We start from the raw sequence: 113,109 nt of genomic DNA, 5'->3' as shown, positions 1-113,109 counted from the left end.
GGGGCCCCGCCTCAGACCTGCTGAGTGGAGACTCAGTGGGCCTGCTGCTGTGTTTACAGGCCCCACCCATGGTTCCGAACCACCGAAGTGGACTCCCACCAGGTCACCAAGTCCAGCTAGAACCTTGCCTCAGCCATTGCAAGACTGAACTTGTCCCACTCACCAGCCTAAATCCCCAGGCCACTCCAACCCATCCCTTTTCTGAAGGCTGATAACTCTGCAGCACACTTCCCTAAAATGACATCCTGGATAACCGACCTAGGCCTGCATCTCCCTCCGCTACCCTCCTCCATGGCACATCCGTCTGTAGAATCAGGCTAGAGGGAAGGCAGTTGTCTGCCAGCTTAAGGACAGCTGGAAGTCCATGTTCAGTTCTGCATGTTCATTGGGGAGGTCTCTCATTTCAGTCCCTCTTCCCTCCCCATTGATACTGACCTAGTTCAGCAGCTGGCCCTGTCTGCACCCGGGTCAGGTGTACTGGAACAGCCAAGCTGATCTGTCTGCCTCCCCTGATCCGGCCTTTATGTATCTCCAGGTTGTCCTTCCTAAAAGAGACCTAGATTTGTCCCTCCTCTGTCAAAAACACTTCAGTGGGTCCCAACTTTCTCTTGAACACCTTCTGTGGCCAGTTTATCACAACCTGTTCTCAGCCCACCTTTCCAGCTTCTTCCACTGGGCTTCACACTTGTGCGCCAGCCATACTGCTGGTCTGACCCGTCAGACATCCCCTTACTCAGGTTGCCCTGGCTGCCTGCCACGCCCTCTCCTCGTTATGTCCCCTAATACAGAACGGCCAGATCCCTTTCCCCACAAAAGTCTACTCTGATCTTCCCAACTGGAGATCATCTATTTGTTCTGGGCTCCCAGGCTGTAGCTCTCAGTCTTTGCTTTATTTAGTGTGTTCCCTCGGTGTACTTTCTCCCACCCCTACCAGGCCAGGAGCTCCTTGCCGGCAGAGCCAACCAGTGTCCCCATAGAGTGGGTGCTCAAGAAATGTGGGTAACCACGTGCCTGGCTTGCAATCCTAGGGTAACAGCAGCAACAAAAGGAAAGAGCCAGTGGGACTGGTTGGAGCAGAGGTTCCAGGCCTGGCACTCGTGTGTGGACTTGGGAGGTCTGTGAACCCCAGGAATTGGACATAGCCTTGGGGGCATCTGAGTGTGTTTTGTCGGGAGAGGGCACAGAGCTGGGATTAGCTTTTCAAAGATGACTGCGGCCCGCTACAAAATTCAAGCTGGGGGGGGGGGGAGCGCGGGGCAGCCGCTGTAGGGAAGCCTGCTTTTGGGGAAGGGTCCAAGAGAGACAAGCTGAGGGTGACGAGGCCAGAGTAGGGATCCAAGGCTTCGTTAGCATCTTCATCTGCATGTGGTCATGGACCACAGGGTGGCTGTGGCCAGCTGTTCTGTACAGGCAGAGCAGGTCTTTGTCTTCCTCCCTCCCTCCACCTAACCCCAGCAGGCTAGTCTATAAGTTCCTCTGGCTCCTCAGCGGCATTCTCTGCACATCTCACCTCAGGGTATCTAGTCCTGCTGGGCCTGCAGCCTCCTTTTCTTTCAAACGTCATCTCCAACATCATTCAGTCCTCACAGCTTCCTCCCCGTGGTCTCTCTCTTCTGGCTTCCTACAGAGCCCACCCTGCATTGCCATCAGTCATTGGCTTAGCTGTCCAGATCTCCAACAAGCCACTACATTCCTCAAGGGCCAGGGGCTTTTGATTTGTTTCTCTGCTCAGTAAGTGTGACCAGACTGAAAGGGCATTAAGCCTATGCGGGCGCCTGGGTGGCTCAGTTGGTTAGGCGACTGCCTTCGGCTCAGGTCATGATCCCGGAGTCCCGGGATCGAGTCCCGCATCGGGCTCCCTGCTCAGCAGGGAGTCCGCTTCTCCCTCTGACCCTCCCCCCTCTCATGTGCTCTCTCTCTCTCATTCTCTCTCTCAAATAAATAAAATCTTTAAAAAAAAGGAGGACCAACTGGGGGAACCCCAGAGAGAAGAAGTCATGACCAATTAGCAGAGCCCGGGCTAAACCACAAGCTCCTGATCCCCAAGCCAATGCATCCCACATGACCCATCTAGATTCATGCAGCTAACACAGCAAAGGTGCTCATCTGGGAAGGGACACAGACTCTAATCCGAGATTTTGCAACATGAAGGACTGAAAGGGCACAAAGAAGAGGTAGGAATGGAGACAGAAAAGAGGCATGTGGAGAGACACTAGAACCCTTCCATCAGCAGCATACACCTCTTTCCCCCAGCACTGCCTAGTTGTCAATTATGGAAGACTCCAAATGATAGTGGACCCAAATTAGAGCCTTCCCTTTCTCAGGTCTGTCTTTCACCCACTCGGCCCCCAGGAGGTGTGTTCACATTAGCTCCTTCAGCCCAGAAAACTTTCTTGAGTGAGCTGGGTAGGAGAGAAAAGGGGAGAAGAGGGTGAAGGCCTCTTAGCCTTTCCCTGTACTGCAACTCAAGACACTTTCTCTAGTAATTACGGAGAGACACACACACCATTGGCTTTATTCTCTGGGGGGGACCATCAGTTCAGAAAATATTAACTGAGCACCTGCTAAGTCCAAAGGGATGCAGAAGTCACCAAGGTAGAGCACTTACCCTCAGAGAGTCCCACAGAGAAAGTAATAACCCAAGTGCTCTGCCTTAAGAGCAAAGGTCCACAGACTGAACTTGGGGTCAAATCCTATTTGCCTGTGCTTTGCTCAATAAAATGTTATTGGCATATAGCCACACCCATTGGTTTACGTATTGTCAATGGCTACATCCATGCTACAATGGCAGAGTTGACCAGTTATGAACAGAGATCTTGTAACCCACAAAGCCTAAAATAGTTACTACCTTCCCCCTTATAGAAAAAGTTTGCCGACCTCTGCTTAAGAGTAACCGATAGGGGGCGCCTGGGTGGCTCAGTCGTTAAGCGTCTGCCTTCGGCTCAGGTCCTGATGATCGAGCCCTGCGGCGTCGGGCTCCCTGCTCCGCGGGAAGCCTGCTTCCCCTCTCCCACTCCCCCTGCTTGTGTTCCCTCTCTCGCTGTGTCTCTCTCTGTCAAATAAATAAATGAAATCTTTTAAAAAAAAAAACTTGGAAAAGAAAAAAAGGCCAACAGGCACATGAAAAGATGCTCAACATCGCTCACCATCAGGGAAATAGACATCAAAATCATATACTACCTCACACCCATGAGGATGGCTACTTTCAAAAAACAAATGAATAAATAAAACAGGGTAAGTCCAATTTGGCCAGCTTGAGAAGTTAAGGAATGGCATTCCAGCTTCCAGGCCAAGGGAACCACCATGGCCTGTGACTGGAAATGGTAGGAAATGAGGTTGCAGGGGTCAGGGAGCTTGGACTTGATGGCCCTCTTCCCTCTGAAGAGTGACATGGTGGCATTTGTGTTTGGATGGTGGAAAGAGTTCAAGGAGAAGGACCAGAGGCAGGCACCACTATTAAACCGTGGCTTGTGGCCCCTTTCTCCATCTTCAGGGTGCACCACTCCAGTCTCCACTTCCATCAACACATCTCCTCCTCCAGAAGTGGACATTTTGGGGAAAAATTACTCAGTCTACCACAGTGGCTAATAAGGTACATGAGGTCTAGAAAAGCCCCGCTCTGGGCTTTTCAGCAGGGCAGGAGTTTCCTGGTCTTCTAAGGTTTGCCTAGCAAAACCAGTGAGGTATGAGGTTCTATCCAAACCCAAGTACAGCGTAGTGAGATGACTAGCTAAGGCATTGGCCAGATACAGTTCTGTTCTGAAGTCTGCATGGAAGGTATTAGGGCCTGGGTATAAGGCAGGCCTCCAGCTGGAAGGGGGCCAGAGGACAGGCAAGTCCCAACAGGCTCAACAGTCATGAATCTAGGGAGGGGCATCCCCTCACCAAGCTGGCAGGCAGAGGCAGGCCCCTGGGTAAAGTGCCAGTGCTCCAACCTATCTCTGACAGGCCCAGGGCTTCAAGCCGACTGCTGGATCCCTGCAGCCCTGTCTGCCAAATACTATTCAGATAATTCACTGGGCTAGTTTGGCACCAACTGACGATTGCAAAACCTCTACAGAGGTCACTAATAGGATGGTGCTGGCTTAGAAGGTGCTGAGAAATGTGGGTGGATCTGCAGGGCAGATTTAAAAAGGCCTGAGAATCCAGTGGCCCAGGTGAGCAAGTGTTAAGTCCCAGCACTGCCTCCAGGCCTGGGACTGGGTCTCATTTCCTGGTAGGAGAGGAAGTAGGATTTAGACATGCCTCTTTGTGCTGTATTTGGGGCTGGGATTAGTGTTTAGGGAAGTGAAGCTCAGAAACTAAGCTAAGGCCACACAAAGATCATCTAGCCATAGCCAATCAAAGGGGCTCCCAACATGGGCCCAGGTGGTGCTGAGACCAAGCCTGCAGAGATTAGGCTCTGCAAGAGAGGCAGAGACTAGGTGCAAGGCCCCAAGTCACTGTAGGCTGTACAGGAGTGGGCATACCATGCTACTGCAGAACCAAGGGTCCTGAGGTCCTTGTCCTGTTAACAGTTGATTGTCTGATTGCTCTCCTCTCCGAAGTCAGTTCTGGCCAGACCACTGAATGCTAAGAAGCTGCTTTCAGTGTGGAGGGGCCCAAGATAACCTTTGACACCTATGGCCCCTCTGGGCCAGGGGCCTCACAGGCAGTCGGCTCAGGAGCTTTAAAGGGACTCGCATGGGACTGAGAAGCCCATTGCTAATGGCAGCGCGTGAGGGCCTCTCCTTGGAATGCCTCCTGCCCTCTTTGCCTGGCTGTCTACTACAAGTCTCTACTGGGCGGGCAGCCAGGCCAGGTGAAGCTCCTGCTGGTACCCGCCCGGGGCTTCTTCCACCGATGACAGTAGCACAAGGTTCCTGGTTCTCGTACCTGCCTCCCTCCACACTAAGGAGTCCTCCAAGGCAGTGCCTGCTTGGGACCTCCCTGTGACCCCTGCAGAGCCAGCACAGGCATTGGCACCCTGGAGCCGACCTGTCCCCACCCCAGCAGAAGTGCTCCACAGAACCAGAGAGAACCCTGCAACAGTGAGAAAACAGTAATGACCCGTTTTCAAATCAGGTCACATTCACAGGCACTGGGAATTAGGACATCAACATATCTTTTGGGGGGACATAATGCAACCCATAACAGTGCCCATCTGATCTCTAGTGGCCAATGAGTGCTTCATGCCTGTGAGTTTCCCTCTAAACTTTTTCCTCAGCACAGGAACCTAGGGGTGACTGAGAGAGCCAAAAGCTTCCAGAAGGAGCTGGACAGAAGATTCTAGGTGTGCGACTATTCTCAAATTGAATTTTATCATTTACATTAATATGGGGTCATTCAGGTGGGCCCTAAAGCAATATGATGGTGCCCTTATGGGAAGAGGAAATAGGGACGCAGACACAGGGAATGGACAGCTATGTGGACTACAGAGGCAGAGACTGGAGTGATGTGACCATGAGCCAAGGAATGAATGCCTGAGGCAACACTGGAGGCTGGAAGCTGGAAGAGGTAGGAAGGATCGCCCCCTGGAGGGAGCATGGCCCTGCCGGCCCCTTGATTTCAGACTCCTGGCCTCCAGAGCCATGAGAGGATAAATGTCTGTTGTCTTAGTCCCTCCACCACCACCAGTGTGTGGCACTTGATTGTGACAGCCCCGGACACTCCTACAGACACTGGCACAAATGTCTCCTACCTCCTCACAGCAAGACAGAAGCAGAAGCCTTGCCCATCTTCCCATTCCAATGTCAGTACTCCTTGTGCTGCTTCTGAGCTTGCCGCTCTCACCCCAATCGTGAAGAAACAGTACTCCTCAGCTTCAAAGCGCTTTGGACATACTAATTAACTCTCAGTTAATTGGATGAAATAATGTGGAGCTCTAGTGACATCATTTCCATTCTGTGCCCAGATCTAACCACAGGCAGTCTGGTGACTGCTGGGCTGTGAGCCTCATCTTGTGGTAACATGTTATGCCTTTTACAGCTGTCCCACAGAACACTGATCAGGGAGGGCCCTCTACCCTCCTCAGCTCCATGGGCGTCAGAAAATGACCATGTGACACAAATGGCTTCTGTGATTGTGTGTGTGGGTGTGGGTGTCTGTGTCTGAACTACACACCCCGGCACTGTCCCACGTAACCGAAGTGCTCTTAATGGAAGTTCTAAACAAAAGCCTACAAAAACTCAGATGTATCTGCAGATATTCCACAAAATAACCCTATGGGGCCTGTGTACCCCCTTCCTTCTAGAACCAAGGAGAAGAATCCCCTTACCCTTTATGTTCAGGACCGCAGGAGATGAGCCGTACTTGAGCTGGGCAAGTAGCTGCTTGCAAGGCCTGGAGACAGGAGCCCGTTCCAAGTCAGAGTGGAGAGAGTTTCGGACCAAGGCCTGCAAGGCATGGTGGGGAGGGGCAGGGCTGGGGCTGTCCCCGCCACACCAGGGTCCCCCATGGATAGACAGCGGGTATGCTGTGATATACAGAATCGGGAACGGGTTGGAGCCTGCCTTTAGCTGTGCCACTGATTAACCTGGATGATATTAACAGCCTCGTCCCAGGTCTCCCTGACTCTACTCGGGCTCCCCTTTGTCCTCTACCCAGCATCCAGGGGCTCCATGAGCCAGACAGTCTGCTCTTGCCATCTCTCAAAGGTTGCCCATTGCCCTCACCTTCTGTGTCCCAGCAAGTAGTCTGGAACATTATCGATGGTACTTAACAACAAATAAAGGCAGGCCATTCCTGTTTAATTCTCTTTGAATACTGCAGATTATTGGGGGGTGGGACCCTCCAGGTCTGGTGCTCGTATGTTTTTAAACTTTGGTGAAGCAAAATAGACACGAAAAAGAATATGCATGTCATACAAAAGTGTACAGCTTGAACACAGCTCACAAAGAGAACATGTCTGTGTAAAAGCACCCAGATCAAGAAATGTAGATTTATATTTTACGTAAATGTAACCACACATTATCTGCTCTTACATGTCTGGCTTCTCTTCCTCCAGACTGGCGATACCATGACTTGTTCTTTCTACTATCATGGGCCCTGGGGTTGCTTTTGGCTATTAAAAATAGTGCTGCTATGGATATTCCTTGTGTATGCCTTTTGTTGAACATATAAATGCAATTGTATTGAGTATATACCTGTTTTAGTTTGCTCGGGCTCCCATGACAAAGTGCCATCGACCGGGCGGCTTAAACAACAGAAATTTAGCTTCTCACAGTTCTGGAGACTAGAAGTCCAAGATCAAGATGTCAGCAGGTTCCGTTTCTTCTGTGGACTCACATGGTCTTCCCTCCATGGGTGTCTGTGCCCTAATCTCCTCTCCTTACAAAAAGTCATACTGGCCTAAGGCCCACTCTAATGACTGCATTTTTACTTGATTACCTTTGTAAAGACCCTAGCTCCAAGTACAGTCACATTGTGAGATACAGGGCAGGGGTGGAGACTTCAGTATATGAATTCTGGAGGGACACAATTCAACTCATAATAATACCTGTAAGTGGGATTGCTAGGTCAGAGAACACGTATATTTAGCTTTAATAGATAAGAACAGTCTTCCAAAGCGGTTGTACCAACTTACCCTCTCCCTGGCAATGTGTGAGTGTTCTAGTTGCCCCCTAGCCTTTCCAGCACTTGATATTCTCTGTCTTTTAAATGTTAGATCTTATGCCTGTAATGTGCATTTTCCTGAGAACTACTAATACTGAGCACCTGTTCAGATCTTTTGCCTGCTTTCCTATTGGCTTGCCTATCCTTTGTGTTGATTTATAGTAGTTGTTTATTTTGTTTGTCTGTTTGATGTATTCTGGATGAGCATTCTGTTGGATTTCTGTATTGTGAAGATTTCCTCTCATATTTGGGGTGGCCTTGCATTTCAACAGTGTGTTTTCAAGAACAGAAGTTCTTCGTTTTCATGTAGGTCAGTTTATCAAATTTTTATTTTATATTTATCACTTTTTGGGTCATGGTTAAGAAATCTTTGACCACTCTAAGTTCACAAAGATATTCTCCTGTTTTTCTTTCTTTCTTTCTTTCTTTTTTAGAAAGCATCTTTCTACTAACATCTTTATTTTATCTTAATTTTTAGTTTCAGAGGTAGAATTTAGTGATTCATCAGTTGCATACAACACCCAGTATTCTTCACTTAAAGCGCCCTCCTTAATACCCATCACGCACTTACCCCATCTCCCCACCAACCTACCGTTTATCTTTTAAAAGCTTTGTTGTTTGGAGCACCTGGGTGGCTCAGTCGATTGAAGTTGAACGTCCAACTCTTGATCTCAGCTCAGGTTCAAGCCCCACACTGGGCTCCACACTGGGCATGGAGCCCACTTAAGTAAATAAACAAACAAACAAACAAAATAAAAGCTTTGTGGTTTTGCCTTTCACATTCAGATCTGCAATCTGCCTGCAACTGATTTTTTGTATGATATATGGCAGGATCCATGGACATTTTTTTTCCATATGAGTACCCAGTGAAGTGATGTTGTGTCCTTGTAAAGGTATCATCTAGGGGCGCCTGGGTGGCTCAGTCGTTGGGCGTCTGCCTTCGGCTCAGGTCCTGGTCCCAGGGTCCTGGGATCGAGCCCCGCCTCGGGCTCCCCGCTCGGCGGGAAGCCTGCTCCTCCCTCTCCCACTCCCCCTGCTGGTGTTCCCTCTCTCGCTGTCTCTCTCTCTGTCAAGTAAATAAATAAAATCTTAAAAAAAAAAGGTATCATCTAGATGATGTTAATTTTGATCATCCAGTCAAAGTGATAGTCAAGTTCTCCCCTGCGTAGTTACATTTCCCCTCCATGCAAATAATTTTCACAAAACTTGCCCCCTCCCCTTAGATTCAGCATCCATTGATGATTTTTGCCGTGATGGTTGCAAAATGACAAGAAAAGTGTTTTTAACAACTTGATAAATCTTCTATTTTCACAATAAGAGAGCAGGATACAAGAAGAGGATGGACTTTCCAATAAACATTATCTATAACATGATTGCAAAATGACAAGAAAAGTGGTGCTAGCATTTCATTAGGTTCTCCAACAGCAGAGTCGCGCAGCGGTAGCGTGCTGGGCCCATTAGGTTCTCCAACACTTGATAAATCTTCTACTTTCACAATAAGAGAGCAGGTCTCAGCCCTGAAGCATTCATAGAACTACAATATTTTAGGTAATGTGTCATATTATTCTCTTTTTAATTGTAATGTGTCTTTTTATGGCTACCTTCGATTTATGACAAATGACTAGTTTTCTATTTGCAATAGCAATATAAACTTTGCCTTTTATTTAAATATATATGAGTTTTAAAGAGAGTCAATTTAAATAACACATTTTAAGTAAACAATTATATATGTGGTACTTAGATATGGCAAAAATTGGTGAAGACAGCACGCAAGTAACTAATGGGTGGGCTCTACTGACCCCCTGGTAACATGTCCTAGTTCCACAGGTAACACGTCCACTGGTTTCACCGTTCAGCTGTCAGTCACTTTCCCAGGCTCACCTGTGACACCATTCCTTATCAGACACATACTATAAAAGAACTGCATGTACTATGTTTCAGGAAATGAATGAAAAACTCAAAAGATATCTACAGAGAACAGGATTGAAATCATAGAGAGTGTACCCGCTGACAACAGGGCAAATAACGTACACAATGATAATGAAAACATAGCTGGAAAATCTTAGCATGTTTGGAAATTAAACAACATACTTCTAAATAACTATAGGTCGAAAAATCATAATAGAAAGTTGAAAATATTTTGAATATTTTAATACAGAAAATACTACATATAAATTTTTTTTTGAGGGGAGGTGTATCAGTCAGGGTTTAAACAAAGAAACAAAATCAGTAGTATCTGTGTACGGAGATTTATTACCAGGAATTGGTTTACATCATGGTGGGGGCTGAGTAGGAATCCTAAAATGCATAGGACAGGCTGTGAAGAAGGGCAGACCTCCTGGGAATGGCAACTTCAGCTCCTGCTAGAGAGTTCCAGCTCTACTCTTAAGGCCTTTCAGTGTTATTGAATCAGGCCCACCCAGATTATCCAATGTAATCTCCCTTAAAGTCAATTGATTATGGCTTTAATCACATCAATAAAATGCCTTCACAGCAGCACCTAGAAGAGTAATTGAGTAACCGGGGAAGGTAGCCTGGTCAAGTTGGCATGTAAAATCAACCATTATGGGATAGATGACTTTTAATTGCTGATTCAATTTTTAAAAGGTTGTAAGACTAGTTGGACCTTTCTAAGTTGCATTTTTTTCTATGAATTTGTATTTTGTTTGAAACCTCTAGATCATCCTGCAATTGCAAACCAAGTCTTGCAGGGTCAACTCATATTAATGTAAGTGATGAAATTCAACTTGAGAACACTAACACACCAACGGTCAAACTTTCTAGTGAAATGCACTTCAAATAACATCCTTCAATTACCTTCATATCCTTGGTATCCTTGACCCCTTCATGCCCCAGGACCCAAGGCTGACAAACCGGGTTGAGGAAGGTTCCCAGCCCTATAACTGCTCTAGCCCCGCCCCTGCATTATTCTCCTGAAACTCCCTACCCCACCCTGATGCCTTACTCAGGAGCAGCAGTCCTTAATCTTTGGAGTACGCCTGAGTCTCCGGGGACATCTGTTATAAATGTCAATAGTCAAACTTCATGTCAAAGAAGTTGGAGCCCTAGGAATAGAGCCTGGACATGTGTATGTTTCAAAGGTTGTCCCTGCCCCTCCTGCCCTGCACCTTCAGAAAGGTTCTTCTCAAGATAACCTTTGACCTTCTGTCTGACAGAGGAAGTAGAATTTGTCAAATATAAAGTCTCTCGGCATCCCACCCACACAAGAGGTGTGCATCCATGTGTGTATACTGTCCCTTGTAGGGCTTTCAGAGCCAGGCAGCTGAGTTTCCTGGGGAAAGTTAGTGGGACCCAGCAGAGAGTTTTTTCTGAAGGGCTCTGGCTACCTTGGATTGCTCTCCAGGCTCCCTCACTCCTGAGTGGAGTGGCCTTGGGCAAATGACCTCATCGCTCTAAGCTTCAGTGTCCTCATCTGGACTCTATGTAGTTCTCTTTCTCCTTGCAAGCAGCAAGATGGTCAAGGTTGGGCTGCCCAAATGCAAGTCATCTGATCTTTCTAGAAATACCCAGCTAAAATCCAATTACATGCTTTCTTTCAAATGTGGCTTTCTGCAGATGTTTAAACTCCCGGCATCAGCAGCAAGTTGCATCAGCCTCTCTTCTATTTAAAGCCCACACAATTCCAATAATTTAATTTTGACCAAAGGAAGAAAGTCTCCTTACAAAGTGGCAGAGGAAAGGGAAGCCAAGGCCCTCAAGAGGATTTCCCCAAGACATCTAGTAACGGAAGCACTTAGCATTGTGTCTGGCACATAGTAACCCTTCAATAAATATTAGTATCACCAGTGGTATGACTAGTGCAGCTCCCACAAATGCCCCCAGTCTGGTTCTGCATTTACTGGCTAATTGAGCTAATAGAAGTGGAGGTTAGGAGTCCAGCTCCACCACTTGTTAGCTGCGTGACCTTGGGCCTTCATGTCCTCACATGTAAAATGAGGACAGTCGTAGCGTTTACCTCATAGGGTTGCTCTGAGGATGAACTGAGATGATTTCTGTACAGCTCTGGGCACAGGGTCCAACATAAAAGGCATTAAATAAATGTCAGCTATTTGTGTACCACTAATCACTCTCTTCAAGCAAGCCTTGCCCATCCATTAACAGCATCTTGGGCAGGTTTCAGAAGTTTCTCTTCTCTTTCAGTTATTAAAACTGAAGCAGATTCAAATGCCAATCTCAGACTCGATTTAATTCTCCCTTCCCAGGGCAGCCTCCCTGAGGTCCTCTCGCCACTACATCTTCTTTGAGAAAATTAAGGGACACTGGCTCAGGGGAGAGTTGTGAACTCTTTTGGGGGTTCTTTGGGAGCCTCTCCACTGTCAGTCCCCTGCCATGCACCAACCAGCTCCCGCTCTCCTTCCTTCCCTCGTGGGGTGAAGAGTGGGAGGGGAGGGGCTGCAGCAGGGGCCAGTGACAATGGCAAGGCCTGTATTGCCATCTTTTGTACATCCTGGGCATTTTTAGCTGGTGGCTAGAATAGTGCTTGGCTCTTAGTGGGAACAAATCATTCGGGAATGGCTCCTGGTGCCATTTTGGGAGCAAGCAGGTGAAACCTAGTAGGCATCCTATTCCCTCTCTGCCGTACTCACTCCCTCCCAGATCAAGTTTCTGTTCCTTGCAACAGGATGCGTTTTGGAATATGTGACTCCTGGTTCCTGATCTCTGACCTCTTCTTCTCGGGCTTCTTCCTCATAGGGAATTCCTTTTGGTGGAGCTGGTCAGGGCTCCTCCCTGACCTTCCTTATCATTACAGCCACTCAACCATTATCATACTGCCCAAGTGATGCCATGTCTTCTGTGGCCTCCAGGGTTCATTGAAAATTGCCTCGGCCCCAACAGGCCTCCACCCTGGACAGTCTTTCTGAGCCTCAGCCCCATAATATCCTGCTGTCAGTTCATCCTCTCCACTTGGCTGTCACATGGGCCCTTCAGTCTCGCTATCTCCCAAGCCATGTTTATTATGTGCCCCTCAGAATGGCAGTCCTAAACTCCTACCCCACTCCCTTCCCATTCCCTTCCTCAGTTATTTCACATGAATAAATCTAATTCCCAAGTAAAAGATTAGCCCAAATAACTGAAGCAAGTAGGCATCCCCTCTCTTTCTCATTCGTAGCCCAAACTCCCTCCAGGTGAAGCCCATTCCTTATCCTAATGAACAACAAACATCCTCTTTGTGCACAGGCCTAACAGTTTAACCCCCCTAAACTGAGGGAGGAGAGGGCTACTGGGGGACTCCCTTGTCGTCGTACCTGGGAGTGGCAGCCAGGGAAAGGGGAGATGAAAGTATATCAAAGTGGCCACAGATGAGCTAATAAAAGACAAACGAATGCGAGTCCACATTTACTTAGCTTTATGTGGAGTTCTGACTTCATGTGCCATTTTCCTGATCCCCTCCCCTCCTTCCCAAGCTCATGGAGCAGGAGGGCCCCCTCTCTCACCCACCCCCATTTAGGGTTGGTTTATGGCATTTAAGATTCTTACCTCTTCTATCATTTTTTTTCTTCCTTCTATTATGTTGAAGCACATGCTGACCCTCTCTCCCTCCCCTGCCTTTTTCCCTAGGGAAAGATAATAAATGAATAAAGATGTATTCATCCTGAAGAAAACTGCTATTGAGTCCAACTTTTGCACGTAGGGAATGAGCTGCAAAGAACCTTGATCTGATGGTGGCATTTCACTGATAGGAGATTCGCTCCTTCCTTCCCCTTTCTCTCTTTTTGCAAACATTGACAGAGCAGCCGGTGTCCCCTGTGGACACAACCAGGAGCTAAGACCTGTGACCTGAAGGAGGTCTACGGCCACCCCCAGGAAGATATGACTTCAACTTCTACCTCTGCCTCCTCCTTCCTTGAGGCCTGAGGCTCTAAATGGGTATGGTCTCCGCCACATCCAGGCTCCACTCCAGTCTATTCTTCCTGGCACCATCTCTTTCCGTTTTCCCCAAACATCCTTCTGTCCTCTCCCCACTGGCTCCCACTACATCCTTGCCCTAGTCTTGCCCCAGGACTCAGTGGCTTTTTAAGCCTCTTAGGCACTTTTGTATCCCCTTCCAGACAGAGCCACCTGGGACCAGGGCCTGGCCCAAAGCAGGCACTCAGAACATATGTGTTGCCATGTGAAACCTGCCCCTGGATTCATTACCCTCTGTCCTATATCACGAGGAGAGGGGCTAAGGGATGAAGCTCGGGGAGCACCTTCTGGGATGACTTCATACAATCCTATACAATTTTGCTATTTTACAGCAAATATGTGTGACTTTTAAAAGAACTTTAAAAAGCACAATTGAATCTGTTTTAAAAACACATCAAGTATTTACTGGGCTCCTACTTGTGAACAAGTATTACCCTCATACAAATGTATGTAAGAGTGGCCAAATGTAATCATGGAAGGACAGCTAAAGGCTGGTAGAGGTGGGGGTGCTCACCATGAAGTCCCACCACTGGACTTCAGTTTTTGTTTTGTATGGCTGTTTTATTAAGGAGAAAGTATATATTCAAGAGCGTCACCTCCTAAAAGCCACTCCCTGGAGAGGGACCCACTTGTCCAAGGAGGCTGTCTCGGTCTAGAACCCAGCAGTTTGAGCCAAGCCCCTGTGTTACCCGCTCGGTGGGCATACTGGGCCATAGCAGATTGGGCAGTGATGTTGGGAGGTATCCAGCTACGACTGTCTACCTGGAGTTTTGGAACTGGGGTGTTTGCAAAATGGCATCTTTGTTTTCTTTCTTTCTTCTTCTTTCTTCTTTTAATGTAGGCTCCACACCCAGCATGGAGCCCAACATGGGACTTGAACCCACAACCTCTGAAATCAAGACGTGAGCTAAGATCGAGAGTTGGACGCTTAACCAAGTGAGCCACCCAGGCCCCCCTTTGTTTCCTTTCTATATTGGAGATGATCCTGTTCCACTGTCCCAACAGTTACTGAGCGCTTAGTGTATGCTAGGCCCCATGCCTGTTACAAAGAGGCAGGGGAGGAATGGGAGCTGGTCTTTGCCTTCTGGAGCTTGTGGGCTGTCGGGGAGACAGAGGAAAACCACACGATGACCACATGATACACCCCATGGAGGGACTGAGCTACATGTGTTGACGTGGTAGTCACCCAGAGCTCAGAGGGGCTGCCGTGAGAAGGAAGCATCCCCTTCTGGTGGCTTTCAAGAAACTACAACTGTGGACAGTCCCATCGTAGATCCAGTCCCTTTGCGAAGTCTTTGTTTGTTTTAGGTCAAATTAATTCTTTCTCAGTTCAGGATGATTTCTGATTCTGCCGTCCAAGTGTGCTGTAGATGAGTTCATGTTCACCATCTCTACATCTTTCTGATTTTGTAGTATTTATTTCTTCCTAGCTCTGATCTTTAGAGACTTAAAAGTGCTTTGTTAGAGACACAGGTTTTCATTATTGGAGCTTGCCCACCTCTGACAGTCTGTCATCTCCTTGGCTGTGTTAATGGTTTCTCTCTGGGCCCTCTAGGGGGCTGGCCTCTCCTTCCAGCACAGAGGGTGGGGGAGCCCACAGCCACAGGCTTTATGGGGGTGACACATTGCTTTTGGCTCAAGGCAGCACCCAGAAGCAGGAGGAACTCTTTCTTGGGCAGCCCAATAACTGGCCCTGGCTCCACAGCTTGAAAGCTCCCTGGCCAGAGGAGGTCTGGCACGACTTAAGTAGGTTCCTTGTGAAGTCTTTGGAGCTTCAGCAGAGCCAGGTGGGGTGGGCTGGGCTGGGCTGGGCTGGGCTGGCAGGGCTGGCTTGGGTGTTAAGAATAGCTCTCTTTTCTTTTTTGTTTTTATTAGTGTTTTTTTTTTTATTATTGAAGTAATATACCGTCATAAAAATCAAAGAGTACAGAATGGAATAAAGAGAAAACTCCAAGTACCTTCCCACTCGGCCCACACAAACCCATTGCCTAGAAGCACTGGTTCTGATCAGTTTCATGTGAAACCTCCAGATACTTTGTCATATACAAACAGGAATCTAAGAATGTATTTTTTCAAAATCACTCTTTTAAAGGAAAAGGAGATACATACACTTAAAAAGAATCAACATTACAGAAAATTTTGAAAACAGGGTAAACGTAACCCCAAATTCATTTCCTAAAGATAGCAAGTATTAACATTCTCCAAGGTGTTTCTCAATTCCTTTGAACAATTTTACAGAAATGAAATCACACTATACATGCTGTCATGTACCTTATGTAAACTGCTTTCCCCCTCTTGTTTAACAATATATTATAGGCATTTTCCATGTCCATAACTAGACACCTATAATCATCATCTTGATCAGTCACATATTATCCTGTTGTAAATTTTGAAAGTACCCATTGATGGAAATCTAGATTGTTACTGGTTTTTTTCATATCATAAACAATGTTACAACAAATATACTTCTGGGCGCCTGGGTGGCTCAGTCGTTAAGCATCTGCCTTCGGCTCAGGTCATGATTCCAGGGTCCTGGGATCGAGTCCCACATCGGGCTCCTTGCTCAGCGGGGAGCCTGCTTCTCCCTCTCCCACCCCCCCCCCCGCTTGTGTTCCTGCTCTCGCTATGTCTCTCTCTGTCAAATAAATAAGTAAAATCTTTAAAAAAAAAAAACAAATATACTTCTACTTTGTCCACCCCACCCAATATCCCATGCAATAGCCACCTGAGGATAAATACCAATAACACAATGCAAAACCACAAAAAGCTAACTCTCTGTGTCTACTACTTTGGCAATACTAATACATCTGACAAGACATCAAGTGTTGGCAAGGGTGTGAAACACTAGGCACTCTCACACACTGCTGATAGGAATAAAAATCAGTGTTCTTTTGTCAGGTAGAACATGTGTATATCCTACGACCCAGCATTTCCATTCCTGGGTATAATATACCCTAGAGCTATAGATCTCCAAGTGTAATTTCCCCAACAAGCAGCATCAGCATCACCTGAGATCTTGTTAGAAATGCAGAGGGATTCCAAACCAAATCAGGAACTCTGAGGGTGAGGTCGAGCACTCTGGGTTTTAACAAGGCTTCCAGAGGATTCTGATGTCCACCAAAGTTTGAGAACAGCTCGTATAGAGAATTTCTTGCCTGTGTGATCAGATGTGTACAAGAATGTTCAGAGCAGTATTGTTCTTAAAAGCAAAACAGCTAGAAACTCACCAAATGGTAGAAATGAGGAGAAGTAGCCAGATTTCTGGATATTTTGAGAAGGTGGGAGAAGGTGGGGCTGAAGGATTTCCTAATGGATTGGATGGGAAGAGTGAGAGAAAGTGAGGAGTCAAAGATCACACCAAGGTTTTTGGCCCAAGCCTAGGTCTTGTGATATAGGAACTTGGAATTCAGGGGAAAAGCCTGAGTTGGAGATGTAAATATGGGAGTTGTCAGCCTTCAGATGGTGTTTAAAGACATGAGAGTTCTGGGTCCCTCCAAAGTTAAGTTTGACAAGGTAGGGGTGATGGGAAGAGGTCAAAGGAAACTTAAAAGGAGCCAGTGAAGTAAAAGGGAAACCAGGAGAGTAAGGTGTCCTGGAAGCCAAGAGAAAGTGTTTCCAGGAGGAGTGTTTCTTGTGTCAAATGCTGCTGACATGTCTGGTAAAATGAGAACTGAAAACCGTTGAATTTGGCAACATGGAAAGCACCGGTAGCTTTGGCAAGAGCCATCTCTGTTGAGTGCTGGGAGTGAGTTAGAAGGGAATCAGACACAGGGAGTGTGGGAAGAAGGGGAGAAGGGCAATAAATGGAGAGTAGCTGAAGAGAAAACTGTGATCAAGAAAAAACTTTTTTGTGGTGGGAAAAATTATAGCATATTTGCATGCTGATCAGAGTGATCCAGCCAAGAGGAAATACTTGATGACCCTAGAGAAAGGGTGAAATGTTAGCGGGATGCTCCTGAGTAGGTAGCAGGAGATGGGATGAAGAGCACAAGCAGAGAAGTTGGCCTTTCATCCCAGGCCAGTACAGGTCATCCTGAGTACCAGCACTGAGGGCAGAAGGCATAGATATGATACTGGCTAGTGGACAGATGTTTATCAGCAACACATTTTATATAATTTACATATATACATGTGTACACATATGTACCTATGTTCAGAGCAGTACTGTACATATGCACATATATACGTATATACCATTATATATATCAGATAACAAAAGGAATTTTTGAATGTTAGTATTGCTGGGTCAGAGGGAGAATTCATGATTCCTTTTGTTATATATTTCTAGGTGGCCATTCCAAAAAGGTTGCAAAAATGAATACTCTCACCCCTAGGGCCCCTGGGGCCTGAGAGGGACCATTTTCCCATACCCTGTTTTCACTTTTCCATATGGGAGGGAGGGATTGGAATTTCTGACTGCATTTGCATATCCTTCATGTGTTAATGAATTTCTTTTGTGAATTGTTCGCTCCCTTCTTTGCCCCCTGTTTTTCTATTGCTTGTTTTGAAAGGAGCCCTTTTTTATTTTAGGAAGATTAAGGCTTTCCCTGTCATATGTGGTGCAAATAGCAAATAAGTCTTCCTCATTTGTCATTTGTCTAATGACAGTTCTAGTGGGTTTTGCCCTACAGAAGTTTTCAATTTCTCTCTCCTTCGTGATTTCGGGTTTTCATGAAAACCACACCCCAGGATTCCTTCTAGTACTTTTATGGTTTCAATTTTTTTACATTAAATTTCTGAACCATCTGGAGCTTATTTCAGTGTGGAGTGCGAGGTAGGAAATCCAGCTTGTTTTTCCACACGGCCAGTTATCCCAACAACATCTATTGAATGATATATTTTTAATCCACTGACATGAAATGCCACTCTGATCATACATCGCATTTGAAATTAACCTTTATCCCTTCCTTCCTTCATTTGGCAAATATTTCTTGTGTGCCCACTTGGGCATTATACCAGGTGCTTGGGGGAGTGGGCAAGCATGAGATGTGTTTCCTACCACATCCAGGAGGAAGGAAGGAGAGAGACAGGAGACAGTGACAGTGACTTTACAGAAGGGCAGCCCAGGAAAAGACACTTAACTGGGTCTTGGAGTGACAGAAGGAAAGAGGATTCTCAAATGGCACCCCAGTTTCCAGCCTGGATAGCTGGGTGAATGGAGTTACCTTACCACTCAGACTGACAGCATACAGGGATGTGGCTCTGGATGACTTGTGAGGAGATGCCGCAGGGCAAGGGTGGAAGCTGGGAGACATGGAGGAGGTGAGTGAAGACACTGGCTTGGACTAGCATGGTGGTGGCGGTAGAAATGGGCAGACATGCTCAGGGTTTGGGTATATTTTCATTTATTTATTTATTTATTTATTTATTTGACAGAGAGACACAGCGAGAGAGGGAACACAAGCAGGGGGAGTGGGAGAGGGAGAAGCAGGTTTCCCGCCAAGCAGGGAGCCCGATGCGGGGCTTGATCCCAGGACCCGGGGATCATGACCTGAGCCGAAGGCAGACGCTTAATGACTGAGCCACCCAGGCGCCCCATGGGTATATTTTCAAAGTGGAGCTGCAATCAGGACTTACTAATTGGTTGGATGTGGAGATGAGGGAAGGAAGAAAAATCAAGTTAGCCACCTAGTCCTTTGACCTGCACATCTGGAAGATGCCACTGATGAAGGTGAGGAAGACTTAGAGAAGAGAGATTTGGAGGGCATGAACCTTTGTTTGAACATGTTTAGTTTGGGGGCACCTGGGTGGCTCAGTCGGTGAAGCGTCTGCCTTCAGCTCAGGTCATGATCCCAGGGTCCTGGAATCGAGCCCCACATTGGGCTCCCCACTACGTGGAAAGCCTGCCTCTGCTTGCCACTCCCCCTGCTTGTGCTCTTTTGCTCTCGCTCTCTCTCTCAAATAAATAAATAAATAAATAAACAAACAAATAAATAAGTAAATAAATCTTTGAACATGTTGAGTTTGAGTTGACCTTCAGACATTGAAAGGGAGGAGAAAGGTTTCCTTGACACTTCTGGGTCTTTTTTCGGTCTAGAAATTAGACTGACACAGACAGAATAACAAGAGAGAAACATACACACACTTATTTAAAGTTTTATGTGACATGGGAGCCTTCCTAAGGAAGCGAAGACCTGAAGAAATGGTTAAACCTGAGTGTTTTCATACCAGGTTTGGTGAAGAGTGGAAAGCTGTGAAAAGATACGATAGGGTAAAGGGTTGGAGCTAAGTGCAGTAAACTGTGGGGGAACTTAGCAAGGCCTGTTTGTTCAGATACTTCTTGGGGTCCCCCTTCCCCTTGGATGTTGTTTTCCTCAGGATATATAGGGAGGGCACCTCTCACATGAGGGTCTTACGATTTGCTTCAGGGGGTAAGGGTGGGGAGGGGGAGGGGGGAAGGTCAGAAAGCTTCCTGCTTATGCTGTTTTCTCAAACTCCATCTTAAAATATTTAATATACCAAGGTGCCATGTTTTAGGGTAGCATGTCCTAAACCCCATCCACAGCCATATGGTGATTTCATTGACATGTTTCCATGTATATATACCAAGAATAGAAGCTCTATTTTTAGTACTTTTCATGTAACCTTTACAACCCCAGGAGGCAGATGCTGGTATTCTCACCTCTATTGTACAGGTTAGAAATGGAAACCAGAGAGGGCAAGTAATTTGCCCAAGGTCACGCTGCTATTAACTGGCACAGCTGGGATTTGCACCCAGACAGTCCAGTTCCAGAAGGTGTGCCCCTAACCTTCAATGCCTCCAGATAAGTGGAGTGTCAGGGAGGGCCAAGAGCAGCATGTTTTTCCAGAATGAAGGTGTGATCAACTATGATTAAAAGGTTAATAAGCGAAGGGCAGAGATGTGAGCACTGGGTTTGGCAACATGGAGATCATTTGTAACCTTGACAACATCTTAGGAGAGTGTTAGGGTTGAAATCCTAATGGAAATGGGTTTATGAGACAGTGGGAGAAGTAGAGACTATGAGTCTAGACATCTCTTTCACAGAGATTTCCTCAGTAGAGGAGCAGAGAAAAGGGACATGAACTGAAGATGGAAGTGGGTTAAGCGAGATTCTTCTTTTATTTTTTAATGTTGATGGGCACGCTCCGAATGATGCAAAAAAGGGATAATTACAAAGAGGGGAGTCCTTGTGAATGTGAGAAAGCATAAGATCCAGAAATTTGTGTTGATACTATTCTGCATAGTTGTGTGACCTGTGCCAGCACCATCATTGTCTTGGGGAAGGTATGAAGAAAGCAGATGTCTACATTTGTCCAGATTTGATGCCCTGTCAAGTGGAGGTCAGAGGGACGGTGCAATAAAGGATATTCAGGTGTTGACAAGAGAGTTGTCAAAGTGATGGGCCTTTGTCTCTAAGCTGTATAGGGAGAGAAGTGAACAGAGGAAAGGGCTAATGAATGGGGATAAGGTAGAGGAGCAAATGGGTGGGAGGTCCCTGTGATCTGGAAAGATAGTTGTTGCCATCTCTCCTCGAAAGTCGATGAACAAGCCTGTTGGAAAGAGAGGAGGTAGGGGTCAGAAAGTGGAAGATTCCAGAAGGGACAGGATGCAGGCTGTGCCTGTTGGAAGAGGTGGCTGCAGTGGAATTGACAGGGTCTTCAGAGATGTCAAGGTCAAAGAACTGGGAGGCCTAAAAGGTGGTGACGAATGGTCCACAGGCACGGATGCTGAAGTCACACACTTATTACTCACATCCGAGTGATCTGGTTGGAAAAGCAGGATGAGCCAGGTGGGAAGATTTGCCTGAAGATTGAATGGTGTGTTAGCCAGTTGGCCTGACCTGTGAAGGAGAACTTTTCATCCAAGGGCAGACTAGTCTATCTAGAGGTAGATGGGGTGTGGGAGAAGAAAGAACCTCCACAGGGTGGGGCTGCAGGAAGACTTGTTTCAGTTAAGGAGGTAGGGGAGAGGTTCCTTCTAAGGAGAAGTGGAGCACCTAGAGTGGCACCATCCAATACAGAAAGTTCTATCTGTACAGGAGCTGCTAGCCACATGTGGCTATTGAACACTTGAAATGTGGCTATTGTGACTGAGGAACTGAATTTTCAATTTTCTTTCATTGTGATCAATTAAATTTAAATAACCACATGCAGCCAGTGGCCACTGTAATGGCCAGTGAAGCTCTAGAGAAATGTGCTGCTTAGGGAGCTGCGGTCCTCAAAGTCACGTTTGGGCAGGTTGGGAAGGAAGGGAAGGGAAGGGAGAGGAAGGGGAGGGAAGGGGCGCAGGACACGATGCCAGGGAGCCTAGAGCCATTTGGTCAAGGCACAGGTACAGGTTACTGGGGCCAAGGAGAATGGACAGGGGACAGGTATGCTCCACATCCTGGCTTTTCTGATCCCTTGTAACGAGAGCCAGACCCTTCCCGCTATGCTGAGAAGATGTGAGTTGCCACCAAAGAGGGCTTTGGCCAGCAGCCAAAGCTGATCCTGCTCAGGCAGCCTCTGAACTTTTCCCTCCAGTCTCTCAAAGGCTGTTCCCCTTGAGGAGATCAAAGCAGCTAAGCATCCAGGGAGGTTTCCAGAAAGAGGTGAGTCACAGTAACCTGGCTGTCCTGTGTAAAAGAGTTTCAGGGATCCACTGCATTTCCCCTTCCCAGGTGGGCATTTCCCAAGTGCAAGGGCAATGCTTAACCAAAAGGAACAAATCAGAAACTCTTGGAGCTGGACAGACCCTCAGGTTGCTGTGGCCTCAGCTCTGCTGGCCAGTGGTTTAGCCAGGCCACGCTTAGCAGGGTCCCTGAGTGAGAGCTCCCATCCTTGCCAGACAGATCTAGCTGTTCAGTGGCCAGTTTTCCCTTGCAGCCTGCATCCCCCTCTGCCAGGTCTCCCAGCCCAGGGCACCAGTCAGGTCAGAGGCGCTCCACACACCCCAACACCAACTCTGGCCTTCCCCTTTTTTGAGCAGGTGGTAGCTTCCACACCTTTTTTCTTCTGGGCCAGTGCTCACAGTGCAGTGGAAATCGGTCTTTCAAGTGGGTCCTGGGAGTCTGGACTGCTTCTGGGGCATCAGCATGGCCTCTAGGCGGCAGGGCTTGGGACTGGCTTGGGGGCGGGGCTCCCAGCAGGGCCAGACAGCTGCCAGATTCCCCTGTCACTGGGACCCTCAGCATGGCCCCTTGCCCAGAGTAGCTGAGCTTGGGGATGAGGGGGCACTGGGGCAGGGAGCAGCCCACTGTCTCCTCCTCATGACTTCCCTTCCTCCTCATCCCAGGAGCCTCCTTGCCGGCCAACTGTACTAAAACTCCGGAAAACCATGGCGGGGAGGTTTTCCAATTAGAACATTCTTTTTCCGATCTGTGGATGATTCTTAAAGCAGCAAAAAGCCATTCTTCAGGGCATGCGGGGATTATCTGCCAGCAAGGCCTTGGCTCAGCTTGTGCACTCGTGCTCTGGAGGCCTGGCCTGGGGCTGCTTCAGAGCCAGAAATGAGAAGCAATCTGAGTTCTGGGGCATCAGGTCACATAGGCCAAAACCGATGGCAGAGTGTTTCCTGGACTTATTCAAAATAGTAGATTCAAAAGGCAGTGGAGAGTTCAGCCTGTAGGGGTGGGAGATGTCAACTTGACCTGACCTGCATGACCTGACCTCCCTGCTCCCGGTGGGGCCACTGTCCACAGAGCAAGAAATCCCAAGGCATGGATTCCGCCCCTTGGAACTGAACTGGTCTGCCTTTCCCATCAGACTGGGAGCTGCTCCGAGACAGGACTGGGTCTGACTGGTCTCTGAGTGGGTGGAGGGTGTGGCAGTGTGGTGGGGAACAGGAGGCCCAAAGGGGACACTTGGTGAGTGAGAGTATGCATTTGTGCCAGGGAAGGGGACCAGCCCCTTAGCTGGGAATACAGGCTGAGGGCAGGGCGGCCGCCCCCCCCCCCCCCCCCCCCGCCAAGGGCAAGACTGGGCAGGCAGGGTCTCACAGACAGATTGGATCAGCTCCCAGTAACCTGGAGAGCTGGTTACAGATTCAGAGGTCTGGCCTTGCAGGTTCAGAGCTCCGAAGGGGCTGCTGTGGGTACAGCCATGCCCGGGGACCCTTGCCCCCAGGCAACCCACCCTGCTTGGAGCTGGCAGAGTCACGCAGCAAGTGGAAACTGGTTGAAGAGCTTGGGAAGATGAGGCAGCAGGGTGAGCACTGGAAGGAGGGAGGGAAGAAGAGGGTTAGGGCGCAAACAGGAGCCCAGCCCCCCCCCCCCCACGTGAACCTGAGCACCCTATAGCTGGACAGGGGCTCCATCCAGAGTAACTGAAGATCTGGCTTTAGTCCTAGCTCTGCCTCAGACTGGCAGTATGGCCCCAGCTAGATGCCATCCTTGCCTGGGCCTATTTCCCTATTTATACAATGGCAGAGTTTGGGTCAGTGCTTCATCTCCAGTTCCCTTCAATATGAGGACATCCTGCTTGGGGGTTGACTTTGGGGCCTGACAGCTTTCAGAACCCCACCCATTATCCCCCTCCCAAGCCTGGGAACTCTTTGGCTACAGTGGCTTGCCCGAGTTTTGTTCCCGGCCCTGGAGCCCCCCTAGAGCTTAGGAGCACTGCTGGCCCGTTCTTTCCACAGAGCCACTTACCCCCCTACTCATCTGCTCACTTCAACCTGGTCTCCCAGAGAATCTGTTTTCTTGCCTGCTCATGGGCTGTGACCTCCCTCCGCTTTGGAGGGGATGTCACCTACCCTCTCCTGCCTCTACCTTCCAGGCCTTTTGCCTCCTCAAACAGCCCAGCCTGACCCCACTCTCAAGCCCACCCTAGCTAAAGGCTTGAGCTGAAAATAGAAAGGGACAGGGCCAAACTCAGGCCAGACAGAGGTAGAGCCCAGTCTGGAGGCAGCCAACAGTCACAGGGTCTTGGCCCTCAAGTTGTAGGCTAAGGTGAAATTCATGAAGAAGCCAATGTTGTGGCTGAGAGTGGGTAGAAGGTCACTACCAAGGGGACATCTTGTGCGGGAGCTCAGTGGTATGAAAGCACTTGCTGTGTCTGGGCCCAGGTATCTGAGGACAAGGAGTCAAAGAAGAGGCTGATGAAGTTGGCAGGGGCCTTGAAGCCTGGCTGAGGTGGCTGGAGGTGGCCCTGGCAGGAGTGGGAGTTCTGTTGGGGCAGTGAACAGGTGGGCAAGGCAGGGCAGGGTAGGGCAAGGCAGTTGCCATTCGAGTCAAACCCGTTTGTAGGTGAGATCAGCTGCAGGGCCTGGCAGCCTGGGAGGGAGGGAGGAGTTGAGGAAATGCTGGTCTCTTAGGCTGGCGCTGTTGTGGCATATCTGGCCTGGGCAAGGGCTGAATCACCTGGGACATGGGAAGAGCTCAAGGCGCCAGGGCAGCCCAACCCAGGACAGCCCTCACTGAGTGGCCATTGGTGTCCTTGGACCCCACTATTGCTTGTGCTCTCTAGCTGCCCCACCCACACTTATGGCTCTGGACCAAGATTGCCCTTTCCCACTGGTGGCCTTGGGAGGCAAGGGCCACCTTCTTCCTCACCCTTACATCTAACCCATCACTGTGCCCTCCACCTTCTACATCTTTAAGCTAGGGGTTTTTGAAAGGGAAGGGGACCGAGAAGGGATGTGACACACCCTAGGTCATATAGTGGATATATTTAGGAATTAGGATACCAAGCCAAATCCATGGCCGCCAGCAGCCCAAGGTGGGGGATGAGAAGGCGTTAGATGCTGGTCACCAGACTGGAAGCAGAAAAATGCTGACTGGCAAGAGACAGATGAACCGGAGTGACTTTATATACAATTCCCCCATCCCCACCCTCACACACATAGTCACACAGGCACAGGGTCACCTCCTCTGCACCTGACAAAGCCCAGGAAGAGAACATTCCTGGGCTTGTCTCTATGCCCCCAGTGATGACTCAGATGGGGCACTGCCCTCCTGGAGCTCACCATCTAGAACAATAAAGGGTGATGTCCACTATGCTAGATCAATGTCAGCAGAGGAAATGGGGAAGGAAGCAATCTATTTGCCTGGGTGGCCCATGCAGTCAGAAAAGGATCTACAGCCACTTGAGTGAAGGTTTGGAGAACGACTAAGACAAGGGGACAAAGAACATTCTAGGGAGCCTGAGTGCCAGGAGCAAATGCCACAAGGAGATAGGACTTGTGATATATTAAAAAGGCAGAAGGAAGGGAGTGTGGCTGGATCTGCAGAGAGAGGTTGGCGCCACCTATCCTTGGGCCCTCTTAAAGTTTGGCTTTTATCCTGAGAGCAATGGGAAGCCATCAAAAGAGTTGCAAGCATGCCAACTGCTGAACTGACTTCTGTGCGGAGACTGGATGGAAAGGAAGGCAAGGTCAGAGGCAGGGAAACCAGCAAGGAGGCTGGCCCCATAGCCCAGGCTTGGACTAGGGTGGTGGCAGTCGGCATACACAGAAGTCTACAGATTGGAGGGCCATTTGGGATATAAACTTGAGCCTGTCATCCTGATAGGCCAACTTTTAGCCAACTCTATGCCTCTGTTGGACTGATTTAACTGTCTCTTGTTTCAGAGGCATTCCCTGCACCCACAGGTAGGGTTGGGGCTTCTTTTGATGCTCCCTCCTTCCTAGCCCCGTGCCCTGCACATAGCAAGTACTCAGTAAGCATGATTCAATGACACAAGTACTCAGAAAGCATGAATGAATGACACTTATCAAACTGCACTGGCCCTAGGGGTCTGGATGTGTCACCTGTGAGGTGGCCCGGCTTGCTGAGAAGGTGCTCCCAGCATGGCTTTCCAGGGTGAGAACCTCCCTAGTGCAGCGGGGGAGCCGGGCTCCCTCACTTTCTTCTCCTCCTTCCCAGCCTCTGGGACTTCCTGTATGATCTCAGCCTCTGGCCCCTCGGCCCCCCTCCCCGCCCCTGTCTGGGATTTTCATCTGTAAAATGGATCTAGGAACAGTAGTTCTCAACAGAATTAACCCGCAGCATCTGTGGAAGTCATTGGCCCTGAGTGGGGGCCAGATCGCGTCGGGTGCGGGCTGGGGCGCAATAGGCAGCCGGAGCCCTTCATGTGGCGGAGACCTCCCGGCCTAGGGCCGCGAGCCCGAAGGAATTTGCCAGGAAGTTTTCCACCGTGGCAGAGCCTTCTGGAGCTTGCTCTGGGCTCGGCGTGGGGAGCCCCGGCCTTGATTTCTCCAGCAGCCCCGCCGGGCGGGGCTGGGAAGGGGCGGGCGGGCCGAGGACACTGGCGGGAGAATGTGCGGAATGTGCCAGGCGCATCTACCTACCCCAAGAGAGGGCAGAGGAAGGGGGCCGGCCGAGGGGAGGGGCGAGGGGCGAGGCACTGGGCGCCGGTGAAAACCTGTTTGTTCTCCTGCGGGTGGAGCCCAGTCCGCGCCTTCTCGCTGCCCTGCGCGCTGTCCGCTGCACCCGGCGCGCCCGCCGCCCCGCACCCGCCGCCCCGGCCCGGCTCGGCCCGGCCCGGCCCGGCTGGGCGCTGTCCACCTGAGGGAGCCCGCGCCCCGTGCCCGCCCCGTCCTCTGCCCGCCCCGCGAGTCGGGCACCTGTGCCAGGTAGGGCTGTCGAGTCGCCGTTGGTGTGGCCCGGTGGAGAGGCAGCGGTGGGGGAGGGGGGGCGCGCCTGGCCCATGCCCAGCCAGGTGGCAGGGACAGTTCGGGGCCTCAGTTTCCCCTTCCATAATCCTTACCCGCTCCACGCATTTCTCCTGGGCTTCCATCAGGAGGCAGTGCACTTGGTTTTCTGGTTTTCACTGTAAGCAAAGATACTAAGCTAGAGAGGCAAGGAAGTCTGGCCTCCTCACCCCTCCTGGAAGAGAAGGTTTGATTGTTAGTGAATGGCCTGGAGCCAGGGTGCTCTGAGAGTTGATTGCAGGCAAAAGAATCAGGACATTTCAGATCAGCTAGTTCACTGTGTCCATTTTATAGGTAAGAACACTGAGATCCAGAGGCTGGCTCACCCTGAAGCCCAGAGCAGCGGGCTTGAGGGTTGTTTGTGATGAGGATGTGCTGGGCACAGGGCAACCTCCTGGAGGGCTACCAGAAAGGTAGCTGCCCCAGACAGAAGGCGCCGAATCAAGTGTCACTGGGTGTTATCAACAGGATCTGCCGCAAACTGGCTCTGTGGCTGAATTGTTTGATTGGGGGCAGGGGAGCCAAGAGCCTTGTCCTCTTTGGAAAGGCAGAGTGATACTTGGCCTCAGGAAGACTGAATGCTCAGCATCTCTGACTGCTCTGCCTCTTCTGAGCTGGGGGCATCTGGGCAGCTCATCAGTCCAAGGAGATAACACATCAGGCCTCCTACCACCCAGGGCTGCTGGGGGCTCAGATGTGTTCAGTGTGAGTGGGACCGGGCTCTGGAACATCTGAGGTATGGTAGGAATAGTGTTCTCACTGAGCTGTTTGCACCTGGCTTTGACATTGTGGAAGGCTGTGCATCTCAGGATCACACTCTGTGAACCCTGAGAGAGAGCCCCCTCACACCCCATTCAGCAGTGGTTGAGACCTCCCTCACCTGGACCCACTCTTGCTTTGGTCTCATGGTCCTTTAGATTCCTGGTCATGGTACCCAGCTGGGGACAGGAAGCAGGGTCCCATGGGCTGATTGATTAGCCCGGGCAGTGGGGAAGGGCTCTGGGTTCCTGCTCCCTCCTCACCAGCTCACATCAGGCTGGGAAGGGGAAGAAGGGGACGGTCCTACCTTCCCAAAGCCTCCACTGCCCCATCTGAAAAATCAGGGGCAGCCCAGGGGCCAGCTCAGAGACCCTGCTTGCCACTTGGAAGCATCTGGCCAGGACTAGATGCACAGCCCAGGGGCCAGCTTGCTGGCTGGCTTTGGTGCCTGTGCTGTTTGTCTCATTACCCCTGGGCCGTCCCAGGATGGGAAGGAGCAGATCCACCTCACTTGCCCTACCCCGTCCTTCCACCAAGTATGAGCCCCAGCCCCTGTGCCTTCCTGGCCTGGACTTCAGGTGCTCCGGCCTGCCTGGAGGCTCTGTACCCAGCTGTGGAAAGCTGATGGAGGGTACCCACCCAGAGCAGCACACAGCAGGTGCTCCAGATCTGTTCATTTCCATCCTTTGGACATTCACAAGTCAGCAACAGAGGTGGCCCATGACCATATTGGGTGCTGCAGCTCTGAGTGGCATAAACACAGGGGGCTGTGGGAGCCTGGAACAGGGAAGCAGCTCTGACTCAGAGGATCAGGGAAGGCTTCTTGGAGGAGGAGGGCTTGGACGCAAGGGGAGGAGCTCAGCAGCTGTCAGGTCAAGGTCTCCATATCCTTTGAGGCTGCATGAGTCTGGCCTCCCTCTTGTTCCTGAAAAACCAAAACCAGTTCTTCCTAAACCCCTATATGTTCTACCCAGAGCTGGGCAGTGGGGGCCTGGAGAGAAATCAGATACAGGCCTTGCCCCAAGGAGTGACAGTCTGGCTGGGAAGATGGGAAGCCACTCAGTAGGGAGCTACCACCAGCATCAGAAGTGTCCGCCTCACTTCCTCCTCAATCAGAGTCCAGATTTCAGACAGTCCCCCACCTGAGGGCAGTGACCCCAGGGGTGGCCAGTGTTTCACCTCGGCCTCGCTTAGCCTGCCTGGTGGCCCTGGTGTTTCTGCTTAGTGCCCCTGTAGCCTCCTGAGATCTAGCAGGGCAGAGAGGCATCAGCACCTGGTCCCTGAACTGTCCTCAGTCTCATGCCAAGAAAAGTCCCAAATCTGGCTCAATGTACGCTGGAAGCTGGAAGCCTGCCTTCTTCCTTCCCCACTCAGCTTCCACGGGTGACTGATCCCTTTGGTCCCGATCTTGCTTCAAGCCACAGCCCATAAGGTGCCAGCTCATGCATAACACCAGCTTGCTTTCTGCTTGCTGAGCCCTGAGGCTGCCCCCACTGCCGGGCCTTCCCGGGACGGGATAGAACCATGGCTGGAGAAGAGGAGAGCTGTTTTCCATGGCTTCAGAGCTCTGAACCGCAACCCACATGGTGCCCCAGGCCTTTGGGCTCCTATGGTTGGGAATCATCAGGGACTCTGCATTCATGTCCGCTGTGCCTGCCGAGAGCTGGCTGATGGCAGGACGAGGGCAGTGCACCTGGGGGACCCACGTTTCTGAGAGTGATGTTCGGGGGGAAGTTGGCTGATTCGGGGAGTGTCTTCTGATTACTTGCCTGTGTTGGGCACTGGGGACAGCAGCGACTGAGAACTGCGAAGGGTGGGGGTAGGAAAGCAGGAGGGACAGAACCGTTGCTTCTGAGAGTCAGTGAGCTGGCAGGAGACTCATGAGGTGGAGCAGGGAGATGAATGGTAGTAGAGTGTGTGATGGAACAGGGAGGTGCCTCGACAGCCTAGCGGTAAGAGAGCAGCTCAGAGGTCAGATTGGGTTCAAACCCCAGCTCAGCCACCATCCAGTTGTGCAAACCGGAGCAGATCGCACAACCTCTGGAGGCCTCGGTTTTGTCACCTCTACAGAAGGGAGGCTGAAGCCGGGAGCACAGATTGAGCCAGGACCACAGTGTCCCCCAGGGGCCATGGTGGCCAGGGTGAGGTTGGCGCCAGGCTGGGAGGAATGTGGGCTCCCCACCTAAAGACAAACGGTTTAAAAATCACTGCTAGTCTGTTCCAGTGATGCGGATGGTGTCTACCCACAGTTAAATTATTTGCCACAGAACACTTAATTCTTAGATCATTTCTGGATGCCCACTAAAATCTGATTTGCTTTCTTTTTTAATGTTTGCTGTTTTCATTTTTAACTGTTTATCTTGGATTGATTTAAAGCTCACAGAAAAGTTGTGAGAATGGTACCAAGAACTCCCTCAAAGCCTCATCTGGATTCCCTGTTGTGAACTTTCCTGATGGTTTTCTTTAGGAGCACTTATGTGACAGTAACGTTTGTTGAGGAGTGGCCATGAGGGATCAGGAAGTGGGCAGGGCTGGCGTCAGTTCTTTTTTCCAAAAGGGAAACTGAGGCACAGAGGGGCACTCACTCAAGACTCACTTGAGGCTTAGGAATGGAGCCAGGTTACCTTGTCTCACAGACAAGCACGTATGCATTTGGTGAGTGTCTTCGGATTACTTGCCTGTGTTGGGCACTGGGGACAGCAGTGACTGAGAACTGCGAAGGGTAGGGGTAGGAAAGCAGGAGGGACAGGTCTGGGTGGAGAAGGGCCTGGAAAGTGAAAAGTTAAGAGGCCCATTGTCAAACTCTAATGTGGGGAGGCAGGAACCTTCAGCTTAAGCACATGTCCTAGGAGTTTGGGATTCTAGAGGGACCCTGAGGCCACTTCCAGAAACACCGTCTAGGTTTTTCCCATTGGAAACATGCTCACTTCCCACTCCAAGAGAGAGCCAAGAAGCGGAGCCATTGGTGGTGATGCTGGAGGTGGCTGTGGAGCCCCATGGCCATGCCCTGGGTCAGAGAGGAGACCTGGCCTCTGGGGCCAGTGGTGGGCAGGCCGCATGCTCCCACAGGTTGTCGCTAATGGTCCTGGCCTTGGACCCTTTAGTCTGGTTCCTGTGATCATTGGCTCAGCACACCACTCTTTGATGACTAGGTCAGTTTTCCAGAGAGCTTGATGTGACAAGGGGTTCCAATCACAAGAATGGGTGAAAATGCTTACATCAGGCAGTGCCTGGTTTAGGCTAAAAAAACAAAACAAAGACCCGGGATTTGCCTCACCACTTCTGCCTGGTGAGTTCCTACTCATTCTTCCATTCTTTTGGGAAGGCCTGAGCCAAGGGCACTTCCTTGGGAAATGCAGCAGTCTGGCAGTGCCCTAGAAGGGCTGCTCTAGGTTCCTGTCTGTCGGTCGGTCTGTCTGCCCAGCACCCAGGCTGGCTGCCAACTTTCCATAAATGGTTGTTGAATAAATGAAAATGTGGCCTTGGGCAAATGCTTTCTCCTCTCCGAGTCTCCATATTCTTATCAAAAAATGGGGACAGTGATAATAGGTAAGGGTGGAGTGCAGGAGACTCTGGGTCTGGGGCACCCGGGAAGGGGAGGAAACAGCTGGGAGGAGGCCTGTTGGAGCTCTGCTGGGGTGGGAGGTGTTGTTGGGTGGGAGAGGGGGCTGGGTGCCTCTTTTCCTCTTGAGCTTTACTCCTGATCACCGGTAACGAGGACAAAAGGAATTCTTTGGCCACTGTTAGTCAGGAGCGAGTGGGGGGGGGGGATTTCCCCGCCAGGCTGACTAGGGGGCAGCAGTGAAAGTGCAGGGGTATTCCTGAGGAGGGAGTTGGTTGAGCTGGGGGTGGGCTCCATGACCCCTGAGTCCCTTTGGCTGTCTGGGTGCAGATCGGGATAGCATCTCTGCCCCACTGTGCTAGGCTTAAGACCAGCTTGGTTCCCAGGCTACAGGGGTACAGGGAGCGGGGGACGGAGCCAGCCCAGGCCCTGAAGGAGAACTCCCACTGTCCCGCTGGGCCCCTTCTCACGCTACAGCAGGGGAGCCGGAGGCCCTGGGATCAATGGGAATAATTCATATAGGTGGCTCTGGCAGGGGCTTCTGTTTGCAGTGAGGCCCCATCATTTTAGCCCTGCCCAGGCCCCTGGCCTCTACAGAGCATCTCAGAGGACCCTGCCCGGAAGCCCTTGCTGGCCCTTGAGGCTAAGCCATCTCTGAAATGGCTCAGTCAGCCCCAGCAGTCACTTGTATCCAGCCTATAGAGAACTAGAAAATGGGCACAACTGTCTTCTGTGAGAATGCCAGGAGAGCCAGGAGAAATCCCAGCCCCTCAGGAGGAACAGGCGGCCATGGCTGTCTTTGCCCCCTTGGGGCTTGAATTCTTCACTGCCTCTGGAAAGAGCTGGCCCGCCTCAGACCCTCAGACAGCTGCCTCCCAGGGCCTTCCAGCACTGACGCCGAGAAGTCTAGATTCAGGGATGTTGGGGGTGGGCGGGGGGGGAGGTGAAATTCCAGATTTTCATGTAGAAGTCATTTACCTGTAAAGCACATTTACAAATACTGCCCCCCCCCACACACACAAGCATTCTTTTTCCACATTACATTTTTCCCTCTGTAATCCAAGTCTCCTCCAGCTCTTTCTTCCACGTGGTGCGCCTCCTTCCTCCTGCCCTATTAGCCTCCATGCAGGAGTCCCTGCGACTGCAGCATCACATGCAGGTCAAGGTACTCTGCCCTTCTGCGGCTCCTGAGAGCTGCATGCTGAGCAGCAGCCTGGGGGCAGGGGGGAGCTCTGACATGACCCAGCCACTCAGCCATCAACTCTGGCCGGCCTCTGGAGGGCGCCCTAGTCCTGGAGTTTGCTGCTGGGACCCTCTGGATCCTGGGTACCCTTGGAGCGACAGCTCAGTGCCTGCTCCACCCCCTCCTGGAGGAAAGCAACCTGTCTGCATACTGTCGTCTGGCCAGACGCTGAGACTGGGAATCAGGATGTCCTCAGTCATGAGACCTGGCCACAGGTGGCTGCTTCATAAAACATTTGATCATTCCAGCCCTTGGCTGCCTGAGTGTTGGCCTAGGTCTAAACTTAGACATCAGGCCAAGTACCTTCAGAAAGGATTGGGTGAGGGCACCCAAGCAGGGGGTGGGGGTCACCCTCCCTGACACATAATGAACACAGCTGGCTTGGCTCTACAGCTTTCTGAACAAGCATTGTCTCCTACCCCCTTCTTAGCTTCTGTTTCTGCTGCTTAGAGGGAAAAGGTAGCAGGCAGGGTTCTCTAGCAGGTAGGTTTCAACTACTTCAGTGTTACCCTTCCCCAGGTAACCCAGATCACCCCAATCTTGGTATAGTTCATTACCCTGAAGAAACTTGAATGGGAGGCTCTCTTGGGCATTTATGCATAAGGGAGGAGACTTACCTGGAAGCTCAAAGGCATTTGCTTGGAACACACCCGAAAAGGACACAGATACCCATTCTGGAAGGTGGAGCTAAGGCACAGGGTCTTTTCTTTGAGTCTTTCCGCCCATCCTGGGGCCGCCGATGGCGGTTTGCCCAAAGGGAACATTTACAGTGAGAATGAGCAGGCGCCTCATCCCCATGCTCAGAATCCCCCATCACCAGTTGGGCCAGAAGGGAGGCATGGAGGGACTCTGGTCAGGGGAGCTATGTGGGCCCTAGCAGCCCAGAGCCTTGGGGCTGTAGAGCCCAACTCAGGCTGTTATAGGAAGGCAAGAGAGGACAGGTATGACAGCTGCGCTCCTCCTTGCAGGCTTTGCCTTTCCATAATGTAGTCATTGACACCCTCACCTGATGATCGGGAGCCAAGGTTCCATGGGAGAGAGGAGTCTCCTTCCTGCCGGCTCAACTGTCTTCTGTGAGAATGCCTAACAGTGCCCAGTGGAAGGACCACAACTGGCTGGGTTTACCCGTTTTAGGAACACGTTGCTGGGAGACAAGGGACTTTTCATCATTTTACCTCTTCCCTCGTGACCCAGATGGGAGCACTGACATTTTTGCTGAAGTGATTCTTGGGTTCTGCCTCTGTTAGGGCTCCCTGCTTTGGAGCCCCATGAAAATGCTCACAGACGGAATTTTACTCACACGTGGCCTGAAGTTGGCCCAGCAGCTGGCCCATGCACTGGGTGGCCCAAGGCCTTGATGCCTTCGTCTAGATGGCACTTGCCACATCCATATTTGGTCACTGGACCTGACTGTATGGGGCATGGTTTGGGTTGTGCCCTCTTGTCCTGTCCCCCTGACTTGCACTTAAGGGGTCAACCCAGAGTTGAGCTGTGGGCTCGGGTTCCAAAAGACAGAACTACATGTGGCCCCTGCTGGCCAGGGATGGGGCTCACAAAGAGTTGGTACACATAGGGAAACACAGCCGGGCTCCCTTTCAGCCCTCTGGGTACAGATTGTCAAAACTCACCTCTGGGGAGGGAGTCATGCCCCTTGCTCTTCTGTCTGTGGTGTGCCCACTCATGCTTGCTCACTGTGGCCAGCGCCCAGCACACACACATTCAGACAAGCCCCAACACCTGTATCCTTTGGCTGCGGCTCCTTTGTGTGTGAAGCTAAGGGTGTTTTGTTCCAGCACTCCACCAGAGTCCCCAGCCACCCACTTGCTCAGCTTGCTGTCTTCTTGCACATAAGCCCCTGGCACAAAGCTCCCAGGCCATGGTCCCCGGGGCTGGGGTGGGCCCACGGCACCGAGGGCCGGGCTGCCTGTGTTCGCAGGCCCAGCGGCCTTGCCCCCCTCACTGGTGTTCACCCAGTTGTCTGGAAGAGGCCAGTCTGGCCCAGCTGTGAGGGGGGAGGCGGGGAAGGGCCTTTCAGTCCTGGGGCAGGCCGGCATGGGGGCAGCTGCAGCACCAGAGTAAAGGCTCCAGGATGGGTGACACTCGGGGTTCAGAGACGGCCACCAGGGCAGAGGCTGTGCTCTGTGACTGAGGTGGTCTCTGTACCTCTACACCTTCTTCCTCTCCTATGGTTCCCTTCTCCTTCCAGGCTAGTGGGAAATGCAGACATTTTTAGCGCAGTGTGACTGAGAATGAGACCAGGCTGTGTTCCTCAGCCAAGGAGCCGTGGGACTTGAGGGCTCCTCTGGGAGATGCTGCCTGGGCTGAGGCTCAAGGCCATTTGGCAAGGAGGTAGCTGCAAGGGCAAAGACACCAAAGTCTGCTTGAGGAAAAGGGTGTGCACAACATGGAAAGTCAAGCAGGGTGGCAATTCTAAGAAAATTTTCTCTGAATTAGCCTTCTCATCTTGGAGGCAGAGCACGCCCTGTCCTTGGGTGGTGATGGGACACCCCTCCTCCTGCTGCTTCTCTCTCCATCTCTGTCTCCTTGTGCATCAGCCAAGCCTTTGCGTCACTGTCTTCCAATTCCCTGGCTCCCTCCCTCCTGCTAATCTGCCTGCGTCGGCTCCAGCTCCACTCCCTGACCACACCAGGCTTGCTGTGGCCTGGGGAAAACAGGCTCCTTGCACTCCCTCATTGGCTTTTTGCTTCTCTCTATCTAATCCAGGCCAGAGGCCCCTCCTGGGAAGTTGCTGGAAAGCCTTTGAGAAGCTTCAGCTGTAGGAAGGTGCATTTGGAGGCCATCTCCGTCAGGAAGGGCCTGTCCCCATCTCCCCCACTCATTCTTGCCAAGGATGCTCCCCCTGGTTGCCCCAAGAGACATCTGCGGGCTAATGGGAGGGTAGAAAGAAAGATGTGAAGGGCCAAGACGGTGGGCTGGAGGCACCCATCTAGTGTCTGAGGTGGCCGGGCCTGCTCAGGCGGATTTTGACCTAGTCCTGAGCTGCCCTGGGACAGGCTGGTGTCGTCTGAGTGTCGGGCCTTGCTTGGAGTTGGCACAAGGAGTTGCTCTTTGAGGAATAGCTAGGGTGAAAGGTGGCAGATAAGCCACCTGTTCCTTTGGTGGCCCAGGCTAGGCCCCTAAGCAGGGCAATATGGCAGTTCCTAAGGTACCGGGAGACTTTCTGTATCAAGGTAGAAACAGGAGCTGTAGTACTGAAAAGGTGCAGAGAGGCCGTCCTGGCTAGAAATGCACTCACACGTGCCATTTGGGAGACGAGGGCACCCACCAACATCATGACACCCAAACCGTGGGATGGAAAAGAGCTGGCACCAAATTCTAGGCAATGACACATGCTCTGGCTTAGCAGGTCCATGGGCTTGGTGGCTTGCCACCGCTTTACAGATGAGGAAATGGAGGCCCAGACAGTGAGACAATGTCACAGCCATGTGAAGCCACTTAGGGATGAGGAGCAAAGATGTGAGCTGTCAGGCCAGGTGGCCCTTCTGGATGGCAGGTCTCACATGCCAGGGGGGCCTAGGAAGCCTTCCTTTGAAGGAAGCCCAAGTGCCCGGAAGAAGAGGAAGACTAGAAGTGGGGTGGGAACAGGCCCGTTCTCCCTCCCACGTGAGCTGGGGGCAGAGGGCGCAGGATCCTGGAGGAGGTCGTGTGTGTGCCTGCAGGTGGCAAGGCTCGCTCAGAGCAGCACAGAGGGTCCCTAGAGGCCCAGGGCACCCCCCCCCCACACACCCAGGATGTCTACCCAGGGGGAGGGAGAGAATTCCCCGCTGCATCCGTTGGCTCTCCTCACTTCCCAGTCCTTCCTCAGCACTGCTCACCTGGCATCAACTTTTGAGATCCATCATTAGATATCCAAGCAGCCCCAGCTCCGATTTCATTTGGTTAAACCACTGTTTGTTTAGTCTTTATCACACAGGCAATGCACATCCATTATAGGAACAATAGAATGCACAGAAGAGCAAAGTATTTTGGTATATGTCCATTCAGATGTTTCTTTCCCTGTGCATCATAATGTACATAGATTTTTGAGTAAATGGCACCATCCTTCACATCTTTTTTTAAAGATTTTATTTATTTATCTATTTATTTAGAGTCGGGGGAGGGGCAGAGGGCGAGGGAGAGAGAAAAATCTCAAGCAGACTCTGCTCTGAGCATGGAGCCTGACATGGGGCTCAGTCTCACAACCCTGAGATCATGACCTGGGCTGAAACCGAGAATTGGACGCTTAATCAACTGAGCCACTCAAGTGCCCCTCTACACGTCTTTTTTTTTTTTTTAAGCTTTCTTTCACTTAACGATATAAGGAAACCATATATAGGAAGGCTTGCTCAATACCACTATATATGATTATCATTTGTAATGACTACATAGTATTTGCTTGAATAATGGATAAGAATATGTTTAAATATGACTGTTGGGAATCTAGATTATTGCCTAATTTTCACCACCATACTCAGCACTGGGATGCCACCCCTCTAGTATATACTTTGTTCTGCTTACTCATTTGTCTCCTTAGGAGAGATTGCCGTGATGGGGAGCTGAAAGACCAATGGTCTTACCCTATCTAAGGCTTTCAGTACATGTAGAGATTTGTCCTCTGGAAAGATGTGTCCATTGACCTGTCCACCAACAGTGCGTGAGAGCTGCCTGTCTGTAGTGAGGGTTTTCCCCGTTGTCCATTGATTGGGGATGAAGGGGATGGTGGGTCTGAGAGGAAACCTGGGTCCAAGGAGGGGTGGCAGTGTTTGCTTAGTCAGAAGCATGGCTCCTGCCAGCTTTCAGTGCAGAGTGTGTTTTGGTGGTGTGAGGGGCGGGGTGCCTGAGTTCTGTCCTTGCTGAGGCTGGTAGAGGGAGCAGGTCTTGTCTGGGAAAACTTCGATCAACAGTACCAAGGCACTCAGGTCAAAAGAGGGGAGAGCCCAGTAGGAGCAGGAACAGGCAAGACAAGTGGGCCCCTCAGGAAGGGGCAGGGCTTAGCTCAGCAGGAGGAGTTGGAGGGCATTCGGGGGGGGGGCGGGTACCAGCATAAGCAAAGGCATAGGGATTACCATGGCAGGGCCACCTTCCAGGTATGTTGAGACACATCGTCGTCTTGGAGCACAGTGTCAACATCGAGGGGCACTTGTGAGAAAAGTGGCTGGGTCAGGGGACTGGGGCGTTTGCCCCCAGGCTTAGGGACAGTGGAGAGCCAGCAGAAGCTGAATGAGAAGCGAGGACTGATGTGGGCCAAGCTGCAGGAATGAAGCGTAGATGAAAGCAGGGGTCCAGGGCTGTGTGGGGCAGGGAGAGGAGGGAGTGGTGAAGTGGAGGGAGAAGCCAGCTCTGTAGTTGGGACATGAATTCAAACTGCATGTGTCCATCTGTCTGTCTGGGGTTCATCATTTTAAAGGCTCCTTGTTCCAAAGAGCTGCCTTCTTCAATCCCATGGGAAGACACTATTTCCTCCCTCTTTCAGATTTATTATCCTGTCAAAAAAGGACATTAGACTTCTGAGATGTGGCATCAGCCCTGCTCTTTGCCTGGTGGGGGCAATAAGACTTGAGTCTTGTGATTGGGGTCTTAGCTGTAAAGATGGGACCTGAGACAACTCCACTCCTCCTTACTGTGGGCTCTTACACGTGTCCCTGCGCCTTTGGCCAGGGAGTTCCCAGTGGCCCCTCTGCCTCTGTCATTCTGCATGTGTGTGCATCTGTCCTGATTTTGGAGGTGACTGGTTTGGTTCTGATTTGGCAGAAAACTTCTAGGCGGTGTGGGCAACAGGTTTGTCAAGGGGAAACTGAAGACTTCCTGAAGGAACCTAAAGACTCAGCAGTAGGAGGCCCTGAGCTGGGGCCCAGAGAAGGTGAGGGGCTTGCTCAAGGTCTCACAGTCAATCGGAAGCACCAGCAGACCGAGGGGCCAAGATCCCAGGTGGCAACTCTGTCTGTGTGCCCTGCCCAGTGGGGCTACTCCCTGGGCTGCTGGGATGGGACAGTTGGACCTGTGAGGTCCACAGATCACCTGTGGAATGAGTTCTGCTCAATAGAAGTTTGACGTGGCAGCTTTGGTCAGGGGCTGGGCAGTGGGGCTGCCATTCACTGTGATGAGGTGCCACTCCTGGCAAGCAGCAGGCTTGGGCCTCCTGGGCTGCTCATTCAGTGTGGTTTATGGGAAAGCCAGTTCTTGCTGATGCGGCAAATCTGGTTTGCTCTTGGCCCTTGCCTTACCTATTTTAGTGTGCCCCTGACCTCTAAGGAAACATGTCCAGGCCTTGCCAGCTGGCAGCAGGGCCTGGCCACTCTGGGCCTGGCCCTGGAGAGGCCCCGAGGGTGGCAGGCTCCTAAGAGGGAGACTGCTCTGCCTCAGGACTGTTCTGGCAGGGCCACAACCCCTCCTTCTCATCATGCCCGCTTGCCTGAATCTTCGGTCCTTCCCTTGAGGTCCAAGGGGCCAGCTGTGGCAGGCCAGGGCTGGGATTAAACTCACAATATGGCCCTTCCATCTCCCTGAAGCACTGTGCCAGTCCCAGCTTGGAGAGTTGGCTCCCTCACCCCAGCCCCTTCTGGGGCAAAGACCTTCATGGTGCTGTGAAGGCCTCAGAGACCACTGTGGTCCACCTCTCGCTGGCCACAGGAGGGAAGCACGTGGCTCAAGGGCAGAGAAGAGGCAAGGAGGGGCAGCAGGGCAAGGATACGGAGAGGAAGAGAGAGAAAGCAGAGCACAGCAGCAAGTCCTGACAACTAGCCAACCCCTGAGCCATGCAGGGCTGCACACCCTCAGGTTGTGCTTGTACTGACTGAAGACCACTGACGGTTCCCTCTCCCAGCGAGGACAGCTTGAGAGTCACTGCTGCTTGGCTCCTGCCCAACTGCCCTGAGATCTTTGCTGTGCCAGGTGGTGCCAGGCATTTGTAGGAACATTGGTGCATTCTGCCTTCTTGGCAGTCCTGAAGGGTAGACTTTTTACAATCCCATTTTACAAATGAGGACACTGAAGCAGACTGGAGAGGTTAGCTGACCAACCCAAAGCCTGTCAGACAGCAACTAAAGAGTGCGAGAGATGGTCCGGCCCCCAAAGCAGCTGGTCTCCCAGCCCCCACCCTTCCCCTAGTCCCTCTTTCTGAGTCCACCAGTGCCAGCCCTCCCGAAGCCTGACTACACCGCTGCCACTCTCTCCCCTACACTCCCCTCGTCCTGGAATCTGGCCATCAGAGCTCTCTAGGAGGGTTCGTGGCCTGCCCTTATCAGCTATCTCTTGAACAGACAGCCCCGGCAGCCCATGCCGTGTTCCCCAGCTCCGGCAGCCCATGCCGTGTTCCCCAGGTGAACAGCTCTAGGCAGACAGGTGGAAGTACCACCTGACAGTGGCAGATCCAGTGTGTGCTCACTCCCTGGCCTCTGCCCACTACCCAGAACTTCACCAACTCTTGCTTCCCAATGTCGAAAGGACAGTCTGGATGGTCTTGGTGTGGTCGGGGACCACATGATGACCTGCAAGCCATTATAAATGCACGAAGTGACAAGCCATGTGCTTGCCTTTGCCCCCAGGAGCCCTGTTGAATCAACTGAGAAGGGATCTGCAGAGCAAACACCATGAGTATCTCAGCTCTTGGAAGCAGCACTAAAGGTGAGGCCTGGGCTCCCTCTTGTCCCAGGCTTTGTGAGAGCGGCACATTGGGAGGACTGGAAGGGAGGTCTCAGGGTTCCGGGGCTGGGCTCCCCTTCTGAGGCTGCCTGGCCTTGCTCCTTCCAGGGAAGCCCCTACCACCAGGTGAAGAAGAACGCAATAATGTCCTCAAACAGATGAAGGTTCGAACCACACTGAAGGGGGACAAGAGCTGGATCACCAAGCAGGATGAATCGGAGGGCCACACTCTGTAAGTCCAGGAAGCTGGGAGGCCAGCAAAAATGGGGTGGGGTGGGCCTGTGATCCACAGGGGCCTGTCAGTCCCTGGGGATGCTGAGGGACTTCTACCATTCAGACCTCTGCCGGGCCCTGTGGCCACAGGCCGGCTGGGGAGGGCGGAGCATGGGGAAGCAATCCAGCGGAGGCCAGACTCACCCTGTGACTTTGGGCGCCGAGTGGGCCTGTGGAATGTGAAGGCAGGGCCAGGGAAGGCGAATGTGAGATGAGAATGGTGGGCCAAGTTATTGAGGTGCACGCGCTGCACCCCACCTCACCTGCTCTGAGTCAGCAGGCAGCCTCTAGGATGGAGGCGGCAGGGTGGCTGATGGTAGGGAGACACTTTTTCCCGACTCTTTTTCCCCAGAGAGCTGCCCTCTGGTCGGAGTCGTGCCACATCCTTCTCATCAGCTGGGGAAGTCACGAAGGCCAGGTAAGAGGTGGTGCCCAGATGGCTGGTGGGTGGACCTCGTGCTGCGGTCTTCAGGAGATAAGGAGGATCCCAAGCTTGGCAGAGATGTCAGGGTCTGCAGTGAGTCATTTCAAATCCACAGGAAGGACAGGCTTTTCTGCTCTGGTCCCCCTTGGGAAAGGGGATGCAGGAGTCACTGGGTTCAGGTGCCTGGCCTTGCTGTGTGACCTTGAAGCTGGCTGCCTAATGGGCCTCCATGGTTCCAGCTGTCTACTAGACATTGAGAAACCCCCATAGGGGGTGAGACAACATCTCTGAGCTGGTTTAGGCAGCTTTAAGAGTCACACTTGACTCTCTCCCATGGGGAGTCCTGACTGCTGAGGATCCTTGGTAATCAGCATGTCACGGGACACTCACACATTTGTTCCAACTGTCTCCCAAGTTCAGGATGACCTATTTTGACAGCTAGCCAAAGGGAACAGCCCATCACCTCTCTACTTTGAGGACTTCCACATATCGGTGTCTAGGGAGGCTCTGGAGCTCCCGAGAAGCAAGAAGGTGGGGGAGTGCAAAATTCAGGCGGTTGGCAGTGAGCACAGTTGCCAGGGCCTTTCTCAGGTGGTGGTAGAGGCGGTGGCAGCAGCTGGAAGGGAGGGGTCCAAGGTCACTGCTAGGTCCCAGGGGCTGCCTCTGATAATTGTGGACTTGCCCATCACCACTGTTCACTGACTCAGCACCCACTACCAGCCAAGTCCTGTGTTTGGCACAGAGGACACAGCTCTCCCCTCAGGGAACTGACATCTTAGCAGGGAACACAGGCATGACCCAAGTAGAGAGATGATCATAAAAGAGAGAATTATGGATTGTGATTGTTGCAGTTGGCAAAGTTGCTGAAGACCTGAGGACGGTTCGAAGAGAAGATAGTCTACTCATTGGGGGGCTTGTTTACTTTGGGTGGTGCAGTTCTCACCCTGGGCCTCTGTTTGGAGGTATGTTTGGAAAGCACATCCCGGGGCACTGTAATTCAGGGCCTAGATCAGGGATACCTGAAAGTCTACATAAACTTTGGCTCTCATTCTCTCCTAGGCACAGGTATTTTAGCCAAAAATGGCTGTGTGGCTGGATGGGGGGGAAAGTGACCTCTCTTTCTCAGGTCCCACCCCAAGTGTTCTTGCAACTTTGTCACCTCCAGGAGGCTGTCCCTATTAAGGACAAGGATCTGTCAAGATGGAGAACACTGGGGCTCTGCGCTGTCCTTCCCACCTGCTAGTCTGGGGTTCCCTTAGACCCACTCCCCCCACCCCTGCTCCAGCACTAAACTCCTCTGTTCCTACACAGAAGGGCCATCTGCCGAATCCTTGTCTCCTGCCCCTGTACCCCAAACTCACAGCTCTTGGCTGCCTGCCACTGCCAGTCCTCTGAGCCCCCTCGGTTGCTCCCAAGGAGGAGGTACCCAGCACGTGCAGTTTGTTTTCCAGCCATGCCCTCCAGTCCCAAACTTTCATCAAGACAGTGACGTGGGCGTCTCAGGAGTTGGAGGAGGGAAGCCCCAAGGAGCAGGAAGGGAGGGGCATCTGGCTTTAGTTCTACCCCTTGGGCCCTCATGAGCCTCTCCAAAGGAGGCTGTACAGAGATATCAGGTCAGAGACCATGGACTCTCCCCGCCATAGGCCTCTGACCATGGAGCCTCCAGGTCTGAGAGTAGAGGGTGAGAGGGCTGTCAGCAATCCCAAAAGACCTCTTTCTCACGGGAGTGTTGGGCCCTGGCAGGCCAGGAAAAAGCTGGAGTTTGGAGGAGAACCCTCTTCAGCGAAGGCTCAGCCATGGAATATACAGCTTCCTGGGCACTTGGTGTGAGCCAGGACCATACTGAGCCAGTTGCAAGAATCAGCCGTAGGCACCTTTCCTGCGGAGCATGAGACAGATGGGCAGAGCAGAACAGGCACCCTGGCTTGGGGTGAAGGGGTGGCTGCCCCTCTTGCTGCCCTCATTCTGACCACACTTGGACACCCACCAGCCAATCCACTGACAATCAAGCTGTCATTGGGTGCAGGAGAAAGTAGGGCATCGTTGCTTCACTTCATGCCTCCTTTTCCCTTGGCAGGCCTCCAAGCGTGAGGGCTCCCACGGGCTATATCATCCGGTAGGTGACCACAGGATCCTGCCCACTCCCCTATGTCTGCCCGCACTGTTCCCAGGCTTCTCCCAGGGGAGCTCACTGGACTACTTCTGGGCTCTCTTTTAGGGGAGTGTTCACCAAGCCCATAGACAGCTCGTGTCAGCCCCAGCAGCACTTCCCCAAGGCCAACGGAGCTCCAAAAAGGTGTGTGCCCATGGGGTGAGGGCTTAGGCCACGCAGCAGGTATGAGGGCCTATGCCAAGCTCATGGCAGAGAGATAACTCTTCCTGTCACTAAGGGGGGGCGGGCAGGAGGGGGTGGTAGGTGGCAGCTCTCTGCCTGTGTAGGTCAGGGCCCTGGATAGCAGTGCTGGGACAGAAAGCCCCCAGGCGGATGTATGGTCCAGTTTGGACACTTGGGTTTCCCAGCAGCCATGTCTCTGGGAGACCCTGGGCCACTACCCGCCTGGCCCTGGTCACTGGGGCAGAGACACAGGGAGGAGGCTGGGCGGGCTTCACAGCTGACTTGCTGGCTGACTGCACCGAGCTGTGTGCTTCAGTCCACCTTCTTCCCGGCAGATCTGAGGTGACACATCATTGTCAAAGCACCTTGGTGTCAAGTTGAACCTGGGCTCCATCCTCCTTGGCAGGGCCAAGGGGCCTGGGCCTACCTATGGCAGATGTCCTGGGTGTCTGGCAGGGCTGAGGGAAAAGAGGAAAGGCCACCAGCCACATGCTTCCTGGGCCATGTGGGAAGATTTGGAAGCAAGAGGGGGCCTGGGAGTGGGCACATGGAAACTCCTTTCCTCTCCAGTGCTACCGGTCTACTGAGAGCAGCTCCTACTGGGCCTCCCCGCCCCTCCTCCTCTGGCTATAAGATGACCACTGAGGATTACAAGAAGCTGTAAGTATGCAATTGCAGACCCAGCTCAGTTCCCTCCTCCAAGGACCAGCCCAAACACCAGGCCAGCTGAGGGCAGCTGGTTGCTTGCCTCTGAGCATGGCCCAGGAGTGCCAGTCCTGCCAGCCTGACATTCCTGCCAGGTGCCACTGTGACCTGGAGCTTACCAAGGGGGTGACAAACCCCAGAAAGCCAGGCAGCTGTACACATCGCACTTCTGATCTGAGGCAAAACAAGGGCTGTAAAGAAGCTTATTGAAGGGGCCAGTGGGTCTGGAGAAAGCGTCAAGGATCATGGCTCTGGGGCCGCTGCTGGTTGGCTCTGTTTCCTGGACATGCCTCTGCACCCCTCTGGGGTTCAGGCTAGGCTGGGCTGGGGCCTTATGACCCCAGGCGTGCTGATGGCCCCGGCAGCCTATCCATTATTGGCATTTTGTGCTGAAATCTGAGCTGCTTCTTGGATATAAATCTTTGGGGCTCTCCTTCTGGCCCCCATCAAAGAAGCCCCCCACTATGTGCCCAGGGAGGGGGGGATTCTGGACAGGAGTGTGGGTTGTACCTATAGTTCCCAGGGGCCCCACATTTTTATATTATTTTCTATCCCTTGTCACAATCATCCAGTGACATGGAGCAGCTAGGAAATCTTTCTGGAGAAGGGGAGAGGCTTGAACTGGGTCTTGAGGGACAGTTAGGGTTGGAATGAGGAGAGAGAAGAGGGCTGGCTCTTGAGGAGGAAAAAGTGGCATGAACAAAGGCTCAGAGGCAACAATGCCAACATGTGCTATTGTGGTTGTAAGTCAGGAAGCCTTACTGAGAGTGGCATCCTGTGACAGGGAGCAGGGGCAGAGATGTGGGAGGAGGGGCCACACCCAACAGTATGCTCAACCCGTCCGCCTCCCCCAGGGCACCCTACAATGTCAGGCGCAGCTCAGCATCAGGGGCTGCTGAAGAGGAAGAGGTGCCCTTCTCGTCTGACGAGCAGAAACGGAGGTAACGGTGCCTGCTGGGCATCCCACGGGCAGGGCAGGGGCCCAAGTTTGCGTGGACCAGTGACATGGGAATTGTGCCAGTTGGGGTGACGAAGTGCACAACATGTGTAATATCAGTGCCGGCCTGTTTACTGGAGAAGCGGCTGCCAGCAGCGGGTGTCCTTTACTGAGTCCCAGAACCACCTACTCAGTGCTGGGCCAGCTCAGAGGATCCTCTTATGAACCTTTTAATGGAGCAGAACCTCGGTAATGAGGGTCTGGGGACAGCCTCAACTGTGGGTGGACAGACTGTAAGGAGGGAGGTGCTTTGAGACTTGTATCAATTTGTTAAAAAAGAGTCCTGAGCAAATTGGATCAAAATCATCCATGCCCCTGGGAGGAGCCGTCTGTGTGTATGCTGTGTGCATGGAGTCTGGGCAGAGCCTGCATGCCTGGGTGGCAGGGTCAGGCTCCAGAGGTGCCAGTGCCCCCTCACCCCCAAATGAGGCCCAGGTGCTTCGGCGGCAGCTAGGCCCTGAGGAAATAAAACCCCTGTGGGCTCAGCCTGACCCCAATCCCAATGTCAATTGGGCTTCGTGAAGCTCCTGTACTGAGGGTCTGGCATATGGGCAATCCTAAGGGCAGAGTCTACAGTGGCAGAAGTCCCTGGGCCTGGGAGGTATAGGGGACTAGCCAGAAGCTCCGGAGCCAGGCTGCTGGGCATTGACTGTCCACTCTGCCACCGGTTAGGTGTGTAGTCTCTAAAGTCACTAAAGCTCACTGTGCCTCAGTTTCCTCATCTGTAAATTGTGGGTGAAACTAGCACCTACGTTCCTGGGTTGTAAGGGTTCAATGAGACACCATGGATGGGCAGCATCCAGCAGAAGGCCGGGCCTCATATGTCTCTCTGTTTCCTTTGAATAGTTCTGGGAGCAGGTGCTAATTTGCCTTCATGTGCTTGCCTCTCTGGGCTATGCTAGCAGAGTGAGTCCTGCCTTATGCCATTAGATGCCCCCTCCCTGTGCCACCCCAGGTCAGAGGCTGCAAGCAGTGTGGTGAGGAAGACAGCTCCCCGGGAGCACTCCTATGTTCTGTCAGCAGCCAAGAAGAGCACCAGGTGAGTTACACAGCAGGAGACACAGCAGGGCCTGGCTTCTGGGCCGCCTCAGCTACCAAGTGGCTCCCTTCCCCTCAGGGCTCCAGGGTTCCTTTGGCTAGTGAGGGCTTGGTTGAGAGAACCCTCCTAGCTGGACATTCTGGGATCCTCAGATGTACTTTCTGGAAAACTGAGAGGTCTGGCCCCTGCCATCAAGAATAGTGAGGTACTAGGAATGAGAGAGAAGCCCAGGTCCCTGTAATGCAGAGTGGTCATGATATCACCTGTCCATGGGTTCTGTCCAACACGTTGCCTTTCTGCTTCCTTTTCAGCAGCCCTACCCAGGAAATGCAGGCCCCATTCATTGCGAAGAGGTAAATGTCAGCAAATGAAGCCTTGGAAGCCTCTTGCTGGCTGGCTACAGAGAAGGTCTCCTGACAGCAGGGGTGGAGTATGGGCGCCATGGAAAGCAGGCACGGAGTGGGAAGTTCTGAGGGGCTGGTGGCTTCTGTTTAGAGGCCGGGCGAGCAACTAGGTGGCTGTGGTGGCACTTGTGGCTTCAACGGCCAGTTCTGCGTAGGCAGGATCTGGCCCACAGAACGTAGCTTATGGCTGGAAACTTCCATTTGCTAACAGGGCTAGGCCACTGACCCCCAGTAGAGTCATAGTGTTTCCAAGGGCCTCTGAGGTTTCGAAGCAAATGTAGCTACCAGGCTGGACAGTGCCTTGGCAGGAGGGATTATTGGGCTGGGGTCCACAGGTTTGTCACTGGGAGCCTCTGCCTGGCCAGGCCCTTGGAAGTGACAGTGACATTGGAGATGGGCCCTAAAGGGTGAACAGGGTTCAACAGGGAATGATCAGGATGTCACTCCATTAGTTGAGACAGAACATCTTCTGGGAGAGGAGACTATTTGGGGAGCACAAGGAAGAAACTTCTGGAAGGTTGAATTTTAGGGATATTCCATGAGATAAACAAAGAAGGCATCTGTGATGAGGTAGCATAGCAAACTGAAGACTGGAAGATAGCCAAGAGAGGGCAGTGGCAGCACAAAGGAAGTGACAGATAAATGGTGTGCTCTTACTGGCTCTATTAGGTTCCCGGGGCTGCTGCAACGAAGTACCGCAAACTGGGTGGCATAGACCCCAGGAACGTATTGTCTTCCAGTTCTGGAAGCTAGAAGTCCAAGATCAAGGTGTCAGCAGGATTGGTTCCTTGTGGAGCCTGTGAGAGGGAAACTGTCGCAGGCTCTTCTCCCAGCTTCTGGTGACCACAGGCAACCCTTGACATTCCTTGGCTTGTAGACACATCACTCCAATCTCTGCCTCTATCATCTTATGAACCTTTTCTCTGTGTGTCTGTGTCCAAATATTCCACTTCTTATAAGGACACCGGTCATTGGATTTAGGGCTCACCCTACTCCAGTGTCACCTGATCTCAACTTGATTACACCTTCAGAGACCCTACTTCCAAATAAGGTCACATTCATAAGTTCAAAGCCACACTATTCAACCTGATATGCTGTCCTTATGCCAAACTGGAGTTGCTAAGCGTCCAGGCTGAACCACCTCCTGGCCATAGACACCACTGAAAGAAAGCATGTCCTTCAGGAGCAGCAAGTTCTAGGGCAGCTGAGCACACCACAGGGGACAAGCAGTGCATCTGTTTTTCTTCTTGCCCCAAGGGTTGAGGTGGTGAATGAGGACAGGCCTTCTGAGAAGAGCCAAGACCCACCTGCTCTAGCAAGATCCCCTCCTGGCTCAAACAGGTAAACAATCGCTCATCTCTGCCTGGTGCTGGGGGGCTTCAAGGCTTGCCCTGCCACTGTCACTGTAGGACCTCTGCCAGGTTACCGCCTTGCAGGGCCTCAGGGTCACTGTCCCTATGTGCCCAGTGACAAGATGGGGCACAGAAATCAGTAAGAGCCTGTCTAGCTGGATGTCCTAGGGCTGAATGGAGCAAAACAGTCTGGTGTCCAGGAAGAGTATGTCACTCTTGTCTGTTTGATGCTTATCTGCATTAACTTAAAACCAGTAGCGGCCACAACATCTTAGGGAAAAGTACTAACCATAGGGTTTGAGAGGGCCTACCATCAGGGTCCTAGCCCTGCCATTCTTGGGCTTATTTATAGCTGTACTAGAAGTTGTCCAAGTTCAACCCACCAACCGTGTCCTCTGCCTCCTCTGGAGAAGGAGGCTCCACAGTCCCCAGCCCTGCTCACAGCTGCCTTCCTTGCCAAAGTGCCTCGGGCGATTTGGATTGAGTGCATGCCGAGTCTGCCCAGCCCTGCAGGGAGCTGGGAGCCCAGGTGGGTGCTGTGAGTGCCTCTGGCCTGTGAGCCAGTCAGATGGGATGGTCTGGGACTGGGGTGACAGGGCAAGGGCAGGCGATCACTGGTGATCTCACTACAGACGGGGCCCTGATTTGCTCTGATTTCTGAGCCCTGAGTATCCGAGCAAATGACGGTGCTCACTTGTCTGCAAATAGAGAGCAATCAATACCTCCTTGTACTTTGCAGTGAATTGAGCTAAGTCCTGTTGAGAGCAGCACTTCCCTGTTGTTGCTGCTGTTTGAAGCTCCTGCCTAGACTGGGGGCTTTGTCCAAATCCAAGTCTGTTAAGTGGTATGTCTCCATGGTACCCTTGGAAGATCCTGGGGCTAGAGGGGCAGAGCACTTGTTCCTACAGGTCACTTTCAGGGACCCCATGGACCGTTCCAGCTCTCATAATGCCAGTGCAAGCCCCTACTCCCCTCCCCATTTCAAGTCCCACAACCATTTTTATGTGACCATGGTCCTTTGGGGCCACCTCCTCTGTGCCAGGAGGAAGGTAGGGCCACCTGCCATAGCACAGACTGGTGAAGGAGAGCAAGGTTGCAAACCTTCTCTGCCCAGAGGGAGCTGGGAGTGTGAGGCCATCCTGAGGTCATAGCCCCAGCAGCAGGACTGCCCCCTCTTCTTCACTCCCTCGCTCTCTTGATCCTATTTGTGTAAACTTTTGTCCATAAGAACTTTTAAACAAGTGGAAGCTTTGAGAGCTCTTCACAAGGCAGCGTTGATGGCACTTGGGGGCTGTCTTAGTTTGCTAGGGCAGTTGTAACAAAGTACCACAAATTGGGTGGCTTGAAGAACAGAAATGTATTGTCTCCCTGTTCTGGAGGCTAGAAGTGCAAAATCAAGGCGTAAGCAGGGTTGGTTCTTTCCGAGGGCTGGGAGGGAGGCCTCTCCCCGTGGCTCTTCACGCGCTCCTCCCTGTGTGTGTCCGTGTTCTGATCTCCTCTCCTTATAAGGACATCGGTCATTTTAGATTAGGGGCCCACCCTACTCCACTATAACCTCATCTTAACTAATTCCATCTGCAATAACCCTGTTTCCAAATAAGGCCCCACTCTGAGGCACTGGGGGTTAGAACTTCAACATATAAATTTTAGAGAGGACATAATTCAGCCCCAAACTGCAGATCTCTGATTTCTCCTTATTTGTGTTTTGTGTTAAAAAAAAATAATAAAGCAATGAATGGTTTCAGGTGTTTTTTAAAAAAGAGAACATAGAAGAATTAGGTTGTGCTGTATTATGTATTTGAGAGGCATTTTAACATTTATTCCAGAAAATTCCTGTGGATGTTTAATACCCATCAGCTGGCTGTCATAGCAAGGTGGCTGTAGTGGTTTGCTAGGACAACAGTAACAAAGTCCCACAAACTGGTGGCTCAAACAACAGAAATATATTGTCTCACAGTTCTGGAGGCCAGAAGTCCAAGATCAAACTTGCCTGTGATGCCCAGGAAACTGGGACCAGATTACGGAATGTTCCAGGCACCAAAGATGTCTCACAATGGGGCAGCCTCCAACGGGAAGGAAGGAGTTGTCATCAGAAGTGTGCAACAGGGGCTGGTCAGGGAGGCTCAGTATGATGCTTCTCATAGTATTTCTTCCCTCAGATTCTGCGGTCACAAGATACCTGCAACCCCCCAGACAGCTTCCACGTGAGCTGCTGGCTGGTCCTGGGTTGCCTTCCTTTCTGACCCCACTGGTCAGGTCAGGCAGCCACCATCAGTTCCCCACACCCAGCTTTGTTCTGCCTGGTTATTTGAGAATTCCAGGCCTGGATGTGTCCTTGAAGGAGCCCAGCCCTGTGGGGAGCACTTACTCAACCAAATTCTGGGTTCTGTAGCACTTCAGAAAAAGCTGGTTTATGGCAGAGTGGGGCAGGAGAACATCACAGCCTTGTCCCCAGCTATGGCCCTGCTGAGGTTGCCCCACACCCCTTGGCTCAAGTCTGAGCTAAGTTCCCCATCTCACACAGCGGGCCAACCAGGAGGGAAGCTCTTGTTTTAGGTGCCAAACGCTTTAGGGCCTTCAGAGAGGGCTGAAAGTTTGGGACAGAAAGAGTGCCACACAAGGACACCCACAGGCTATATCCTTGGGGCTGTCCAGCTGTCACTTTCCTTCCATTAGATACCACACCTGCCTAGCATCCCAAAGGCCTCTCAGCATCAAGTACCCACATCTGAACTACTTGTCTCTACTGTCATCCCCACCGCCTCCCTGCGCAACTGTGGAAGGGGTCTTCCCTCCATGCACCCTGGGGCTTGATTTCTTGGGTTCATCTTGTCTTTAACCCTGTCATTATGGGTAACTCTTACCCACCTTCTGGACTGAGCTTATTGAAATACCCTTTTCCAGTGAAATTGGCTACTGTCCCCATTACGGCATTGGTCAAGCTTCCTTGGCTTTCTGCCTCACCCAATCATGGCAAGGCCTGTAGGCTGTGCCCCAGCATGCTGCCTGGCAGAGTAAGCTGGAGAGCAGTAAAAGCACAGCTTCTGGCACAAGGCCTTGTACTTTAACCCCCTGTGCCTCAGTTTCCTCGTATATACAGTAGTGAGTAGTAATACCTACCTCCTGAGGCTGCCCCAAATTCTAAATGGGATAATGCATATACAGTCCTTGGCACAGTGCCTGGGTGCTCCCAGGTATAAGCTTGCTGATTTGCAGGGCCTTCTTCAAATGCAGAGACCAGTATCGCCACCTTTCTGGCCTCTGAAAGAAAAATGTGGTTGTGGGTACAAGAGAAAGAGGTAACTGCCACAGGCAGCTGGGGCCACACTAGATGAGTGCCCGTGATCTCCAGCAGCTCTCAGGGTAGCTGACAACTGAAGATTGGACTAGAGCTATCTGTGGCTGAAGGTCTGGTAAGGGGATGGGGCTGGTGGGCTGCTGCAGGAGAAGAGAGGCTGGAAGGCTCCTGTATGAATTTGCTTTAATAAGTTATCACAAACTGGGTGGATTAAACAACAGAAACTTAATCCTCTCACAGTTCTGGAGGCCAGGAATCCTAAATCAAGGTGTCAGTATGGCTGTATGTTTCCTCCAAAGGCTCTGGGGGAGAATCTGTTCTAGGCCTTTCTCTTAGCCTCTGGTATTGCTGGCAATCCTTATTGGTTCTTAGCTTTTAGACGCATCACTCCAATCTCTGCCCCTGTTTTCACATGGCTATATTCCTTCCATGTGTCTGCGTACAAAGGTCCTCTTTTTATAAGGGCACCAGTCATACTGGATTAGGACCCACTCTTCTCCAGTATGACCTTAAGTGAATTACATCTGCAGTGGCCCTATTTCAAAATAAGGGCACATCCACAGATATTGGTGGTTAGGAGTTTAGCATATCTTTTAGGGGAACATAATGCAACCCATAACAGCCCCCCTGGAAGAGGTGCCATTTGAGTTGGGTCTTCAAGAAGGCATTGCTCAAGGGGGTGACAAAGAAGGTGGAAGGCACTGAAGGAGAGGCACCAGCTTAGACAGGCTTGGGTGATACTTTGTTCCTATTTCCTTTCTGACATAACAAAAAAGACCAGTGAAGAAGTATGTTTTATTTGCCTGTGATGTTCTCAAGTGGGATGTGTCCCAGTCAGGTGTTCTATGCTGTCATCATTTTGCTATCATTGGAGGACACAGATATCAGAGCTGCCCCTTGTGCACCAGGCACCCTGTCCCTGAAAGCCTTTCCATTTTCCTCTTGTCATCTCCACTGTGCTGGGTCTCAGCCAAGTCCGAGGAGGGACATAGACAAGCAGCCCACTGACCTCGTCTTCTAAAGCCTCCTAGTTTAGGTTGGAGCCAGATGTCAGAATCAACTCTGAGGTGACTTTCCAAAGAGAGCAGCCAAGCCACTGTGGCTCACCCAAAATGAAGACCACCTACCTCCCCGCCTTCACCCTGGCTCCTCCTTTCCTCTTCCTGGGACCTCAGAGGGGCCTTTCTAAAGTACCAGTCTGATCATGTGGAAGCCCTTCACCCCCCCACGTCAAGCCCATTCCTTGGCCAGATCTGATTTCAAGCGTTTAAGTCTCCTGCCAGCTGGCCTCCAGTAGGGCTATAGCTCCGTGAAGCTTCTCAGGTGTCCTTGGGCCTGGATTTGTGCACAGTCTTATTACACTTTAGTAGAGTCAGGACCCAAGCCACTGTGCCTCCATTTTGCCCCCCACTGGGCTGGGGGCTTCACCAGGGCAGGCCTGGGCCTCACCCCCATCTGGACTCCTTGTCTCTACTGTCCTAGTGCCCAGAGACAGCTGAAGAAAGGGATTAGTTGCTATAAGTGGGCTGGGTCTTAAAGGATGGATCTTAAAGGATGGGTCTTAAAGGAGCTGGGGAGGTATAGTTTGGGATGCAGAGGACCCCCACAAAGCCAGGGAGCTCTAGATTCTTGCTGGTTCTGCCCATCACCATGGCCCAAGCCTACTGGGTATCAGACCCTGCAGTGGAACCAAAAAGTACATCAGACCTGGAGGGGTGTGTGTGGTCACTTGTGGGCCAGGTTCTGAGCACAGGAATCCTCAAAGGGGCCCTCTGAGTGCTGAGAATATCTGATCCTCTGTGAGCTCCGGCTCACAGGCACCTGGTCACTTGCTTTCATGCCCCAAGTCTCTGGTATCCTACACCCACTGGCTCTCACTCCAAATTTGGTCTGTAGGTTTCCAGAGTATCTTGTTTGTCATCAGTCCCCATCAGTCATATACCCAGAATTCCCACTGACCTCACAAATAGCACTTTGGACATTCCAGAGGGACCACAGCCAGGGCTCACCTCTGCAAGTGGATAGTAGCCTCATGGCAGCAGCTATAGACAGGGCATTGGAGCTGGGCGGTCCCGTTTCCACCCAGAAGGCCCCTTGCTGTGCCTGAAGGGGTCTGGGCTCATGGGTGGGGGATCAGTAAAGGGGTGTTTCAATCTCCTTCCTCTGGGGCCTGGAGGTCAGTGGCCCACACTCAGCTGTAGCACCAAGAAAGCTTAAGGCCAAAGAGGAGACAAGAGGGGGAAAAAAAGGCAGTGGGTCTGGGTGTCCCACTGCATTAGCCAGGAGGCTCCTGAGGGAGAATGCCCTTGGACCCCTGGCACAGATGGGGAAGAGGGGGAGGTTTTTCTCACCGGCAACTCCCTAGCTCTCTTCCTTGGCTACAGTACAAGAGGTGAGGAGATTGTCCGCCTGCAGATCATGACACCTGGGGCAGGACTTCACCTGATGTCCCCAGACCTGGAAGGAATGAGGTATGGGGGCCCTGCTGGGCTCCTTCCGTGCCATTTTAGAGATGGGGTCAGTAGGGAAGGAATGCAAATGATCAGGCCCAGGGGCTGGTTGGTGAGAGACATGGTCAACCTGAGTCTCCTACCCCCATCTCATTCTTTCCACCCCAGTGGTGACTGTACCCTGGCCAGAGATGTTAAGCATCTGATACACCTGGTGCTGGGGAGGGTGAGGGACAGGGGGACCACAACCAGCAGGGAGCACAGAGGGCCTTGTCCCTGCCCCAAGACAGGAGGCAGAGATTCGTGCAACAGGCAGGCAGGATGGTGAGGTGGAAGGGAGCTTGCAGGGTTTGCTAGGAGCTGGGCTTCAGGGAAGCTGGGGTGGGGGCAAGGGGAGATCTGAGCAGGGAAGGGCCAGTTCTCTTTGGAGGAACAGGTGGAAGGAGGGATCCTGCAGCTCTCTGTCTTCGATTCATTTAGCTATTCACTCGGCTAACATTTACTGAGCTCCTGATGCGTACCTGACCCCTGTGCCAGGGCCTGGAAGGCAGCTGTGAAGCAGCCAGACTGAGACCCTGCCTTATGAAGCCCCAGAGTCTAGGGAAGGAGGCCAGAGTGTATGCCCACTGGGGCAGTGGGAGCCCCAAGCAGGGGCCTGTCACCAGCTAGAGGTGGGGATGGTTAAGGGAAGGCTTCCTGGGGGAAGTGGCATCCAAGGTGAGTCCTGATGGCTCTCCAGTTCTCTTTACTCTCCTCCTTGACTCCTCCTTCTCCACATCCCCACCCCAGTCAGGCACTGAGTCCTACCCATTTTACTTTAGGGATATTTCTTATTCCTATTCTATTGCCCCATCCCTAGACACTCCACATCTCTACCTGGATGAGATTTCTAAAAAGCAGAAGTAATCATGCCAACCCCCTGGAGAAAACCCTGCAATGCCCCCCACCCTGACTGGGCTCTGCAGCCTGAACTCACTACCCCTCATATATCGTCCCTCCGATGCAGCCTCCCAGGCCTCCATATAGTGCCCGTGCACAGTTGTCCACTCATAGATCAGTCTTCCCCAAGAACTCTGAGCACCTGGAGGGCAGGGGCTGCAGTTAAGTGTTCCATACATTCCCTTTGGCCCAGAACAGAAATGCGGGAGTGTTTGTTGCTGGAATGACTGAGGATCATCCGGTGTGATGATTTCTTTAATAAGGCAGTATTGCAAGCTGCTTCATTGGTTTCCCTAAGGTAAACAATCTATGAGAAACAAGGGCAAAGTGACCCCAAGAGATGCAGGAGGAAGCCAGGCTGCCTCCAATGAACATCCCTGCTGTGTCTCCTGTCTTCAGAACCCACAAGGCTTCTGGTACTTTGTCTGGGAGTGGCAAAGCTACGATAACCCATTGAGATCCCATGGGGTGCCCCTACCCCACTTTCCAATGGGAGAATCAAGTTGGGGGAAGAAGAAAGAGGGAAAGCTAGAATTGACCAAGTCCTGCCCTGCCCCAACAGCCTAGCAGGTATCCCCATGCAGGGTGTAAATGCACTCACTATGTCCATTTTACAGATGTGGAAATTGAGACCCTGAATGGTCAAGTAACTTGCTCAAGGTAACATGGCCAAGAACAGGCAGATTCAAGACTCCCACCCAGGCTGCTTGACTCCTACTCTGTGCCTTTTGCTCCATAATTCAGTACACTACTGGGGACCAGGGTGAAGGGGCAAGAAGGGGTGATATAAATACTTGGCATTTTTTAATAAATATATGATGAGTTTACTTGTGGGCATCCAAATGCAAATTGCCAGGAGGCATTTGAGGGTTTGTAGTTGAGGTTTTGAAGAGAGGTTAGGGCTCAAGAAATGTCCATGTTATATGCAGACAGATTAAAGTGAAATAATGGGATTCAGTGTCGGTGTTTACATGGGGTACAATGTAAAGGGAATCAAGGAGAGAAGAGCCAGCAGGCTGAGCACAGATCCCAGTGTGGAGATGGCAACTGCCTGGTCATCCCCCGCTGAGGGCGGCTGGGGATGGCAGTCAATTCTAGCCATGTTGAAGGTGAGCTCTCTGAGGGCCAGTCTGAAAGGCATTGGAGGTGTGGGTCAGGAACACAGGGAGGTGGGAACAAGTAGAAGTCACTGGCTTGAAGGTAGCAGTTGATGCCATAGGAGCAGAGGAGGTGGGCAAGGTGGTGGAGCATGCACATGGAAAGGAATGCTGAGAACACCAAAATTACAGGGCAGAAGAAGAGAGAAATGTAAAGGAGGCTGGGAAGTTATGGCAAGGGAGGTAGGAGATGGTGTCACAGAGTCAGGACAGACAGATGGGGGAGAGAAGGCAGAAGTGGCCCACTAGGTCAGAGAGAACAGAGAGAGGTTGCATTAGGAGGTTAGGAGCAGTCTTAACATCATGGAGGATTATAGTCGAGAACTCTGCAATCAGACTGTTTGGGTTCAAATCCTGGCTCTTCCCCTTGTTACCTGGGGAACTTGGGGCAAATTGGTTGGGCTCTCTGTGCCCACATTCACTCATCTGGAAGGTAGGCATGGATAAATACAGTGCCCACATCCTGGGGTTTATGTGGAGTGTTAATGCATGCAGAATTGTGAGACTGTAGTCTGACCCTCAATCAACAGTTGCTATTAGTAATGAGAATTTGAGAATTGGCCAGTCCAACAATATCAGATTTTAAGTTCCTTGGAGATAGTTGGCATTTAGGGATGAGGTAACTTCCTTCATCTGAGTGTGGGTGGCTACTGGGTGGTTAACTTATGTTTCTTTCCTCCATAGTTCTTCCCCAGGCTCCAAAGACAAAGAGGCCTCCAGCCGTAGAGAGGCCAAGAGAGACTTGTTTGGTGAGGAAGCCTGCAAGAGCCCCAGTCCAGACCCTGAAAGGTAACTCAGTGCAGGGACATAGAGCCCATGTGGTCCTTGGTCTAAGTCAATGGATGGAGCTGGGACCAGGACTGTCCAGTTCCCCAGTGTGTCCCCAGTGCCTGAGGCAGTGCAAGTCCTCAGTGAATATTTGTTGAAAGAATAAATGAAGGAATGTATGAGGCCTGGAGAGGGGCAGGCCCCTGCCAAGATCCCTCAGGGAGCCGGTTGCAGAACTGGACAAAACTCTAGGCCAGACCACCCCACCCCAGCCTTTGGCCCAACTTCACTGAAGGCCAGGGCAAGCGAGGCTGCCAAGTCAGCAGTTTAAGGAAGTCAGTGACCAAAGGATACATGGGCCTCAACAGAACATCGAGCATGGACTTCCAGGATGACCTGTAGATAAAGGGAGACATGGTAGAGGCTGGCAAGGATGTGAGACAGAGCCAGTGGGGGATGATGAGTCCAGAAGGGATGGTTGTGCCCAGCCATCCTATGACCATCTCATTGAGTTGTCCTCCAAGCCAGACCAGGGAAGCCTGGGTGTGGTGAGCAGTGGCTGAGATTTAGACATTTTTTCAATGGGATTCTAATAGCCAGTAATGGATAAGAGCCCACAATCTTGCCTGTCTGCCACCATTTTCTCAGTGTGGAGTTCTGGATCCCCAGTGGGGACTCAGCCATGGAAATGAGGGAAGGGGACCCAGGATGTCTTGGGGGGGGATCTTGTTTGTGCACTGGGCTCTGGTTTATTAGTGGCCCCAAATGCCTTGCCCCTTGTTCTTTTCAGCCATTGATCCCTCCATTGTGCCAGCCTCCTCCTGAGTTGCCACTTTGCTCTATTGTTTTGGCTTCACTCTTGCTCCTGGTCCATTAGGTTTGGAAGAAAAGCAGAAATACTTGCTGGTGTCAGGTTGGCTCTAGCTGGAGCAGTGCAGGGTGGCAGCCGAGAGCCTGGGCTTCTAGTCCTTGAGGCTTGCTCTCAGGACATCTTAGTTATATTAGATCAAAACCTAATCAGAGTCAGCAAATGCTTCTCTTCCCGTAACAGGTCAAGCACACAGTCAAGTGATGGCAATGTGGGATCCAGAGCCATGAGCTTCCTACCTGAAGGCTTGACTGGAGCAGACATTGGCTCTGGGAGAGGAGGGTAAGCTGCCTGGGGAAGGCAGGTGGCCTCAACTTATTGATTCTCTCATATCCCGGTGACAGGCCAGGGTCAAGCTGCCAAAACTGCTTGGGTTGCTGGGGACTGAGCACTGTCATTTCCCATAGTCCTATCTACAGCTTGCTTCTCCAGTTGCTGCCACCACACCCTTTGTCCCTGGGCTTTCCACTTATGGCAATTGCCGGTGCTTGAATCTTGCTCCTTCTACCTTCTGCCACTGGCTCTCAAGATCCTCCAGAGCAAGCACAAGGGCCCACTTGCAGCCAGAGGCCCAGCCCTTGCCTGGGCAGGCATCAGGAGGTAGGATGAATGTGTGGGGGAATGAGTGAAGGGACGGACTAACAAACAAATGACCATCTTCTTGGCTGAGCTCTGAGGACAAGCTGAAGGAGGTCCTTCATCTCTGTTTTCTCCTTTCCCATCCAGAAGCCCCAAAGCTCCTTTTCCTGCCCCACCAGCCTTTCCTGGCCAGTTATGCTCTTTGGTTCAGTGAGAGGAAAAGCAGTGGTCCCTCTGAGAAGACAAGCATGTCTGGCTGGGCTCAAATTCCTGGACCTGGGTGGAGTCAGGGGCCACTTTCTCAGGTGTCCCCAAGTGGTTCCAAGCCAAGAATGAGTCATCCTTGGGGACAAAGAATCGGTATGCTGATGTTGGCACAGATAGTTCAGCTCCAAGTTGTGCTAGCGCCCTTATGGTTCAGAACAAATGGACAAAGAGGAATGACAAAGCCAGTGTCTGCCGAGAGCCACAAGGGCATGCAGGTACAAGGAAAGGCCCCTGGGCTGGAGCCTTGGCTCTTTGAGCTGTCACTAGTGGGGAGGACTCTCTGAGAACCCAGCACTTGCAGCCTGCTTCGCTGTGTGCTGGCCAGCACTTGTGCTATTAACTGAATTTGCTGGTTGCTGTTGTAGACTTCTGCTTCATGTTTGAATATTCATCCAGATCATCCTTCTTGCTTACACACCTTCATAAAGTAAAATCTTTGCTTTCTGCTTTCAGTTTCCTTAAAATAAAGCCAAACATCAAGTCACCTTACAAAGTAATCTGGAAGAATTGTCTAGATTTTTATGACTTTTAACCTTTCAAGGTTCAAGAGTTTTATACATTGTCTTAGCCTATCCTTATTTTGACAATGATTTTTAAGAAACTTGCCTTTATTATATTTCCAAGGAAAACCTTTTTTTTTTTAAGATTTTATTTTTAAGTAATCTCTGCACCCAATGTGGGGCTCGAACTTACAACCCTGAGATCAAGAGTTGTATGTTCTACCAACTAAGCCAGCCAGGCGCCCCAGAAAATGTTCTTTCTTTTTTTTAAGATTTTATTTATTTGTCAGAGAGAGAGCGCGCATGCACACACAAGCAAGGGGAGCGGCAGGCAGAGGGAGAAGCAGGCTCCCTGCTGAGCAAGGAGCCCGAGGTGGGACTCGACCCCAGGGCCCTGGGATCATGACCTGAGCCAAAGGCAGACACTTAACCGACAGAGCCACCCAGGCATCCCAGAAAATGTTATTTCTTATGCAGAAAACAATCACTTCTTTTCCATTCACTTTTTTCCCATTCACTCTTATGAGTTTAATAATTGAATTTAGTAATTATGGTTGGAAGTACAAATGGGATAAACAGATTTGAGAACAAACGTGAGGAACTCTTAGTGAGCATGCTACTCAAGTGCAGGCTTGCACAGGCGATGAGGTGAGCTGTGACTGCTCAACATGCTGTGAGCATCAATCTGCCTGATTTTTTTTTTTAATTTAATTTTATTATGTTATGTTAGTCACCATACAATACATCATTAGTTTTTGATGCGGTGATCCATGATCCATTGTTTTCGTATAACGCCCAGTGCTCCGTGCAGTGCGTGCCCTCCTGAATACCCATCACCGGGCTAACCCCTCCCCCCTCCCCCCTCCCCTCTAGAACCCTCAGTCTGTTTCTCAGAGTCCACAGTCTCTCCTGGTTCCTCTCTCCCTCCGATCTCCCCCCTTCATTTTTCCCTTCCTTCTCCCGATGTCCTCCCCGCTATTCTTCATGTTCCACAAATAAGTGAAACCGTATGATAATTGACTTTCTCTGCTTGACTTGTTTCACTGAGCATAGTCTCCTCCAGCCCCATCCATGTGGATGTAAAAGTTGGGTATTCATCCTTTCTGATGGCTGAGTAATATTCCCTTGTATATATGGACCACGTCTTCTTGACCCATTCATCTGTTGAAGGGCATCTCGGCTCTTTCCACAGTTTGGCTATTGCGGACATTGCTGCTATGAACGTTGGGGTGCATGTGGCCCTTCTTTTCACTACATCTGTGTCTTTGGGGTAAATACCCAGGAGTGCAATTGCTGGGTCATAGGGTAGCTCTATTTTTAATTGTTTTGAGGAATCTCTACACTGTTTTCCAAAGTGGCCGTACCGACTTGCATTCCCACCAACAGTGTAAGAGGGTTCCCCTGTCTCCACAACCTCTCCAACATTTGTTGTTTCTTGCCCTGTCCATTTTTGCCATTCTAACTGGTGTAAGGTGGTATCTCAATGTGGTTTTGATTTGAATTTCCCTGATGGCTAATGATGATGAACATTTTTTCATGTGTCTGTTAGGCATTTGTATGTCTTCTTCGGAGAAGTGTCTGTTCATGTCTTCTGCCCATTTTTTGACTTGATTTTTTTTTGGGGGGGGGTGTTGAGTTTGAGAAGTTCTTTATAGATCTTGGATACCAGCCCTTTATCTGTAGTGTCATTTGCAAATATCTTCTCCCATTCTGTGGGCTGCCTCCTTGTTTTGTTGACTGTTTCCTTTGCTGTGCAGAAGCTTTTTATCTGATGAAGTCCCAAAAGTTCATTCTGCCTGATTTACAGAGAGACAAAGAATGCAGCCTACCTTGGGAAGACTGGTAAGACAGCAACCCACTCACTCAATCTGTATCCAGTTGATGGATACAGATCGACTGCAAAGGGATGCTGCTTCTATAAATGGCCACAGGCCCCAGTAATAATAACAGGAGCAATTTAGCACATGCTAGGGCTTAGGCATTATTCTAAGTACTTGTCATCTATTAACTCATTTACTCTTCTTGGAAAACTTACGAGTCAGACACAATTATCATCCCCATTTCACTGATGACCAAACAGGCCCAGAGAAGTCAGGTGATGTGCCCAAGATCACACAGCTGGGAGGTAGCAAAGTGATGATTTGAACGCAGGCAATGCGCCTGCAGGGAGCGTACACTGCCCCAGTGTCAGGCAGTTGTGGACTCTAAGTGATTATTATGCCCTGGGCATCTGTTTGAGCAGCCCTTCAGCTCTCATCGGAAGCCATCCTTTGGGGGAGGGAATAGACATACAGACACAAAGTCCTTAACCCAGACCAGACTTGGACTCCTTCCACAGACTGTGCTCTGCTGCTGGCTTCCCCCCATCTCCTGGATGACCAGGATGTGTGTGATGCCAACTCTCAGCCTTGCAAGCCCAGCATCTACTCACAAGGACCCAAGCTGAGGTGGTAGAGGGGATGGCATTGGGAGACAGGGCTTGGGAAGAGACCCTTCTGTAGGGACTGCCGCTCAACCCAGCAAGCAGAAGTCAGGAGGAGAAATACCAGGGACAGCCAAGCAGTACTAGAAGGCTCAGTCTCAGGAAGCACATGGAAGTGGTTGAGGAGAGCACATGCCTCCAGGGGTGCTAAGGTGCAATAGGAAGGGGTTGTGCATTCCTACGCAGCAGGCTTCTGCCTTATTTCATCTACCAATCCACCAGTAGGAGTGGCTGGTTTGCTGTGGGTGTGTGGAACACTTAGTAAGGAACAATCTTCCTGTACTCCCACACAGCCCCAGGAGATATAGATCAGGCAAGGATACCGGAACCCAAAACCAAGAGCTGATCGGGGCAGTGCTTGATCTTGAACTCAGGTGCTAAGGCCACAGCTCACAAGATGTTATCACACACAGTGGTGTCTGTGCCATACTAACAGCAGGACTGAGATGCCATCCTTTACTGGCAGATGTTGGTCTCCCTTTCCTGTGAGAAGGCAACTGGGAAGGGCCCCGAGTATCCTTTGGTCTGAGGCCTCATCAGGCATGTGTGCTTTCTCCCTCAGCTCTAGTGCCACTCTGGCCTCTGCTGGACCAGCTGACTGGAAGAGTGACAGTCCAGTAGACCTGGAGGACAAGGAGGCACACCTGAAGGGGTAAGGCATCAGGCAACAGTGCTGAGCTTCTGAGGTGGAGAGAAAAATTCAGGTATGCATTAGCCTTTGGCTTGGAAGGTGAGGCCAGCAAGCCCTGTGAGCTGGTCCGAAGCATGTGGCAAGAGCTGAAGCCCCAGCTAGCACCCTCTGGCCTCTGCCTCTGCGGCCACAAAGCTTTCCACTACATCTTGTTGCCTCCAGCCAGGAAGTCTTCCATAATCAGGAAGTCACCCACTCTTTCAATCAACAATCATTCGAATGGCACCTGCCCAGTGCTGGAGGCTGGAGCACACAGATATGGCTGATGGGAGACAAAGCCTGGCCCAGACTGGAAAAATACATTATGCTGGAGCAGGGAAATGGGGGGGGGGGGGGACCAGGACAGCTTCGTGGGGGAGGTGGCTTTTGAGCCGAATCTTGAAAGGTGAATAGACGTCCTTCAAGCAAAGGAAACAGGATAAGCAAAGGACTCCAAACATCCTGCTATTTCCTGGGCACTGCATGTAGTTGAGTGTGGCTAGTACTGAGGGTCCTTGTCAGGGACTGGTGAAATAGAAGGCTTGTCGGGGTATGAAGGAACTGATTGGCCTTTAATACCAGATATTGTTAATGACCACTACACCCACTTAACTTTGGGTCACATACTGTGTGCACAGCCCTTGACTCACTGTGTCTTATACAGTGCTCCCCACAATCCTCTGAGTTTTGCACCTAATTAGAATGAAGAACAAAGGTCTGGAACATAGGTATCTGTGCCTCCTGGGAAGAACAGTGCTCTGAAAGAAATAGCCAGGGTACATGGGGTAACTCAGGCAAGCTCCTCTAAGGAGGAAAAGGAACCAATTCTAGGAAGAGCAAGGAGAAGAGAGCTGCAGATAGAGAACGGCAGACAAACCCTGCAGTGGGAATACACTAGAGTGGCTGCAGCCTAGCCAATGACAGGGACCATAGATGGACCAGGGCTTTGGTAAGCTATGAGGTCTGAGACTCTATTATGTGGCTTTTTGGGTTCAAATTGCATTGACAGTTAACAGAGTGAAAACAGTAACTGACACCTATAGTGTGCTCTGCTGGATGCTTTACAATCTTTCCAGCAACCCCATAAAATGAATAAGCAGGGAAACTGAGGCACAGAAAGGTTAAGTGACTTGCCCAAGGGCTTACAAGTGGCAAAGCTGAGTTCCAGTGCAAGAGCCTCTTAAAAAAAAAAAAGAGGGGCGCCTGGGTGGCTCAGTCCGTTAAGCGGCTGCCTTCGGCTCAGGTCATGATCCTGGGGTCTTGGGATCGAGCCCCACATCCAGCTCCCTGCTCAGCGGGGAGCCTGCTTCTCCCTCTCCATCTGCCTGCCACTCTGCCTACTTGTGCTCTCTCTCTCTCTGTCAAATAAATAAATAAAATCTTTAAAAAAAAAAACACAAGGAAAAACTTTAAAAAGCTATTTTATGAAATTTGTTGTGTGAAGCCTATTCTCAAGATCCAGAACCAGTAACTCTCCGCTAGTTAACGTGTGAAGCACCTTGTCTGCATGATCTCATCTAATATTCCCCAAACCTGGGGCAGGATCTGCCTTCTTATTATGCAATATGACAATGGAGAAAACTCTGGCTGCGCTTGAGAATCACCAAGAAAGTGTTAAAAAAAAAATTCCTGAGCCCCATGCAGAGGTTTATAGATTTAATTGTTGTGGGGTGGCTTACACCATCCATGTCTTTTTAAAATCTCCCAGTTTATTTTCATGTCCAGTCTAGGTTGAGAATCATTGCCGGCTTCGCGCCTGGGCTTTTGATTGGCGCGCACCTCTGCGCGCGCGCGCCTATTGGAGCGCGACACCGTCTTCTGTGTGCCTGCGTGGCGGGGGCAAGCCCACTGGAGCCTTGTGCGCCTGCGTGCACCGCCATTTCCTGCATCGGGGAGCTCGGGTCGCAGTGCCTATCGGGAAATACGACCATCCACAAAGCGAAATGGCTGCCCAGGGCTAGAAAGGCCTCAGTGTAGCTTCTCCTTCTGCCGTGCTGATTCCGGCCGCTAGATGGCGCGCAAGGATCAGAAATGGGCCGGGTGGTCAGTCTGGGGCCGCTGTGGGCTTTCACTGTCCTTGTATGGATGGCCTGGTGGGCGCTGGTGGTGTCACCGACCTTGGGGTTGCAGCAGGCCCCCCTGACCCCGTGTGGACCATCGCCGCAGTTCTGACAGAGGCGGGAGAGAGGGAGCGGGCTCGGTGCCCGCAAGGAGCCGAAATGGGCTACTGTGGCCCCAGCCTGTTTGGCAGGGTGCCCTGGCCTTGGTCGTCTCTGGCCTCTGGCCACTGATCTTCAGAGCTGCCCGGGGGCAGGGGCTGTGGACTCACGGGGAGGGCTGCCAATCCTCCATCAATGAGGGACCACCTGGGTGGATCTGCCTGGACAGGGCTCTGGGGCCCTGGAGAGGCGGCTTAATTCCCAAGAGTTGTGTGAGGAAGGGTGATGGGGGTGGGCAAGGAGATCCTGCAGAGCAAACTGTCCCAAACTTGAGGAACTCTTCCCTATTCTAACTTGGTCTTGCTTCATTACATATGCGGGAAGAGTCAGTATAGTGTGGTGATCAAGAGCATTTATTCCTGTGCATGGGCTCACAGTGAAGCTCTGTCACTTACTCCCTATGTGGCCTTGGGTATCTTTCCCATCTCCTCTTCTAACAGAATCCAAGCTCGTTCTGCTCACTGCAGGACAGGCCAGTAAGTGGAGAGACAAGATGTTAGGGTAAGGAAAGCGACTTTATCCGGAAAGCCAGCAAACCAAGGAGATGGTAGACTGTTATCCTAAGGAACTATCTCTTCTTGGCCTGAAATTTGAGCTTCATAAAAAAATTAAAAGAAAGTTAGTTAAAGGGAGGAAGCAGGAGGGGGTGGAATTAAAAGGTGACTGATACCTGTAGACATCCCAGGAAGGTTGTGTAACTTCTCTGTCCTTAGTCAGTTTATCTTTGTTTATAGGAATCTGGTCATGTTGTTCCTGTAAATCTTAAACATAACGTAGTCATTTGTGTGCATACTTACTTATCTCCTTGGGTGAGGTAAGTTTTGGGTAAAGAGTGGTCTTTGCAAGTCTTAGCTGTAGCATGCCTACGTGCATGGCTAAACGTGCATGTGTGGGATAGCTGAGAAGTTTCTAAGCTATAGGTCACAGTAGCAAGGAAAATAGAAGCAGTATGGAGTCAAACATGCTAAGTTTGTTCCTATTGCACTCTGTGTTTGAATTTCCTTACCTATAGAATAGTGGTAATAATAGTTTCCACCACACAGGGTTGTTGTGAGGATTAAGTGAGTTTGTTTGTATAAAGCATGTAGGACATTTCCCTGGCACAAAGTACTATGTCAGACTCTCCTTTTATAAAAACTTCAAGCTAAATAAAGCAGCCCCAAAGGAATACCTCCTTTTACCAGAACACTGGGAAAGCTGCTGTTCCCTTCTACAGTTTTATTGGCCTGATTTCTTTTAATAAGACACAGAGTAGTTCATCCCCTCCCCACCAAACTTTGGGTATTTTTACATCTAGAACAGAGTTTTCCTCTTTGTTATGTTGCAAGCCTTGGCTTTCCACATTTATGTTCTTTCTGCATGAGGAACAGGTAAACTTTAGGCACATGTATTCACTGTGGACAACCATTATCAATCAGCAGAGGAGTCTTTTGGAGTCTTTTGTAGGAGTGGAAGGGGATGTTATCTTCCATGTGGAGTCTGATTGTGTCCAGAATAGACAGTAGCTGTATCAGGCTGCTGAATCTTTGGTCTAGTTGCAGCCAGAAGTATTACTTTGCCTATCTCTAAACACTTAACTTCCAGGCAATTCATTAGAGGCGTGGGAGACCTCTGGGGTACTACATTGCTCAGCAAGACTTCCTCTGACTAAGATTTCCTTATTATAGGTCAGATGGATTACACCTCCTATAATTGTAGTGACTTTGTTCTGAGGCCTAGGGCAAAGGAACCTTATTCATCCACTTGTCCTTGTGTTGCAATGGACCCCCAAATTACTCTTTTCAGAGAATCTTGACTTGATGCACAAATTGATGAGGACAATCTCTGTTACCATAATTCTATAAAGGACAGGAGATGGGACAGGATTCTGATTAAGTCCATGGCAAAGCTAGTTCAGGGCTTACAGAGTCTGCAGGAAACAAGCCCTTTAGGCTTTCTAGGTTTGTCTTTGGCTCAAGCATGTATGTCACATGTAGGGTTGGGGTGGGTGTGTCAGGGTATCCTGCTGGCTAAGGGACTGGCATTATCTGAGCAGACCACTCTTGATATCTGGCTGGGCTGCAGCAGACCATCAGGGTAAAAGCAGCACAGAGAGGGACAACACCCACTTGCCTGCCCATTTGCCTGGGCAGCTGGTAGTGGTAATAAGCTTATTATCCCTGCTAGGGTACTTTGGTTCATGTCACTTGAGGCCAAAAAATCGCTTTGCTTTCAGGGCATACCCCAAAAACTATGGTCACTGCTCCACTTGTTATTTCAGCTCAAAGGTAGGGAGCATACATATTATGGGATTAACTTCTGTCAATAAAAAGTCCCAGGGCTAGAGGTAACTGGTAGTGTGATCTTCTTATCCCAGGGTAGCCCCGCCAGTGATTGGAGGCATGCTGCTGATGTTGGGAGGCTTGAGTTCGGGTTAAGCCATCCGGGTGATGATGAACTAGATTTTTATTTTTTAGAATGCTGGCTTAAGCTCTCAATAACCCGACTCAGTATCCTTGGCCTAGTGGGCATATAACATCTTTGAGGCCTCCAGGTAGCAGCACCATCACACATAGAGGTCATGGGGAAGGCACCAGGAGAAAGAACAAGGCCCTTGGAAGCACCTCAGATGGGGATGGTGATGGGAAGGGTGTTCAAGTGTAGGTGTGGCATGAGGCCAGGGAGGAAGATCTCCCAAAGAACTTGATGTGTGGGATAGCTGAGAAGCCACTTCCTCCTTGCCAGATTCAGGGGATGGCAAAAGCATCAGAAGTTCAGGCTTTCTCCATTATGAGTGGGGACTGCTTTTGTCAGTGGGAGGGGGAGCAGTGGTAGTGGGATTCTCCCAAAGACGAGGAAGACTGGTCTCCGTGTGGTGGGGGCCATGCTGGGCTCTCCTCTTCCCCATCTTCTGGAAGAGGAGCCCACTATGGCCACAGGAGGTGACATCAGCAGGCAGTGGGTAAAGAAGGACTGGTCCCAAAGCACTTGCTCCATAAGGATATTTATTCTTCCTCAGCACTTTGGCTGGTTCTGAAGAGAAGAATGTGGCTTCCAAGGTGGGAGAGACCTGGCAGGAGAAGCCCACAGCCCTGAGAGGTGGCCAGGGAGACCCAGCTGTACCCTCCCAGCAGCCTGCAGCCCCCAGGACCCCAGAGCCACAGAGCAGCCCCAGAAGACCTGAGCAGCTTGTAGAACTGGACAGCCAGGCCAGCAGGTAAGGGTTATGCTGTGCTGGGCTCCTGCCTGCCTGAGGTGAAATTTTGTCAGGGGCCATGACCCAGGTAGGACCCACTTTTTAAAAAAGATTTATTTATTTATTTTAGAGAGAGAGAGAGAGAGAGAGAGTGGGGGGGGAGGGGTAGAGGGAAGAATCCTGAAGCAGACTCCCCACCGCATGTGGAGCTCGATCTCATGACCCATGAGATCATGACGTGAGTTGAAGCTAAGAGTCGGGCACTTAACCAACTGAGCCACCCAGGTACCCCAAGTGGGATCCACGTTGACCCCATGTTTATGCCAGTGCCTGGCACTCACACACCCAGGAGCTCAAACTCCTGCCCCATGAGTGGAGTTGGGATGGTGACTCCCTGGGTGTGAAGCAGTGTTGAGGGGCTTCCTGTGGTGCAAGTAGCTGGGATAGAGCCTGTGATAGAAGTAGGTGTATGTACCCGGAGGTAAGAAGGACTGCTAATTTCTGACATGTGAAGCGGGAAGGTCTCCCAGGATGGGGGTCCCAAGTAGGATGAGGGTTATTTGTATGTATAAAATGGCACTGTCAGAGAATGAGAGAGAGAAGATTGAGACTGAATAATAACTGACATTTTCTAGGCAACCTCATCTACTCTGTAGCCCCCAGTATAATCTTCACTCAACTCTAGACCTGTTTACTCCATGGCCTACTGGACATTGTTATCCAGATTCCCTACAGGCACTTTACATTCAGCATTACCCAAATGACCTTATCATATCTCTGCATGGCACCTCCCCCCAACTTCCTTGCTGTCTCTCAGCTTATTCTTTCCACGATCTGGAACCATTACCATCCACCCAGTTGACCAATCCTGAAATCTTGGAAGAGCCTTGGCTACCACTTCCCTTCACCTTTACCTTTCATAAGACAACAAGACTTGTGGCCTTATCATCTCTCCCTTGGCTGAGCATTTTCCTAACTGGTTTCCTGCATCATCTTACTTTTTACCCCCTGGCCTGATTCTCCACACGGCAGCTGAAGGGAATCTTCATACAAGTCATGTCTGGTCTGTTCATGATGAATATAACATATTAATGTTATTAATGTCAGTTTTGTTGTTGTTTAATGGATATGGAGTTTCCTTGGTCTCTTGTTGATACTGTTGGCCTCCCTTCCTCTTCCTCTTCTCTTGGGGAAGAATGGCTTATTGGTTAACAGACTGAGAACAGGAACTTCATGAATCTAGCTTGGCCAGTAATTCTCCTTGTATTTGGAAGCAGATGGCTTCAGATGTATAGCCAAGAAGGTTCCCCCTTGAATTCTTTGCTTCTGTCTACAAGCCCCCAGGGCCAGTTGTCCAGCCAGGCTCTTGGCTGGGTGAGTAAGGACCTGTGGTTCAAGGATGCAATAGGAGCCCTGCTTTTTGGCTCTACATGTAAAGCCATCTCCTTCATCAGCTGACATTTATCTCCGTTTTCTGTTCTTTTTTCGTCTAAAAAAAGAGGTGTTAATTATTGGCCCCCTAAAACTCTAAGTCTATACAATGAAAAAAAGGAAAAATAAGAGAGAAACAACGGCAGATGCATCAGAATTCTGGATAGTAATATTGAAAGGTCTTTTAGCAGAAGAGGACCTGAAGAGGGGTACTGAGAAGGAAAGTTTTGGATAAATGGAAGAACCTGGAAAGAGTACCATCATGGAAACCAAGCCAGGCTGAGCTAACTTTCCAGTATGCTGTGTACCCTTAAATAAGCCCATAGATTTGGTAAAATGGAGTTTATGGCTGCTTTAAGCAAGGGGCAGATCATGGGAGTAGAAAGACTGTGGTTGACTTATGATGGATTGAGGAAGAAGTGGGCGGTGAGGTGGTGCAGTTGGTAGAGGTGTACAACTCTTTCTAAAATGTTGGCCAGGAATTGATGGAGATTGGATGGATGAGCAGATAAACACAGCTACAGGATAAGGGGAAGGGCTTTTTAAAGTGTAGGTTTATGTGCTCAGGTGAGGAAATATACTCTGGGTAAAGAGAGTTTGATATTTGAAGAAAGAGTGAGCAAACCCAAAGGTGAAGGGTCACTGTATTTATGGTAAGGGCTTAGGGTGGTAAGCTCTAGAGCCTTGGGAAGGAAGGAGATGGCTCTGTCTTAGAGACAGGAGGGAGGGATGAGTGCAAATGTAGGTTGGGGGGCAGTGGAAGGAATATGCAGAGTAATGTGGGCTCCTTGATTTTTTTCTGTGAGTTAATGAGCCACACATTCTATAATTAAACCAAATTTTACTTAGTGACTACCAGCCCATGTACTAAGCATTGGGGATACTGACAAATAAAATTTGGCCCCTGACCTCAAGGAGGTATGGATAAGGTATAATGGCAGCATAGTAGGAGTATGTGACTTGATTGGCCTCATTGAATCAGGGAAGGCTTCACAGAGGTGACAGTTAATGTTCCTCTTGAAGAACTTTGTGAGAAGGTGAAGGAGGAGTTCAGGAGTAAGGGGACTCTCCTGTGCTAAAGGGTAGATCAAAGTGTTGCATGCTTGAGGAGCACCCTGTGGTTTGATATGGCTGTAGTTTATGGTGAGAAGACAGTGGAAAAGTTGATGTTGGGCAGATGGTGTACAGACAAAGATTTTATTTATTTGTCAGAGAGAGAGAGAGCACAAGCAGGGGGAGCAGCAGGCAGAAGGAGAGGGAGAAGCAGGCTTCTGCTGAGCAAGGAGCCCGATGTGGGACTCGATCCCATGACCCTGGGACCATGACCTGAGCCCAAGGCAGACGCTCAACCACCTGAGCCACCCAGGTGTCCCTTTTACAGACAATAGTTAACCTAGCAGGCCTGAGACTGCTCTTTTTAGAAAGGGCTGCTTGTGAGGCACCTGAGTGGCTCAGTTAAGTGTCTGCCTTGAGCTCAGGTCATGATCCCAGGGTCCTGGGATCGAGTCCTGCATCCGGCTCCTTGCTCAGCAGGAAGCCTGCTTCTCCCTCTCTCTCTCTCTCTCTCTCTCTCTGTCTCTCATGAATAAATAAATAAAATCTTAAAAAAAAAAGAAAGGTCTGCTTGTAAGATGTGCCTCTGGGAACTTGAAAAGGTAAACAGTTCTCTACACTGATATGAACCTTTCTCTAAATGATAAGAGATAAGGCTTTCCACCTGGATAACTAGTACAAACAATGTACTTTATGCTGACTCTCTGCTTGCTTCCTGGGAGTTGGGAATTTCAGTACATGCCAGGCAGAAAGTGCCTATGTGACCCGTCTCCAAAAATAATCCTGGGCTGTGAATGAAAACGCTGCCTTTTCCTTTCACTGATTTTGCTTGGTATCCTTTTGTGGTCATAAATCTTAGCCTTGAGGATGACTATATACTTAGTCCTGGGAGTCCTCCTAGTGAATCACTGACCCTGGGGGTGGTTTTAGGGACACCAATACACCATATCAATCTAATAAAGGACAAAAGCCACATGTTCACAGATGGGCAGGGTCAGATCCTTATGCCTTAACAAGGACTTGGACTTTCTCCAGAGGATGAAGAGAAGTCAGGAAAGTTTTTTAAAAAAATCATTGTCCACAATAGCCAAACTGTGGAAAGAGCAGAGATGCCCTTCAACAGATGAGTGGATAAAGAAGATGTGGTCCATATATACAATGGAATATGACTCAGCCATCAGAAAGGATGAATATCCAACTTTTACATCCACGTGGACGGGACTGGAGGAGATGATGCTCAGTGAGTCAAGTCAAGCAGAGAAAGTCAATTATCACATGGTCTCACTTATTTGTGGAACATCAGGAACAGCAGGGAGGACATCAGGAGAAGGAAGGGAAAAATGAAGGGAGGGGAATCGGAGGGGGAGACGAACCAGGAGAGACTATGGACTCCGAGAAGCAAACTGAGGGTTTAGAAGGGAGGGGGTGGGGGTATGGGTTAGCCCAGTGATGGGTATTAAGGAGGGCACGTACTGCACAGAGCATTGGGTGTTATACGAAAGCAATGAATCGTGGATCACTGCATCAAAAACTAATGATGTACTGTATGGTGACTAACATAACATAATAAAATAAAATTTTAAAAAAATCACTGTAAAATTCACACAACATAAAAATTACTATCTTAACCATTTTAAAGTGTGCAGTTCAGTAGTATTAAGTACATTTATGTTGTGCGACCAATCTCCAGAATGCTTTCTGTCTTGCGAAACTGTAACACTTTCCCCATGAAATAACTCCCCAGCCCCTGGCACCCACCAATCTACTTCCTATTTCTATAAATTTGAGTACTCTAGGTTCCTCATAGAATTGGAATTATGCAGTATTTGTCCTTTTGTAAGTAGTGTCTTTCAGTTAACTTAATGTCTTCAAGGTTCATCCATGTTGTAGCATATGTCAGTATGTCCTTCCTTTTTAAGGCTGATTAATATTGCATAATATAGACACACTGCATTTTGTTCATCCATTCGTCAATAGACAGTTGGGCTGCTTCCACTTTTTGGTCATTGTGAATAATACTGCAATAAACATGAGTGTACAAATATCTCTTTGAGATCCTGCTTTCAGTCCTTTTGGGTATATACCCAGAAGTGGAATTGCTGGATCATATAGTAATTGTATGTTTAAGTTTTTTGAGAAACCGTCATGCTATTTTCTACAGTGGCTGTTTTGTATCATTTTACATTCCCACATACATAGAGCCAGAAAAGTTTTAAGCAGGGGGAGTGGTATGATCAGAGTTGTGATTTAGGGTTATCTCTATGGGGGCAGTGTGAAGAATGACCTGGAAGTGGGAAGAGTGGAGGCAGGGGGAAGAGCTACGAAGTGGTTCCACTCCACCAAGTAAGAGATGAAGGGGCCCCAACTAGGGTAGTAGCTATGGATGTGGAGACAGAACTGTTAAATAAGTATAATGGACCTAGAATTGGGCAACTGATAAGACTTGGGGGAACAGTGAGGGAAGGGGAAGTGTTAAGTCAGAAAGCCATATTTGTGGCTCATGTAGCATGGTGGAGCATGTGACCTCTTTCAGCCCAGGTTGTGGGCAGGTTATCTCCAAGCTACTGCTTCACTGCCTGGAGCCAATAGAGCAAATGCCCAGTCCATGGAGATACCAAGCCAAGGCAGCACACTCAAACAAATTGGCAGACAAGGGCACCTGAGGCAAGGCTCTGGCTTTCACATGGAAGCTGTGCCTGGCCAGCCTGGACAAGTTGCTCTGGCAACACTATTCTATTTCTAAGATGTGCAGCAATACCTGGAAAATGTCCTTCCTTTCTTCCTCCTAGTAGTCTAAATCATGGAGTATGCTGGGTGTAACTGTAGAAAGTCTTCTTTCTAGAACTGGCTGGGTTTTCTCTTTCCAGTCTTTGGGTCTGGCCACTCATAGCATCTTAGTAGACTACGCTCATCAGGAAGGGTGGCATTTGGCATTTGGAATCCAGTGGGCCTGGATTAAGGACGACTGCTGCTAATAGTCCAAAGTAGCAAGCAGTCCCTCAACCCCAGTCTGGGCGTACACCAGGAGGAAAGCCAGTCAGTGCAAACCTACTAGTGGATAAGGCTTAACTTGCCTGGGATTCCAGGAAGTGTAGAGGGAAGCCAACTGAGAACTGCAGGGATGTAGGCAATGATAACAGCAGAATTGTAAGGGAGAGTGGACAGAAGACTGGAAAAAATCCTTCTATTTTAGAATGTCTGAATTGGCCAGGTTAAACTCTTCCAGAGCCCATACAGAATAGGGACTTCTCCTGGGTGGACCACGTATTATTTCACATGGGAAGAGTTGGTGTGATCCAGCAGAAGAGGATCAGAGGACAGTCAGTGCTTAAGGGTAAAACCTTAGGCCACAGGAGATTGAGTTCTTCCATCAGTTTAGCAAACTTTAAATTTTTTTAAAGATTCTATTTTTAAGTAATCTCTACACCCAAAGTGGGGCTCGAACTTACAACCACAAGATCAAGAGTCTCACGCTTTACCAACTGAGCCAGCCAGGTGCCCTAGAAAACTTTAATTTTTATAGTTCATTAGCTCTATCATTTCAGAAGACCAACAATGATAAGGACAATATAATTGGGGGATAGAGGAAGAACTTGTTGGATTTCTTTCTTTCTTTTTTTTTTTAAGATTTTATGTATTTATTTGTCAGAGAGAGAGAGAGAGAGAGAGAGCACAAGCAGAGGGAGCAGCAGGCAGAGGGAGAAGAAGGCTCCTCACTGAGCAGGGAGCTTGATGCGGGGCCCTATCCCAGGACCCTGGGATCATGACCTGAGCTGAAGGCAGACGCTTCACCGACTGAGCCACCCAGGCGCCCCTGGAAGAATATTTTTTAAACCACTAAGAAATACATGATAGGATACTTCTTTGAATATAGATATTACTAATGTCTTCAATCCCGAGATTTAAATGCTATAGAGGTAACATTTTTATCCATTTTCTAATCAGTTGTAAAACTGGGTAACAAAACTGTTTCTCATCACCTAGTATATTATAAACCCCAAACTTGTTGGATTTCTTAGATGACTTAACTGGTGAAATGGATTCCTGAGTCACTTGAAAGAGCCAGAATTCCCCATGTGGGTGTACTTTTTCTAACAAAAGTTTAGTGGCCCTGTTCTAACAAAAGTAGTGGCATTTTTAAAAGGGAAAGTTTCAAGCTAGTGAGAGAGCAAACATGGTAGTAAGAACATATTTAAGTTATTTAATTTAAAATATATTTTAAAAATAATTGAAATTATGACTAATAACTTTGAGCTGTTGTTGTTTAATATTGGGCCAGGCAGCAGCACGACTCTGAGCAATATCAGGGACAGTGAGGGCACTAACAAATCTCTAGGAATTTTATATAATTTCTGAAATATTTATATAGTTAAAATTATACTCCTCAAAATTTAATTTAGGAAAGGCTCAGCATTATTATTTTTGGATCTGACAATGCTTCCCATAAAATTTATACAATATTAAATAAACCTAATTAGTTTAGTACTTCTCTTGTTAAAAGGTGAAAGAACAAATAAACTGTTTGGGCCTTCTGGGAAATCCCAGTGTCAGTTTTAGGTGTAAAAGATATTTCAGATTTGATCTGGGGAAGGCAAAATGTCAAATGTAATCAGGAGTTTTGAACATTTGATTAAGATTATGGGATAGTGAGAAATTTAATACTTGGTTATCTATTAAATCAAAGTGACAAAAAATTTAAAGTAAACATAGAAGATAACATGATTGTAAACACTCTTAGCTCCTTTAAAATTAAGGCCTTTTAAAAATAATTGAGGACATGATAAAGTCAACATAAAGAATAAGACATTAGTTTGATAAGACATAAAAACTTAGCTTTTTAGATCATGTTACCCTTAAAAATAAAATAGGCAGTTATTTTACCAGCAGAATGGATTTCGTTGGGAATAGCAGAGAATTGCAATTCAGGACACAAAAACAACAGCAAAACCAAGTCTGAGAACAAAGGAGAGGAACACTCTTTTATAGAAGAAAGGGAAACACATTGGGAGGGCTTGTCATTAAAAAAAGTCCATTTGAGTAAACTGCGACTTCTAAGTGTAGTGGCTTCTCATTGGCTGAGTTGTGAGAGCCTCTCATGGGCTTGGCTGTTGCCAGGCAAGGAGAAAATCTTCCTCCTGCTGGAGTAGTAAAATATAGGCTTCTTCCTGTTGGTTTTGCAAAGGGCGTGAAGGAGTGGTAGGGCATGAGAGCTCCCACTTCTGGCCTCCTGACTCCATTTTAGTGAGGTTTCCGTTCATTATTTTTCACAATAGATTACTGAGGAAAACTTTTTCATGTGTCTGTTGGCCATTTGGATGTCTTCTTTGGAAAAATGTCTGTTCATGTCTTCTGCCCATTTCTTGATTGGATTATTTGTTCTTTGGGTGTTGAGTTTGATAAGTTCTTTATAGATTTTGGATACTAGCCCTTTATCTGATATGTCATTTGCATCAGGCATCAGGGAAATCCAAATCAAAACCTCAATGAGATACCACCTCACACCAGTCAGAATGGCTAAAATTAACAAGTCAGGAAACGACAGATATTGGCAAGGATATGGAGAAAGGAGGACCCTCCTACACTGTTGGTAGGAATGCAAGCTGGTGCAGCCACTCTGGAAAATAGTATGGAGGTTCCTCAAAAAGTTGAAAATAGAGCTGCCGTACGACCCAGCAATTGCACTACTGGGTATTTACCGCAAAGATACAAATGTAGTGATCCGAAGGGGTATGTGCACCTCAATGTTTCTAGCAGCAATGTCCACAGTAGCCAAACTATGGAAAGAGCCAAGATGTCCATCAACAGACGAATGGATAAAGAAGATGTGGTCCATATACACAATGGAATATTATGCAGCCATCAAAAAACCCAAAATCTTGCCATTTGCCATGACGTGGATGGAACTAGAGGGTATTATGCTGAGCGAAATAAGTCAATCAGAGAAAGACATGTATCATATGACCTCACTGATATGAGGAATTCTTAATCTCAAGAAACAAACTGAGGGTTGCTGGAGTGGTGGGGGGTGGGAGGGATGGGGTGGCTGGGTGATAGACATTGGGGAGGGTATATGCTATGGTGAGCGCTGTGAATTCTGTAAGACTGCTGAATCACAGACCTGTATCTCTGAAACAAATAATACATTATATGTTTAAAAAAAAAAGAAGATAGTAGGAAGGGAAAAATAAAGGGGGGGAAATCGGAGGGGGAGATGAACCATGAGAGACGATGGACTCTGAGAAATAAACTGAAGGTTCTAGAGGGGAGGAGAGTGGGGGGATGGGTTAGCCTGGTGATGGGTATTAAAGAGGGCACATTCTGCACGGAGCACTGGGTGTTATACGCAAACAATGAATCATGGAACACTACATCAAAAATTAATGATGTAATGTATGGTGATTAGCATAACATAATAAAATAAAATAAAAAGATTACTGAGGAAAAAAGAAAGACCTTTAACCTTTTATTAGGAGCAGGCCAATGAGCCAAGAAAATCTTTTTTTTTTAAGATTCTACTTATTTATTGGGGGGTAGGGGCAGAGGAAGAGAGAGAATCCACACTGAGCGCAGAGCCCAACATGAAGCTCAATCTCACGACCCTGAGATAACGACCTCAGCCAAAATCAAGAGTCGGATGCTCAACCAACTGAGCCACCCACGCACCCCAAGAAAATCTTGTTATTTTAACAGAGAGAAAGCCAAATTTTAGTTTTGTATCAGTACTATACTTGACACTAGAACTCTTTTTGAAAATATTATAATCTCATTAAACTTAGTAGATTTTGACCACAACAAATAAAATTTCTTTTCTGTAAACATTTTATAATTTTAAAAATATCCATTTACATTTCATCTTGCAAGACTTTTGGAACCACTGGTTAATTTAGGACAAAACTTTATTTACAAAAATATATTATTTATATATAATATATTTATATTTATAAAAATATAACAAATATATATTTATATAACAAAAATATATTTGGATACCTTGCATACAAACTTGTTCTCCTTTGCCATTGATTACTTTTAGTAGTCTCATTTATACATACTGATTATAATTTTTAACTATTAGTAACTTCTATTTTACAGAGAAAACTAGGAGGTAGATCATTTTGAACTGTTTGTCATATACCAGCATTTTGCAGTAGACTAGTAAAGCTTATGAATATATATCTCATAAAATTTTATAGTTACATACTTTTTTATAATATAATTTTTCAGTGTGGACAAATGAAGACATTTATTAACAAATCTATCTACAGACTCTGTACTATAAAAAATAAGCAGCAAAAAGTATATAAACTTAAACTTAGGCTTAGTAACTAATGTTTCAGTATTTTATCTTACTTTGAAATGATCTAGGTATTTAGCAAATATCTGTTAATTTAGCATGAATCTAAGGTTTTAAATTTCCAAAAAGATCTTGGAAACTGTCTTTAAGCTGACATATTATAAAACATAATTACTGTTGAAATAGAGTTTGTCAGAATAATGACTCAGTTTGATTAAAAGCAAATGTATATTTTTTTAATCTTAAACACCTAGTAGATGTAATACTAGCTTATTGTGCTAGTAAACCCATTAAGTTTAGGAAGATTATACTCAAGTAGAATAAAAATATGTGCTTATAGTAAGGTTGATAACTCATGAGACATAACTGTTCTTATTAAACTAGGAATATTAAACTAGTCTTATTTGCCAAAGATTTAGCTAAATGTTTTGAACTTGAACTTTTAAAATATTTGGGTTAATTTTTGTAAGAATACTGGTTTTTTACACTCAAAGTTTAGAATTTATTTAATTTATGAAAGTCTTAGGAATATTTAATTTGTGTAAGTGCTTATTTATCTCTAAGTCATTTGGAATAGAGGGTAAGGGACTTTGTAAGTGAATTTGGTATACTTTCTAGAGACAGGAAAATATTACACATATATAACATACATATATACATAAACATACAGATAGGTACAAAAAGAGAGATTTCATGGCTTTAATTCTAACTTTTCAGCCATGAGTCAGTTATAAACACACAACCACAAAACTCACTGGTTTTATAAGTGTTGGCTCTCATCTTTGCCCCACTTAATTTTTTTTTGAGAGTTGTGTTTGTGGCAGATGGGAGAAACTGAGGTTACCTGCTCAACATGAAGGCTAAAGCTTCCTACTAATATTTGTAGAGGGAGCTTTTAAGAAATGTTTTTGTCCTGATAGTAATCTTATGGAGACTGTAGACTAAGTTTGGAGTGACGGACCAAGGAGAAACAGCCCTTGGGGTGTCTCTAAGATTTGTCTACCTGGATAAAATATCCAGAGCATTCAAATTGGGTTTTTTGGCTTCAAATGGTTGCTTTTGGGATCCCCGAGATCCTGGAGATCCAGGGGCCTAAAGGACCACATAGTGGTGCTAGGCACAGATAATTTGGGATATTGGGAAGCAATAGTAGCTTCAGGGGAAAGTTGACAAGGAAAAAGGAATGAAGAAGTCACAAGAATGAGTGTAGACAGCTCTTTCATAATGTTTGGCTGTTGTGGGGGTGGAAACTGAGGTTGAGAAGGGCCTGTTTGTTTGTTTGTTTGCGACGTTTAAGTAATGAACTCTTGCTCTGCTTCCACCCCAGTTCCATCCCCACTTAGTGATGGAAGTGTAGAGCTGGCTGTATGGTCAGACTGAACCCCGGGAGGGAATTGAAGTTCTATCTTGATTGCCATTTTTTTTTAAGATTTTATTTATTTGACAGAGAGAGAGAGAGAGAGGGAACCCAAGCAGGGGGAGTGGGAGAGGGAGAAGTAGACTCCTCGCTGAGCAAGGAGCCTGACACAGGCCTTGATCCCAGGACCCTGGGGTCATGATCTGAGCAGAAGGCAGATGCTTAACCCACTGAGCCACCCAGGCGCCCTTTGATTGCTATTTATGAGGGGCAAAGGGACCCTCACCCCAGATTGTTCATCTGTAAAAAGGGGATGAAAATGCGATTGCCTCGTAATAATAGCTGTGATTACTTAGCAATAAAGGACAAATTACAACTAACTGTGAAAATAAAGCTGCCACAACAATACGTATGTGCCTGCTTCTGCGCGTGCTGAGCTCCTACACATTTCAGCATGTGTGCATCCGCGTGCACCGCCATTTCCTGCAGCCAAGAGCTCCGGCCACGGTGCCAGCTGGGAAATGTGACCATCAATAAGGAAAATGGCTGCCCTGGGCAAGATGGATCTTGGCATGGTTTAAGCTGCAGTCTTGTCCGCACCATCCACCAGATGGCGCGCGAGGATCACAAATGGGCCGAGTCACACATTTCTGGTCTGGCTGGGAGGTTTTGGGGGGTTGGTGACCCATTGTGGGGTCACCAGCCTCTTTGAAAATTAGTGAGCATAATGGCACTGTTTCCCTTTTGTCACCCTCACCCAGCCCGCCAGGGGAGCCTAGGGGAGAAGCTCCTTCTGAGAGAGCTGGGCCCCTGTGGGGCTGCTTAAGTCTTCTGAGCACCAGGGCCTGGGGAGAAAACCAGATGGCTTGAGGCTTTTTAGGCAGGACAGACAGACTGGGACAGGAATGCCACTGTTTGTTTCCAGCTAGAAGACTGTCTTTTAAAACCTCATTGAAGTCATCATGTGTTCTCAGAGTTTTTGTCAAGTGGGAGGGGGAGCAGTGGTAGTGGGATTCTCCCAAAGACGAGAAAGGCTGGTCTCCGTGTGGTGGGGGGCATGCTGGGCTCTCCTCTTCCCCATCTTCTGGAAGAGGAGCCCACTATGGCCACAGGAGGTGACATCAGCAGGCAGTGGGTAAAGAAGGACTGGTCCCAAAGCACTTGCTCCATAAGGATATTTATTCTTCCTCAGCACCTTGGCTGGTTCTGAAGAGAAGAATGTGACTTCCAAGGTGGGAGAGACCTGGCAGGAGAAGCCCACAGCCCTGAGAGGTGGCCAGGGAGACCCAGCTGCACCCTCCCAGCAGCCTGCAGCCCCCAGGACCCCAGAGCCACAGAGCAGCCCCAGAAGACCTGAGCAGCTTGTAGAACTGGACAGCCAGGCCAGCAGGTAAGGGTTATGCTGTGCTGGGCCACTGCTACAGCCCAGGTTTTTTTGATGGGCCACCATGCAGAACAAACCATAACATGTTAGGCAAATCTGTTACTTTCTGCAGGTGTGAGTGGCTGGGAGGTAGTGGGAAGGTGACCAGCAATGAATGCCCCAGGGGTAGGTCTTCATGGGCTTCAGTCTGGAGCTATAGCATCCAGTCTGTTAGACCAAGCCTGGAACAGAGAAAGTGCACAGAGTATCATATTTTCTGGCAGCCCTTTGGAGCATGAAAACCTGGGTCAGGAGAGGATATGGAATGCCTTTGCCATTAACGGAGGTGGAAGGTCTCTTGAGGAAGGTGTGTCCTGGTGTGGATGGGAGCTCCCCAGAGATAAATGATGTTGGATGAACTCTTCCACTGCCACCACTGCCAGCCAGGGTGGCCTTGCATGGCAACATTTGGGTGCTCCCTTTGCTCTCTGGAGATCTTTCCCCAAGGTGGCCACGAGTTTAGAAATAACCAAGAGCTATGGCCCTAGAGACAGTATATAAGTATCTCCTGTGAGCCAGTTGTAGGTAGCAGCCACATACACATTGAACAAGAAGGCAAGCGCCCTGCCCGCTCACCCTCAGGGAGCACATGGTGCACCAACGAATAAACACTATAGCAATAATACCATAATGATAACCACTAGCATTTGCTGTGTACTAAAAATGTACAGGCACTGTTTTTGTGCTTTGTGTGTACTCACTTGATTTTCACACCAACCATATGGGGGGGTACTATTATTATCTCAGATCTACAGAACAGAAACTGAAGCAGAGGAAGGTTGAATAGCTTGCCAGTAGTCATTCAGCCAGGCAGTGGCCTAACGGGGATTAGAAAGCAGAGTCCAGAGCCTGTACTACTTATCACTGTGCTGTATCTGTTGCCTCTCCATTTGTGATAAGCCCAGAAAAGAAGGAAACTGGGTCCTCTAATGGAGAGAGACCAGGACAGGGGGTATTGTAGCTAGGATGGTCAGGGAAAGCTTTTCTGCTAAGAAGGGGACAGTGTAGTTGAAACCTGAAGCACAAGGAGGTGCCAGACTGGAAGAGAACCTGGGAAGACACAAGTGGGCAGCATGTACAAAGACCAAGACGGGAGAGGGAGTTGAGGAGAAGAGATTGAAAGAAGGGCTCTGTGGTTGAAGGGTAGGAAGTGAGGTGAGGAGGGGGAAGGAGACCAGGTGGGCAGGGCCAGGGCTGGGCCTTGTAGACTAGAAGGAGATGGGATGTTACCTGACCAGGGATAGGAGCCCTCCTGGTGGAGGTCTGTGATTGCTCACGTTGCAGTCCTAGAAGGATCCCCATGGGATATTTTCTTCCCTTGCCCCCTCAGTTCTACTGCCCCTTCAACTCTTGTGCTGGGTGTGGACCAGGATGCCAGACACTTGCTAGTTGTTCCTTCCTCTTGCAGTCAGTTTCTTCTCACTCTCTGGCTTTGTATTTTATCCCCTATCTGTCTTTCCAGTTTCCCGTGGGGCCTCCCCTCCCAGGTAGTCCATCTCCTCCAGTTTCCATGGTTCATTCCTATATCATAAGGTGACATAGGAATAGGCACAGGATGACTGGGTACATGGAAACAGGGTACTTCACCCAGCCTCGGGTGAGAGAGCAGGTACTCCAGAAGGGCTTCCCAGAGGAGAAGGTGGCGTTATGGGCAAAGACATGAGAAAGTCCGTCAGTATGCCTAGAGATTCGGGTATATATGACAAAGTTTGAGAAGATGAGACTGGGGATCTAGGCAAATGCAAGATCATGATTGTTTTCCTCCTTCCCCACTCTTAAACTAGTTGTGTACTTGGGCACTGGATTCTCTAGCAAGGGAGCGATGCCCCAGAGCCCGGGCCAGGTGGAAGCAGCCACATTCAGAGGTTGGTCTGAGCAGCAACATGTTGGAAAGAAGCCAAATTTAGCCCACGACAGTATGTGCCCATAGAGCTGTCCCAAGGCCACTGGAGAGTGGGTATTTGTGAAGTGAATGGCACACAGTTGGGGGGGGCAGTGGTGGTGCCCAGCAGCATGCCCTGACCTACAGCGGGCAGAATGAGAGCAAGTAAGGGCCTGGTCAGAGAAAAAACTTGTGAGCCAGCTAGGAGGTCAGATTCCAGGCCAACGGCTACGTGTGCAGCCAAGTGGTGGATATTCAGAAAAACCATCATACGTGTCAGTTTCTTGCCTCTGCTCATGTCAGATGCCTTCCAAAAATGAGGTGCATCCAAGTCTCTTCTTTGGTGCTGCCTAAATTTATTTGTTCCTCTCTCCCTTGGTGTTGGAAGGGGCTGTCCCATCCAGCAAGGAGGTGAGCTGGACTGTGTCTGTCAAGGCCCTGGTAGCTCCCATGCTCTCCTCAGACCAAGTGAGTCACAGGCCAAGGCCTTTGGCTGTAATGGGGAAGGATACTCTAAAATTAAAGTCTTACCACTGACTCACAGTGTTCCCTAGTCACTTCACCTGGGTCTTCTTATTTGTAAAGTAAGTGGTTCCACCCACTGATCTCAGGAACCTTGTAAAACACAAGGTCAGTGATTTGCATGGGTTGTTTAAAAACATTGGCATATTTTTAAACTCCTTGAAGTGGCAGTCTCAGGAGTAGGCTCCCCAAACCCTGTTTGATGCTGGAAGATGTCAGCTCTCAATGTTTACACACTCACCCCTCCATTTACTTCCTTCAGAGTGAGAAACCCCTCGAGTTGTATGGTCACTGTTACCGTCGCTGCCTCTACTGAGCAGCCTCATGTTTACATCCCAGCCTCCCCAAGTGAATTGGACTCCAGTTCAACCAGGTAAGAAGAGACACCCTGGGAAGTGTTCTCTGAGCTATATCCTCCCTAGAGCTAAAGGACTTGGTTTTTATCTCATGTCACTTCCCTGATGTTAGCTCTAGTACCACCCCCAACTCCCAGCATCCCATTGGTCAACAGGCCACATAATGTAGCCCAAATCTCCCCAACATAAAGTCCTGTTTGTAGGCCTGGACAGAGTCTTATCATATCCCCAGTGAGAAGCTGAGGTGGCACTTCCTGGTGCTTTGCCATCTGTAATACCCTGCTAATAATATCTTTTGAGGAACATGTGTGGGAAGGCCAGAGAAAGCCCACTGAGGCCAGGGCCCATGTCCGTCTCTCTCCCATTACATTGCAGGGAGGCTGAGGAGGTGGAGGGGGGCCAGGGAAATCAGAGGGCCCTCTGATAACATCAAGCCAGGTTGATAAAGGCCAAATTCAGGGCCATGGTGAGCCCAACATGAGGCAGACTTCCAGTGTTGCCAGGGACCTATCTAGGATGGAGAAGGGAGAGATTAGATTGTTGGTGGAGATTCACACAGAGTGGCAAGGACCAACAGTCTATGTCTGCAGCTTGAAGGCTATCCTGGGCCAGATGAAAGGGAAAGAAAATGCAGTCAGAGAGGATGGAAAGTTCACTGTACTGGAGTCTGGGGAGGTGGGGGACAAGCCTCCCATAGCGTAGAGATCTACGTGAAGAAGGAAAGCATATTGACATTGGCTCCAGGGAACCTTTTTCTAGGGTTCTCAAATCTGCACATAGCAGGCTTCAATTTCAGCCCAGTCCACGGTGTGCTCAGTGGGCAGCAGCTCCTGTTTGCCATTTTCCTTGCCTGGTGGTAGCTAGAACCCATCAGCACTTCTACTCCCGGGCTTTACCATGAGTTCCTTTACTTCCTTCAAACCATGTGGGAACCCTCCTAGCCCTGGACCCCTCCTTTTGGCCAGGCCCAGTCCCCTGGAATCTTTCAGTATACCTCTTTCTGTTCTACTGTGCTCCTTCTACAGCAAAGGGATTCTCTTTGTGAAGGAATACATGAATGCTAGTGAGGTATCCTCCGGGAAGCCAGTGTCTTCATGCTACAGCAGGTAAGAGCAAGTCCCAGATCCTTCCATGATCCTGGATCTCCAGTGCCTCGTCCGGGGCTTGGCCCAGAGTTGTTTCTGTATAATCATTTATTGAATGGGTGAATGATCTAATTGCCCACAGACATGATTTATGAATTTCAAGCTGTTCTACCTAAGTCAGTGCTTTTGTGTTCCCCCTCTATTGTTAGTTCATCCTACCCCCCACTTCCAGTGCCATCCCTTTCTGCCTAGCTTTGTTTGTTGGTAGACAAGCTTTCTTTAGTAAAATTCTGAGAGCTTTGCTCTTTACAGAGCTGACAAGGCCCTTAGGGACTTTTTACCTAGTTAATTCCATCATGTTTCAGAGCACAGGGCTCCTCTCTTAAGCTCCCATGCTCTTTCCAGCATGCCAGGGTGCCTCATGTTTGACTGCACACATTGAACACACGTTTGACTGCAGATCCTGATATATGCGTAACTTTTCAGTCATCATCTCTTCATCTGGTTGCTTTGTGATGCCACATGGAAAGATACCTTCATGCCACCTCAGTTAAAAAGTAATGTGCACCGGGACAGCATTCCTCTGGGAATGTTTTTTTTATGACACATCATCTCACCGCTAGGATGAGGATTTTAGTAACAGAGAGGAACACCCTGGCCTTACTTCGGGATTGGGCCTCTGGGGATTCTGAACCAGCTTTCACTGGTACTGTGGAATAATGACCATAGGTGTCAAGTACAAGCCCCAGTTTGACCCCATTGGTTGGGTCATTTTTGATGTTCAGTCTTCCTGAGCCCAGTTTCTTCATCTGTAATTCCTTAGGGTGGTTTTTGTCAATAACTTTATTGAGATACAACTCACATATCATAAAATTCACTCTTTAAAGTATATAATTCAGTGGTGTTTAGTACATTCACCATGTTTGCAACCATCACCACCATCCAATTCCAGAACTTTTTCACCACCCCAAAAGGAAACCCCATACCCATTAGCAACCCCCCACACCATCAGCCATAGGCTGTGGCCACCACTGATCTATTTTCCATCTCTATGGCTTTTTTTTTTTTTCAGGGAGCTGTCCTTGCCATCTAGCATTTGCGTCTATGAGTGTTACTTGATTGTACTCTATCTCCTGGTTTTTCTCCTCCCATTCCCACCACTCTGTTAAATTTAATTCTTACACAGTCTGACAATTAAATGTATTTTAAAATTGAATTTTACATTCAGTTAAGATGTTATATCTTATGAAAAAAGCAGTAGAGTTTCTATATTGGAGGATTGTACAGTCTAGTGTGATTTCTCCTTTCACTTTACCTTCCAGGAAGCTTAGAGATAAACTTAATGTCAGAAAAAAAAAAAAACAAAAAAACAGAACCTGGGCGGTATCACTAACGTGTGTCCCATGACTTGTAGCTAGTCACATTTTCCTGGCAATGGGATTTTATTTTTTTAACCATTTGTATTTATTATCAAAAGTCATACTACTGAAAAATGAAGATACAAAAATTTAAAAAAAAAACTTCACCTCAATCCCCCCTGTAACTCACGCACAGGTGATATGTTAGAATGTTTCCTTCTTTTATTTGTTCCCATTCCTAATGTCTGATTTCTGCTGCGAGTGGGCTCCTGGTGACTGTCACATTGTAACGCAGACACGTATGTGGGGAGAAAAGCCCTGATCCCATCCTACTGATCAGTGAATCTTGTCATCTTCCTCAGCATGGCAGGTATTCTCTGCCCCCCCCCCCCGATTGGAAAGGCTCTTCTCCAAGAGAATTATGCCTCTCTGGCATGAAGTTCAAAGCTTTCCCTGCCACTCAGCATAACAGATGATGGTGGGTCATGCAGAATCATGTCTCGGCTTGTGGCCACAAGGTTAATATTAGCAAAACATTTCCACTCATGACCGTGGTAGTCATCTTGCTCCCATCATACTCTCTGCAGTATTAGAAGCACTGAGGACTCATGTGACATGGAGAAGAAACCTGCATGTGACAGCTCTCTGTACTCTAAGAGGTAAGTCTACTATCTTACCAGGGAGCTCTCAGGTCTACAGAGAAGAAACAGCTGAGGGACATTTCCACACAGAGTCCATTTGCTTTTGTCTTGTGCTTGGCTGCTTCTGATCCACTTGCAGATCTGTCACACCACTACTTGGATGATGCTTCCCTTATTGGGATGTTACACTTGTGGCAACCTTTGAACCCAGCTAAGACCAGAAGGCAAACTCAGAGGGCTACTAAGAAGGGAAATGGTGGTGTCTGAAAGCCCAGGGAGCTCATGTCAGCAGGAGAGGCCTTGGGATTAGAATGTAAATGATCACTTAATAAACCTGCACATATGACCAGAAAGAAAAAAAAAAAAAAAACCTGAACTACAAAAGAGAGTGGTGGGTGGAAAGTTAAGAAAAGTGGGTTGCGATCATCAAGAAACCAGAGAGAGCCATTCATTTGAATTGAATGAGGCTGCCATTCAGCAGTTTCAAAAGCTGTCACTACATGACAGTGGTCACAGGATGGTCTTAATGATAAAGAAGTCCTGTTTCAAAATTCTTGAAACAGAAGAGAAAGGAGTCTTGGAGATGGAGTTCACTGGGGTCACAGTGGAGGAAACAAGCCTGGAAAGAATAAATAATATGTCTTATGTTACACAATGAGTTAGTGGCAGAGCCAGGACTAAACCCCGGGTCCCTGACTACTCCGAGGTCAGGGATGTTTCTACTGTATTATCTGACTAACTGTGAGCTGAAACTGGTGATGGTAAAATACATGGGGGAGGGGAGAACAGGGCTTTGATAAAGGCAGGAGTCTTTAACAACCCTGTCAAGAGACTGAGCCCTGGGCCAGCAGCATGATGGAGGGACCAAACCTGAGATGCTCATGGTAATTCTGAGCCTTTGAAGGGAGGAGCCTATGTGGCTCCAGGTTGGTAGCACCACCCCTAGCTCCTGTCAAAAGCATACTCAAATCTCTGGAAGAAAGCACTCACAATTTACACCTGAAGGATCAGGGCAGGCCGGCACTTTCAGCAGGTTGTCTCTGAGGAGGAAAAGCAGGGGTGACTCTCAGGAACAAAGGCAGGGATCCTCAAAGTGGGGAGATACTCAGCCCAGAAGTTAGAATCTAGAACTTCAACATGAGGTCCCAGCAGGCTCTACAGCCATACTGTCTTTGTGATGGTCCTTGGAGTATCATGGGGCAGGGTGGGTTCAAGAGTGTAGGGTCTGAGAGGCAAGGTTTACTGGTCCCAGGCATGAAGAGAAGGGTCATCAAGACAGGGGGCCAGGTAGGGCATACAAGAGTATGTCTCCTGTAGAAGAAGACATGGGTCTTCCTGTTCTAGAGGGGGGTAGTACCCCCAATATGCTAGGCAAAGGGTCAGGGAGAGGCAAGCTGCCGGGAACAAGAATCATACCAGGAGGTCTTGTGGTCCCCATATGATTTGCAAGTAGGGTGAAGCTACATGACCAATTTCTGGAAATATCATGAGGGTCTACAGTGGGCTGAGACCCAATCCAGCCCAGGGATATGCAACCAATTGCACACTACAGAAAAAGATGGCAGGCTGAGAATCTGGGCATTTAGGCCTGGCTGTGTCAAACCAGAAGGTCTGACTGCATCACATCAGTAGTCTGCATGTCAGCCTGACTGCCAAGTTCTTGTTTTTCATCTCACAGAACAAGTGGAAGGATCTGTACTTACTGCAACCAGGAGATCAGAGACTGTCCAAAGATTACCCTAGAGCATCTTGGCATCTGCTGCCATGACTATTGCTTTAAGGTAAGGAAGAAGGGTGGTGCTGCTAACATGGTCCAGAGTTAGGGAGCCTCATGGATCAGAGTGTAAAGAAGGCTTGATCTCTGTGTGATTGTGCTGCATGTCAGAGGCTTGGCAGGACTGGGAGCTGAATAAGCAGAAGGCTCAGCCCAGGGCAGGCTTGGAAATCATTGGAGACCCAGACCCCTGGGGACTCATGACTTCTCTTATTCAAGACTGTCTGCAGGAAGGCCTGCTGCAGAGAGCTGGCCACTCTTGTCCTTTAGGTGTCCACGAGAGTGACAGGTATAAGAGTCATGAGGAAAGCAGAGCTACACTCCTGTAAATAGCCTTCCCTTTTATTAGATTTTCATATCACCTTCTTTGGACCTTAAACATCACAACTAAAGTCCCACAGCTCTCCTGTAACAGCAATGACTTACTTTGTGTATGATCCCAGGTTGAATACCCTATGTGGACTACCTCACTATATCCTCATGGTAGCCTGCCACTGTGCCTATTTTGTATATGAAGAAATAGAGGCTCAGAGAGCCTCAGTAACTTGCCCAAGCTCACCTGGCTAATAAGTAGTGGATTTAGGGCTCAAACCCAGGCCCATTTCTGAAACCTGGGCTCCTAACTACTATGTGATCATCCTACCTGGTAGTTTGTGTGAGTTTTTTTGTTCGTTTGAGGTTTGTCTCGGTTTTCTAACTCTTTTTTATTGTCTGCTTCAAAGTCCAGGATGTGCCATCAGCTCAGTGTCTGCTCAGGTGCACCCTCCACACTCCACCCATTTATGTTGCTTCATTTGCATGTTGACCTCTAGCTTGCTTTCTCTTTCAGTGTGGGATTTGCAGTAAACCAATGGGTGAGCTCCTGGATCAGATCTTCATTCACCGTGACACCATCCATTGTGGGAAATGCTATGAGAAGCTCTTCTAGGTGGGTGCCAAGTAGCCAGGAAACTTATTAGGGAGAAGAAATGTGCCCTGGTCTCCCCCTGAGTCTCAATCCAGGATACTGTTATCTCTCTTAACCCTTGTGTTTAGGGAAGCCCTATGAGACTTTGAAGTTTTAGGTATAGCACAGATAAAGACCCTCCCCCACAGACACTTCTAAGTTGCAGGGGTCATGGTCTCTTCCTCTCAAGAAACACCTTCCATGTACCACCTCAGGTGAGCCCTCCAGCTGTCTTGGGATGCTGGCCAGGCCTGTGTTGTTAGCCTCATTTGAGGACAAGCAAATAAAGCCCTAAAAAGGAAAAGGGCCTGGGGAAACACCTAGCTAGTGGATGACAGGATCTAACCCAGGACTTCGAATTCAAATCCAGAGCTCTTTGCTACATTCCCTTGGACCACCTCCACAATTGCTTGTATAGCATCAGATCAGGACTCAAAACCAAAGTGTTCAATAAAACAAGATACAGGTGGGGGGCCAGTAGCAGGTAAAGGCCAGGATGAGGGGGCATGTGTGGGAGGGGATGGTGCCATCCTGGGGCCGGCCTGACCAGGAAGGGCTACTTGGGCACCTTTGGACTGCATTTTCAATACTGCTTGAAGACAGTTTTGCATGCTAAAAGCCAGCAGAATTGACCCCAGTGTGTGAACTGCATGGGGCCTGGTGCCCAGAGGACACTGCCTTTCCAGATCTTGGCAGCCCCTCCTCCTTAGCACCTCCTCAGCTAGAAGCACGGAGCAGAATATCTACCTTGAAGGCAATGGGAATGGGTAGCAATCAGGCTCTCCGCCAGCTACATGCCTGTTCTGCCTCCTCTCTAGAAGACACATTAATCTGGACTATTACTCCTAATGCCTGGAAACATCAACCCCAAGAACCTCTGACTGGTTATTGGATTGGATGTGTATTTCCAGTCTCATAGCTACTACTATTTTCTTTTAGTTCTTCCAGGCTGAGAAGAAGCTGATGACTCCTGGACAAGTTTGGCTGTCCCCAGTTGCCCCAAGTTGCTGGCTTCTCTTCCCTTACTTTATCCCTCCCCATTTGACTTCGTCATGCTTTTGCCCCTCTCAAGTTGAACTGCTTACATCCAGTAGAGTATCTTAATGATGCTCTGATAATTACTTGTGTTTGTAGCTTTTTATAACTTAAGAAAGCACTTTATGTCCATGATCTTATTTCAGGCTCAAGAAAAAAGTATTGAACAAGAATTTAATCTTAGCTTTCCTAAGACAGGTTGGCCTCCTGATGAGTTTAGGTGGTCTGGTACAATAGGCAGGAGCATGGGTTTCAGTGTGTCTTGACTTTTGGGACAGAGAGCAAACCCACATTCTAGGTCACAGCTCTAAGTGTAGCTTTGGGACTTGAAAGCAGGAGATCCCCTAAAGCTTCTGAGTGGCCAGGTTGAAGACTTGATGATGTCTGGTGGGTAAATTGCAGACATTGAATGCTAGGGATTGGTATAGGCTAATATTTGGCTTGTCTATATATATATTTAACTTTCCATACACGTTTCAAAGTAGTTAGTTGCTTTTGATTGAATTATATAGCAGATTTTAATTATCTTCTTCCCACTTTTCACTATATTTGAGGTTGTTGTTTTTTTTCTTTCCTGCAGGCATGTGGGCATGTATTAGAGAGTCACACAGTTAAGTTTAAATTCTATAGGATGTGATTCTTAGGAGGCCACCGACCAAAGAAACATCTGTGTCTGAATTTTGATAGTTGATTAATACCTTTGCCCTCAATTCCCAATAGTTACAGGAAAATCTTCTAAAGTAGGTTTTAGGGTTGTATAGACTCCAGCAGGATTAAAAGGGGAGAAAAGCAGTTAACATTTCTCAAGGCCTTACTACATATCAGGCATTATCACAAAGTGATGGCATTAATTCCTGTACTAATCCTATGCAGAGGGTATTCTTGTCCCCAGTTTACAGATGAAGATCTGGAGGCTCAGAAGGTGGTCATTGCATTATGTGGAATCATTGCTGCTTCTCTCCAGAACCCATGTTCTCTTCAGTAACAGTAACAGTAACAGTAACAGTAACCACAATACCAAGCATTGATTTAGTGGTGACTGTACTGTATCAAGCACTGTGCAGAGGTTACCTCATTTTACCAGGTGACACTGCCCTCCTCAGGCCTCCCCTGAGGCGTACTCTTCTTACAAAGAGATGAAGGTATTAAATCATGCTTCTCCTCTGAGCATCCTAGGTCTCTCCCTATAAAGTACCACAAATGCCAACTGACCGCCTTCCCTCTCCTCCCCTTTCCATGAAAAAAATTCTGAACTAAGATGCTCTTCTGAACTCGGATTTCTCTGCTGGGTAGAGATCTGACTCACAGACCTTCCCAAAGAAGAGCTTGTCAACCCAGGGAAACCCCAGTAAGCTAGCTGATCTGAGTCCAGGGCCTTCAGTAACTTATTTTTCGCTACAGACTGTTCCAAGATAGCAGCAACTACTGGGGTCCCAAGTACCTGGAACACAGAAACCTGTTGGCTGTCTAAACAGATTGCAGGCCCATCCATGCAGTCAGCTGATACTCTGCTCAGGTTCGACTAACCTCCTCTGCCTTTGGGACCAGCATCACTGTGTTAAGGTCCTTGAGAGAAAGAACAACCTGAGAGTTTTTCTGAAGAAAGATGAGGGTCTCTTCTCTTGATTTAGTTAGAAAATGTATCCATCTCTCTCCAGTTTGTGAGTCCTATGCACATTGGGTGGTGGATTTGTCTTCCCACCAAATGATCAGAGAGGAACACTCCATTTATTTGCATAGATGTGCATTAGATTTGCTCTGGAGGGGAAAAGTGGTAAAATATGTCATGCACCCATACTAAATGTGAGCTGGTATTCCTCAAGTATAGCCCACAGCATGGAACTCAGCACATGGGAGACACTGATATGTAGGTATCAGTATCTGCTGAATGAATGAGTAAAAGGGAAAAAAAGGCTGCTCCTTAGTGTGGGAGGTACCAACCCTGAATCAGTATAGGCCTAGTTGATGGCGTACAGGATAAAAAGGTCCAAGATAGGCTGACTTCTCCACCTTTGAGATACACTCTGCCTTTAAAGGGGTTTTAGAATCAATATGCAAGAAATTGATAGAAAGCTTGTAAGATCAATATTGATTTCTATTCAGAACAGCCTCTTTCATGTCTAAAAAGGCACAGAATTCTGCAGACTTAAGAGAGGTGGTTGCATTATACTTTTGCTTCTTTTTAATTGTCTAGTTTTTTAATCACATTTGCTTAACCCAGATTAATGTACACAATTATAATAAATGTTGAAGTATTAGATGTGTCAATGTTGTCAATGTTAAGGTTTCCTTTTTTTAAGTGTAATAACTTGGTGTATTTGCCTGTGTATTTTCTCCTATTACCTGAAGCCACTCTTTTTTTTTTTTAAAGATTTTATTTATTTATTTATTTATTTATTTATTTATTTATTTGAGAAAGAGAGAGTGATCAAGAGAGGCAGCACAAGCTGGTGAGGAGGAGGCAGAGGGAGAAGCAAATTCCCCTCTGAGCAGGGAGCCCGATGTGGGGCTCCATCTCAGGACCCAGGGATCATGACCTGAGCTGAAGGCAGTTGCTTAACTGACTGAGCCACTCAGGTGCCCCTAAAGCCATTATTTACAAAAGCAAATAAATACTTTAAGAAGTAGCAAATATAGAGAGAAGAAAATAGCAGAATCTAGAAATCATGCATGCAAGGAAGTGTGGGATTCTAGACCAGTCAGGTCTTAATAAAGAATATTTCATTCTTTTGTGTCCATCCTGCTCTTCATTACCATTGCAGACAGATGGCCATCTAGTCTTTATCACACACTTGCAATGACCAGCTCAGTCCCGTACAAGCCCATTCTGTCTGTGGACAGGTCCAGTTTCAGAAAATGCATTCTTCAGTTGAGTTAGAATCTGTTTCCCTTTAACTATTGCCTACTGGTAATCTGTCAGCCCTCTCCTAAATGCCAACCCCTAAATTAGATGATGATGCTTATTGGGTTCTCCCTTCATCAACTCTTCTCCCATTTAAAAACCCCTGACCCCATCAACTCTTCTTTGACAGTAATTCTAAATATATGTATCTCTCAAACCCCTCTCAAAGGTGTGCCCACAGACACACATCCAAACCCATTTCTCCAGATGTGTACCAATAGTCAAGACTTACATCTTGCTCACTAAGGCCAGTGCTACAGAATCCTGTTGAATTGTCAGTCTCCCTGTCAGTGATCCATGCTTCTGAGTTTTGTATCCAAAAATACAATTTGCATGCTATGTCTTGATCCAGCCCAGAGACAAAAAAAAAAAAAAAAAAAAAAAAATGATCAAGAAGTCAGTCTGGGGGCACCTGGGTGGCTCAGTCGGTTAAGCATCTGCCTTCGGCTCAGGTCATGATCCCAGGGTCCTGGGATCGAGCCCCACATCGGGCACTCTGCTCAGCAGGGAGCCTGCTTCTCCCTCTCCCTCTTCTGCTCCCCCTGCTTGTGCGCACTCTCTCTCTGTCAAATAAATAAAATCCTTAAAAAAAAAAGTCCAAAAGAAAGTCAGACATGACAGAGGAATCCTTCCACTACTGAGCAGGGACCTTGGAACCCAATGTTCAATAGCTATTGAAGTAGTGTCCCTGGATCTACTTTCTCACCCCAACCTCAGTCACCATCTTGGGTGTATGAGTACAATTGGGAAAGGAAGAAGAGGTTTTACTATTTCAAAAGATGAGGACTACAGCAGTAGCTCCTAGCCAGATATTTCTAGGACTCTGTTGGTGACAGTATAGACATAAATACCTAAAAGAAAAATACAGTAGTGTTATTTTGAAAAATCACTTAGCATACCAGGTTTCCACCCAGCAGGGATCAACCTGCACTTAGTCTTAGTCTGGAAACCTGGAAACTTAGTACTTAAGTCTCCTCCCACATAGATCTACACTTGTGAGGGCCCCCAACCCGTTCATCCTCATGTGGTGTCCTCTAAGGACTCTGCTTATGAATGTCTTCCACTTGTGGGTCTCCACGGAATGCATTCCTCTTGTGATGCTTCTTTGCACAATATTGTCTCCCTGTGAAGGTCCCAGGGAGGAAAGCTTTCACTAGGGGAACCAACACTGGTTCCATTGAATAGAAAGTTAGACTACCACCTGGCATTTTGGGGCCCCTCGTACCACTGAACCAACAAAGAGGGTTACTGGGTGGTTGATTGCTCCTGATTATCAAGTGGAAGTAGAATTGCTGCTACACAGTAGGGGTAGGAAGGACCATGTCTGCAACCTAGGAGACTGATTCTCTGAGATTGTCTCTTAGTTTTCCCTTGTCCAATAATAGAAGTTAATGGAAAACTATAGTGACTCGTGCAGGCAGGACCACTAAAGGCTGAGATTGATCGAGAAGGAAGGTTCATATCTTCCCACCAGGTAAACAACCACAACCACCTGAATGAGGTCATAGGGAACTTGAAATACTGGTGGAAAAAGGAAGATATAAATACTATGACCTCATGACCAGCTGCAGAAATAAGAGCTATAAAAGCTATGCATATTTTGTCTTGCTTTGTTATTATATATTTGAATCTAGTAGCCCAATTTTTCCTTCTCTCATTTATTAATCTTCATTTAAATTGTGTGGATGGTGCTTAATCTTATAATGCAGTCTGTGGATTACAGCATATCAAAGTGTAATTGTGACAGAACTACAAAAGGAACAGACATCCCCCAGATAATGAGAGTGTGTCTAATGGGATTTTTGACACCCCTTCTTGGAGAAGGTGAAGTCACAGTCACCTATATGAAGGATGCTTGCATTTTGCTAATCAGAAGCATAGTGTTGTTATTGATCATTTAGGGGAAAAATATGGATAGAAGAGTATTATGGGTGATGAGTGGTCAAAAAGGTGGGCCATGCTGGACTGACTGTTAGCAACTATGCAGCATGCTTTCCTCTTTGTACGTTCTTTCCTCAATATAAGGGAGAATCCTGAAAAATATGCATCCCAGAATCCATCATTAGAGTGTTTCTGGGCTCAGTCCTCCAGGTACTCAAGTACCCTGAGAGATACTTATGCCAGATTTGGAAGGCAGAAGAGAAGAAGCCCTTATTCTCTGGCAGCACCAATGGACACTATAGGGTGTCAAAAATAGGGTACACATGTTTTTTCTCAGTGGCTTCTGGAAAACTTGCTGAAGATCATCTATGACAGTCCTTTAGGCAGCTGCAATCGTGGGGTTTTTTTCCTTATGTTCCAACGGCAGCCTCCCCGATCTTTGCTGCTTCAGCCTTATATTGATTTCCTGTTCGCAAGCCTTGCTTCTTGAGAAAGACTGGCACTGCTTTCCTGATGGGCTTCCCTGTTAACACTGTCTCCACCCAACCTTCTTCTACATGAATGGCCTCTGCAACATGCTCTCTGCCTGTGAATGTTTTCTACCACACTATCTGTTCTGTGAAAGACCCATGCTCCAGGCCCTCCTTGCTATGCACTGTTTTGAACACTTTCTGCACAGTGCTGTCCCCCAGGGAGCAACTTGTGTGCCAGGCCTGTTATCTAACACCATCTGTAGGATTCCTTTCCCTCTGAATATCTTCTGAACACTGGGCCCTGCCCATGAATCCTGCCTGTGACCCCAGGAATTCCTTTTGTCTGCTGCATTCTTCATAATGTGATCAGCACAATTTCTTCCTCTGGGTGCATTCTGTACCTACTTTCTGCTTGGAAGTATGTGTGTCTCTCTCTAAAGTTTTATCTGGCTGTGAGTGATGACTACGGAGCATTTTCTGTGAATATTGTTTGCACATTCATACTTTTTATTAGTTTCAGGGGTAGAATTTAATGATTCATCAGTTGCATCTTACACCCAGTACTCATTACATCACATGCCCTCCTTAATGCCCATCACCCAGTTACCCCATCCCCTCACCCATCTCCTCTCCAGCAACCCTCAGTTGGTTTCCTAGAGTTAAGAGTCTTTTATGGTTTGCCTCCCTCTCTGTTTTCATCTTATTTTTCCTTCCCTTCCCCTATGTTCATCTGTTTTGTTTCTTAAACTCCACATATGAGTGAGGTCATATGATAGTTGTCTTTCTCTGACTGACTTATTTTTCTTAGCAAAATACCCTCCAGTTCCAACCATGTCATTGCAAATGGCAAGATTTCATTCTTTTTAATGGCTAATATTCATATATATATATATATATATATATATATATATATATATATATATATATAGGAATTGCTGCTACACAGTAGGGGTAGGAAGGACCATGTCTGCAACCTAGGAGACTGATATATATATATATATATATATATATATATATATATATATATTCTCTATCCATTCATTTGTTGATGGAAATCTGGGCTCTTTCCATAGTTTGGCTATTGTGAACATTGCTGCTACAAACGTTGGGGTGCAGGTGCCCCTTCGGATCACTATGTTTGTATCTTTTGGATAAGTACCTAGTAGTGCAATTGCTGGGTCATAGGGTAGATCTATTTTTAACTTTTTGAGGGAACTCCATCCTGTTTTCCAGAGTGGCTGCACCAGTTTGCATTCCAGTGCAACAGTGCAAGAGGGTGCCCTGCATATTCATATTTTTAACAGCTTTATTAATAGACATATAACATATAAGAAGTGGCACATATTTAAAAAGTGTACAGGGACGTGAGCAAGATGGCTGAGGAGTAGGAGACCTAAATTTCGTCTGGTCCCAGGAATTCAACTAGATAGGCATCAAACCATTCTGAACACCTATGAACTCAACAGGAGATCGAAGAAAAGAATAGCAGCAACTCTCTGAACAGAAAAGCGACTACTTTCTGGAAGGTAGGATGTGTGGAGAAGTGAATCTGAGGCGATATTTGGGAAGATAGACCGCGGGGGGAGGGAGCCTCCATCAGCCGGTCACTGGCAAGTGACAGAGCAGTGGAGCACAAAATCGGAACTTGTAGAAGTCTGCTCCGCTGAGGGACATTGCTCCAGTGGCTAAGCGGGGGTGGAACACTCGCTGGGACAGTGTGGTCTTAGGACCCTTGGGGCCTCTGCAGAGACAGAGCCGAGGAGTGGGCTCTCAGCTCAGGGTTGCCATAAACCGTGATCCGTGGTGCAGTCAGGCCACTGCTCTTCCAGCAGGGACCCAACAAGCAGCAGAGCCGGGGAGACTCCCCTTCCTCCCCTGGTAGGAGTGGTGCAGGAGTGCACTGCAGGGATCTGCTGGGTTTGGAGACTCCACATGGGGTCAGGTGCGAGAGAGAGAAATGCTCAGTCACAGGCCGGGTGAGCATGGAGTGTGGCCGGAGACCGGGGAGACAGGAGTGATTGACTTTTTCTCTGGGGGCACACTGAGGAGTGGAGCCCCGAGTTCTCAGCTCCTCTGGGCCAGAGATTGGGAGGTCGCCATTTTCACTCTTGTCCTCCAAAGCTGTACTGAAAGCTTGCAAGGAACAAAAGCTCCTGAGAGCAAACCTGAGCAGATTACTTAGCCCGGACCCAGCAAGGATGGGGCAATTCCACCTCCTGCAAAGACATTTGGGAACCACAGCAACAGGCCCCTCCCCCAGAAGATCAGCAAGAACAGCCAGCCAAGACCAAGTTTACCGATCAATGGGAACAGGAGAACTCCAGCACTAGGGGAATACAGCACATAGAATTCATGGTTTTTTCTCCCATGATTCTTTGGTCTTTCAAAGTTAATTTTTTTAGTTTTCTTTTTCTATTTTTTTTTTGAATTTTTCTTTTTCCCTTTTTCAACCAACATCTTATCAATCCCTTTTTAAAAAATCTTTTTTATTTTTAATCTTTAATGTCATATTCTATCCCTTCAGTGTAGTTAATCTTATTTTTGGTATATATATAAGTTGTTCTCTCTTTAAAATTTGGGGATACAGTTTCTTCTAACAGACCTTAAATCTCTAGTGTATGGCTTTGTTCTAGTCTCCTGCCTGATCACATTCTCTCCCCCCGCTTTATTTCTCTTCTTTCTTTTTTCAACCTTATCTTATCAATTCCTTTTATAAAATCTTTTATAATTTTCATCTTTATAGTCATATTCCATCCCTTCATAGTATTTACCCTTATTTTTGTACATATATGTTTTTCTTTCTTAAAATTTTGGGAGGCAGTTTCTTCTAACAGACCAAAATATGCCCAAAACCTAGTGTGTGGCACTGATTTATTCACCAGCTTGATCATATTTGATCATATTCTTTTTTTTTCTTTTTCATTTTTTTCTTTTTTCTTTCTTTCCCTTTCTTTTCCCCCCAGTTTTGGGTCTCTTCTGATTTGTTTAGTGTATATTTTTCTGGGGTCGTTCTTACCCTGTTAGCATTTTGTTCTCTCATTCTATTCCCCTCTGGACAAAATGACAAGACGGAAAAACTCACCTCAAAAAAAAAAAAAGACTAAGAGGCAGTACCAACTGCCAGGGACCTAATCAATATGGACATTGGTAAGATGTCAGAACTAGAGTGCAGAATAACAGTTGTAAAGATACTAGCTGGGCTTGAAAGAAGCATGGAAGATACTAGAGAAACCCTTTCTGGAGAAATAAAAGAACTAAAATCTAACCAAGTCGAAATTAAAAAGGCTATTAATGAGGTGCAATAAAAAATGGAGGCTCTAACTGCTAGGATAAATGAGGCAGAAGAGAGAATTAGTGATATAGAAGACCAAATGATGGAGAATAAAAAAGAGATAAACAACTACTGGATCATGAGGGCGAAATTCGAAAGATGTGATACCATAAGGTGAAACAATATTAGAATAATTGGGATCCCAGAAGAAGAAGAAAGAGAGAGGGGGCAGAAGGTATATTGGAGCAAATTATAGCAAAGAACTTCCCTAATCTGGGGAAGGAAACAGGCATCAAAATCCAGGAGGCACAGAGAACCCCCATCAAAATCAATAAAAATAGGTGAACACCCCAACATCTAATAGTAAAACTTACAAGTCTCAGAGACAAAGAGAAAATCCTGAAAGCAGCTCAGGACAAGAGGTCTGTAACCTACAATTGTAGAAACATTAGATTGGAAGCATACCTATCCACAGAGACCTGGCAGGCCAGAAAGGACTGGCATGATATATTCAGAGCACTAAATGAGAAAACTATGCAGCCAAGAATACTATATCCAGCTAAGCTGTCACTGAAAATAGAAGCAGAGATAAAAAGCTTCCAGGACAAACAAAAACTAAAAGAATTTGCAAACACAAAATCAGCCCTACAAGAAATACTGAAAGGGGTCTTCTAAGCAAACAGAGAGCCTAAAAGTAACATAGACCAGAAAGGAACACAGACAATATACAGTAATAGTCACCTTACAGGAAATACAATGGCACTAAATTCCTATCTTTCAATAGTTACCCTGAATGTAAATGGGCTAAATGCCCCAATCAGAAGACACGGGTATCAGACTGGATAAAAAAACAAGACCCATCGATATGCTGTCTGCAAGAGACTCATTTTAGACCCAAAGACACCTCCAGATTGAATCTGTGAGGGGGTGGAAAACTATCTACCATGATGGTGGACATCAAAAGAAAGCTAGGGTGGCAATCCTTATATCAGACAACTTAGATTTTAAACCAAAGACTATAATAAGAGATGAGGAACGACACTACAACATATTTAAAGGTTCTATCCACCAAGAAGATCTAACAATTGTAAATATCTATGCCCCTAACATGGGAGCAGCCAATTATGTAAGCCAATTAATAACAAAAGCAAAGAAACACATCGACAACAATACAATAATAGTAGGGGACTTTAACACCCCCCTCACTGAAATGGACAGATCATCTAAGCAAAAGATCAGCAAGGAAATAAAGACTTTAAATGGCACACTGGACCAAATGAACTTCATAGATATGTTCAGAACATTCCATCCAAAAGCAACAGAATACACATTCTTCTCTAGTGCCCATGGAACATTCTCCAGAATAGATCACATCCTAGGTCACAAATCAGTTCTCAACCAGTACCAAAATATTGGGATCATCACTCCATATTTTTGGACCACAGTGCTTTGAAACTAGAACTCAATCACAAGAGGAAAGTTGGAAAGAACTCAAATACATGAACACTAAGGAGCATCCTACTAAAGAATGAATGGGTCAACCAAGAAATTAAAGAATTAAATAAATTCATGGAAACAAATGAAAATGAAAACACAACTGTTCAAAATCCTTGGGATGTGTGCTCGCTTTGGCAGCACATATACAAAATCCTTGGGATGCAGCAAAGGCGGTCCCAAGAGGAAAGTATATAGCAATACAAGCCTTTCTCAAGAAACAAGAAAGGTCTCAAATACACAACCTAACCCTACACCTAAAGGAGCTTGAGAAAGAACAGCAAATAAAGCCTAAACCCAGCAGGAGAAGAGAAACAGTAAAGATCAGAGCAGAAATCAATGAAATAGAAACCAAAGGAACAGTAGAACAGATCAACAAAACTAGGAGCTGATTCTTTGAAAGAATAAGATTGATAACCTCTGGCCAGACTGATCAAAAAGAAAAGAGAAAGGACCCCAATAAATAAAATCATGAATGAAAGAGGAGAGATCACAACCAACACCAAAGAAATACAAACAATTATAAGAACATATTATGAGCAACTCTATGCCAGCAAATTAGATAACCTGGAAGAAATGGATGCATTCCTAGAGACGTATAAACTACTAAAACTGAACCAGGAAGAAATAGAAAACTTGAACAGACCCATAAGGAACTTGAAGCAGTAATCAAAAATCTCCCAACAAACAAGAGCCCAGGGCCAGATGGCTTCCCAGGGGAATTCTACCAAACATTTAAAGAAGAATTAATACCTATTCTTCTGAAACTGTTCCAAAAAATAGAAATGGAAGGAAAACTTCCAAACTCATTTTATGAGGCCAGCATTACCTTGATCCCAAAATCAGACAAAGACCCCATCAAAAAGGAGAACAGACGAATATCCCTGATGAACATGGATGCAAAAATTTTCACCAAAATACTGGCCAGTAGGATCCAACAGTACACTAAAAGGGTTATTCACCACAACTAAGTGGGGTTTATTCCTGGGCTGCAAGGTTGGTTCAACATCTGCAAACCAAGCAGTGTGATACAATACATTAATAAAAGAAAGAACAATAATCATATGATCCTCTCACCAGATGCAGAAAAAGCATTTGACAAAGTACAGCATCCTTTCTTGATCAAAACTCTTCAGAGTGTAGGGATAGAGGGTACATTCCTCAATATCATAAAAGCCATCTATGAAAAACCCACAGTGAATATCATTCTCAATGGGGAAAAACAGAGAGCTTCTCCCCTAAGGTCAGGAACACCACAGGGATGTCCACTATCACCACTGCTATTCAACATACTACTAGAAGCCCTAGCCACAGCAATCAGACAACAAAAAGAAATAAAAAGCATCAGAATCGGCAAAGTCAAACTCTCATTCTTTGCAATGATATGATACTTTATGTGGAAAACCCAAAAAGGCTCCACCCCAAAACTGCTAGAACTCATACAGAATTCAGTGAAGTGGCAGGATATAAAATCAATGCACAGAAATCAGTTGCATTTCTATACACCAACAACAAGACAGAAGAAAGAGAAAGTAAGGAGTCAATCCCATTTACAATTGCACCCAAAACCATAAGATACCTAGGAGTAAATCTAACCAAAGAGACAAAGAATCTGTACCCAGAAAACTATAAAATACTCATGAAAGAAGTTGAGGAAGACACAAAGAAATGGAAAAACATTCCACGCTCATGGATTGGAAGAACAAATATTGTGAAGATGTCAATGCTACCTAGAGCAATCTACACATTTAATGCAATCCCTATCAAAATACGATCTACTTTTTTCAAAGAAATGGAACAAATAATCCTAAAATTTGTATGGAACCAGAAAAGACCCCGAATAGCCAGAAGAATGTTGAAAAAGAAAAGCAAAGCCGGTGGCATCACAATTCCAGACTTCAAGCTCTATTACAAAGCTGTCATCATCAAGACAGTATGGTACTGGCACAAGAACAGATACAAAGATCAATGGAACAGAATAGAGAGCCCAGAAATGGACCCTCAACTCTATGGTCAAATCATCTTTGACAAAGCAGGATAGAATGTCCAATGGCAAAAAGACAGTCTCTTCAACAAATGGTGTTGGGAAAATTGGACAGCCACATGCAGAAGAATGAAACTGGACCATTTCCTTACACCACACACAAAAATAGACTCAAAATGGAGGAAAGACCTAAATGTGAGACAGGAATCCATCAAAATCCTAGAGGAGAACAGGCAGCAACCTCTTTGACCTCAGCTGCAACAACTTCTTCCTAGAAACAGTACTTGATTTCTTGATTAAAACAAGGGAAAGGCAAGGGAAGCAAGGGCAAAAATGAACTATTGGGACTTCATCAAGATAAAAAGCTTTTGCACAGCAAAGGAAATAGTCAACAAAACTAAAAGACAACTGACAGAATGGGAGAAGATATTTGCAAATGACATATCAGATAAAGGGCTAGTATCCAAAATCTATAAAGAAACTTAATGAAACTCAACACCCAAAGAACAAATGATCCAATCAAGAAATGGGCAGAAGACATGAACAGACATTTTTCCAAATTAGACATCCAAAGAGCCAAAAGACACATGAAAAAGGGCTCAACATCACTCGGCATCAGGGAAATCCAAATCAAAATCTCAATGAGATACCACCTCACACCAGTCAGAATGGCTAAAATTAACAAGTCAGGAAACGACAGATGTTGGTCAGGATGCGGAGAAAGGGGAACCTTCCTACACTGTTGGTGGGAATGCAAGCTGGTGCAGCCACTCTGGAAAACAGTAAGGATGTTCCTCAAAAAGTTGAAAATAGAGCTACCCTACGACCCAGCAATTGCACTACTGGGTATTTACCCCAAAGATACAAATGTAGTGATCTGAAGGGGCACATGCACCCCAATGTTTATAGCAACAATGTCCACAACAGCGAAACTATGGAAAGAGCCAAGATGTCCATCGACAGATGAATGGATAAAGAAGATGTGATACACACACACACACACACACACACACACACACACACACACACACACAGTGGAATATTATGCAGCCATCAAAAAAACCCAAAATCTTGCCATTTGCAACTATGTGGATGGAACTAGAGGGTATTATATTAAGCGAAATAAGTCAATCAGAGAAAGACATTTATCATATGATCTCACTGATACGAGGAATTCTTAATCTCAGGAAACAAACTGAGGGTTGCTGGAGTGGTGCGGGGTGGGAGGGATGGGGTGGCTGGGTGATAGACATTGGGGAGTGTATGTGCTATGGTGAGCACTGTGAATTGTGTAAGACTGATAATCATAGACCTGTACCTCTGAAACAAATAATACATTATATGTTAAAAAAAAAGAAGATAGTAAGAAGGGAAAAATGAAGGGGAGGAAATCGGAGGGGGAGAGAAGCCATGAGAGACTATGGACTCTGAGAAACAAACTGAGGGTTTTAGGGGGGAGGGGGGTGCAGGGATGGGTTAGCCTGGTCATGGGTATTAAGGAGGGCATGTTCTGCATGGAGCACTGGGTGTTATACGCAAACAATGAATCATGGAACACTACATCAAAAACTAATTATGTGGGGCACCTGGGAGGCTCAGTCGGTTACGTGGCTGCCTTCGGCTTGGGTCATGATCCCGGGGTCCTGGGATCAAGCCCTGCATCGGGCTCCCCATTCAGCAGGAAGCCTGCTTCTCCCTCTCCCACTGCCCCTGTTTGTGTTCCCTCTCACACTGTCTCTCTCTGTCAAATTAATAAATATAATCTTAAAAAAAACTAATGACATAATGTATGGTGATTAACATAAAATTAAATTAAATTAAAAAAATAAAAAGTGTACATTTAATTTTATTAACAGATATTTAACATATAAGAAACAGTACATGTTTAAAGTGTACATATTCACTTAGTTTTCACACATGTATACATCTGTGAACCCATCACGCCATTAAAGTAGTGAACGCATGCATCCACTTTCCTTGTGCCTTTTTGTAATCTTCCATCCTGAAGCCACCAATCTATTTTCTGTCACTATGGATTAGTTTGCATTTTTAAGAGTTTTACATATGTGGAATCATACAGTATGCACTCTTTGATGGAGTGACGGAAACATTCTGAATCCTGATTGGGGTAGTGATTTTATAGATGCATACATTTATCAAAACTCACTGGACTGTACACTTAAATTGGGTGTGTCTTATTGTATGTTAAGTATTGTCAAATAAAAAACACAGATTTAGTAAGAAGAGACTTTTATTCAGAAGAATTACTACAAGAGGGGAAAGGGACTATTGCAATAGGGAGAATGCTGTTATGTGACCATAAGGTCTGAAAGCATCCGAAGAGTTATGCAAAAAGTGTTTTTCTGTTATAAAGAGTAAGAAAGGCTAGAACGAATCAAATATGGAGAAGTGGGCTGAAAGGGTGGCATGATCACATAGTATATCAGAGAATATTTTCCCCTGAGGCCAGCCTATTCTCAGGAGGGGCTTAGGCTGGGGGTAGGCCAATGTTCAGTGGTCTGGAGAAAGGAGAGAAGCTGAACCAAAATTTTATTAAGAAACATTTGTTCAAGTTCATCAGTGGGTACAAAACAATTTAATTATTTATGAGTCAAAAATTGGGAATTTGAAGGGTCTGTGTCTGGCCTTGTTATGAGAAAAAAAGAGGGTCATTCCTGAGTCCCATAAAGGAGGGGTATTCTTTGCAGAACACAAAGGGCCAGGAGATTTCTTGGCTGATTTTTAGGTTCACAGAACTCATGTAAAATTCAGCATTGTCAGTTCCTCCTTTTCTTCACGATGAATGACATTCATTCATCACTGAACAGCTTAGAGACATCATTGATCTGAGTGGGGCAAAGCAAGGTCTAAGAAATTGTCTCCAAAGGACTCTTGGAAGCATCACTCCTATAAATTCAGCTGAACCATTTGTTGGGAGGTGATGGCCAAGGGCAGTTATTTTAGTGTCAGGCATCTTAAAAGAGGGATGCCTCTCATACAACAGCATGCATGCCTTTCCTCATTGACCTAGTCAGTGACTTGTTCCAGAGAGATTTGACCCTGGCATGGTTGCAGGAGTGATAAGTCTTTTGAAGTATATATTAAGTTATTGGCCTTTTACTGTCAGTGCTTCTTCAGATTCTGGGAGAAAAGGACAGCTTCAATGCAGTCTAGAGTCTTGATAAGGATCCGGGTTTTCAGGTTTTAGGTCTCAGTGATGCCATTTCAGGAGGGAGGGAGAAAAATGAATGTTATTTTCTCATTTCTCAACTCTCAAGAAGGATTAGTAGCCAAATCTTAAAGGAAATTGTAATAACTGAAAATTTGTTAAGGGTTGACAACGTGTGCAAGATTATAGGATTTAGTCCAATTTACAGGTAGGTAACAAAGCCATGAAATTTACAAAGAGGTACAAAATATCTCAAAGAAAATCAATAGGACCAGAATCTCATAACCCACAATAGTGTGCTATAGTTTTCCTTCAAAAGGCAAAATTTCTACTGTCACCCCCTTTTTGATAAAAAATAATCTCAAAGTGAGGTTATTCTTGATTGCTAAATAACTCTGGTCTCATTAGATTTGGCCTGATTATTTGCACAGGTGCAATAAGAATGGCAACTGACTATACAGACCTTTTAATGTTTGCTTTTCTGGAAGTTTTTATAAGGAATTTTAGATTGGACATTTAAGAGCCTCTCGAGGCTAAGAAGCCATGTCAAGAACACCACCAGATTTCACAGTTCCTATATATTTTGATGACTTCTTTAAGGTCCTCCAAACACCCTAAGGATCCTGGACATGCCAGGAAATGAGTTTCTTTATTCATTTGTAAGACTGGGAACTCTAAGCCAGGTACCAGGCTAGTTTTCCCAAGAGAGTTTATTAAGCATTGGCTTCATAAACTCAACCTTAGTTACTCAAAATTGTCAGGTCATACCTAATTTCTATGAGCATCATTCTCAAATACAATATTTCAGTCAATTGCCTTGGTTATATAACCAGTATTTCCAATTACACCCTATTAACAAGGAGGACATGTTCTTGTTGAACCCAGGCAAATAACTGTATTGCCACGAAAATAAGAATGCTCAAAAAGAATTCTCAAATTCTGGAGGGATTGGGCAGGGATAAAAAGATAAATGTTTCATTTCTGTTGCTAAAAGCATAGTTTTGAATTGTTATGAGTTATGGATAGCTTAAGAGAAATGAGAAAGGAGGTCCTTATATCAAGAAAACAGAACATTGAAGCGTCAGCAATATTCCAAACCAAACCCATAATCATTCTTCATGAGTTCATTCAGTTCTATGTAATCAATTCTTACCCTGCTCAGTCTTGGGTTAGCTATTTCATGAATCCATCAGCTTCTTCACTAGAATTCTGGAAATTCTGGCTCAGTTTAGTGGTAGAATCTCAAAGTTATTTAAGCCATGCCGTCAGGAACCCATGACCCAGAATACCTACCATAGTCCTTTCCATGGGGGTTTGAGACAGTCCCTTTTTCTTGCTGATGAGGCATTCTGGCCTATAGCTGACAGCAAGTGCTTTCAGGGAAAACTCAGTGTAAAATAAAAAAACTATCTGTGCATGACAAAAAACTTAAAATGCCAATGTTTAAAGATCCGATGAGCATTTATTAAAAAATAATGCAATTGAGAGGGAAATATGGTTTGTTTCTGTGGCATGCAACATTTTAAAAGATAACTAAATTGATAACTGATAGCACTTCACTATTGTTTAATATTGGACAAAGCAGCACCAGGACATATCACAGATAGCAAGGGCATTGGCAAATCTCTAGGAACTTCATACAATTTCTGAAATATCTATATTAATAACATTTTACCTATACAAATTTAACCTAGGGAAGGTCAGGCATCTCTTCTGATTTGATAAAGCTTCTCATGCAACTCAATATATCAAATAAATCTAATTATTTCTAAGATATCTGTTTTTAAAAGGTATAAGATCCTTTGTGATTTTCCAGGATCACTCTGGGAAAATTAAAAAAAAACTTGAAATCAAGAATATATCAATTACAAATAGGGGTTTTAGAGGGGAGGGGGAAGGGAGGATTGGTTAGCCTGGTGATGGGTATTAAGGAGGGCACGTACCATGGAGCACTGGGTGTTATACGAAAACAATGGATCGTGGATCACCACATCAAAGACTAATGATGTATTGTATGGTGACTAACATAACATAATAAAATTAAAAAAATATATATCACTTAGGATTTGAGTTTAAGATGGCAAAATATCAAAGTTGTCAGGAGGTTTGAACACTTGGTTAAATAACATCATAGGTCAATGAGAAACATTACTTGTCTATTTAACCAAAGTGACAAAATATTTTGAAAGTAAATATAGGAGATGACACATTGTAAAGAACCTTAGTTTTGTTTTATTTCAAAAGTAAGATTTCTTACCTGATGGAATAAGGTGGTTTATATTATTTAAGCTTTACTGGAGTGTAATTGACAGATAAAACTGTATAAATGTAAAGTTTATGATGTGATGATTTGCTATACTTATATTCTGTTAATTGGTTATCACAATAAAGTCAATTAATACCAAAAAAAGTGAGAAGATTTCTTAGGGCACCTGGGTGGCAGAGTCAGTTAAGTGTCTGATTCTTGGTTTCAGCTCAGGTGGTGATCTCAGGGTCATGAAATAGAGCCCCACATCAGGCTCCACTCTCAGCACAGAGTCTGCATTAGACTCTCTCTCCCTCTCCCTCTGACCCTTCTGACACCCCACTTTCCCTCTTTCTCTCTCAAATAAATAAATAAGTCTGTAAAAAAGTGAGAAGTCCCCTCAGGTAATTAAGAACATAATAAGTCAATGTAAAGCAAAGAAAATCATTCTGGTAAGACAATCTTTTCTTTCTAGGTGGATTACTCAAAAAGTAAAGAAAAAACTTTTACTACCTCTTATTAAGAGCAGACCGAAGAACAAATTTCCATTTTAACAGAGAAAATAAAATTTTAGTTTTACATCAGTGTACTATTTACTATTACAACTCATTTTTAAAAAAGATTTTATTTATTTGAGAGAGAGAGAGAGCACACGAGAGGGGGAAAGGTCAGAGGGAGAAGCAGACTCCCTGCTGAGCAGGGAGCCCGATGCGGAACTCGATTCCAGGACCCCAGGATCATGACCTGAGCCGAAGGCAGACGCTTAATGACTGAGCCACCCAGGCGCCCCTACAATTCATTGTTTAAAAAAATCTCATAAATAAACCTATTAAACTTTAGCCAGCTTTGACCACAAATAAAATTCCTTTTCTGTGAACATTCTACAACTTTTCATACCCATTCAGATTTCATCCTACATTTTCATCTTTCTCATTCTGAAACAACCAGTCATTATACTTTAGGATAAAATTACTCTTTTTCCTTAACAAAAACACATTCTGCATACCTTGCATACTGAATTTAACATAAGTTTAAGGTTTTAAGTTACCCAAAGAGCTTGGAAATTATCTTTAGGACTGATATACTACATATGAAACATAGTTACTGTTGTTAAAATAAAGTTTTTCAAAATAAGTTTTTTTATTAAATCCCGAGAATTTTAAGAGTATTCAACTTATAAAAGCACTTAATTATCTCTAAACCAAGAAGAGCTGTGGGTTGCCTCATTTGCAAAATTTGTCACCCCGCAGAGAGCAGTGGCTTACGGATCCAGTAAATGGACTGAGTGTGCTGGATTTTGCCAGTGAGCAAGAGTCTGCTGTGTGGGCGCAATGGCTCGTTGGGTCGCCAGGGCATACACCGAACACCTTGGAAATAAAACAAAGGACAACATGCAGGATGAAGTCGTGGGTTGATGCTCTAGAACAGATATATATCTTTAAGAGCTCCTCAGTTTATTCTCATATCTATTCAGTTACTACACCTACTGTGGTAGAGGCTTAAAGATATCTCCGGCAAAACCGGAGATCCTCGGTTGGGAAAAGGGTGAGATTCCACCAGTCTTCCAGGGGGCCGGGCAGCGGGAACACCAAGTGCGCAGCTTCGCGCTGACACTTGTGATTGGCTCCTAGTGGAGCGCGACACCGTCTTCTGTGCGCCTGCGTAGCGCGGCCGAACGCACTGAAACTTGTGTGCGCCTGCGCGCACCGCCATTTCCTGAATCGGGGAGCTCGGGTCGCAGTGCCTATCGGGAAATGCGACCATCCACAAAGCGAAATGGCTGCCCAGGACTAGAAAGGCCTCAGTGTAGCTTCTCCTTCTGCCGTGCTGGTTCCGGCCGCTAGATGGCGCACGAGGATCAGAAATGGACCGGGTCGTCTGTCTGGGGCTGCCCTGGGCTCTCACTGCCCTTGCATGGGTGGCCTGGTGGGCGCTGGTGGTGTCACCGACCTTGGGGTTGCAGCAGGCCCCCCTGACCCCGTGTGGACCATCGCCGCAGTCCTGGCGGAGGTGGGAGAGAGGGAGCGGCCTGGGTGCCCGCAAGGAGCTGAAAGGGGCTCCTCAATTACTAAGTAAAGAAACTTTTTTGGTGGGGGGTCTCTTGGTGTTTTGTGTCATCAGTCTTGACATCCAAATCAAATCTGGGGGGTCTATCTATGTCTTGGGAAACCATACCACTGTTAAAAGCCATATGAAAATCTATGCTACTGCAACACCCGCCACACACACACACACACACACACACACACACACACACACACACACAGCTAAGAAAGTGAATTACAGGGTCACAAGAGGCATGGTGGAGATTAGAGCCACTCTTAAAGATCTAAAGGATGTAGGGGATGGTTGGTACCCACCATATCTCCATCTGCTTTGCCACTCTGAATGACTCTATACTTAACTACCCAGAACTTCACCAACTAGTTCCAGTTATAGATGCTGTATGCTGGACATGGTATAATTGCCCAAGCAGATTAATGAGGCCTTAGGTACCAAAACAACCAAGTATAAAAGCAGAGGTTGAAGGGTGCCTGGGTGGCTCAGTCAGTTAAGTGTTGGACTCTTGGTTTCAGCTCAGGTTGGGATCTCCCAGTGGTGGTGGGATTGAGCCCTGTGTGGGGCTCTGTGCTCAGCTCAGAATCTGCTTCTAATTCTCTCTCCCTTCCCGTCTGCTCCTCCCCCACACCCATGTTCGCTTTCTCTCTCTCTCTCTCTAAGATGGATAGATAAAATCTTTTTTAAAAAATAAAATAAGGGGAGCCTGGGTGGATCAGTCGGTTAAACGTCTACCTTCGGCTCAGGTCATGATCCCAGGGTCTTGAGATCGAACCCCATGTTGAGCTCCTGCTCAGCAGGAAGCCTGTTTCTCCCTCTGCCTGCCACTCCCCCTGCTTGTGCGCGCGCTCTCTCTCTGACAAATAAATAAATAAATAAATAAATAAATAAATAAATAAATAAATAAAATCTTTAAAAAATAAAAGCAGATGTTGGAACACTTGGGTGGCTCAATAGGTTAAGCCTTGGACTCTTGATTTCGGCTCAGTTAATGATCTCAGGTTGTGGGATCCAGCCCCACATCTGACTTCCTGTTGGTCTGGAGCCTGCTTGGGATTCCTCCCCTCCCTTTCTTTCTGCCCCTCCCTACCCCACGTGCGGGCACTCTCTCAAAAAAAAAAAAAAAGCAGATGTTGAAGCCACTCTTTCTCTTGTGAAAGTAGGGCATGTCTCCACCTCAGGAATGAATCTGTTTCCGGATCTTTTTGGTGCCGGTGATAGTGGTTAAGATATTTGATCTTGTTTGTCTTAATGTTTCAACTGTTACTACAAAACAGTTGTGGAATGATAGCTTTATTTTAATTCTAGAAAGCAAAAAGACATAACTAAAAACCCAAGGAATATTTTAAGACCTATATGTCAACATTTATTGAATGACTTATACATTTTCAATTAAAAGTTCTTAATTAAAGTAAAATAAATTTATTTACAGTTTTGTTTTAAAAAATAAGGCCTTAGATACATGGTATATGGCATTGACCTGATAAATGCATTCCTTTCTATCCCAAGCAATCAAGAAAAGGATAAGGAGCAGTTCTCAATCATGTGTACAAACCAAAATCTTTATTTACAATTTGTTCCATGGCCATGTTAATTCTACTGCTCTATGTCACACCTATCCTCTCATAATTTAGTCAGAGATGTTAATCAACTGGACAGCCTATAGAACATCAGAACATTGACATCATCACACTGACTGGAGAGGTTGAGTAAAAGGCAACTGTAAGACACAATGTGTTCCAGAGGGTAAGAGACAAACCTTGCGAAGATTCAGGAAGTTATCAATTCGGTGAAGTTTTTAGGAATCTAGTAGTCAGGGGCATATCAGGATTCCACCTCCAAAGTGAAAGACAAATGGTGTCTTGAATCTTCCACCACAAAGAAGGAAGTAGTGTACCTGATAGGCCTCTTTGGGTTCTGGGGACAAAACATCCCACCCCCAGGATTATTGCTCTGGTCCATATATCAGGTGACATAGAAGGTTGAGAGATTTGAGAGAGGTGTGGTACAGGACATTAATCTGCAGCAGGTGCAAGCTACTGTGCAAGGAGCCACTTGGACCTTCTCATCTGGCAGACTCCATGGTGTCAGAAGTGTCAGTGGTGGGCAGGGATGCAGTATAGAGTTTGAGGCCTGCCTGTGTAGGAGAATCACCACCCTGGCCCATGGGGTTCCAGAACAGGGCCGTGCCATGCACCTTAGAGAATTATATGCCTTTCTATAAACAGCTTCTGCTGTGTTTCTGGGCCTTGGTAGAGACAAAATGCTTGACTGTGGGACTCCAAGTGACTGTGTCTGGAACTTCCTATTATGAGCTGGGTCCTATCAGAGTCATGAAGTCAAATTCAGATAGCCCATCAGCAATTCACTGCAGAATGGAAATGGTACATGTGGAGTACAGCCTGGACAGGAACAGAGGTAAAAGTAAGCTCTATGAGCGGTAGCCCAGATACTCATTTTATCCAACACAGTTACACTATAGCCTCTCTCTCAGCTCACACCTATGGCCACATGATCCCATATTGGCCTATTATTTGGATACCAGTTGAAAGGGGAACCCTCTTACACTGTTGGTGGGAATGCAAGTTGGTACAGCCACTTTGGAAAACAGTATGGCAGTGCCTCAAAAAATTAAAAATAGAGCTACTCTATGACCCAGCAATTGCACTCCTGGGTATTTGCCCCAAAGACACAGATGTAGTGAAAAGAAGGGCCATATGCACCCCAATGTTCATAGCAGCAATGTCCGCAATAGCCAAACTGTGGAAAGAGCCGAGATGCCCTTCAACAGACGAATGGATAAAGAAGACGTGGTCCATATATACGATGGAATATTACTCAGCCATCAGAAAGGATGAATACCCAACTTTTACATCCACATGGATGGGACTGGAGGAGATTGTGTTAAGTGAAATAAGTCAAGCAGAGAAAGTCAATTATCATATGGTTTCACTTATTTGTGGAACATCAGGAATAGCAGCGACGACATCAGGAGAAGGAAGGGAAAAATGAAGGGGGGGAATCGGAGGGAGAGATGAACCAGGAGAGACTATGGACTCTGAGAAACAAACTGAGGGTTTTAGAGGGGAAGGGGTGGGGGGATGGGTTAGCCTGGTGATGGGTATTAAGGAGGGCTCGTACTGCATGGAGCACTGGGTGTTATACGAAAACAATAAATTGTGGATCACCACATCAAAAACTAATGATGTATTGTATGGTGACTAACATAGCATAATAAAATAAAATTAAAAAAAAAAAGAAAGTGAATGGCTGCTACATTCCAGATAAACCCAGGGATATCCCTGAAAGACAACGGAGAAGGAAGATCTTCCCAATGAGTGGAGGTAAAAGGGATATACTTCATCATCCTTTTTGTGTAAGTAACCCAGGATGAGATTATATACAGATTCCTGAGCAGTGGCCAATGGCCTAGCTGAGGACCTAGAAGTAAAAGAACTGGAAGATTGGAGACAAGGAGGTCTGGGTAGAGGCCTATGAAATATATATGAAAGTGGGCATGGAGGGAGAATAATTTTATATCACATATTAATGCCCACCAGAAAGCAAAAACAATTAAAGAGGAACTTAGCAGCCAATTACAAAAAACAATGATTTTTGGGGACTCCTGGGTGGCTCAGACAGTTGAGAGTCTGCCTTTGGCTCAGGTCATGATCCTGGGTCCTGGGATCAAGTCCCTCATTGGGCTCCTTGCTCAGCGGGGAACCTGCTTCTCCCTCTGCCTCTGCCACTCCCCTGCTTGTGCTCTCTCTCTCTGACAAATAAATAAATAAAATCTTAAAAAAGAAAAAAATGACTTTTCAAGTTGATGTTAGCCACCCTTCATCATTATCCAGTCTGGAACTGACACAATAGGTACATGAATGGAGTGGCCACAGTAGGACAGATGGACACTACTCATGAGTTTGACATCATTTAATCCTACTTACCAAGGCCTATGTTGCCACTGCTGGTTCTGAATATCCATTCTTCCAGCAACAGAGACCAATGTTGAGACCCCAATATGGCACCATCCCTCCATGTTGACTACATGTGTGTCCCTTCTATCTTGGAAGGAACATTGGTTCTTTCTTATAAGAATAGACACCTATTCTGAGAATGGTTACTTGTCCTGCTGGCAGAGCTTCAGCTAACATCACTATCCAAGGACTTCCAGAGTGCATGATCTGCAGGCCTGGAATCCCACACAAGATAATATACTACCAGGGGATATACTTCAGAATGAAAAATGTGTGCAAT

General features: G+C 47.7%; 1 protein-coding gene across 7 annotated transcripts; it reads left to right on the top strand.

Annotated features, from left to right (window-relative positions):
* The first annotated feature begins 26,906 nt into the window (after positions 1–26,906).
* Positions 26,907–91,637, top strand: ZNF185 (zinc finger protein 185 with LIM domain). Of its 7 annotated transcripts, XM_027607299.1 has the most exons (23): positions 26,907–27,034; positions 40,221–40,299; positions 40,426–40,549; positions 40,943–41,008; positions 43,092–43,130; positions 43,233–43,310; positions 43,920–44,009; positions 44,909–44,995; positions 46,007–46,090; positions 46,402–46,443; positions 47,752–47,835; positions 53,529–53,615; positions 56,375–56,479; positions 57,510–57,608; positions 61,717–61,806; positions 67,042–67,239; positions 79,546–79,743; positions 82,443–82,553; positions 83,562–83,642; positions 85,567–85,638; positions 87,299–87,401; positions 88,224–88,322; positions 89,280–91,637. In XM_027607299.1, the coding sequence occupies exons 2-22, from the start codon at positions 40,266–40,268 to the stop codon at positions 88,320–88,322; spliced, it is 1,971 nt and encodes a 656-aa protein (XP_027463100.1). In that variant the 5' UTR covers positions 26,907–27,034; positions 40,221–40,265; the 3' UTR covers positions 89,280–91,637. The 7 variants fall into 7 exon arrangements, with proteins under 7 accessions (XP_027463100.1, XP_027463103.1, XP_027463101.1 ...); XM_027607302.1 differs by lacking the exon at positions 44,909–44,995; XM_027607300.1 differs by lacking the exon at positions 46,402–46,443.
* Positions 91,638–113,109: the final 21,472 nt, after the last annotated feature.

Source organism: Zalophus californianus, chromosome X (genome assembly GCF_009762305.2).
Source record: "Zalophus californianus isolate mZalCal1 chromosome X, mZalCal1.pri.v2, whole genome shotgun sequence".
Lineage (NCBI taxonomy): Eukaryota > Metazoa > Chordata > Mammalia > Carnivora > Otariidae > Zalophus > Zalophus californianus.
The sequence above is the reverse complement of the archived record's forward strand: the minus strand, read 5'-3'. Positions and strand labels throughout refer to the sequence as shown.

Coding starts and splice junctions, on each gene's coding strand:
- ZNF185 (XM_027607299.1), top strand. CDS start 40,266: ATGAGTATCTCAGCTCTTGGAAGCAGCACTAAAG. Junction 46,091..46,401: donor GCAGCCAAGAAGAGCACCAG/GTGAGTTACACA, acceptor CTTCCTTTTCAG/CAGCCCTACCCAGGAAATGC. Junction 47,836..53,528: donor TCCCCTCCTGGCTCAAACAG/GTAAACAATCGC, acceptor CCTTGGCTACAG/TACAAGAGGTGAGGAGATTG.